At 41.5% G+C, this 119,017-nt stretch overlaps 4 protein-coding genes across 7 annotated transcripts; 2 read left to right on the top strand and 2 right to left on the bottom strand.

The window, feature by feature from the left end:
• Positions 1-2,623: 2,623 nt before the first annotated feature.
• LOC107386456 (gastrula zinc finger protein XlCGF57.1) lies at positions 2,624-9,361 on the bottom strand. Of its 4 annotated transcripts, XM_054730549.2 has the most exons (4): positions 9,243-9,361; positions 8,391-8,485; positions 7,997-8,116; positions 2,624-4,495 (listed from the first exon to the last, which is right to left on the bottom strand). In XM_054730549.2, exons 3-4 carry the CDS (start codon positions 8,019-8,021, stop codon positions 2,868-2,870), a joined length of 1,653 nt encoding a protein of 550 aa, XP_054586524.1. In that variant the 5' UTR covers positions 8,022-8,116; positions 8,391-8,485; positions 9,243-9,361; the 3' UTR covers positions 2,624-2,867. The 4 variants fall into 4 exon arrangements, with proteins under 4 accessions (XP_054586524.1, XP_054586525.1, XP_070411403.1 ...); XM_054730550.2 differs by lacking the exon at positions 8,391-8,485 and having other exon boundaries at positions 9,243-9,348; XM_070555302.1 differs by lacking the exon at positions 9,243-9,361 and having other exon boundaries at positions 8,224-8,429.
• Positions 9,362-9,891: 530 nt separating this feature from the next.
• lrch2 (leucine-rich repeats and calponin homology (CH) domain containing 2) lies at positions 9,892-52,879 on the top strand. The gene is made up of 21 exons (XM_015960843.3): positions 9,892-10,241; positions 23,544-23,688; positions 23,914-24,040; positions 24,134-24,239; positions 25,526-25,662; positions 25,807-25,937; positions 26,043-26,130; positions 29,840-29,936; positions 30,059-30,156; positions 30,289-30,356; positions 32,683-32,787; positions 35,615-35,683; positions 36,049-36,111; positions 36,448-36,496; positions 40,510-40,656; positions 42,498-42,548; positions 42,630-42,693; positions 45,511-45,623; positions 48,421-48,558; positions 51,519-51,596; positions 51,934-52,879. The coding sequence occupies exons 1-21, from the start codon at positions 10,001-10,003 to the stop codon at positions 52,051-52,053; spliced, it is 2,235 nt and encodes a 744-aa protein (XP_015816329.1). The 5' UTR covers positions 9,892-10,000; the 3' UTR covers positions 52,054-52,879.
• Positions 52,880-65,311: 12,432 nt separating this feature from the next.
• Positions 65,312-76,900, top strand: il13ra2 (interleukin 13 receptor, alpha 2). The gene is made up of 9 exons (XM_015960836.3): positions 65,312-66,708; positions 67,535-67,701; positions 68,342-68,498; positions 68,585-68,705; positions 68,981-69,165; positions 69,315-69,469; positions 72,092-72,239; positions 76,139-76,256; positions 76,338-76,900. Exons 1-9 carry the CDS (start codon positions 66,624-66,626, stop codon positions 76,435-76,437), a joined length of 1,236 nt encoding a protein of 411 aa, XP_015816322.3. The 5' UTR covers positions 65,312-66,623; the 3' UTR covers positions 76,438-76,900.
• Positions 76,901-95,166: 18,266 nt separating this feature from the next.
• Positions 95,167-109,089, bottom strand: LOC107386446 (transmembrane protein 47). The gene is made up of 3 exons (XM_015960835.3): positions 108,783-109,089; positions 103,574-103,714; positions 95,167-95,576 (listed from the first exon to the last, which is right to left on the bottom strand). The coding sequence occupies exons 1-3, from the start codon at positions 109,009-109,011 to the stop codon at positions 95,395-95,397; spliced, it is 552 nt and encodes a 183-aa protein (XP_015816321.3). The 5' UTR covers positions 109,012-109,089; the 3' UTR covers positions 95,167-95,394.
• Positions 109,090-119,017: the final 9,928 nt, after the last annotated feature.

Here is a 119,017-nt window from a genome sequence, read left to right as displayed (position 1 = left end):
TTTCCATTGCTCAAATAAACAGTGTTACAGATGGCCAACATTCAAAGGTATAGATAACGTAGACAATAAATATACTGCTCAAGAAAATAAAGCCTACCATGTGAGCAACCACATGTAGTCCAAAATGTCCATTTTTGCCCCTGGTCTGTTCTGTTGGGTCCATTAATGATATAAAAAACAGAACATGAGAAAACAACAGATTTATTTTTGTCTCTGTTTACCAATTATGTTTATTTATTTATTAACTAGTTTTTAAACCAGATTTTTCTTTTGCTATTAACATGGCTTGTAATTTAATTAATTTTATACTAAAACCTAAATTAAGAAATACTGTTTTAAATCAAATAACCCAAATTCACAGAGACACCGATACCCTCAGATTTTAAAAACAAAAGTTGTAAGTTATTCGAAAGTACAAATGCTAGTTTATTTATTAGTTCATAGATTTCCATAATGCCACACCCTTTTCTCAGTTAAACCATGCCCAACATTTTATAAGCATCAACATTTTAGCTTATATGTCATTTGATCACTTAAATAAATGCAGATATGAAATGAATCCACAATTGATATTAAATAAGTCTATGTAAATCAGACGTTTTATTTAAAATACTGTTCCACAAGTTTAAAACGACAACAAGAAATTTTTAAATACAAACATCATTTTTATATAAGTTTCTTTGTGAATGTGTGAACCAGTAAACAGTAAATAATCAGTTGTGTCTGTGAAAGCTGTAGTAACAGCTAGCGAAAAACCCTTACTCTTGAAACCAGATAAAATAATCAGTTCTCATGTTTCCATCCAGTTTAACATCAATAAAACATATAAATCCCTGATAGACAGAGTATGTTATCAATCAAATCAAACGACAGTCTCCATATAATTAAATGTTATTTAGATAAAAAACACATAAAAAACTGCATTTCTATTTTGTTACTGGTTACATTTATTGTATTTGATTTTTATTTGAGTAGTTTACACATTCATTGTGAAATCCAAATACATTCATAATTTTTCTTTTTGAAACAAAAATGTGTACCCTTTAAAACAGAATTTTTATATCTGTATGAATGCCTCTGCGTGTGCTCATTAGATGTAGTTGGGTATTGATTGGTCTTGAACTGATAACTAGTAGTTATAGGGGCAACAGAGATGGCAGAAGAGGAGTTAAAGTAACACTAGTTTCTTGCTCCTCCGCCCCACTGGTTGAAAGTGGAATTAACAGTTGTAAACAACCCTGCAGCAGCCTTTTGTAGCTAGAGTTAATGAGCTAACACTAACATGAGCCAAATGATACTAAAATCAGCCACATAGTAAAAAGATCCACACTGTTGGTCTAAAAATATTATTATTCAAGTCCAGTGGCAACAATGCCAGGTCACCATCAGTCCGTGATCTCAGCTCCCTCATCTGAGTAGGCTGAGCTAATGTTCACTCTGGTTTTAGCTTTTTGCTTTGCCTCCAAAGACATTATTCACTTATTTTTACTTCCGGGCTCTCCCATGATGCCAACAAAAACATAAACAACTTCTTGTGCTTTTTTGGTTGACTGGCAAACGGAAAATGCTAACTGCTATCATAATAGCTAACAGCCATAAAGCAGGTAAGGAGCTTCCCCTATAGGGCACCTGCTTCACAAAACTGTCACGTGCTGTTCAAAGTGAAGTTGGAAAAGTTTTTAGTCACACAGTCACTTAAACCCACTTTTGAAGGAAGAACTTAAAGTGGGTGTCAAGGCTTGGGCGGGGACTCATTTCATCCACGCTTCCTGTTAGGAAATCACTTATGAAAGAGGTGTCACCTGGCAGACCGAGACAGCGGCACTGTCAAAAAACGAGTTATTAACAAGCACGTGCGCACTCATGCATGCACGCAAACACACACAGTAAACTTACCGCTTAGGAGAAATGCACACATATTCGGCAGCATCCTGGAGGATTTTGTGTTAACCGCAATCATTAGATGAAAAGGAGAGGAGGGCATTTTTTTCAAGGAAGCAAGCGCCTGCGAGCGCCAACGTTTCATATCGGCAGGTGAGTGGTTGAGCCAGGTGGGGGTGCGGCTGCCTCACCTGGAGACCGGTGCAGTGCAGCCACGTAGTAATTTGCTGATACCACGTTTTTCAGCTTAGCCATCAACCACAGCTGAGTCTAAATAAATGAGGAGCAGAGTTTATTACCCGAAGACGGAGATATGATTACGGTTTTGAGCTGACATATTAAATTCAAAGTAAGTTGCACTAAACTACCACACTAATGATTACACACGTCTACAGCACCATTAGACACATGTCTATACAGGCCATGAGCTAAAAAAGTTAATTTAGGTTTTACAATTTCAAGTGTCAAAAACTGATTAGTTACTTTAAGTGCCCGCCCAGTAATCTGAGGGTTACAGGTTTGAACCCTGCTCAGTCTGTCACAGTTGTTGTGTCCTTGGGCAAGACATTTAACCCTCTTTACCTGCTGGTACTGGTTTGAAGGAAGCCTTGTATCAGTCAGTGAACTCCAGGGCTGCTGTGGCTACACTGTGTTTATTTCTGCTGCCGCAGCGCAGCCCTCTTAGTCCATAAGGCAACACCTCCTTTTAGAGCCTTTTTTCAAACAGGAAGTGCGGGTGGAGTAAGATGAAGATGATTTATTCAAAGACATAATTACTAGAATGAGTAAGGTTACCTGAAACATTCAACACTTCTGTAAAAACAACCTCTTACAGAAATTTGTAATGAAATGGAAAACAAATCAGCACCGGCGAATCTTATAAATAACTGCAACCGAAAACAAAAACTTTATCTGTTATGTTCCATTTGGTACTCTTGTAGCTTATTGTATGTAGGGTGGATTCTCATGCGTGTTTAAACATTATGTTACCCAAATCTTTCTCCACACACGCTCACATTCAAAGGCTTTTGTTCTGTGTGGACTCTCATGTGTTTGTTTAAATGTGTCTTTTGGCTAAATCTTTGTCCACAAAGCTCACAAGCAAAAGGTTTCTGTCCTGTGTGGACAGTAATGTGACAGTTTATATGTGCCTTTCGGCTAAATCTTTGTCCGCAGAACTCACAGGCAAAAGGTTTCTGTCTTGTGTGGACAGTCATGTGACTGTTTAAATGTGTCTTTCGACTAAATCTTTTTTCACAGAGCTCACATGCAAATGGTTTTTGTCCTGTGTGGACTCTTATGTGACTATTTAAATTAGCCCTTTGGCTAAATTTTTGTTCACAAAGCTCACAGGCAAAAGGTTTCTGCCCTGTGTGGACTGTCATGTGACTGTTTAAATGTGTCTTTTGGCTAAATCTTTGCCCACAGAACTCACAAGCAAAAGGTTTCTGTCCTGTGTGGACTCTCATGTGATTTTCTAAATGTGCCTTTTGCCTAAATCTTTGACCACAGAGCTCACATGCAAAAGGTTTCTGTCCCGTGTGGATTCTCATGTGTGTGTTTAAAATTCCCTGTTGGCTAAATCTTTGTCCACAGATCTCACAGACCAAGGGTTTCTGTCCAGTGTGGACTCTCATGTGAGTGTTTAAATGCGTTTTCCGGCTACATCTTAATCCACAGAGCTCACAGACAAAGGGTTTCTGTCCTGTGTGGATTCTCATATGTGTGTTTAAATTTGCCTTTTGGCAAAATCTTTGTCCACAGAGCTCACAGGCAAAAGGTTTCTGTCCTGTGTGAACTCTCATGTGAGTGTTTAAATGTGACTTTACGCTAAATCTTTGTTTGCAGAGCTCACAAGCAAAAGGCTTCTGTCCTACGTGGACTTTCATGTGTGTGTTTAAACTTGATATTTTACAAAATCTTTTTCCACATTCATCACAACTGAATGACTTTAGTTCTGTCTGGACCTTCCTGCATGAGTCGACATGTTTCTTTATTTTAAATTTTTTTTTATCAATGTAACAGCCTGGTGACCTTATTGCTGAGTGACTTGTCACACTCACGTGTTTCTGGAGAGACAACTTGTGGAGAAATTGTTTACCACACTCAGGGCAGCTAAAGGATTTGACACTCTTAATGTCTGACTCAGAAGACCTGCTCTCATTCCAGTCATCGTCTTCATCTCCAGTTTCAGCCCCAGAGTCCGACAGCTCAGAGTCTCGACTCACATCATCTTCACTAACTTCAGTGTCAGAAGAATCAAATGTCTGTTCATGAGGGATCAAATATGGGTTAGCACTAGTATCTGCACTTCCACCAGTTTCTGCCCTCACCTGATCAGCCGAGCTGCTGGTTAGAATATGTATGTTTTCTATTTGCTGCAGATAAAGCTGTGAGAACAGGGGTTTATCTTCATCACCCTCACTCTTTATAGAAACAGCAGTGCAAGGAAACCTGGCAGCTTCAGTCTCCTCCATCAAAGGGAGCTGTTCTCCCTCCAGACTGGTCCAGAATTCCTCCTGTTCCTCCTTAATGTGTTCTGGGTCCTGCTGGTCAACACCAGCACTCTGTTTTTCAAGAGCTTCTTCTTTAACCAGCATCATCTCTTGAACATCTGTAGGAAACACAGAAACACACATTGTGAATTACTAACCTTTGTAAATTTATATTCACACATATTCAAGAACACACTTTTTAATGCTTGATAATTTTTTATTTATTTAATCAAATATGATAAACACTCACTGGCCACTTTATAAGGTTTAACTGGTTCAATAGCTTCTTTTTGTGTTTTACAGAAATAGGATAATTAGACAATCACATGGAAGAAATTCAGTGTAACTCAGTAACTCATCTAGACAAATTGAAGGTGACTTAAGTTTACCCCAGTAAACAGTCTTGATTGTGGGCTTCATTGTATCATGGGGCTGGGGGCTGTTGACTAGAGCTATGAGGCTAAATAAAGACCTGGGAACTCTCTTCTTATCAATTCTGCAATGGCAAATCTGCAAAACAAGCTAGCTTTTAAACACAAATACAGTCCTGGAACTTTCTGTCGGCTATCATCACTAGACCATGCCCGCCTGATACCGGAACATGCATTGCCAGAGTAAATGAGAGAGCACAAATCACCAGTTGCTATTTTCTAGGTCCAAATGTCTTTTGTTTTTTGTGATTTCAAATGGATTTTTGCAGGGACTTTGGTAGTTTGCCCCAAATTTCAGGAGGCAGGAGCCGTCTGTTTGTCCTTCATTATTGTGCAAAGAACCTCTCACATCACTGGTGTTTCGCTGCAAAATGCACAAACGCACAATGAGTGGAGGACCCGGTTAAATGCAGAAGTGCGATGGTTCAGTGAGAAACAACCAGATAGAGAAATTGTTGGTCTCGGACCGAGCCATGTTATTGGCTGAGGTATTTGGACAAAACCACTTCATTAAATCTTTTACATTTTATTTTTTTATCTCCACAATTTACAGCCATGGCCAAAATTGTTGATACCCTTCGGCCAATGAAAGAAAACCATGAAGAAAACGCACAATGGTCACAGAAATAACTTGTATCTGACAAAAGTGATAATAAATAAAAATTTTATGAAATTTAACCAATGAAAGTCAGACATTGCTTTTCAACCATGCTTCAGCAGAATTATTTAAAAAAAAAAAAAGCTCAACAACACTGAGGTCAGGGTTCATAGAAGGCCACTTTAGAATAGTCCAATGAGTTTCTCTTGGCCATTCTTGGGTGTTTGTGGTTGTGTTTTGGGTCATTGTCCTGTCGCCCATGACCTGTGACCCATGACTTGTGACTGAGACCAAGCTTTCTGACCCTCATCAGCACATTTCTCTCTAGAATCCCTTAATAGCCTTGAGATTTCATTGTACCCTGCACAGATTCAAGCTACCTTGTGATAGATGCAGCAAAGCAGCCCCAGAACATAACAGAGCCTCCACCGTGTTTCACAGAAGAAACAGTGTTCTGGTCTTGATACGTTTCATTTTTCCATCGGTGAACATAGAGCTGATGGGCCTTGGCAAAAAGTTAAATCTTTGTCTCATCTGTCTGTAGGACATTCTCCCAGAAGCTTTGTGACTTGTCAACATGTAGTGTGGCATATTCCTGTCTGGCTTTGTATGATTTGTTTTTCAACAATGGTGTTCTCAGGGCTTAATTTGAGCCAGATATTGCCAGAACAATTTTATTTTGAAAGGACCGTTCTGGAAACTGTCTGCTAGGATCCGGCAACTCACGCGACAAACTTGTGCTATACGCAGGATTCGAATTACAGGTGAGCTAAAGGGAGCTCCTGGAAGCCCTCAACTTCCACACCCAGGGAGAGCCCAAAAACGATCCTGGTTCTACTTATATCACATTATTTATGTGGACTCTCCAGGGATTATTTGGAGCTGAGAGGCACAGAGCTCTGATTGTTGATGCGCTCCAGACAGATGCGTCCTGAGCACGGCCACAGTAACATTCTCAAAGTGTTGTCACCTCAAAAACAAAGTTAACACACAATCGTTTATGTCGGCTCAAATTCTTTTAAGCTTTCTGTCTTTTATTTGTGCCTGATGCATTACGCTGCTGCGGAGCGGAGCGCATAACCTGTTTCGTCCTCTGGTGACTTCACCGCACCGGTGCGGTCTGCACTCACTCCGCTATATTTGCGGTCAGTAGATCTTTTTGAACCGCAGTTCAAAGATAATTCATGATTATTAATTCAAAATACATGAAACCAGGTAGCAGTTTTTCTTTGAGAGGAGATGCAGGAAGATAACAGAGACAGGACAGAAAAATAGTCAAATAAAAACAAGTTTGTTTGTTACCTGGTGGTTGCAACAAACATTGAAAGTAATCAGAAGTGAGGAACAGAAAATGTAATTATTCTTTCAATGTTTAGATCAGCAGGAACTCTGAGAGACTGCAGGCGCACCAGTGAGTTTGCAGCCGCTGTGCAGGGGGAGAGGGCTGAAGCAGGGGAACAGTAAAGATGCAAAAACTACCACTGTTGAAAGAAATCTATGGTAACTTTGAAAATGTGGGGGCAACTTTAATTACTTGTCAACCATTTGTTAGCCATTTAGCTAGCTGAGCAAGGATACAACCGTAGGTGTCTTGTAGCCTAGTTTTGGTCAAAAATTTCCCAGAATGCACCGCTGTATTTTCAAAAGGATGGCGGATCAGAAGCCGGCAGCTACTTCGGGGGCAAATTTCAAGTTTAAAAGTAAGTCAACTAATTTCAAATGTTTTTTTTTTAGATCCAAAGAAGTTATCTATGGTTGGTTAGTTGCTTAGTAGTTGCAGCTTCGGTGGCTAGTAGGTAGTAAGTCACTTATATATTACATTTAACAAATATAGACACAATTTCAAAAATAAAAGGCTTGTTATATGTTTATATTGAAATGTATACGTATAAAATAAAATGGTATCTCCCGTGTCATGTGACGTTACGTGATCGCGGCTTCAGCGGCGGTCACGTTTTCTTTGACCAAGGAAGGACAGTGTCCTCATAAGCAAGGCGCCTGGCCTCGCAAGACATCGCCTCGCTGCGAGGCCAGGCGCCTTGACATTGACAAAGACTCCAGGTCTATTTCATGAGTTTATTTTTTTTTTTATCTGTTGAAGCATGGTTAAAAAGCAATGTCTCACTCATTGGTTACATTTCATCAAATTTTTATTTCACATTTGTCAGATTCAAGTTAGTCCTGTGACCATTGTGAGTTTTTCTTTCATTGACCAAAGGGTACTGACACTTTTGTCTATGTCTGTTTTTATAGCTATACAATCAATGTTAGATTGTTGTTAGGAGGTTTAAATATGTTTTAAGCAATTTTTTTTTTCAAATTTGCCGTAGTAGCTTTAAACAAAGAACTGCCTAACTTGCTCGGGTAGAAATTCCACTCACCCCTTAAAATACTGACTTGTCCTTTATTTGGTTGTTAAATTTTGTGTCCCGCATTGAACCAAAACCTCTCACACACATGTGAAAACCTCTCATACACACATGGGAAAAACTCACACACACACACACACACACACACACACACACACACACACACACACACACACACACACACACACACACACACACACACACACATTCGTGGAGCAGTACCTGTTTTCATGCTGTCCAGATCCATATGGAACCGATGTGTGGTTCGAGTGAAGTACACTGATCAGTCACAGCTGATCCTGAAGTTGGGGCACCTTTTATTCAGCCGTGTTTTGCTGGCAGCTTCAATAGAAACAAAGCACAAGAGCTGATTAAGATTTGCTGCTTTAGAATGACATATGATTAAAGATGCAACGGTTTTGGTCAGCTAAAATGTATTTAGACAGAACTTTTGGTTCACATCGCTCAGCTGCAAGTCCCAGCCATTTAAACCAAAAGGGTTCAATTGAAGGCAATTTGACTTCTTTGGTTTCTTGAAGACATTTTGCTTCTCATCCGAGGAGCTTTGTCAATTCCTGGATGACTGAGAACCTTCACCAGCATCCCAGCCATTTACATTCTGCTGCTTCTGAGACCAGTGCCAAGTGCTGCCTGCAACCGTTTTGTTTGACCAGCATGGGGAATTGTGCCATGTTCATCGATCTCCAGTAACTAGAAAATAAAAGAAAAAATCAGGAGGCTCATGTATAAAGAATCCCCTCAGATTTCCTGGAGACTGAGATTGTGTCAGTAGCTGAAACTGAGATGTTATCAGGAGAAACTGTCGTTAATTAGACTTTCTAAAACAGCATCGTGGATAGAAGGAATAAAATAAATGAAATCAACAACTTCTAAACAGATGAGATGTTATTTGTTTCTGGGAAGATTGGAGTTCTGCCTATCTAAAAATAAAATAGTACTAGTTTAAAAGTATTACAGCACACCCAAAATAAAATTACATATAGATATTTAGCTGGGCCTATTTAAAATGAGTAACAGTGCTATCTTAAATGTGTTTCTAAAACCTGTAAATACTCTGCAATCTTTTTCCACACAGTAATATGAATTTTACTTTTTAACTCTCAAAATGTGTCTAATATTAATAATAATACGTCTAATGTTGAGATTTTTTAATCTTTAGAGACTTTCGGTTATGTTTTTCTTTTTGTTTAATCTATTGTATTCTAACCTTAACCCTATCAACCAAAGCAGTTGTTATAACGGATTTCCTTAAATATAATATATCCGGTAACAACATAGGTGACCGGTAATTTGAAATTAGGATCATTTATATTATTGCTGTAAGAGATGCGATTGTTAAAAGCGTAAACTAATCAAGCTACGTGGTCAATGGCAGAAACGACTACGACAGATGAAAACAAATGTCACTGGTATTTGGAGAAGAAATTAATTTAAGTCTACTATTAACCTCTGTAGCGTTTCACGGTCATCGACAATATTCTTCTGGTTTCTTCTTTTTCTTCTCGTGTGTTTACCGAGCTGCGCTCTTCTTCGTGGTCATGGACGTTTAGTTTGGCTCCCTCACGTCGTTGTAGCGCCTCTACCGTCACCAGCTGGGACTACATAATAATAATAATAATAATAATAATAATAATAATAATAATAATAATAACAATAATAATAATAATAATAATAATAATAGTAAATACACAGCAGAAAAATACCGAGGTCTGGGCCTTGGAATGTCAGACATATATTGTAAAGAAAGTGTAAAACAGTAAAACCAGCAGCACTTTAAATTTCTGAATTCCAACTCTGTTTTGAATGTGATGCAATATTGAAGTTTCATTTAAATTAATTTATCATCTCTTGAGACTCGTTTTGATATAAACATCTCAGTGTGATGTTTTCTGTTATAATAATCCGTTATAATAATGATCCATAAGCTGTTTTTCTTTAAACTTTAGGGATGGATTTGGGGATTGTGCAGCACTTGATCCCCTTTCACGAAATGTTTATAACCTGGTTAAAAATGAAGTTAAAGCCTAAAATGGCCACCCTACCCTCCACATCATCACCATCACCACCAGCATCAGCCGCAGCATCTTAGAAGTCCGCCCCCTAGCGTCCGTCCTGGGAACGCCTCCTGTCTGTGTGCGCATGGGCGGAGAAACGGCCGCGGTACGCTCTTTATTATTCTATGAGTAATTTCATTTTTTTACAAAAATGGCGTCCGTTCAGGGAGGTGTGGGTGCTGTCACTTCTCCACAAAGCCAGGAGTACCCCGGCGGACCCCACTGGAGCCCGGCCATCAGCCAGTACCAGCAGCAGCAGCAGCACCACACCGCCCGCAGCCTGGACCGGGCTCTGGAGGATGCAGTCAGCTCGGGGATCCTGAACCTGAGCGGCAGGAAGCTGAGGGAGTACCCGGGGCTGAGCTACGACCTGACCGATACCACACAAGCAGGTGGGTCGAAATGACCGTGAATCAGATATGCGGGGCTCGTGCACGCAGCGCGCTCGCATGGTGCGTGGATTCTGTATTTTATCTCATTATGTGTGAGGGGCGCAACGTGTGACATTTACGAGGATCGGGCGTCCTCTCCTCCGCACCGACTCCTGTTAAAACACAGCATCCTGGCTGTGATTGTGGGTCACACCCGGCACCAGTGGTTCAGTTCGACTGTTTATTGGGGCGAAGCCCGCAGCTTTCAGGGGCTCCCCTGGAGACTCATGAATGAGACAGCAGGCGCACCCACTCAGCCAGAGATTCATTTGATTTGGCAACCTGAGAGAGCTGAGGCTCAATGAATGAAATATTTGTATAAAAAAGAAAAAAACAACAACATTTAAACAAACTACCTTCTTTCTGGAAACTATTTTCACCATGCATCGTGTAATAAACCGTTTTTATGACTCTTCAGACAAAAGCTCCCAGTCTGAAGAACAGGGTGTAATGTGCAGAAGCTGCTAAGCTCTTCTTTGGATTTGTTAGAATGCATCTCTCTGCAGCAGGTGACCTTATACTGCAGCCAGTCAATAGGTCAGTCACGTCCTCTTAAGGAGGCCTTATCAGGGTCAGGTCATACACACTAAGTTTTATTAAGGGTGCTGGTGTAGCAGGGGGCTTATGACACTAAAGCTTGCTGCAAGACACATGAAAGTGGGTTTGATAATAGATTATTAAAGGCCTTGTGTTCCTCAGAGGAAGTTTTACATCATCTAATGCTGAGAGGCGATGATGGGATGAAAATCACTGTGTGGTTTTAAGATCAGGCGACTTTAGTGGCTTCTATGACTCCAGCATTATTAACATTAATTATTATTACCAAGATGAGAGTGACTGCCTCCTCCTCCACAGTGTCCACATGGCAGCCCTTTAAAGAGTCTCTGACGGGTCTAGCCTGGAGCCCGGACTCATTTACTCCCCCCTTTCTACTGAAAATGACTGATGATTCAAGCACACGTTCACCATCAGGCAGAAAGGATGTCCCCAGAAATAATAATGTGCCTCCATTCCCTCAAGACTAATCCTGGCTTGAGTGGCGGTCGTGTCATTCAGAGGATTTTTGTGATAAAAATACACACTTAAGACTAAAATAAACATTTTACTGTCTAGATTGTTCTTCCTTGAGGCCACAGCTGTGATCAGGCAGCGATTTCCTGTTGGTGGAAAAGCTGCTGTGTTTTCACTTTCTGTTCTCGTCTCTGTGTTTTAGTAAATAGAACAATGGTTGCACTGGTTAAAGGGAAGTCACTCTTAGAGATCCTCGCCTCACAGACCCAACTGAATTGGACAGGTTTCACATTTCTTTAATGTTCCTGGACATCAGTGAACTCCCTTCAGCCTTTAGAATTGGTTTCATTTCCTCCTTAAAGGCAGACAGGCCGTCTAACTTGTGTGTGTGTGTGTGTGTGTGGTTGCTGTGTGTTTTTGGCAGTTTGTCTTCGTTTCCTCACAAGTAAACGCTCAAACCCACAGTCCTGTTGCTCGAGTCAGAGGAACGACTCGGTGGAGGTGTTCTGGTTAATATCCCAGCATGCCCCAGCTTGCCATACCTTCCCCAGTGGAAACACACCCCTCAGACTGAGCTGCTGCTGGTGTGTTAACACTCACAGGTGTTGTTCACCTGTAGAGAAAAGCGGAGAGTAGCTGCATAAAACCCCATGATTCTGGTTTGTTTAAGATTTTATTCTCATCTATTTGTATACAACTATAAACGGGACTGATCAGATTCTGAAATTGAGCCAAAATCTCCAAACTTCTCATAATAAACATTTTAGAATGAAACTTTGAATTTGTGGTAAAAATGAATGCGGGGAAAAACGACGGCGCTTGCTTTAGGAGTTTGCAGCCAAACGGATTAGCCTCGAGCATGTTTAAACAGGTGAAACAGAGCACATAAATGATGCACTTTTACTTGCTGAGACTTGATTAAAGCACATTTCACACTACGCTGTCATCACATTCCTCAGAAGTTTTAACGCTCGTCAGTCTCTCCACAAGGACGAGACTGGAGCTGGGATGGTTTGTTTTGTTAAGGACCAGCGGAAATACGGAGAGCACCACTGTGCATTTACCGGCATGAAGACGCCCGACTCACGTCGCAGGGCTCCTTTGAAAATAAGACAGAGTTTCACATTTTCACATACATTTTTAGCCTTTTCAAATAAGTTTTATTTCAAAGTTTATTCTAAAGAACATGAATTACATAAGCGTTACACTTGTTTTGAGAAAGCGTGGAGATCAGAAAAAGCACTTTTTTAAAACTGCAGGAACAAAAAAAGCTGACATGTTTTTATTCTTCAGTACGTCGTCCTGTTTGCTCGTAGCCGAGTGATGCAGAGCAGCAGAGATCTACAAAAAGCAAGTTTTACATATAGTTCAATAACCAGATCCCTACCGTGTTTTTGTCTTGTAACTAGTTTTGTGCAAGTGCAGTGAATTGATTGTTGTGAATTTATTGTGATGAGGCTTTTCTCCATTGATGTTTCTGCATGTTTGAGCAAAACTGAATCGAGCTGAACTTTATTACCAACTAGACGCATCATGGCAAACAGTCATTTATAAAAAATACATAGGAATAAAATGGGTTGGGGGCAAAAACAGAAACGTTAATAGTATTTTCAACATGACATGTTTATGAACAGACTAGAGCGACTAGAGTGGCATAATAGGTGAACTAATTCACCAGTCCAAGGAGTTGAGAAGGACAGAAGTTGTTCTGTTGGTGAATCCAGTAGCAGAGGGACATCTGTGTCGCTGGTTATGGTTCTGATTAGAGGCCGACCGATATGTTTTTTTTAAGCCAATACCAATTTTTAAAGAACATTGTTGCTTATGGCTGATATTGAAAGGGGATTATTATGGCCTATATATATTTATATATTTGCGTCAATAGAAGAGATCGGTAACTGATTAAGTTTGAGTTCATGACACGGTAGCTGTATCAAAGATGGCATCAAAGACCTCTAAACCAGAGATGGAGTCACCATGGTGAGTGTGTCTTGCTCGTTTTGTTTCCTCCACCTACTGGTTACTGGTATATTGTAGCGTTCGGACACGTTGTGTTAATTTCGGGGGACGCGCACAAATGGCGCAAGTAATGCATGGCAGCTATTTTAAACATGCGTTCGCATCGTCAAACAGCAAGTATATCAAGGCCCTAAGTTATGCCTCTCCATCCCAGTAGGTACGGAGACCTCAACGTCATCATCCATCATCGCAAGGGCTCTCCAACTGGCACACAAGGACAGACAGAGTAGAGCCCACTTTTCTAAATATCTATTGAATGCAATGGAGACCAGAAGCCTGTGATTAACACCGCCTCCTTTAACTTTGTCAACAGCACCGCCACTCCCCCATAAAAATAAAATGAGAGCCGAACATATCTAGCGACAGACATGGAGCAGATTGAAAAACGTTTTGCAGAAAAGTCAGACAATATAAACATTAATGCCCATGGCTGAAGGAGAACAAAGATACACAGCAAACATTTGATTTGTGACAGGAAACGTGTTGGGATCATCGACATATATACCATTGGGATGGTGACAACATGGAGGAGTGGAGGACAAATTTGTTTGTGTTAAAAGTCTCTGAAATACATAAACACAATATAAACACACTAGAGAGGTGACTGCAATGATGGCAGGATACCCCAGAGAAGCGCTACGCCCTCTGCTGTCCTGGCGGAGAACTGCTTTGCAACACTGACGTACCAGCGGAGAAGTATAAAAGGAAGACTTCTCCGTCAGTACGTGTGTGTGTGTGTGGTGTGTGTGTGTGTGTGTGTGTGTGTGTGTGTGTGTGTGTGTGTGTGTGTGTGTGTGTGTGTGTGTGTGTGTGTGTGTGTGTGTGAGCGTAAACTTGCTGACAGAAATGTGTAAACCAGCCTTTACAGCTCTGCAGTACTGTTAGACATATGCTCCATTTCTCCAAACAGAGGCTGTTCAGGAAGATTTATATTAGATAAGATTTCAATAATTAATCATTTTTCCAAATAAACAAATGGGAATATAGGAAAAGGTTCTATAATGCTGGATTTTCAAAGAACGTATAAAGATCCACTGATGTCCTGAATCTTCAGCAGGAAACGGCTTCCTGCTGTTTTCTTCTTTGTCTGAGTTTAAACATGATTGTTACTCTTCTGTCCAAAAATATCTCCCAAAAGCCTCACAGCAGTGCCTGAGAGATTTGCAGATGTAGCACTCATCCTTGAGAAACTTGCTTCTTTTGATGAAATCAGGTGATTTTCTGACAGTCTGGTTGGAACGCCTCAACAGCTTGTCAGTAAAAGAAACACTGAAAGAGTGAAATTTGCTTTGTGTGGAATTTAATGTTATAGCACTAAGTCCTTTGTTTGAGCCATTTAAAATAAAGGGTGTGTTATGTATTTTTTATTTAAAAAAGTGTATACATTCATGTCTGGGCATGGTAACGATGTTTCCAGTCTTCTGAAGTCCGGTCTGAGGTTCTTTCTTTCAGCTGATTTGGACTCAGGCGTTTCTACTGGCTCTACACCTTGAGTCAGTCATCAGCGTTTCTTCTGCTGGTGGCCAGTCTAGTCCTGGACTTCTTGAATTACTGTATATTTGTGGATAATTAAGATTTTTCTGCAGAACTTCCTTTCAAATCAATCCATTGCCTGCGTCATTTTTCTTTTTTCGGAATGGGAGATTGATCCGGACTCGTGCAAAGCCTTTGCATTTGGTGTGTGGGCCTGGTGGGCCACATGTTTATGTTTATGTATTTAGCAGACGCTTTTGTCCAAAGCGACTTACAAGTGATAATGCCTGAATAATAATATGAAATGCACATGCCTGAAGCACAGAAAAAGATCAAAACTAAAAAGTGTTTTATTTTATTTTACAAAACACATCTAATAGTTTTAGAGGAAGAACATGTGGACTCCACTTGAACCTGGTTAATGTCTGACAGAGAGAACAAGCACCTAGACACCACCTCCTCACAAGGTGAAACGGATCTGCACGCTGACCAAAGCCCTGTTGTTACACAGTCAGCGTGCTTCAGTCATTCCAGCCTCCACACCAACAGCTACCTCCGTCCACAAATAGGACGCCCCGTTGGAAGACACCGCTTGACTTCAGATGTTGTCCAAACCGTGTCAGCCAGACATCCTGGTCACGTCTGCTGCAGGGTGCACTTTCCTTTTACAGTTTTTCCTTTGATGCTAATATATATTGCACTTTATGTGATGCAGTGTTGCATTAAGACTTAATGGATTTAAACATTCCCCGTTTAAAATCACTATGAAGCATCTTCCAGTAAGGAGAGCGATAGAGGATTGCAGATTGTTATTTGCTCTGTAACTCAGCAGGATGTCTATTAGTGTAGATCTTGCTGTGTCACGGGAAGAGGAGGCATCATCTGCACTTCCAACATGAATGAATGGATTGCTGATATAGTATGAGGGTGCAGTGGTGTGGATCTTTGATGGACTGCTTGTCTGCCTTGTCCTGTGGGAGCTCCAGGCAGCCAGCAGGTGGATTAAAGACCCGCTGCAGCCTGCAGATGGTGCACGGGCTGGAAAGGAGGGAGAAAGGAACAGAGACGGACAAAGAATCCCCCTTTCTGCTTCTGCCCTCATCATCGACCCTCATGATTCCTCTGCTGCAGAAGAATCCCCAGTTGCATGTTGGGTAGGGCGGATGAGGGAGGTGGGGGAGTTGTCTGAGTACAGCTGGGTTACACCATCAGGCCTCAGGGAGAGGCAGAATTCACTATTAATGGAGAGTGAATACACCCCGTGACCTCTGATTTGCTCGTTCCTCATCTGGTAATTTCTGCTTCCTTTAACCTCTTGACTTCATTTCCCTTCGTGCTACTGGCTGTTTCATGGTCGGCCTCTCACTTCTGCTTACTGAACACCGTCAGAGCTCGGGCCATGGGTAGAGATAAAGGGCCTGTCAGCTCTGTCACGGTTCATATAACACAGGCGTGGGGAACCCTGGTGCTCGAGGACCGGTGTTGTTTGTTTGGTAGCTAAATATCTCATAAACTGGACAGACTTTAATGAAACTTTCAGAAAAGCACCACTGGACGTATGTCTGCAAAGAATCAACTTTTGGAGTCAACCTGATTCAAGATGGCTGCCATAGCTCATCAACACTAGTAGAAATGCCTATGGATCTGTATTTCCTGGTGCAACAGAGTAAGGTGTCATGATCACGTGTGGAGTTACTGCAGAGCTCTGACCGGAGAACTATATTGAAAATGAAAGTAAACACAGCAATAAGTTTCACGTTTGTAAACAGAATCAACCCATTTGCACCCATTCGCTGCTCAGACCGCTAATATCTGAGAATGTCTGTTATCTGGGAGGGGCTCTCTTGCATGTGAAAGGTGGTTCTATGCTTATTCGCCTTTTTGTGACATCACTAATGGGGACTTTTTGAAACGGCTTGTTTTAGGGACAAACAATGAAACAAAAGAGAAATTATTTTCAAGTTTTATATTTTTAGAGACAGTAGAGAAATGCGTGGCTTCAGTACGTCCACCTAGCCACAATAAAAAAAAAACGGCCATTATTCACTTCCGCCGACACCATACCGCCAAAATGTGATACCCGGCCTTTAATTGAATACAGGCCATTAGAAGAAGAAGAAGAAGAAAATATAATTTCTATAGCGCCTCTCAAGATAAAAATCACGAGGCGCTTCACAAAAAAAAAAGTAAAAATATAAAAAAGCATTTAGAAAATGTTTAAAAATATATTTAAAATGAGCAAAAATAGGCAATTGGGGTTTAAAAGAAAAAATGTTAAGAAGGAGAGAGAGTGAATGGGAAAGAGGGAAATCAGTAGATCCTGAGGACCGTGGAATAGGTGGGGAGAGCAGAATAACGAGAGTGGTGATGAAGGTCATACAAAAGCCAGCTTGAACAAGTGAGTCTTCAGCTGCTTTTTAAAGGAGACCACTGAGTCCACTGATCTCAGGCTCAGGGGGAGAGAGTTCCAGAGTCTGGGGGCCACAGCAGCAAATGATCTGTCACCTTTGGTCTTTAGCCTGGTGCTGCACAACCAGTAGGCTTTGATCACTGGACCTCAGGGACCTGCTGGGGGTGTAGGGACTAAGAAGATCACCAATGTAAGATGGTGCTTGTCCATGTAAGGCCCTATAGACCAGAACCAGGATCTTGAAATGAACCCTGAAGTTGAGTGGCAGCCAGTGAAGCTGGAGGAGAAGCGGGGTGATGTGGGTGTGTTTGGAGGACTTGGTCAGAAGCCAAGCACAGGCATTCTGAACCACCTGTAGACGGTTCGGGGAGGTTCTGCTCAGACACGTGAAAAGAGAGTTGCAGTAGTCTAAGCGTGAGGAGATGAAGGTGTGGAGAACTGTCTCAAGTTCAGAGCGGGACTGAAGGGGACTCAGCTTAGCAATGTTCCTGAGATGGAAGAAGGAAGAGCGAACAAGAGAACTGACTTGAGAATCCAGGGTGAGAGCTGGGTCAAAGGTCACGCCAAGATTCCTGACGGAAGGTTTGGTGTGGGAAGCAAGCAGACCAAGAGAGTCTCTGACTTTGGGAACCAGCTTGTCTGGGGCACAGATGAGGATCTCAGTCTTATCTTCATTCAGCTGAAGAAAGCTCCCAGCCATCCAGGCTTTGATAGAGTCTAAGCAGGTGTGTAACAGCTGCAGCTTAGACATCTCATGGGGCTTATAGGAGATGTACAGTTGTATGTCATCTGCATAAAGATGGTAGGAGAATATTAGAGGATTTACGGTAGATAGCTATCTCCATTAGCTTAGCTCCCACCTCCGCGTTAGCTTTGGGTTAGCTACAGGTTAGCTTGTAGCTAGTTTGACCGGATGTCGTCAGTTGATCCCAGCCTTACAGCCCCACCCTCAGCTCCACCTCTCTTCCCTTTTGTGGAATTGTCTGGGCTTGACGGAACCTGTGACACGGTCAAAATAGCGTTGGTGGCCACCTCTGATTTTTCCTCAAAAACGTGTTATTGGAGCCTATGGAAACCCATTGTCTATATATATATATATATATATATATATATATATATATATATATATATATATATATATATATATATATATATATATATATGTATGTATGTCAATTATTTAGACAGAAGCTGCTCTTGTCAGGCTTTGTTAACTGAAAACAGACAAAAAGTGTCAGGATCCAGCAGGTGTAGCTGTTCCTTTCTTTTCCCAGGTGCTGAGTGGTCCTAGCTGGAGCCAATTACCTCATCAAGGCAGCAGTATTTAGGAGGAGTGGAACACCAGACGGACATCACCTGATTTCCTTAGTGGAGTGCAATCTCTTCCACGGCTTTGAAAGACCCAGGAAGTTCCTCGTCGGTTCATACACCCAAGTTCTCCTCTCCAGGTCTTCACTGTTTGGATGTCCGTCTCCCCAAGTGTGGCTGCTCCTCTCTCCACCGCTGCAAAAGCTTCAGCACTGGATTCTGCCAAGCCGCTCGGTTCTCCTGTGGAAAGAACACACCACTAAATCGCTGTGCAGCTCTCACAAACTTCAGCCATCCAGAATACTCACCTCTCCCTCAGGACCGGTCCCTCCGCAGAGTTATCAATTCAAATTAATCCTGCTAAAGAACTCTCAGTTTGTTTCTACACGTACTCGCCATACCTACCTTTTCCAGTGATTATCCTCCTCGAATCCTTGCTTCCTCTTGGTCTCTCGATTCCTCTGATACAGAAGAAAATAAACTGTTAAGAAAAAGTTGTTTGAGTCTGAGTGTGCTGTGTCTGCTTAAGAGTCACTTATTCTGAATCATGACAAAGTCAAAATCTTTTTTCGTGTGTCTGTGTGTGTTTGTGTTAATGGAAACATTTTGGGTGAGTGATTTTACAACCCTAAGGAATAAAATGCTGTGAACAAGGGTTAGCAGCAAGTGTACCTCTTACGCTCTCCAGGTTTCTCATCTAGGCCAAACATCTTGACTTCATTTGCATATAAAATATTTTAATGGGCAGAGCTTTATAAAGTCCATTAAATCAATAAAAATTGTGAATTATTTACAGTTTGATAATTTGTTGAAGCACCTGCTCTTTTGGATTTGTCCTCCCCATGCAAATAAACTTTAATATCCTCCTAAAAGGCAGCTGATTTATTAACCATCAGATTGTCGTTGCATGAGCTCATTCCAAGTAAGCTACATATATGCGATTGAATATAATTTGTCACACAAATAATTTATAACACTTGCAAATGTTTAATCACATCACAATATTCTACTGTTCCTGGTAAAATAGTTTGATTGGTAAATGTTTCCCAATCAGAAACAGATGCAAATGTGGAGCTGCCCTTATGTCTAGTGACCTGACCCATTAGTTTCTATATTAACATTCTTAAAAATGTTCTAAATGTCTTAAAAATTAAACCTGCTCGCATTAACTTTCTAGTCTTTGTGGTTTTTAAATAATAAGATGCAGGACCTTATTCCTAACCCATATGAGGCATTCTACCCTTTTCCGATTCAAGACCATGGTCTTGCATTTAGAGGAACTGATTCTCAACCCAGCTGCTTCACATTGCTCCAGTGAGAGCCGAAGATCACGTTCTGATGAAGCCAACAGGACCACATCCTTTGCAAAAAGCAGAGACCTGATCCTCAGGCCACCAAAACAGATCCCCTCAACACCTTGGCTACACCTAGAAATCCATAAAAGTTCTGAACAGAACTGGTGACAAATGGCAGTCCTGGTGGAGTCCAACTCTCACCAGACACGAGCCTGACTTACTGCCGGTAATGCGGACCAAGCTCTGACACCGGTGGTACAGGGACCTAACAGCTCATATCAGAGGACCTGGTACCCCAATTCTTATGAAGAAATTCCCCCAAAAGGATCCCCCCAACCTAACCCCATGCAAAAAAAAACTGCAGCAGGGACTCAAACCTGCAGCATTCCTGCTGCGAAACAACAGTGCTACCATGCTGCTGGAAATAATAAAATAATACATTTATTATTCATATTTATTACTGATAAGTTAATATTCCCAACAGTTAATTTCATTTACTTAACCTTGTCCCTGTTGTAAGGGTGCGTTCAGCCATTTATTCAAAAGGTTTTTAGTTTATTAACGGATACATGTAGTTCTTTTTGTGAAATCCACACATTTGCTGCAAGGTAAAAACAAATAACAAGCAAAAAGCTAATTAGCAAAGCACCTGTCAGAAACTCCTAAAATATTAATCGGTCTGTGATGTTTTAGTTTTAAAGTATTTTTTATTTTTAACTGAATCTGGTTTGAAGCTTCACCGTAAAACAGAAAAACTGGCTTATTGGTTCATTTCTGGTTGGAGCACATTTGTACAGTCAACACCACACACACACACACACACACACACACACACACACACACACACACACACACACACACACACACACAGAGTCTTTCAGGCTCAGCCCACTCCTCTCACCACCAGCATGTAATTGGTGTGCACCCACAACCTCTATTGCCAGATTAAAGTCATATCAGTGTCACCCCAACCCCCACCCTCTCTCTGTGCCTAAAAGCATGACACTGATGTCACTGAAAGCCCATCAGCGAAGGTCCGGCAGTTATTGCTTCTGACTCACACATTAAGTGTCTCGTTTCGGTTTTATAATTTACCTCGTGTCAGTATGCCAGATTACTTTACTCACAAAGATATTTTAGAGTGGGATTTTCCCGAGCCTTTCTCACTCTACTGGAAAATGAGGTGATTTTGACTCAGCCAACTATCTATAACTGAGATATTATTTAAATGAACAGATCTGTCCCTGACTACTGAAAATTAAAAATGTTAACATATGAATTTTGTAGTATCTGGTTAAATAGACTGATGGGTCTGATGGCCTGATTATAAGTTTTATTACATTAAATCCTAACCCTACTCCTAATGGGAGAGATTCATTTAGGAGGAACAGAGGTAAATTCTGATTAGACAGATGAGCTTATAGATAGTTAGGGTGAGGCTAGTAACAAAGTGGTTCATGTGAACTCTAGACTGCTCTACATTTGTTAATAAATTGGTATTTCAGGTACAATATGAACTTAAAAAAAGACATAATATGCAAAATTCACCTTTTGTATCATGTTGTGCTGCCACGGCTCTCTACTGTAGACAAACATTAAAAAATCATTCCGCTTTCTGTCAGTGCTTGGTTTTAGGAATTATGCGCCTAAAACAAACCGCTTCGAAAGGTCCTCATTTGTGATGTCACAAATGTGGAAATTAGAGAGAGTAGTAGTGAATCTACTTTGAGCTTCTCCCAGATATCGGAGCATCTCAGCTAGTTGTCCCTTTGCACCTACGTCACGTGGATCTAATATATTGGTTGGCAAAAGCATGTAAACAGTGAGCGACACATGTAGAGCCTGAAATTGTTTTTGTTGTTGTTTTTTATGCAACACAAGCATTCCTTCAACTAGTTCAAGCCCAGTTCAGTTATCAGAAGAAGTAGCGCACCTAGGCGGGGCTCATAGAGAGGTGTATGTTAACTAGCTTACGAACGTTAGCTTAAGTTCTCGCGGCTGTTCACCGATGTAAACATGTTGCTGACTTAGGCGAAATTCACCCCGCTGGATTTAAAATATGTTATAAAGAGCACTTCACTTTTACACCGAAGCTGATTTAAAAAAGAAGTCTAGATCCCTACTGGTTTTGTTGCTGGTGGTGTTATCGGGCTCAGCTGCTGCTCTCACACTGGGATGAGACCAGATATCTCTGAACGGCGATGCTCATACTAAATAAATAACATAATTTTAACACATGTAATCATACATTGGCATTATAATATTGTAAATAATTATCTCTCATTTCACTACAATGGACGATACCATGTGTCCTCCGTGGTTAAATATCCATCCATTAGGATTATCGATATAATAACATCACATTTATCCCTGTCCCTGTTTTCCTCATGAAATATACGAATGTTAATCTTACCTGGTAAAAACATGTTCTCTGCAAATCCCAAGATACTTTGAGGGCTGCTAGTCAATTTGATTGATCGCTGCAGTTTATCTCTGCCTTCAGTCTCCATCAAAGTATTTGGAAAAAAAAAAAAAAGAAATAAGTTGACTTTACATCCTTGTCTGTTAGTGCAGCCAACAGCGCAGCAAGCTGCTACCATTTTACTGTGAAGTCAACTCAATAAAAGCTATGAAAGGCTACAAACTGGCTTTTTTGGACCAACTTCACTGGAATTAGAACATGTGTAAACAATCTCTTTTCCAAAAATCATGGCAAAGGGGGCGGTCCTATGAGTGGCGTGAAGTCACGTGCAAAGGGTCAATAGCCTGAGTGGGGGAGGGGTGGGTGTGGCCAGCTACAGCGTGTTTTCTTAAAGTGACAGAGCCCTGAAACAGCTCATTCTGGAAGATACTGAAAATGACAAAAATAACAGTGTTGGGTTTGCTTCATGTGAAAAGGAATTTATGCAAAGAATTTCATAAAAATGTTTTAAATAGACCATAGGACTATTATATCTTAAAAAAATAATTATAACAGGTCTCCTTTAAAGTATGAATAGCAAATCTACAGCACAAGCTAGCTTTGAAACATGAACATGGTAACGGTACACTCATCCCTCCCATCAGGTATAATTCCTGGACTGCCTCTGCCTGAATAGGAAACCTGAATTGCCAAAGGATATGAGGTAGTGCTAAACACCAGTGTGTTCTTTTTAAAAACAGAAATCACATGAATTGGCCATGCCAAGACTAGCCATTAGCTTGTCAATCCAACCAGGACCAATTTCTTTTATTATTTTTTTTCTAACTAAGGTTATTCAAAGAGCTAAAACAGATAAGATATTAATTTTTTTTCATTATTTCCACAGAAAACTTAAAAATATAAAAAATAAATCATTCAGAAATGAATCTACTTCCAACCCTCTCAGTTCTGGGACTCGAACACCATGTGACCTTTTTGGACAATAACAAAGTAAATATGCCGATCATTTGCAGACAAATGAAGAAGATCTGATGTTTTTCAGATGTTTTGTTCTCAATTAGAGTGAAAAGGAGACAATTTAATAAGTAAATAAGCATGGTACCACTCCCAGGTTGTTGGGTGAAATGCGGAGGTATCATAATACCAACAGCACTCAGACATCCAGAGGTTGAGACCGTAACTTTAGACTCGTTTGATGTTAGAAACAATCCTCTGAATGTATCGATTGTGGTTTCTTGTACCCAAATCAGACACTGTGGATAAAGTTCAGACATATCGTATTTAAAGTGAACACATTTCTTAGTTTCTGTTTCATCTCATTACAGATTTATCCAAGAATCATCTGACAGAAATTCCCCCAGAAGTGTGTCTGTTCGCCCCCCTCGAGTCTCTCAACCTCTACCACAACTGCATCAAATGCATCCCAGAAGCCATCATCAACCTGCAGATGCTGACCTATCTTGATATCAGGTGAGCTATCACTGAAATATCTGCTTTATAATTTTTTTGCTGAATTCCTGTTCAGTTCCTCAGCTTCCAGTGCTCTGTCTCCGTAGAGGTTCATGTTCTGCTTTTGCTGCACAAATACCAAAAACTAGCTCACATGAAAGAGTGACGTTTCCTCTTTTGCAGAACCTCAATTCCCGGTGTGTCTGACACTGATCTAAATGTAGGTCAACTTTTTCCCCTCCACAGCCGAAACCTTCTGACAGTGTTGCCAAAATACCTGTTCAGCCTCCCCCTCAAAGTCCTTCTAGTGAGCAACAACAAGCTGGTCTCCATCCCTGATGAGATCGGTAGGGCCAAAGAGCTGATGGAACTGGTGAGCAGTGTGTGTGTGTGTGTGTGTGTGTGCATCAGATCTTTGTGCGTTTGCAGTTAAAGCCATCTCATTTAATTTCTTTTCTGCTGGCAGGATGTGAGCTGCAATGAGATCCAGGTCCTGCCAGCTCAGGTGGGGCGGCTCCAGGCCTTACGGGAACTTAACATCAGGAAGAACTGTCTTCACATGCTGCCCGAGGGTTAGTAAATCCAGCATGAGTTGCAGTTTTTGTTCGGTTGTGCTTTGCGCTCTTACAGTGCCCTGTCATTAGCTGACAGTTTTGGCTGTGATGCTTGTCCTCTCTCCCTGCCAAAACCCATCAAATGTGTTTTGTAAGGGCTGTTGAGTTCATAATCAAAGAAGTAAAGATTACAGAAGTGATAATCAGTAACAAGAATATTTTAGACTGAAACAGATGTCACTAAAGGTTTTTACTTGGCAGAAAGTTGCTGACATTACTGTGGAGGTGGTGAGCAGTGTGTACGCATGCACGCCTGTGTGTGTGTGTGTGTGTGCTTGTGTGTGTGCATGAGCAGACTAAATAAAACAGTGAAGACTTGTATCACAGGGGAAAATATTTTGTTCAAGTTCCTAATGATCTCAAAAGTTGCATAACTATTGCTCTTTAGAAATAACACCAGTTGGAACAAAGATTTTATTTTGCTGATGTTTACGTTTATGTTTATTTATTTGGCAGACACTTTTATCCAAAGCTACTTACAATTTATAACCTATAGGGCATGTTGTGGTCTTTGTTTTGTGTCTGATCCTTTACAATTACAAAAACACAGTTTTTACTGAAATATTAGAAATTTTTAATATTACTACATTAAGTTGGCCTAAAATCTTTATGCAAGTTTCAAAAGTCGAAATAAAAAACAATTAAACACATTTCAGGATATTATTGCATCTTGTGTGAGCGACAAGTTAATATTAATTTGCATAAGTAAGTATTTGATGTTTTCCATCATAGGCAACGTTTCTCTTTTATATATTTTCAAATAAGACAAAATAAAACATATTTGCTAAAAACTTAATACGACCTGTACTCATGCTTGGATGATGTTAGCGTTCAAGCTGGGGCAAAACGATGAACTTTTTAGCTGAAAAATCCCCAATTTGAATAAAAATGACTATTTAAAAAAAATGAAAATCTCTTAGATTTAAGACAGAGATTCTCAAGAAGTTGTTTTATTTTAGAAAATGGTCACCAGAAAAGAGTTAGAGTTTTCTAAGGAATGAATAAAAGTTTAATATACAATTAACGAAAGCCGCCAAGTTCAGTAAGTCAAGCTTTAAATCCTGGAAATGTGATCAAGACCTTTTCTTCTGAGGTTTATTGAAAATTCAGTTATTCCTCTATAAGTGGAGTAATAAGGTTCATTTTAGTAGACTGTTTAATTTCTACTACTATCCTTACTATTTTAAACATTGTTGTAGATTGCATGGTCAGAGCTGAGGCCCAGATCTCCTCTCTCCTTTCAGAGCTGGCTGATCTGCCCCTCATCAGACTCGACTTCTCCTGCAATAAGATCACAGAGATTCCTCCAGCTTTTAGGAAACTCAGGCAACTGCAGGGCATCATCTTAGACAACAATCCTATGCAGTCTCCACCTGCACAGGTGAGGTTCTGTTTTTGTTCTGTTTGTAAGGAACGTGTCAAATAAAACTGATACAGCTGCACCATCTAGTGGATGTAAGTGCACATCTTTTTCTCTGGTTGCAATTGTTCAGGCTCAGAATAGCTGTGTATACCTCTGTTTCAGATTTGCCTGAAGGGCAAAGTGCACATATTCAAATACTTGAACATCCAGGCTTGCAGAACAGACAAGAAACCAGACACGTTGGACCTGCCGTCCCTCAGCAAACGCTGCCTTCCTCAGCTGCTCACAGATAGGTAATGATAGATTTGTTAGATCATGACTCGCAGCGTTTAGTCACAATTACACTTATCTTTGTAATTTCAATGCATTTCCCCCTCTATCGTTTCTGATCATTCCAGCATGGAAGATTTTTATCCCAGTAAGAGCCACGGACCTGACTCTGGAATCGGTAGTGACAATGGTGACAAGAGGCTGTCAACAACAGAGGTCAGAGTTCACTTTGTCCTGCAGGTGACCAGGTGTGAAAGAGATGTCCTGCAAGGCAATCTGCAGCTACAGTGCATCCCTAAAGCATTCACAGCTTTTTCCACATTTTCTGAGGTTACAGCCTTTTTCCAAAAGCCATTAAATAGTTCTTGTCCTCAAAATTCTACCCACAACACCCCACAGTGACAGCATGAAAATTATATACATACATACATATGGCTTCTGCCATGAAGTTCAAAATTGAACTGAGGTTCTTCCTGTTTGCATTGACCAAGAGATGTTTCTGCATCTTAACTGGTGTCCACCTGAGGTAAATTCAGTAAGTGGAAGAATTTGGAAACTCCCAGGACTCCTCCTAGAGCTGGACGTTATTCTAAACGGGGAAACTGGAGGAGAAGACCCTAAGTCAGGGAGAGGACAATGTTCCTCTGGAGAGAGGAGAACGTTCCAGCAGGACAAATATATCTGCAGCAATCAGGCCTGTAGGAGAGCAACCAGATGGAAGTCACTCCTAAAAGGCACATGGAAGCACACCTTGAGTTTACCAAAAGTCACCTGAAGGACTCTCAGACCACGAGAAACAAAATTGATGAGACAAAGATTGAACTCTTTGGTGGGAATGCCAGGCACCATGTATGTTTGGAGAGGCACCAATACCATCCCTACAGTGAAGCATGGTAGTTGCAGCATCATGTTGTGGGGATGTTTTTCATTAGCAGTAACATGAAGAATAGGGAGGATGGAGGAAACACAAATGCAGAAATCCAGCCCAGACTTTTGTCTGATTGAACATCTCTGGAGAGAATAAAAGATTCACTGATGCTTACCGGATGGAGCAGAAAAGAGGAATTGGCCAAACTGCCCACAGACGGGTATGCCAAACTTGTGACATCAATTCAGAAGACTTGAAACTGCAATTTGCTGCCAAAGGTGCATCAACAAAGTTGAGAAAATACATATGTGCATGTGATTTCTCAGATTTTATTTTTTTAAACAAATCTGACATAACAAAATGTGGAAAAAGTGATGAATACTTTCTGCGTTGGAGTTAATCTCTCAGGGACTAGTTCTGTTTGGTATGTTCCCTTTCTTGGGAAGTGTTTTGACTTGCATGGTCACTTGTGAAAATAAAATACATGGTATTAAATTACATTAAATACCTGGCTCAGAAATAAAACAAACCTAATTCTGTTTATTTATACGGTCTATTCAGAACAAATAAGAAGAAACAAACAGGTCTCTTTCAGTCTGTTTTGTTCTGGTTCATCCTAATTATAACTCAGTCAGCAGTGTTTAGTCATCAAACATTTGTAAAGTCTGTTTTAAACTATGGAGCTCTGAAGCGCTGCCTAGTGCTGTAACCCACCTGGACCCAGAAAGGCAAACAGAATAATCCATAAGGAAATTAAGTTTCGACCGAAGGTGTCCTAAGTATGGCCTGCAGGCTGTTTAATTAAAGTCCTCTAGTGAATTTCTGTCTTTCTGATTCCTCAGACTACATTTGGCAAACACAAAACACTACACACACTACACAAAAACACACCATCACTGTGGTGACAGCATCATGATCTGGTGATGCTTCTCAGCATGAGGTAGGGAGCATGAACAGAGAAATATCTTACAAAACCTTGTTGGATACTGCCTGGTTCACCAGGCATGATTTTAAAAATCTCAGACTATTTCTGAAGCATAATAGACCCCACCAGCAGTCAGTAAAATCACTGACATACCAGTTTTGGTTCTGCTGTGTGTTTTGCTTGCATACAGATTTCAAACATGAACATTCCTCGGTCCAATGGGAAATTTCACAAAGCCTCTAAAAATCATAACTTCTGAGTGAACAAACATGGCGGAGGAGGAGCATACAGCCTTCTTCTGTCATCTCGCTCTCTGATTGGCTCCCCATCACATTCAACAGGCAGACAGCTCGTCTGTCCTTGAAATTGGGGCGAGACAAAGTAACACGTTGAATATTCCTGATTTATGATCTGAGTGATCTCAGTGTGCTTCTGGCCAGACCAGAGAACTCTTACTACACCACATACGGCAAGATCATCTGGTAAGATTATCTTTAGAGTCATTACGGTAGTCAAGTGAATCCGTAAGATTTTTGGGAAAATTGGAATATTACTTTGCCATGTGAAATGGACTTGATCTGACTCAGTCTGCGAGAGAAATGTGACTTTCCAGGAAGACGATCCCAAGCACAAAGCAAGAGCCACATGGTTCAAATCCAAGGTGAACACTCTGGAGTTGCCAAGTCCAAGTCTAGATCTTAATCTAATCAAGAACTTTGGCTGGACTTGAAAAGAGCTGTTCACAAACAATCCTTGAGTTACCTGACAGAGGTTGAGCTGTGTTGGAAGGAAGAACAGAGAAAACGTCAGCGTCCAGATGTGTGGCCTGATTGAGACTTATTGACACAGACTCCTATCTGTGATGGCTCCCAAAGGTCCAGCTACCAACTAATGGCCTGAAAGAGCTGAGCATGTATGCACTTGTTTACTGTACCTGCTATATTTGGAATAAATTGACTTAATTTTGAAAAGAAAAGGCAACGAAAATATGAAAAATCCAAGATGTTTGAATCCTTTTTAAAGTTGTGTGTGCACTTGTGGATGTAGCAGCAGGTGAGCGAGAAACAAGCAATGACCACGTACGTAATTTTGGGGAAAGGCTCAGCCTTTTAATACGTCGGTACAGACTCTTGGATGATCTGATGGCTGATACTGTCACGTTGAGAGGACTGTTTGGACCCAAAATGCAGATACCCAGGATGACACGAGGCAGGAGTTGATATAAAGAAAATCCTTTTATTATAGGATGAGTCCAAAAATAAAAATAAATCCAAAAGGCAGGGAGCCAAAATCCAAAGATCAGGAAATGATCAGGAGATCCAAAAACACCAGAGGACTGACAGAATAAATCACGCTCACAAACAACAATGAACTGACAAGACAATGAGAAACTGACAGGGCTTAATAGACTGGGGCATAATGGGAGGCAGATGAGCTGCAGGTGTGTAGGGAGAGAACCAGGTGAATGCAATAACCAATCAGGGAGGAGGAGCAGGAAGGAGCAGGGGAGGACACCGGACCTTACTGGAGAATAACACACACACACACAAACACACACACACACACACACACACACACACACACACACACACACACACACACACACACACACACACACACACACACACACACACACACACACACACACACTGCTGGGGAAGGACATACACACACACACACACACACACACACACACACACACACACACACACACACACACACACACACACACATACACTGCTGGGGAAGGACATACACACACACACACACTAAGCTGGGGAATGACACACACACACACACACACGCACGCACGCACGCACGCACACACACACACACACACACACACACACACACACACACACACACACACTAAGCTGGGGAATGACACACACACACCGAGCTGGGGACAAAGAGGCCGGAGCTACAACTGGAGGGGCTGGGGATGACCTGAAAGGCTACAAACAGAAGGCACATAAATAAGACGCAGACAAAGGACACATGAGGGCGCTAAGAGACACAAAAGGGGAATCTAAAGAGGGATGGAGGACATCAGGAGACACATGGGGAAAGACGCAGACACAGACCATGACAGATGCCAATGATTTGATTTTACTGTTTCTTTTCTTCTGCAGCCCTCAGATGATGACACTGTCAGCCTCCACTCACAAGTTTCAGAAACAGCCCGTGCTGATGCCCTATCCCTACTCTCCAAAATGGACTCTTGCAAAGGTTACCCAAAATAAGTATCACATTTCCCTATGAAAGCAATAAGAGAGACAAGGGGTGGTAGAATGAAGTGCCTAAAATGTGAGAGTCATGTGATGAACGCGGATGCTTCCTCCCTCCATCAGATCAGGATCTCTATGACTTTATAGAGCCCAACCCCGACGAAGATCCTGCTCTGTCAGAGTGTGATGGACATCAAAGCAGTCACATGTCTTGTATAAAGGTATCTATTTACTCGTCTCTGGTTTTCTTTAGGATCTTAACCTCAATCCTTATAAATCTAGATTAACTGTTGAGTGGAAATTGAGTTTTGGCTCATCAGTGCTTTTATAACGCGGTTCTGGGTGTGTTTCAGGAGCTGGAGAAAGTTCTTAACATGTCTCAACAATGTAAAGATAAAGACAGCTGGAAGGAGGAGTCAGGGTGAGTTTGCTTTTCCATGCAGAGGTCAAAAAACAATCTAAATGTCACGTCTTTCCTTGAAACGAAAGCAACAAAGAAACAAAACTAAATACATACTTCTTTTTTGCACAAAAACATCAGCAGAAGCCCTTTGATTTCAGGAAATAATTTTCTGAGGATGCTAAATGTCACAAAGTGGCGAAACATTTGCCATTAAGTTGAATTACAGCATAGTGTGACTGAAAATTGCAGGCCCATGTGCTTTGCAGCTCCAGACATGCTGTAAAATGCAGTGATGCTGCAAAATTGTGATTTAGATGTGTTATTCACTTCTTATTTCCTCCTAATTAAAGACGTCTGTTATTTAATTACAATGCATCCTGATTAAAAGTGTTTGTAAAACACCGTTTCTAAAAAAAAGCTGGGGTATTCTGTAAATAAAAACAAACAAAAATTGAACGTAGCTAAACCTTTTACCATTCACAAACACAATAGAAATATTCTGTAACAACTGATGTGTTCCAGTTGCATACGTGTCTAAGCCCGATGGGTGAAAGATGTCATTTTTTAATGAACTTTGTTTAAAAAGCAGCACTTTTTTTACGGGTTAGCTACAGCAGAGGCTGGATCTTAAGCACGTGTCGGATGTACAACATCACAACAACATCACAACAACATCACAACACCTCTAAGACCTGCAAAGGGCAGAAATGTAGCCATGATGGTTTTCTTATTGATGTGAAAATGACTGAATGAGCTCAGGTAAACATCATAAAACCATCATCCTGCATTCACACTGACAAGTCTAAACTGATTTAAATAAACAGACAGAATGGCTACCACCTTGTTGGAGAATGGTCACCCCTAGGTTGACCCTCTCAAAATAAGCTTTGATAAAAGGATGAACAACTAAGTCCTTCAGGGGTACTTTTGAGTTAAAAAATGCTCATAAAATATGTATGTGGAGTAACCAGGTAGGTAGGTTTTAACATTGCAAATCTGCAACGCCTGCCTCCAGAGCGTTAACTGCACAGCAACAGTTTATTTATGCATCAACACAGTTTAACCGTCTGGCTCTGTGATGTACGACAGAGCATCTGAACATACCTGTAACCTGCACCACCTGTGAGGGGTTTATCAATGCTGACTGACGGAACAAATGCTTCTATCCAGATGATGTTTTTCATTTTACTCTGCAAAAGAAGCAAGCATTTGCATGCTACACCGAGCTGGTCTGAACTGTAAATAGTTTAATGGTCAAACTGCAGCAGATGGTTTCCTCAGACTCCAAAAGAAAAGGTTTCTGTCACTCAAAAATAAACATGGAACAGCGAAAAAATGACTGATTTGTTTCAGCCTTACTAGAAACAAGGATAGAAAAATGTTAATACACACACAAACACACACACACACACACACACACACGAAAAATCATGAAAATAATATTTAGCACATTTTCAGACGATGCAAGATCTGAAACAAAAACATTTGCTCAATATATGGAAAACCAACAGACCTGTAGCCATCTTTGTAGTTGATAAGCTGTCATATATACAGTATAAGCAGCCATCTTGAATTGGGTTTATATGTAGACCTATGGTTGATGGTAAATGGCCTGTATTTGTATAGCGCCTTCTTGGTTCTACAACCCCCAAAGCTCCTCACAACAGAATCAGTCATCTACCCATGCACACACACATTCACACCCTGGTGATGATGAGCTACAGTGTAACCACAGCTGCTCCGTACTGACGGAAGCCAGACTGCCCAACACTGGTCCCAGTGGTCCCTCCGACCACCACCAGCAGGCAAGGCGGGTTAATGATTATTTCCTGAAGATTTGATCAGAGTCTGTTCAATAATTCATGATCTATTTTACAAAAATCCTCACCTTCTGCCTTCTGGCGGCCTAATCAGTGATGTTTGTTGATTTATTAAAACCTTAAGGTCTCCACTAATAAGCACTGACAAATCAGGAAACATGCGGTGAAAAAAAACTATCACTCATCTCCTGATGAGGCCCGGCGTGGTTTCATCGTCTACCGCTCACGTAGGCAGAAAAATACCTTTCATCCTCTCACAAATATACATGGCATGCCAAGGCCTACTCCTCCGGCTGATGGATTGCTGCACCAGATGTTTTAATTGGTGGACGGGTTTGGCTCATCTTATCTAAACATTGCCAGCGTATGTGCTGCCAATCATAAACTTCTGGAAAGGCGTGTAAAGTCCTGATGTTCATGTGTTTTCTTCAGCCTGACTGTGTTTGTTGTGATGTTTACACTGCACAAACGTGTGAGTAACTTAGGATTTGATCAGTCCTAAATGAATCCTTGATTTTTCCTAGTTCTGATAAGGAGCAGCTTGCTGAGGAAGAGGATGATGAGCTGAAGGAGGTGCTGGATTTGAGGAAGATTGCTGTCCAGCTTTTGCAGCAGGAACAGCAGAACCGGTGAGTGAGACCCACATCTGTCTGCTCTGGTAGCGTGACGACAGACGTGGAGCAGATCTGCTTTTTGTGCTGAATAAATCCACTTTTCACTCATCGTTCTTGGCTCTCTTCTTCATAAACAAACTAATATACAGGTGCTAGCCAGTAAATTAGAATATCATCAAAAGGTTGAAAATATTTCAGTAATTCCATTCAAAACGTGAAACTTGTACATTATATTCATGCAATGCACACAGACCAATGTATTTCCAATGTTCATTACATTTAAATTTGATATTCATAAGTGACAACTAATGAAAACTCCAAATTTGGTATCTCAAAAAATTAGAATATTCTGAAAAGGCTGAATATAGAAGACACCTGCTGCCACTCTAATCAGCTGATTTACTCAAAACACCTGCAAAGGCCTTTAAAAGGTCCCTCAGTCTTGTTTTGAAGGCACCACAATCATGGGGAAGACTTCTGACTTAACAGCTGTCCAAAAGACAATCATTGACACCTTGCACAAGGAGGGCAAGACACAAAAGGTGATTGCTAAAGAAGCTGGCTGTTCGCAGAGCTCTTTGTCCAAGCACATTAACAGACAGGCGAAGGGACGGAAAAAATGTGGTAGAAAAAAGTGTACAAGCTCTAGGGATAACCGCACCCTGCAGAGAATTGTGACGACAAACCCATTCAAAAATGTGGGGGAGATCCACAAAGAGTGGACTGCAGCTGGAGTCAGCGCTTCAAGAACCACCACGAGGAGACTCATGAAAGACATGGGATTCAGGTGTCGCATTCCGTGTGTCAAGCCACTCTTGAACATGAAACAGCGCAAGAAGCGTCTCGCCTGGGCCAAGGACAAAAAGGACTGGACTGATGCTGAGTGGTCCAAAGTTATGTTTTCTGATGAAAGCAAGTTCTGCATTTCCTTTGGAAATCAAGGACCCAGAGTCTGGAGGAAGAGCGGAGAAGCACAGAATCCACGTTGCATGAGGTCCAGTGTAAAGTTTCCACCGTCAGTGATGGTGTGGGGTGCCATGTCATCTGCCGGTGTTGGCCCACTCTGTTTCCTGAGGTCCAGGGTCAATGCAGCCGTCTACCAGGAAGTTTTAGAGCACTTCATGCTTCCTGCTGCTGACCAACTTTATGGGGATGCAGACTTCACCTTTCAACAGGACTTGGCACCTGCACACAGTGCCAAAACCACCAGCACCTGGTTCAAGGACCATGGTATCCCTGTCCTTGATTGGCCAGCAAACTCGCCTGACCTTAACCCCATAGAAAATCTATGGGGTATTGTGAAGCGGAGGATGCAATACGCTAGACCCAACAATGCAGAGGAGCTGAAGACGACTATCAGAGCAACCTGGGCTCTCATAACACCTGAGCAGTGCCACAGACTGATCGAGTCCATGCCACGCCGCATTACTGCAGTTATTGAGGCAAAAGGAGCCCCGACTAAGTATTGAGTGCTATACATGCACATTCTTTTCATGTTCATTCTTTTCAGTTGGCCAACATTAGAGAAACAAACATTTTTTCATTGGCCTTTAGAATATTCTAATTTTCTGAGATACCAGATTTGATGTTTTCATTGGTTGTCACCTATAAATATCAAAATTAAACGTAATAAACATCGGAAATACATTGGTCTGTGTGCATTGCATGAATATAATGTACAAGTTTCACGTTTTGAATGGAATTACTGAAATATTTTCAACCTTTTGATGATATTCTAATTTACTGGCCAGCACCTGTATCTGGTTTTCCAACTTAAATGTTGCTATCTGTGATTAAATTAATGAAAAACATTTTTTTAATCATTATTTCTGGTTATAATCTGTCACTCTGAGTTTTTCATGCAGGCTGAACATGAAAATAGTCTCCTACACCTGTCTCCTGCATTAGCTTCTGATAGAAAGTAGATGGTGAAACTCTCTGAATAGAAAGTTAACATTCATGGACTCATCTATCTTGACTTACAGCGAGGAAGGCTGTTGTTTGTTTAGCGTCCAGGAAAAAGCAGAGAACATATCTGCTAGTAGAAGCTACCCTTTAGCATGAGCAACTCCACCACACAGCATAACTCCTTCAGACTTGTATTTGTGGAGATAAAACATCAATGTTGCGGAACAGAATCAGCGGTAGAGTAGAGTTGTGGTTTTCAAATCCAAGGCTATGTGTTCACTTATCAGGAAATAAGAGTCCAAATCCTGTCATCTGAAGCTCAGCTCTGATGTGGCACACCTCCTGCTAAAGACCACTGCACATTTATTTATTAAAAGGGTACTTTGTAACTTTTTCATAGTTTTAAATCATTTTCTTGAGCCAGCATGCACTAAAATGATCCTTTACAGTGTCAATGAAATGCCACCCAGCTCCTATCACCCCTGTTGCCAGAATATTCCACTTGCAACTTCAGACTGGCAGGCCGCTCTGTTCGGGCTTAGAAAAAATTGAGCTGACGTACCTGGCGCTGCAGTCTGATTCCAGCACGTTTCCTGCGTTTTTGAAGTCATGAACACAGCTGATTTGTGTAATTTATTGATGGACCACTCCTGTAGACCCTATTGAAGGCTCAGGGGACATTTCAGCTGTAAGATTAAGGTGTTAAAAAGATGAACGCACAGAGGAGATTTGACGGTTTTGCTTTCAGTTCCACAAACAGACACTAGGGGGTACTAAAAGCAAGCCAAAACTGCCTCGTTCCCCATTAAAAAACAATCAAAAGTGTGATAAACAATTGTTATAATTGTTGATTAGGCTAACCTTTTCTCCATATCTTATTTTCTCTGCGTGTTCTCCTTTTCCTGCTGCTGCATGCTCAATGTGATGCTTTTAGACGGCGGCCCCTAATTTGCAGAGCAGAGAGTCTTATTCACCGACGAAGAGTGACCGGCAGAGCTCACAGGTACAGAAGCTCTGTCACCGTTTGTGTGACCAAAAAATAAATAAAATCACTAATCATTTTCATTCAGCCTGTCTGCTTTATCTTCATCAGCCCTGCATGAATTGATGTTCTTGTTAAATTAATTTTATGCATAATGCAGAAGTTCTGAATGTTATTGGTTTCATCATGCAGGTGAAATTTGGTGTTGCTCAAATTCTGAAATTTCCTTTAACTATGACACGGGTCCTTTTCAGGCCAGTAGCAAAAGTACCAAACTGTTTACAGTGATTCATCCTGATTGCATAATTTCATAGGAACTGCATTGGTTTTACCTGTTTGCTTTTGTGAGGGGTTATAAGGAAAGGACTGCCTGTTTCTGTCTGCAGATTTCTCAGTCATTCTGGAAGCTCCAGCAGCAAACCGAGGCTGCCCCCTCACACTGCTCGTAGGTAGGTACAGTCCTGTAATCACCACCACCTGTCCTGCAGCATGGGAAGCTGTTGATTATAAATGCCCAGAGAGCAACACATTTTTTAATAGCAAAATCTGACCCAGATCCCAAAAATACAACAGATAAACAGCCACCTACGTCATCATTCATATATCAATACACACATCAATATATCACACCTAAAATGCTGAAACATTTAAATTTAAAGGATTAAAGCAGCAGAAACTTTGGAACATGGTCTGTTTTGAGCCACTTCTCATCCTAAAATGGTGTGATTTTCCTCAAGTGATAAAAATATTCACTAATTGTTAGCCATCTGATGTCTTTATTTTAGTGCTTCTCTGGACGAGGGGAGCAGTAGTGCATCAGTGCTGTGTGGGCAGGTATGAGACATTTTCCCATAATAAGTAAACAAACCATCCTTAAAATGTTAAATTCTCTTTTCTGTATTTTACTTCATTCTAAAAAATGTATTTCTCTAAAAAAGATACAAAAGAACCTCCTCCTCCTTGAACCGTCACTCCTCCTTGAACCGTCACTCCTCCTTGAACCGTCACTCCTCCTTGAACCGTCACCTTATCGTGGTGGAGGAGTTTGAGTGCCCTAATGATCCTAGGAGCTATGTTGTCTGGGGCACTTAGTGCCCCTGGTAGGGTCTCCCATGACAAATTGGTCTTAGGTGAAGGGTGAGACAAAGAACGGTTCGAAGGATCTTTCATGGCGGTGAAAACGAAGAGTCGGAGTACCCGGCCCGGAGGGTTACCGGGGTCCCACCCTGGAGCCAGGCCTGGGGTTGGGGCCCGTGAGCGAGCGCCTGGTGGCCGGGCTTTCGCCCATGGGGCCCGGCCGGGCCCAGCCCGAACCGGATACATGGGCTCGTCCAACTGTGGACCCACCACCCGCAGGAAGAACATGAAGGGTCCGGTGCAATGTGAATCGGGTGGCAGACCAAGGCGGGAGCCTTGGCGGTCCAATCCCCGGACAAGAAAACTAGTTTTTGGGACATGGAACGTCACCTCGCTGGCGGGGAAGGAGCCGGAGCTTGTGGCAGAGGTTGAGCGGTACCGGCTAGATATAGTCGGACTCACCTCGACACATTGCATTGGCTCTGGAACCCGAGACCTGGAGAGGGGTTGGACACTCTACTTTGCTGGAGTTGCTCCGGGTGAGAGGCGGAGGGCTGGGGTTGGCTTTTTGTTAGCCCCGAGACTCTCTGCCTGTGTGTTTGGGGTTTACCCCGGGGGACAAGAGGGTAGCTTCCTTGCGCCTTCGGGTCGGGGAACGGGTCCTGACTGTTGTTTGTGCTTATGGGCCAAATATCAGTTCAGAGTACCCACCCTTTTTGGAGTCCCTGGGACGAGTGCTAGATAGTGCTCCATCAGGGGACTCCATTGTCCTGCTGGGGGACTTCAATGCTCACGTGGGCAATGACAGCTTGACCTGGAGGGGTGTGATTGGGAGGAACGGCCCACCTGATCAGAACTCGAGCGGTGTTTTGTTATTGGACTTCTGTGCAAGCCGCAGTTTGGCCATAACGAACACCATGTTCGAACATAAGGATGCCCACCGGTACACTTGGTACCAGGGCAGCCTAGGTCACAGGTCGATGATAGATTTTGTAGTCGTATCATCTGACCTGCGGCCGTATGTTTTGGACACCCGAGTGAAGAGAGGGGCGGAGCTGTCAACTGATCACCACCTGGTGGTGAGTTGGATCAGATGGCAAGGGAACATGCCGCGGAGACCTGGCAGACCCAAACGCATAGTGAGGGTCTGCTGGGAACGCCTGGCAGAAGAACCTGTCAAGACGGTCTTCAACTCCCACCTCCGGCAGAGCTTTGACCACGTCCCGAGATTAGTGGGGGACATTGAGTCCGAGTGGGCCTTGTTCCACTCTGCGATTGTCGAGGCGGCTGTTGCTAGCTGTGGTCGTAAGGTGGCCGGTGCCAGTCGTGGTGGCAACCCCCGTACCCGCTGGTGGACACCAGAGGTTCGGGGAGCCGTCAGGCTGAAGAAGGAGGCCTACAGGGCGTGGCTGGTCTGTGGGTCTCCGGAGGCAGCAGACAGGTACCGGATAGCCAAGCGGGGTGCAGCAGTGGCAGTTGCCGAGGCAAAATCTCGGGCGTGGGAGGAGTTTGGTGAGGCCATGGAGAAAGACTATCGATCGGCTCCAAAGAGGTTCTGGCAAACTGTCCGGCGCCTCAGGAGAGGAAGGCAGCAACTCGCTCACACTGTTTACAGTGGGGATGGGGAGCTGCTGACGTCAACTGAGGCTATAGTCGGACGGTGGAAGGAATACTTTGAGGAGCTCCTCAATCCCACCAATGCGCATTCCGAGGAGGAACCAGAGCTGGGAGGCCTGGGGATGGACTGTCCGATCTCGGGGGCAGAAGTTGCTGAGGTAGTCAAACAACTACACAGCGGCGGAGCCCCGGGGGCGGATGAGGTTCGTCCTGGGTATCTCAAGGCTATGGATGTTGTAGGGCTGTCATGGTTGACACGTCTCTACAACATTGCGTGGTCATCGGGGGCAGTTCCTAGGGAGTGGCAGACCGGGGTGGTGGTCCCCATCTTTAAGAAGGGTGACCTGAGGGTGTGTTCCAACTATAGGGGGATCACACTCCTCAGCCTCCCTGGAAAGGTCTACGCCAAGGTACTGGAGAGGAGGGTCCGATCGATAGTTGAATCTCAGATAGAGGAGGAGCAATGTGGTTTTCGTCCTGGCCGTGGAACTGTGGACCAGCTCTATACCCTTGCAAGGGTGATGGAGGGGGCATGGGAGTTTGCCCAACCAATCCACATGTGCTTTGTGGATTTGGAGAAGGCTTATGACCGTGTCCCCAGGGGCACCCTGTGGGGGACGCTCCAGGAGTATGGGGTGGGTGGCTTTCTGTTAAGGGCCATTCAGTCCCTTTACCAGAGGAGCGTGAGTTTGGTCCGCATAGCCGGTAGTAAGTCGGACCTGTTCCCAGTGAGGGTTGGACTCCGCCAGGGCTGCCCTTTGTCACCGGTTCTGTTCATCACTTTTATGGACAGAATTTCTAGACGCAGCCGTGGTGTGGAGTGTGTCGAGTTTGGTGGCAGGAGCATCTCGTCTCTGCTTTTTGCGGATGATGTGGTCCTCCTAGCTTCATCCAGCTCTGACCTTCAGCTCTTGCTGGGTAGGTTTGCGGCCGAATGTGAAGCGGCTGGGATGAGGATCAGCACCTCCAAATCTGAGACCATGGTTCTCGACCGGAAAAGGGTGGCTTGCCACCTCCGGGTCGGGGGAGAGGTCCTACCTCAAGTGGAGGAGTTTAAGTATCTCGGGGTCTTGTTCACGAGTGAGGGTAGGAGGGATCGGGAGATCGACAGGCGGATTGGTTCGGCGTCTGCAGTGATGCGGACGCTGAGCCGATCTGTTGTGGGGAAGAGGGAGCTGAGCCAGAAAGCCAGGCTCTCGATTTACCGGTCGATCTACGTCCCAATCCTCACCTATGGTCATGAGCTTTGGGTAATGACCGAAAGAACGAGATCGCGGATACAAGCGGCCGAAATGAGTTTCCTCCGTAGGGTGGCCGGGCTCAGCCTTAGAGATAGGGTGAGGAGCTCGGACATTCGGGAGGGACTCGGAGTAGAACCGCTGCTCCTCCGGATCGAAAGGAGCCAGTTGAGGTGGTTTGGGCATCTGGTCAGGATGCCTCCTGGACGCCTCCCCGGGGAGGTGTTTCGGGCATGTCCTGCCGGCAGAAGGCCCCCGGGTCGACCCAGGACACGTTGGAGAAGTTACATCTCCAATCTGGTCCGGGAACGCCTTGGGGTCCTGCCGGAGGAGCTGGTGGACAAGGCCGGGGAGAGGACGGCCTGGAGCTCCCTAGTTGGGATGCTGCCCCCGCGACCCGGACCCGGATAAGCGGAGGAAGACGACGACGACGACGGAGATACAAAAGAGTTCATATTTATAAAAAATGGGTGTTCCGCAGGGCTTAGTTTTAAGATCTTTGCCTTTTTTCACTTGCATATTACCCCTTTCATGCGTAATGGTTACTACAGTGGACAGCTACTCAAAAAGTGTTTTTGTGCTGTTCAGCAACGCTGTTGAAGATTTTGTGGCATTTGAGCACCTCCCATTGGACTCTAGTGAGTCAAGCTTTTTTTCGTGTCCAGAACGCATGCTAGCCACTGAAGTGGAAATATAATATTAAAAAAATAAAATGTTAAAATATTTTAGTTGAAGTTTGTTTCATTCATACCTTAAGATGGATGAAAAAAAAAAGAAATCCTGATTAAAGATATCTGAATGTTTTAAAGGTGCTGCATGATGATGCTGTTATCCATGTAATTGCAAAGACTCGGCAGGCTGCAGAATCGCTGCACAACCAAATGGTGTTGGTGTGTTAACTTTATCCTTTTGCAGCCTTCTACCTCCTGCTCCTTTGACAGAAGTTTGAAGTCAGAACATTTGGATTTAGAATCAAAGTGGCCTGACGTGCCGCCCATTCTTCATCAGAATGAAGACCGCAGGCAGAACAAGTACCTCAGGAAAGATTACCTAAAAGTACAGGTGTGGGCATAGTCCTATAATCATATAACCCTGTCAGTCACCATTAATGATGTTAATTTGGACACTACTACTGCTTGCTTCTTTCTTTCTTCTTGTCATTGTTCGGTTTTACAAGAGTCTCTTGTCAGCACTACTGGCTCATGCCTAATTTATACTTCTCCGTCAGCTCCACGAGGGAGACACACACACGCACGGACGGAGACATTTTGTCCTCATACTTCTCCATCTCCTGGGGAGTGTTGCAAAGCAATTCCCTGCCAGGACAGCTGAGGGCTTAGTGCTGTTATGTGATGTCCTGTCATGTATCTGGCCCAAGATAGTGTGTTTATATTGTATTTTTTTTGTATTTAAGAGACTTTTTAACACAGACAAATTGGTCCCTCATTCTCCTCCACCCCTTCATACACTCACCACCTCTAAACCCACGTTTCCCATCATTTCTGTCCATGAATAAAATTTTTGCTTGCTTTTCTTTTCTCCAGTCACGGGGGAGTAAAACGTTCATAGTTTAGAGTTTTTCCACGACGTATTCTTCAAGCTGCTCCATGTCTGCTGCTAGATATCCTCGGCTCTCTTTGTTTTTGAAGGCGCAATGGCGGCGGTGTAGATGACAGCGGTGTCCTGACCAATCACAAGCTTGCGTTCTCTGTCTCGACGGATGGATGTTTAGAAAAGAGAGTTCGGCTCCATTTGTCCTCGCGAGGGCTCTCCAGCAGGCTCGCAAGGACTGATAATGGCGTTGCGTGCGTCCGTCCCGATGCAGACGGAGAAGTATAATTTAGGCTTTAGTTTATAATTTTGTTACCTTTGAATACCAAGAACACCTGTCAGAACTAATTCTGGAGAATTTTGTGAGGAAAAAAACAGAAGACTATTGGTCTTATTAGTGATTATCAAGCCTCTGAGTCACTGAGCAGCTGAATATGGGAATGATTTTCAATATCCAAGTGCAATGTCAAGCTTCCACTTTAGAGTTCTTTATTTTTGCACATTTCATACATTGACAAGCAGTAATCCTTAAACGATAATCCAGATTATGCTACAGCGTAGCTTTAAGCTACAAGTGTTGCAACATAATTTAAGCATTCCGGAAAAGTTAGGCCCAATCCCAATACTCGCCCTGCAGACTTCAGCAAAGTGCACTTGGAGAAAGTGTGCAGTAGGCTTTGAGTGTGTAGTACACAAAGTGTGCAAATCATTGCAGAATTGAGACAGGGAGCATTGCGTCATCGATCGCAACGCATGCCGGGATGCTGGTCGCTGTGATACTTTTTTCAAAAACCTTTATTAACAACTTTTAAACAAACAGCCAAACAGCTATTTGAAATACATTTACATTTAGTGCTGCTTTGTCTAAAAGGTTTAGAGCATCAACTAATTGTCCCAAAATTAACTAATTTCATTAGAAAATTCATATTTGAAGAAAAGGAACTTGAGCCTTTTCTCCTGCAGCAATGCCTTGTGGGTAATACCCTTGCCTGAGGTCCGCATCGCTGCGGACTTGAGTGAAGTGCAGGTTAAGGGTGCAACGGGGGCGTGGTCAACTTCTGCACTTCAGAATTGGGACACCTTACACACACACACACCCCTGGATGGGAATGCACGATTTTAGGGCGCAAGGGTGCAAGTGCGAGTTTTGGGATTGGCCTTAGACTCCCCCATCACCCACTCGTAAAGGAAGAAACCTAAAAGGCAGCACTCATTGAGCAAACTGGTGGTTTAGATCACCACCATCATGCGACCCAAAGCTAAACCCATCCACGACAGCTGTTTTAGGGGTTAGAAGAGTTAAACGCTCAGACTTAAAGCATCACAAATATGTGATTTTCTTCTCCCGACAGTACAAGTGTCAGAGTGCTCGTAAATGCTCCAGTGACAATGATGACTGTGAGGTGGGTTGGAGAAACTCTCGTAATGGTGCTTTACATTTGAAGTCTACTGAATGTGAAAATAATAGATGCTTCTGTCCCCAGGAGAGTTTACGCGGCACTGATTTCAGCACCACTTTGACAGTGTTTGGACTGAAACCCAGAGCAGGTACAAAAAGTACACTTCATGTTACATTGTCTCAATCAATGATGGCTGATGGACTGATACCTGTAACCATAGCAGTAAAACATGTTTGTTCTCATTTTATGCCCTTAGAATGGTAACAGAGGGGTTCAAATTCACGGTCGGGTCATACCAAAGACCTTAAAAAGGGCATCCAATGCTTCCCTGCTTGACATTCAGCATTAAGGGGTTGAACTGGGGGGTTTAAACCATCAAGTGGTTCCAGAGCACAACTGTGTCTGCAAACCCCAAGAGATGGGTGAAATGCAGAGGTGTAATTTCACCAGTTGTATGATGCCTAATGAGACTTAAACTTTAAAACACAATCTAATTCAACGTCTATGCTGTGTTAGTGTCACCTACTGGTGAAACTGAGTATCACTGGCTGAGGTTTGCAGCTTTGAGCAGATGATCAGTTGAGGCAGACAGAGACTGAAAACTCAAGCTGGAAAATGAAATGTGGACAAAAGCAAATGTGGATAACAACAAAAATGGATTCTCATGAATGCTTGAAGGAAAGGTCTACGGCAGGGGTCTTCAATTCCGGTCCTGGCGGGCTGGTATCCAGCACGTTCTAGTGGTTTCTCTGCTCCAGCACACTTGATTCAGTGGTTTATTTGAATCTCCTGTGCAGCAACTCTGCAGAAGCCTGTTAATTGCCTGTTGATTGAAGTCAGGTGTGTTGAAACAGAGTTAAACTAAAATGTGCTAGATATCGACCCTCCAGACCCAGAAGTGAATACCCCTGGTCTACTCAGTATGCTTGTGTAGAAATGTGGGTGAGGGGAGAAAAGGGAAGGCATTTATTTAATAGACAGGGAAAGGTGGGTATGATGAAAATTATGGAAATTAACAATAGGGAACAAACAATAATATCAAGGTTAAGGATGGGACACACAAGTTTAAACAGCACTCTTCATTTAATAGGGAAACATCCTACTGGTTTATGTGAATGTGGAAAAGATAGGGAAACAGTAGAGCATGTTTTATGTTATTGTAGTAAATATGTGGTATATAGAAAAATATTAAAAGAAAAATTTAAAGTTAGAGGACATGGATAATTGAGTATAAGGACTTTGTTAATTGGGGATAAAGGAATTTATAAGTTAGTGTTGGAATTCCTTAGGAAAAGTAGTTTAGTTAAAAGAATACAGCGTTTTTTTATTTTATTTATTTTTAATTTTTATATTTTTTAGTATTCCTCACTCTGACTCACACTCCTACACAGTAGGTGGCGGAACTGCACCTTAAGTTGGATGCCACCCACCATTTAAACTACAGAAGAAGAAGAAGATGCTTGTGTGGTCCATTTGGGTCGTAATGTATTTTACTAATATGATTTCTGCATCTTCATTGTCACGTAGGTTTTCTTCACTCCTAAACTTGACTGTTATCTAATTTAGCTGTGAATTTGTTTCCTGGCTTCTCTGTGAAACTGCTGACCCAGAAAGGGGAAATAAATTATTTTTATGGAATTGTAGTCCTTTTCCAGTTGGTCATTTGAATTGACTTAAAATGGACTAAAGGGAAATATTTAGGCTCAGACCCAACAAGATTTTGTAACACTGATGAGCTTACCTGGAAACCTTTTGAGTTTATAAATAACTAGTTCACAGTGCATTTACATGTTCTCAGAAAGAAAAGTGCTTGACTAAAGTTCTTTCGTACCCTCTAGGTGTTGAAGCAAGGTCTTGTGTGTTTGTGGTCGACATCTGAAGCCAATTTTTTTTAGGTGGGGTTCCAGAGTTGATTCCCTGGAAGTGGGGAAAGTTTTTCCGTGGAAGTAGACATCACAATATAACTGTAGACACATTACGTGTGTGTGTGTGTGTGTGTGTGTGTGTGCGTGCGTGCGTGCGTGCGTGCGTGCGTGCGTGTGTGTGTGTGTGTGTGTGTGTGTGTGTGTGTGTGTGTGTGTGTGTGTGTGTGTGTGTGTGTCTGCTCTGCCTTCTCGATCCCCAGTGAGTCGTGGAGGATGGCTGCTTATACTGAGCCAGGATTCTCTGGAGGTTTCTTCCTGTTAACAGGGAGTTTTCCTCTCCACTGTCGCTTTATGCTTGCTTGGTATGAGGATTGCTGTATAGTCACTGACACTAGTCAGTGACTTGATGCAATTTGCTGGGTTCCTTATATAGGAAAAATTATTTCTGATTGGCTTAACGAACTGACCTGAATTGGAATTTTTATTATGTGAAGTGCCTTGAGACGACTCTTGTCGTGATTTGGCGCTATATAAATAAACTTGAATTGAATTGAAGTGTTTCTGTGCAGCTTCATTTGGCTATTTGGCTTCAGCTTACTCTTTCATCTGCATAATGACAAGTCAGACATGCTCTAATCATGTTTGAGTTTTTACCTCCCTGCTGCAAGAACCATCCTTTGTCTGTCGCTGGTTTCAACTTGAAGGAGCTTAGTTTTGTAAATTTGCTTTAAAAAACGTGTCAGCTTCATTATTATAAGAGAAATTCACTTAGACAGTTTTTTAAACAAGCACAAACGTGCTTAAGAGTGATAAATTGAAGAAGATCCATTTTCACTCATATATGAAGCCTGTAAAGAGTAAAACAACTATATATTTTTGCTGTCTTCCTAAAGTGGGTATAAAAAACTGATACTGGTTTCGTAGAAACCATGCACAAAATGTTTTCCTCATTTAGCTGAAATAAATCAGGCTGCAAACATCCTGACATGAGTTATAGTCAGTGAGATGCTCTTTCTAGGAATCTTTGTTTGGCTTGCACTGTTCTGTGTGTTTTATCTGGAGCTCAGAGCAACGCTCTGCTTGTTTCATTGTTAACTCAGCCTTCACCAGAGGGAAGCCTCAGGACTTAAACTCCACCGACCCCAGTTTCACCATAAGGAGGAAGATGGAGCACTTACGAGAGGAGCTGGAGCAGATCGGACTTCTACGGCAGGTCAGACGCCTCGCAGATTGTTGGTGTCCTTTCACCCTTCACATGCCTTCACACTGCCAGAGCCTGGATTTATTCTGGTGTTTATCCCTTTGAGTAAATAAAAGAAATCTAAATGTCCAGGGTACGGAGTGTTCCTACTTGGCAGTACAAAAACATCTTAACTGAACAGTTTATGAGGACCCGAGCCGCATTATTCACGGTAGCTGTCCTGGCTCATCTCATTTTGTTCAGTGATGCGTCACATCTCATTTATGACCTTAATGTCAATACTTTAAATTCCAGCTAACACAAAAGTCTGCATAACACTTCTACTGTGCAGCTGTGGTGTATTATCACAAAATCAACAGACTGAGGTCCCGTGTGAGCCACGGGGAGTGTGGTGTTAGATGATTAACGACACACCGTATCCTAGTTTGTGAGAATTTGAAGCAGTACCAAATTTTTTGCCAATCAAGCTTTTATTTAACAGCCCGTGGAGACATATCAGAGTTGTCTTTCAGTATGAATGACGTCTAAATCCACGATTCCCAGATCTGATCTTTGGGTTTTTTGGGCTGGTGTGATGATCTTCCAATCTGAGGTCATAATTCTCAACCAGAAATGGTTAGATTTCCAACTCCGCTTCAATTAGAGTCTCTGGGTTTTACCGACCAGTGAGGGAAGGAGGGGGGATGACAGGGACAGCGTCGGCAGTGACACAATCTTATGTGGTGAGGACAGAGCTGAAACAGAAAGCAAAGCTCTCATTTAACTGTCTTATAATGTCATGATGCAGAATTACAAAATGTGCATTTTAATGTTTTATATATTAGAGTTAGGGTTGACATATGCCCATTTTCCTGTCTGAACCCGCAAACAGCATGAGATGAGCTGACCCTGAACCAGGAATGGCTGTGGGCAGTAAGGCGGCAGGCAGAAAACTCAGGATCTACCTGTCACTTCACCCCAAAGCCAATCAGGGCCTGACAGTCATGTTTTCGCCACAGCTGGGTTTGCTTGGAACCATAACAGAGCAGCTACTGAAAAGTTGAGGAAAAAAAACCAAACCAAGCAGATGGAAAAGGCTGGTTTATTGAAAATAAGCTTACATTAAATATAGCAAAAACAAAATGTTTGCTGTTTGGTATGGCTAATCGATTCTAAGCTGCAAATAGATGGATGTGTGCACTGATTCCCAATGGGCATTGGCTCCGACAGGGCCCCCCAGTTCACTGGCTGGTTTAGTTCTGTTGGCATGTGGATGCTGCTACCAGTCTTTCTTCAGAATACAATTCTCAGACAAATGGGCAGGTGGAGCAGGCCAACCAACATCTGGGTTTCTACTTGAGGTCTTTCATCTCCACCCAGTCATCTCTCAAGTCCTGCTTCCTGCTCTGGGCAGAAATCACAATCTCCACATCATCTTCTCAACCAGTCTCTCCCTGCTGGAAATCTGTTATTGGATCCAGTTGTCATTGTTCAGCTCCCAGGATCCAGAAGAAAAGGTGCTTGCATCCCAGCAACTGTTTTTTCTTGTCAAAAGGTGTGGATCAAGGCACAGGCCACCACCTTCCAGCCCAGGGCCTTGTACTGTACATCTGACAACATCACCACCGTCATCGCCCTGGATGGTCTTACCAACCTGGGGGCCGAGTCTGGCTTTTCCTCCCATCACTGTGGACCGAATCCAACAAGCTGACCCTAAGTTCACCGGCTCCCATGAAATAGCCACCCTGGTCAATCCCAGCACCTATTGCATAAGCAGTACATCTGGTATTCCTAGTGTCACAGTTCAAGGGTCAAGCCACCGGTCCCTTGACGTCACAAAGCAAGAGCAAGAAAAAAGCCCAAATTAAAAAAAGTTGGGATCACATCTTTGATTTTGGTGTAGAAAGTAAAAGCAAACAAATGCAACGCTTGAAATAGCAAATAAAGGCTATCTGGCAAATCCCAAATATAGAAAGGGAGGATTTTGTTTTGCGTTTCTAAAATAACAGATGTTTATCAGATAAAACCAGAATTTAAAATCAAGCATGGCCTGATTGGCTAACAGCAATTTGACTCTACCACTGATTCCATTTGCTTTGCAATCCTGATGTTTTATCTCCACAAGTAACACAAGCCTGGAGGAGTTCTGTCATGTTGTGGAGTCGCTAATGCTAACAGTTAGCTTCTACTAGCCAAGACGTTCTCAGCTATTTGCTGGATGCTAAACTAACAACAGCTTTTGTCATCACGAGTCAAGATGGATTAGTCCATGTCTGGCTTTTCCAATCCTAGAGTTTCGCTGTCTATTTTCTACCAGAAGCTAATGCAAGAGATAGGTGTAGGAGACTATCTTCATTTTCAGCCTGCATGAAAAACTCATAGTGACAGATTATAATCAGGAAGAATACATAAAAAATGTTTTTCAAGTGAACCACACCTTTGAAGGTTTTGTTTGTTTCCTCCGTAGTTGGTAAAGTGTTGAGACTTTTTTTTTAAATGAAGATCAGCTGCTTGTTTCACTGATCCAAAACCAGAGTTTGTTGTTAACACGTTTTCCTGCTGAACCATAACATGGGAACTTTCTGGAACAGTTGGTATGTGAAGCTAGAGGTTTAAGTCAGAACTTTGAGGCGGAAAAAAATATATAGATATATGTATATATCTATATATCTATATATATATATATAAATTAAATTTTTTTTCTACATTTCTTTATTTTCTTGTATTTGATCTTGTTCCAGATCTCTACATAACAGAATTCTATTTTTACTTTTGCAAAAGCTTTCTTCTCCAGAGGACTTTAATGTAATAATATTATAAATGTGTGCAGAACATTGAGTCCAGACTGAAGGTGCTGCTTCCAGACGATGTCGGAGCTGCGTTGATGGATGGAGTTGTCCTTTGTCATTTGGCCAATCATATTTGCCCTCGCTCTGTTTCCAGCATCCATGTCCCTTCTCCTGCAGTGGTAAGTCTATAAATGATCATGCTGAGTTTTATTTGTTTTGGCTGTAGAGATTTAATTTCATGCATGTTCAGTTTGTTTTCTGTTTTCATTTCTCTTGATGTTATGGTAAATTTAGCAAACTACTGTACCTTGAATGATAACTATGAATGATCATACTGTCCTCGTTCTTTCTTTTTTACAAATCAGTGAAAAGGTTTAACCTTCAAGTTGGCTTTACATTTTACAGCTATTTCCACTAACCTTCCTCAGAAGAGGCACACGATGTTTATGTGATGTGTATTAAAGCCTAGTTTATACCTCTCCATCCGCGGATGTACAGAGACACACAACACCATCATCTGTTGGGGCAAGCACTCTGCAGCAGGCCTGCAGAGGGTGTTGGAGACACAAGTGCAAGCTTATGATTGGTCTGAAAACCACTTACTTTACCAGCACCGCCATTCAAACAAACACAAAAATTGAATGCCAAAGATATATCTAGTTGAAAATTTGAACAGCCTTCACTGAAGGAGCACAAAGATGTGCTTGAAAAAGGTAGAGGAGAATGAGAGACGAACGTGTTCATGTTAAAAAGTCTGAAATACAAATACACAATAGCAGGTAGCTGGGGTGTTGCGATCACATGCTTTGTTTCTTTTAGTTTTTATGTCATTTGTCATTTCTTTAGTTTAACTGCCAAACAGCATCACTTGTTTAGGAAATACATCCATAAGAAACGTGTTGATATTGTGAATATGTTCCTGCGACAGGGCAGGCACACAGCACCATAGACGGCACTTTTTTTTGTACAACACCTGTAACTATCCAAGGTGCTGCAGGAGACTCAAAATCTAGACAGACAAGAGCTGAAGCAAAATGATTTTACTCTTCATGTCGATTTAGCCACGCTCCATTAGAGCCTCAGCTGACCCCAAACAGTCTTGTGCCTTGCCAGTCACAGCACTCTTATCAAATTGGTGGGTGGTATGATGGAGTGGAACAACTACGATGAGGGTGGCTCATTTTAAATGGCTTTGGCTTCAACTTTGGACTATTTAGAATTGGGATTTTCTTTGAGTCAAGAGCAGAGAGAGGAACTTAAGTCTGTTATTAAGAAAAAGGATGTATTTGTGTCTTCTTCAACAGTGTTTGGCAAACTGACATCCGCAGCATCACGTTGTTTGTTGTCCAATAGCATGCAAAGACCGTTTGAAAGACAACCGCAGATTCCACCTCAAGACTGAGCTTTCTCAATGGCCTGTGACCAGACTGTATATTCACACATGTAAAATGGCTTTCCAGGGTAGCAAGAGATTACAAACCGCAATGTTTAGCAGTTTATGTGCAATTTCTCTTTGTTTATTAGTGTATCTTGTTTTTGTCCGAGTTGCCGCAGTGAGCTGAGAGCATTAGTGACAAACTACGGCTTAGTGCAGGCAGGTGGTGACAGCTGAAGGGAAAAGCCGAAAGAGAAAGAAGTTTGTTTCAAATGTGGCGTACCAGATTCACAGTGTTGAATGCAGATCTATTTTTTCAACACATAAAATACCCAACAACAGGGGCGGATTAAGGACTGAAGAACATCCGGGGCTTAACACACGCACACACGCGCGCGCACACACACACACACGTGACACGCACTAGTCAACATCATTTATGTCTTGTACCACATAATTTTTAATCTGAAGCTACATATTAAACATATTCAGGGCAGAGTATTGTTCCTGTTAGTGTTTAGTGTGAGATGATATGAAATATTCCCTTTCTTTCTCCAGCAACTTTACATGATAGTAAGCTAACTTTAGGCAAACCAGCAGCACAACAAATATTTTCAAATAAGGCTCACAAACCTGAGTCAACACCAGTCTCATCAAAGCTGGGGTTCTGTCGTTGTACTTTTTGTCTAAAAAACGTCCTTATGTCCATCTTCACTCATGCGTTTCAGGCAGAGAGTGCAGAAGAAGCCGGCTGCTGAAGGGCTTCTTCTTCAGTGGTGGAGGCTCAGGCAGGCTGTATACAAACTACTGCCAGCTGCTCCCTCTCTGTTGGACTTTGGTACTGCATGTTACTTCCGCGATTTAGATCTGGGGCTTTCTATGAAACATCCGGGGCTTCAGCCCAAGAAGCCGGGCCTAACGCCGCCCCTGCCCAACAAGCACACATTACGAGTGTGCACCGTCTTTGCTGTTCGGTGTAAAATATGTCAGACTGAAGACATTTTCACTCTCCTGAGGCAACACATTAGCTCTCCTTTAGCCTTCTAGCTAACAACTACATGTTATGGTGTCTTCATGGAGCTTGTTTCTGTTGTTTCATGGAGTGTCAGTCAATTGCCGTCTGTTCATTCTTAAGCCTAGTTTATACTTCTCCATCTGCGGAGGTGCAGCAACATGCAACGCAAGGGCTCTCCAACAGACACACAGTGTAGAGCCCAATTTTCTAACTATCCATCAAAAGCAATAAAGTCTGCAAGCCTTTGATTAGTCAGAATACCGCTTCCTTTAACTTTGTCAACAGCAAAAAAATAAATAAAACAAGAGCCAAAGATATCTTGCGTGGCAAACATGGAGTGGATTGAAGACAAATGAATCTGTGTTTAAAGTCTCTAATACATAAACAAAATGTAAACACACTAAAGACATGACTGCAATGATGGTATGGATACCCCAGAAAAGCGCTACGAGGCTGCTGTCCTGGTGGAAAAACTGCTTTGCAACACTGACACACCAACAAAGAAGAATAAAAGTAAAACTTCTCTGTCAATAAGTATGTAATACGTGAGTGTAAACTTGCAGATGGAGAAGTAGAAACTAGGCTGTAAGAACAGCTTAAAAAACGCGTCACACAAACATTGTGACTCTTCCGTAGAAGGCTTGTGGAAATTTTTGTAACATGTCAAGCCAACTGAAAGGTATAACCTTGTCTCTGTCTCGTAAAAAGCAAAGTAACCTAATTACCTTAACTCGTGTTGTGGTTTCCAGCCAAAGCTGAGCATGGCCAAGTGTCGCAGGAATGTTGAAAACTTCCTGGATGCCTGTAAGAAGCTCGGTGTTACACAGGTAATGATAACTCACGGTCTTATTGTTTCCAGATTGAATACAGGGTTATAACCTTTGGCTAAATGACTAACCACAAATAAATCTGTCACAAATCAGCAAATGACACAAAGGATTACCATCTCTGCAAGTTATGTACTGCTCTCACCCATCTGGTTTGCTGTTGTAAATACGTGAACCCCTAACTGATTGAATTCCCTTTTCCACTGCCAATGACGGTTTATCATTTGAGAAAATCTTTTTCGCAAATATCTTACAAATAAATGCCAGTGGTGCACCACACCTGTGTTGTTTTTAACACAAAGAGAAACTAATGAGATACCTCTCTCTGTTAACGCAGGACAAACTGTGTCTGCCTCATCACATCCTGGAGGAACGCGGTCTGGTGAAGGTTGGAATAACCGTCCAGGCTCTGCTGGACCTGCCTCCATCTAAGTCCACACATCTATCTTCAGTTTGACACAGGCATAAATGTTGCACCTGTCCTGCTGTGGAGCAGCTCATGTCGGCCTGCCCTTCACCAAGGACCAGAGACCCCCACGAGTCGGGGTGAGGTTCCAGTGGTTTGAGGTTTTTTTCACAGTCTGCCTGATTGAAAAAGGAGATAAGATGACAAAACACCTCCTTTCATGACATTAGGCAGCAGTTAGTTTATGTCCATCACATTATCACGTGTGTTGTGTGTCTTTTACTGGAGATGTGTGTGGACTTGTGATGGGACAGCTTCTTTCCTGAAGAAACCGAATTGAGTTTATGTGAAGACCCCTGGATTTAACTCAATCAGATTGTGAGTGGACTGCACGTCCAACCTGTTATTCCACGGACAACCAATGAAAATGCAGACATAACTCACTTTTTCACTGACAAAGGCTGGACCGCATTGCTATTATTTCTTCATTTGGATTAGGAAGTGTGGATTGATTTGCTGTCGGCTGCTTTTCAAGCACCTCCTTTGCCTTTTGAGGAGGCAAACGCTCTAGCTTTGACTTCGGTGCTCTAGCTGAAATTTCTTTGCAGGTTTCGGCAATTTTAAACTTCAGTACAGTTTGGGAGCAACTCAGCACTCAAGTCGTTATGTGTCACATCCCTGCATGCATCAGGGGAAGTGACGACTGAACACTGTGATTACACACATGGGAGTTTTGCCCAAAGCTTGACCAGAATAAGTTATATCTTTCTTTCTTCAACATAATTGTTAGTTTATGTGGTTGCAACACACACACACACACACACACACACACACACACACACACACACACACACACACACACACACACACACACACACACACACACACACACACACACACACACACACACACACACACGCTATGTTGTGATCAAATGTTCACCTATTTTGGAGTTAGTTGGAGCACCCAACTGTCTACAAAAACACAACAGGCCAAAGGGTTTATTTTGACTTCTGGTGAATTTATGGAACTGGAAGAAAGTTATTTTCTTTTTCCATTGTTCCGTTCTAGCAGCACCTCAACATGATGCTACCACCTCCGTGCTCGACAGCTGGTTTGGTGTTCTTAGGTTTGAGTCTCAGACTCCCCCAGTTGTGACATTACCTGATCACAAAACCTTTCTTTACATTTGTCTTGTCCATTTAGTGTAGATATAACATGTCTTTTGTTTAAACAGGTGCTTCTGTATTGGTCCCTACTTTCTTAGGCCGGTTCTCACCGCAGGATTTTAAAATTGTTGAACAAATTTCAAGACGTGGCAATAAGAAAATCATGGATATACCAGTTTTGGTGCTACGGTGTGTGGCGTGTGGTTACACGGCAAATCCTACATACATTCCCAACATCCTCAGTTAGATGGGGTAGTTTGCAAAATCTCTTGAGATCAAATGTGACTTTGGAGAAAACAAACATGGGAGGGGTGTACATACAGGAGGAGTATGCAGCTACCTTTCATCACCTTGCCCTCTGATTGGCTACATGTCCCATTGAACAGGGAGCACACTCGTTTGGACCCAATTTGTGATCGGAGTGATCCCAAAGTCCTTCCAAGCTGACAAGAGTGATCTAACATCCTGTTATTTTTAAAGCCAGCACAGTAATGTTGTGTATTGTTAAGTTTATAGGAAGAGGCCTGGTGAATCAGTAAGACCATGCTGATGGTGTTACTGGTGTAACAGCAGGTTTAATAATAGCTCAAGCTTTGGTGTTTCTGGACATCATCACTACTGTATGGTAACATGAGACAAATCCTATTCATACAGAGATAGACCAGTCAACCATGATCACAAACAAACAGGTGTAAGCTGTGGTTTCGAAGACTTTCAGCATCACTTGTCATAATTCTGGCCAGTCTGTATATATTTGGTCTCGTAAAGCAGAGAGAAAATCTACAATAATACAATAAAAAACTTCACCCAAATCCCACTATATATATATATATATATATATATATATATATATATATATATATATATATATATATATATATATATATATGCAGTAATCCAACATTAATGCCCTGGTGCTCCAGTTTTTTTCACTTTCCACATCTGTGAGGGTCCCATGATCAGTTTGGACCGATGTCCACGTGGCAGTTTTGATAACCTCAGTTGGAACGTGATCATTTTACCCACGTTTGGAAGGGTGAGACGTTCTCATGTGAACTTTCCACTTCAGAATGTCAGCAACAAGCTCGTTGTACCAGGGCTGTCATAAAATATGAGCGTAGTTAATCTTATTACTATAATTGTTTTCCTTTATTTGACCCAACCCAACCTGTAATTAAGCATTTATCTCTTCCAGATCCAGCTGAAGCTAAAATCAGTGGAACTAAACCTTGAGCAACTCTAAGTAAGCCAACGAAAGAAAGGAAAAATAGAATAAATTTAATTCAAGATGACAACTCATGCAAACCCAGCAATTGTTGAAAGTATTCTAATTTACACAGACCACAGTAACATCCTTCTGTCTGTCCATCTGTCCATCTATCCATTCAACATACATCCGGTAAACCATCTATCTAATAGCCTGTATTTGTATAGTGCCTTCTTAGAGAAACCCCCCAAGGCACCTCACCTCACAACACAATCAGTCATTTACCCATTTGCATGCTGGTTGTTATGAGCTACAATAGCCTCAGCTGCCCTGGGGCACACTGACAGAGGCAAGGCTCCTGAGCACTGGCACCACTGGTCCCTCAGAACACGATCAGCAGACTAGGTGGGTTGAGTGTTTTGCACAGGGACACAACAGCAGCATTCTCAGGTGGGAGATGGGATTGAACTTGCAACCTTCTGATTATCGGACAGCCCGCTCTGCCTTCTAAGCTACTGCTGCCTACATATCCACCAATCTAACATTCACACAATAAACCATCCATCCATCCATCCATCCATCCATCCATCCATCCATTAATCCATCCATCCATCCATCCCTTGCCATCACAAGGACACACAACAAATCACACACTAACTCACACCTAGGGTAATTTCAGAGTCACCAGTCAGTCTGACATGCATGTTCTTGGTCTGTGGGAGGAGACCAGAGAAGACCCACACATGCATGGGGAGAACAACTCAACACAGAAAAGCCACACAGGCCCGATTCAAACCCATGACTTTTTGCTGTGAGGCAACAGTGCTACCACCTGTCACTATGCACACTTCAATCCAAAAGGGTTCAAATGAAGGCTTTTGGATTACCATCACCTGGATGACTGAGAACCTTCTCTAGTACATGCACACCACCTAGTAGAAATGGCACCAAATGTTATCATAAATCTTCCTTCCATCCATTTTCTTCTGTTTATCCGGAGCCGGGTTGCGGGGGCCTAAGTCGAGAGGCCCTTACTTCCCTCTCCCCAGCTACTTGGGCCAGCTCTTCCAGGGGAACCCCAAGGTGTTCCCTGGCCAGGCGAGAGACATAGTCCCTCCAACGTGTCCTGGGTCTATCTTTAGGCCTCCTCCATGTTGTACATGCCAAGAAAACCTCACCAGGGAGGAGTCCCAATCAGACACCTGAACCACTTCAACTGGGTCCTCTTGATGTCACAAATCAAAGAACTAAAAGATGGAGTCACAAATCTTTGACAACACTAATCCATGAACAAACAACAAAACATTGGTTTGCTGCTTCTCCAGATTGTCTTCTAATAACGAAACATGCTCCATCACCATATCTCGCTGTGTCTCTTCTGGGAGGACGGCTTTTCCTCACAAAGGACCCTAACATGAGTAATTAGAGTGGCGGTAAAGGAAATCGGTGTCAGTCAGAAACAGGCTTCCAGGTTAAACTATGCAACAGTTAGATGGTGTATGTCCCGGCACAACGATTTACTGTCAGAATGTTTTTCTTGATAGATATGCAACATTTCTGCTCAGCACGTCATTCTAGTGGTTAGGTTAGCAGGAAGTTTGTGTTTAAACCTTCAGAAACCGGCTGAGGCTGCATCACTGACCTCCAGCTGCATGCCTTCTTTGATGCAGCTTTTCAGCAAAAAACAAAACCCAAGAGCTGTTGACTTTGATGTCTGGTGACAAGTAGCAAATCATTGAGCTGAAATTTCTGGTCTGGCTTTAGTTTCTGCTACTGGAAACGTTCAAGGAGTTTAGAGTCTTGTGCCACTTAAACAAAGATGCATTAATTTAGGGGTTTTTCTTCTCATGCTGGTAAAAATAATCTCACAACAGCTCCTGTTTTCTTCTGCTTGTTTAATCTTAAGCATGTTTTTAATTTCCTTGTCTGACTGATACAAACACACAAGCTGCGAAATGCAGCTGAGGACGTAATCAGAGAGAATCCCACACAGCTCACTGGAGCATGGCGTCATTATTTGGCACACAAACGGCACAACCTCTCAGGAAAATGATGCACAATTAAGGAAGCATTTTTAATAAGCAGCAAGGGTCTGAGTAAAAGTCATGTCATACCTCGAGATCAAAAGGTGGAAAGTGGCTGCTGAGAAACGTCTGCCCTGAGTTTTGGCATGACAGGCAAACCTGAGCTTTGTCTGGTGTTGTTCTGCAGCTCATGAAGCCAAATTTCAAGTTTATCCCGGATGTCAGTTATATGATTGCAGCTCATGAAAACATCGTCATCATTTTCCATTTTCTGCTTGATCCTGTGTTCTGAAGAACAGATGCCATTCAAATCCAACATGAGACGAAGCAGTTAATTAGATGTCAGCTACGAACCACACAGTCTCAGGTCACTTTGGTCTATTGTGCGGAGGATTCTGGCCAATGATCGTTTTCTGTTAAAATTAGCTTTGGTTATGTTCCCTCAAACATGACTAATCACAGTCCTGGCTGCAATATAATAATCAAACTTGCAGCTATTTTAAACAATTTAGATGAATTATGATCAGAATAATATGAAGTTAATTCATTTTGAAGTTTACTAAGCAGCGGTTGTGCTCTCACCACCATGTAAAGTTTACTGTGTAACCATCAGTTACACTCTGAAAACTCAAATTTACCTCCAATCTGCTGTATTTTAGACTGGAGGAGCAAAAACAAAAGATTGTGAGAAAAATTGTTGGCTGACATATTTACAGCATAAGCCAACCATGTCTTTGCAGCTACACGCAGTCAATGTTAGCTTTAATGTACTCAAGATGGTTATTTCCATGAGGCACGGTGGCTAAAACACAAGGGGCTGTAGACCATCTGAGTCTGTGTGACTCACAGATGCACGAACCATCTGTGTATGTGAGCGTACGTGTGAGTGTGTGTGTGTGTGTGTGTTTATAATTCCTTGTAATCTGTCTCCTGATGTGTCATGCCTTCTTAAGTAATTCAAAGAGATTTTCATGGAAACAGCTTTGCTTTACTATTAACGTTAATGGCCATTCTCTCTCTCTCTCTCTCTCTCTCTCTCTCTCTCTCTCTCTCTCTCTCTCTCTCTCTCTCTCTCTCTCTCTCTCTCTCTCTCTCTCTCTCTCTCTCTCTCTCTCTCTCTCTCTCTCTCTCTCTCTCTCTCTCTCTCTCTCTCTCTCTCTCTCTCTCTCTCTCTCTCTCTCTCTCTCTCTCTCTCTCTCTCTCTCTCTCAATAAAAACCTCAAACTTCAGTCAAAACTTTTTCTATTTGTCATCACTCCAGGGATGCATTCATGCTTTTTGCACATACCCCCATGTGTCCATGTTATCATTGAAAACATGCTAAACATTGATTCCCTCCTTCAAATGAATATTTTCATCACACTCAGTAACGCGTGAACGGGGACATGCTGGTGGTGACCTTTCTTCACACGTAAAAACTTGTTTTCTCCATGATCTTGTAACGAAGCTCTTTGGATGAAGTGTGTGCAGCGTGATCTGTCTGTGCAAGGTGCTGAAATCATCATGAGACCATCACCCCATGTTGACATTTTGCTGCTGTAAACATGACCGGCTGCATGTTTGCATAAAGGATTAGTTTCCGAAGTTCAACCACAGTCGGTGTCATCCATCCATGTCAGGAGGTTTGTTCAGGAACAACAAGCAGTTGTGATGTTAGGAAACGTCCGCCATGTTTAACAAACACAAAGACCCATTATTCTTCATTACACTAGAGTCAGATAACACTGAGTTGTACCTTTGCCAAAAATAACTGGATAACTAAGTATTTATGACTTTGTTCTTCAGCTTTACAGCTGACTGCTGACAAAACCCCTTTTCTGAAGAACAAGATACGATCAGTTACATTTGCTTTAACTCATTTCTTTATAACGACACAATTTGCATTGAGGTTTATGTCATGCTGTCAAAGATAAAACCGCACAAGCCGTTTAGCTGTTTTAAAAAGAAATTGCAATCCTGCCAAAAGTCACATTTAATAAGCTGATGTGTGACAAATGTGTCTGTTATTATTTGATCTCTGTGTTTTATTGCTGGAGTAGGTTTGGTTTTATTGGATCTTCTGTTCTGCAGGTGTGACTAACAGACTTCATTGTTGAATTATTGTGAAGCCCGTGGCTTGTTTTAATTGGCTCTGAATGGAAACACATGGATTTATTTGACGTTCGTGCCTCTCCCTTTACAACTGGATGCAATGACTTTACTTCGGATATTGGTGCTGATCTTTCTCTTAGATGTGTTTGGATGTATTCAGTGTGATGGCTGCATGTTGGGCTGGTTTTATGTGCTGGTTAGATTTTTATCAGTTAAACAGCTCATCCACTCATGCAGTGAAACAGTGAGTCGTGTCTTTAAACTACACTGCCCAGACAAATCAAAGTCATGTACAGAAACTTTAGTTTTTTTCTATTTTGGAACCTGTTTAATGCATGCACGACTATTCAGACTGACTGAAAACAAACATCTGTACATATGTTGTGTATAAAATTCAAGGTTTTCATAAAAGGCAAATAAGATTAATGTAAAATAAAGTCAAACTCTTTGCAACTGTGACTTTTTTGTCCTTGTTTCACGCTCTGCAGGCTCGAACCAATAAAGCAATCTTAGGTAAACACCATAAACATCTAGTGACAAGGATTTATTGTCAAAAGATGTCAAGAAAGCCAAACAAAAACATGATGATTAATGAGATAAATATGCTCTAATTTTAAGACTTCCCTAAATTCATCATGTCACCCGCAGCACCTCTGATTCACCCTCCAGTTTCCCAACAAGTTCTGGCTTCAACATTGATTTTGTCTTCTGTCCAGTTTGACTTGCTGTGACCAGTGTAGTCAATAATTAAGGCACTTTAGTGCATCTTTGTTACCTTCTGGGGTTCCAGGGTGTAAATTGTGGTTTTTGATTCATTTTGCTTTTTCCTTTGTATTTCCAAAATAAAAACCATTATACTGCCTTATGTGATCTTTTCAGCACAACCAGAACTGTCTGAATGTATACTTATTTTTTACATTTGGTCATAAGTGTATTGCATACACTCAAGTTACTCAAAAACATAAAATCCGAGGAGCAAAAACAAGGAGCTTATAAATGCTACTTGATTACAGTATTGATTACTTTAAAGTAATATTGATCATAAAATATTCCAATAAACAGCGCACTTACCCATTTTTAATTAATTAAAGCAGGGGTGTCGAACTCAAATTCACACTGGGTCAACATGAAAAACTGGGACGAAGTCGTGGGCCAAACTCAATATTTTTTGCACACATTTTCCTTTTTCTACAGCTATAAACGGTTGAACCTTTTCATTTGGAAACAAACTTATTTTTGCAGTAACACTGAATGTGGAATAAACCTGGACTGCGCCAGTCACAGGACCTTTTTGGCTCTGTTCTGACTTAAGTTCAGAAATTTCTGGAGAGGAATGGTTAGGGTGGAACAACAACACAGTCCACTGATTAGTTGACAGAACTACTTTGCTACTTGCAACAAGTAAAACAAGTGGAGTTCCGTTTTTTGTATTTTTGTTAGGGCTGCGCAGTGGTTAGAGCTGTTGCCTTGCAGCAAGAAGGTCCTGGGTTCGCTTCCCAGCCTGGGATCTTTCTGCATGGAGTTTGCATGTTCTCCCTGTGTATGTGTGGGTTCTCTCCGGGTGCTCCGGCTTCCTCCCACAGTCCAAAAACATGACTGTTAGGTTAATTGGTCTGTCTAAATTGTCCTTAGGTGTGTGTGTGTGCACAGGGAGAACATGCAAACTCCATGCAGAAAGATCCCAGGCTGGGAAGCGAACCCAGGACCTTCTTGCTGCAAGGCAACAGCTCTAACCACTGCGCAGCCCAACCAGAGCTTTCAGAGTTATCAAAAATATTAGCTTCATCTAAACCTTCAACTTATATTTTAGATCCAATCCCAACCAAATTATTTAAAGAAGCATTTCCTTTGGTTACTGCCCCCATTCTAGATATAATAAACCTATCCTTAGTAAATGGATATGTACCACATGATTTTATGGTTGCTGTAATCAAACCTTTACTTAAGAAACCTTCTCTGGATCCAGATAACCTAATGAATTATAGACCAATATCTAACCTTCCATTTTTATCTAAAGTCCTGGAGAAAATAGTGGCCATCCAAGTATGTGAGCATTTAAACACTAATGCTCTGTTTGAGGAATTTCAGTCTGGTTTTAGAGAGTATCACAGCACTGAAACTGCTTTAGTGAGAGTTACAAATGATATTCTCATGGCCTCAGATAAGAATCTTGTGTCTGTTCTAGTCTTGTTAGATCTCAGTGCTGCCTTTGACACAGTTGATCACAATGTTCTTTTATAAAGACTTGAACATGTTTTAGGGATCCAAGGAACAGCGCTAGGCTGGTTTAAATCCTACCTGTCTGACAGATTTCATTTTGTAAATGTACATGACAAATCGTCTTCATACTCCAGGGTTACTTGTGGAGTACCACAGAGTTCAGTACCTAGACCAATTTGTTTAACCTTATATATGCTTCCAACTGGAAAAATTGTTAGAAAGCATTGGATAAACTTCCACTGTTATGCTGACACTCAGTTATATTCATCCATTAACCCTGATGGACCTAATCGGTTAAGTAGATTACAGGCTTGTCTTGAAGACAAAAAAAAAAAAGGATGACTCTAAACTTTCTGCTTTTAAATCAAGACAAGATGCTAGCCAAGATCTGGACAAGTGGGGGAGTAGAGGGAGGTGGAGTGTACAGTCGGTAAAAACGGCTCTCCCTTGCCCTGCCTCCAACATGCCTCCATCTAAAAGGTTATTATCAAGAGATATCTCTGTAGTTATGCTGCTATAGGCTTAGACTGCTGGAGGACATACTGACCACTTTCCACACTACTTTCTTCTACAATCTGCTCTTTAACTACATTATTTTCTGCTATTTCAGCTGTTAACTTTATTTTTCTCTGTTTTCTTCCCAGAAGAAGCTACAATGATGTTCTGCTGAGCTGTGGTGGCCTCATGGAGGGGGCCATCGGCTTGAACACTGTTGCTAACCCCATAAACATTCTCCCTCTCCTGATAATAATATTTTACTCTTTGACACTGAATGTGCTACTACTAGTTTACCTGTTTAATTATGTTTAATTATAGATTCACTAGGATAAATACAATAAAGTTTATCTCTCACTAAATAGAAGATCGACTATGAAATCACAATGTAGCCAAAGAAATACTACTTGATATATATGTTGTGTGTGTATGAGTGTGGGGGTGTGTCTGTATGAGTGGACGTCTGGATGTATGTGCGTGTGTGTGTGTGTGTGTGTGTGTGTGTGTGTGTGTGTGTGTGTGTGTCTGCTCTGTCTTCTCAATCCCCAGTGAGTCGTGGTGGATGGCTATTGGGATGTAAAATAAACATTATTGGGTCATCTTGTGTTTGAAAATATGTAATTTTCAAAATAGATTGGGTTGCAGCCACACAATTAGCTGATTGGATGTTTGTGTTAACAAGCAGGTGAACAGATGTGTAATAAACTGGCTCATGATTGGTGATAGAAACAACACAGATGAAGCACATCCGTTTATTTGAAATATGCATATGCTCTCACCTTTTACAACTACTTTTGTATGAAGTACGCCTTGGCAATAAAAGCACCTACTTGTGACACAGTAGATCTTCCCTGTCAGTTAGCACCATTAAAATGTTAAACATGAAATGCTGAAACAGTGATGACAGTTAGACAGATTATGAAAATGGTATAAGACCCTTATGGCAGTCTGGTGTGCATGTGCATGTCTGTGGCGCCCCATAACTGTCAGAAGAAGTTGGGAAAAGTTTGCACATGCTAACTGTTGAAAGGATGAAAAAAGCGAACAAGACAAAGACTGTTTGTGTTGGAATGTGACTGTAGTTACATTTCAGATTGCCACACACATGTTTTCTGAACCACAGTCATTCATTGAAAGGATTTATGACCCCAGATGAGAAAAAGAGAAATCTCCCACTCATTGTGTTTATGGTCCACTTTAGCTAGGGTCACACAAACACCATTTCTTCTATTTAAAGTAAACCTGAAAGTATTTGAATTTTAAGTCTTGAAAGTTTTTCACATAGAAAAAGATTTTCAGTAAAGTTATTTCCACATTAGGTGCATTTCCATTACCGGAATTACCGCCACACTTATCAGATTTTTCTTCGCTTAGAATTTTGAAAATCTGTAATCAGTTTCATTTCAATTCACAATTATGTGTTACTTTGTGTTGGTCTAATCCCAGTTAAAAACATTTATGTTTGTGGTTTTAAGGTGTCAAAATGAAAAATGCGTTTGCAAGACCTTGTTTATCAACAGGAGAAGGCACTTGAAATATGTACGAAACATTTCAGTTGTATCTGTTTATTAAGGTATGTTTCTCACCTCGTCTTGAGGCAGACATTTTTCTTCAGCAGTGCTGGCAGGAAGTCAAGAGGTCTGGTCTTGTGACCATTTACACTGTAAAACATGATATTGGAATAGTTTACAGTGGACAACCAAATTATTTATTTTAAAACCTGAGATAGCGGCCCAAAGCCAACACAACACAACATATTCTAGAAGTAAAGAAAATGTCTGGCAACAATTGCTGTTGGTGGGATTACACAGGTTTGTGAAATTGTGTGTGCGAGTTTTAAATATGGAACCAACAGCTAGCCTGCAACGTTGTTTTTATTCCACACAATGTTTCATCATATTTTCTTTCCTTGTCTTCATTGTTGCTAATACATCATTGCTGTTGGAGGACAAATAGTGGAAATCAGCCATGGCTGTAATTGGATGTACTGTATTGGACAAAATGTTCATTAATGCACAATGTCTCTAGCCTGGCAAGCCAGACTAAATAAATATACTATTACATAACTAAATAAATATATTATTAAGTCTGGCAATGCTCCATTGATGGCTCTCGGTCATGAGGTGGGTTCAACCATTGTCTTTCAAACGGTTTCCGCATGCTACTGGACAATGAACAACGTGACGTACTCACAGCAACGGATGTCAGTAAACGAGGTGGTCTGCTGTTGAAGAAGGCAAAAATACATCCTTTTTTCTAAAAAAGAACTTAAATACATCTATCTGCTCCTGACTCTAATCAAGCCAGAGTTCAAATTGTCCAAAAGCTGTTTTAAACGAGCTGTCGCCATCTTGTTCCACTCTGTTGCACCATCCCGCCCACCAGACGAATGGAGCGCTATGACTGGCCCACCATTATGGACCAGTCACAGCTCTCTTTGTGTTTGAAACCCCTGTAGAGAGCTGTGATTGGCCAGCCAGAATGCTGCTAGGGGCTGCAGGTTTTAATGGAGCGTTCCTAGACCAAACTTTGTAAAGCAATAATTTGGTCTAATTCACTAAGCTGCATTATCTCTCTTGAGCAATATCAATTGATCAATTGATCATAACAAGCTGGTTCTTTGTGTCCTGAATCCACGAGCCACATTTTCCTCTTTTCTTTTGATTTGGGGGATTTCACTGATGAATACCAACCCATGACCCTGGTTCTCATGTTAGTTACCAAGATTTATTTGAAAGTTTGTCCAACTTTTGAAATACCAAAGAAATACATCAGTTGCCATTGACACAAGAGGTGTAATTTTATATCTCTGAGGTGGAACCACAGTTAGTTGCACTTCACTTTGAACCTGTTTGCAGTTATTCCTTGTCTATAATTGACTTCCGCAACACAAGTTAGAGCTTGTGTGTATAGATTTCCCTTCATCGGTTTGTCTTTGTTAGTTGTTGCCTCATGTTGTTTACAGTTTATCTGGAATTGATATACTAATATTTTTTAGTTCTGCCCTTTGTTCTCACCACACCGGGTCTCCTTGCTATTGGTTTATCTTAGTTACATTTTCCAGTTTCCATCTGACTATCTTCATTCTTGGGTTCCCCTTTCACTAACCTGACAGTTGGCTTAAGAGTTTAACTGTCATCCATCCATCCTTTGATCAAGGTAAGACATGTCTAGGTCCAAGACAGAAACTCGTGTTCTTCTACCCATGTGACACTCTCCAGCACCTCCTGGATTATCTCAAAGGAGTTCTAAGGCTGCCCAATTGGAATGACTGGAAAACCTCTAGACCCGGGGCACTCAATTCCACTCCTGGAGGGCCAGTATCCCACAGGTTTTAGTGGTTTCTCTGCTCCAACACATTTGGTTCAGTGGGTGTCATGGTCTGTGTGAGTCTCTCTGTGTCTGCTTGGTTGTTTTCCCTGGGCTCTTAATTACAGGTGGGCGTGTCTGGGAGCTCTCAGCTGCAGCTGATTTCACATCAGCCTGGCCAGGGAGATAAAAGCAGCAGGGAGACACTCATTCAACGCTGGATGATTACTCTAACTGGTACCAAAACTTGTGTTGACTCAAGCCTTGTCATATGTTATTGACCACAGCTTTGCCTCCACGGTCTTATTACCTGTTGCCTCTCCTTGTCTCCAGGATCTCCAATCTCCACCACCACGGCCTTCAGACAAGCCTTCACGTCCCACTGTCTGCCCCCCTGGCCTGCTGCTCTCAGCTGCCTGCCTGCCTCTCTCACTCACCTGGTTCTGGACCTCACTGCAACCCCAAGCCTTGTCCATGCTCAGCTCCCTACGTCTCCTCGACATTTCCAGCAGCTCACACAGATCTGACCTCGACTCGCCCTCTCAGGATCCATATCTTCACTGGGAAACCGTAAGCCCCAACTACTCACCTCAAACGAGGTCCAATCTCCGCAGTCTGCATATTCTAACACCTCTCTGTATTCTAGACCCACATCCGGCGGATCCCTTCCAGCAGGTTCTCCTGCAGCGCCTTTTGTTCCACACTCTTTAATAAAAATATTTTGTTCTTACTGAATTTGACTTTTGGGTTGATTCTGCATGTCGTAGGTTAGATATACCCCTCGCACCATGACAGTGGGTGAATCAACTGTGCAGCAGCACATCAGGCTCTGCAGAAGCATGTTAATCACCTGCTAACTGAAATCAGGTGTGTTGAAACGGTTAAAACCAAAATGTGCTGGACTGGCCCTCTTGAAAGGAGTTAGGGATCACGTGGCAGGGGTGAGGAGTGAGCACCACCTCTTGTCAGCCATGTGGACCTCAAGGGATAAGCCATCAAGCCTGCTCAACGGTCACCTTTCCTGGAGGGGTCACCCGATAGGACAGTGGGAGGGACAGGAGGCATCATACACAGATGCACAAACTAACTCCGCTTATTCTTTTAAATGAGAAGGAGCAGCAACTGCTTCACACTACTTTTCGGTGACAGAGCACCTCACCTTGGCTCTAGGGCCTCGTTCACGTCAAATGCAGAACAGATGCGGTTTCCAGATAGATCACTAATTCCAGTCAGAGCATTCACCCCATCTGCAGAGTGGGTTGGATCCAAATAAAGATCACTTTAAATTTTTTCTGAAGCTTTCTCCCCTTAGGTATCTGTCGACTCAAACTTAGACTCTTGCTTGGCTCCTCATTGAAGTTCGATTATGGATACATTTTTACCTGAGGCATAAGGCTCAAAACCTGGCAGAGCCTCTGACTGGAAGTAATTCTACCGGAAGAATTCAATGAAAATGCCAAGAACTCCTGAAATCACTTGATGTGAGAGGGAGCATATCGACTATAGAACAATTATAACTCATGAACATAATATGTCCCCTTTAAAAAGCCTAATAACAGATTTTTACCACAAACAAAAAGAATGCAGACAGACCAAAAATCTGCCAAGTGAAAACTTTGAATAGAGACTTTTGATTAAGCGATAAGCGTTTTTTGCCCAGTATTTTTATGAATCCTAAATTAAAATATTTAATTAGACAAAGAAATATATCAGTGAAGTCTATGCCGGGAGATTCACGACTTTATTCTTGCCTAAACTATGTGTCACCTTCCAATAACAAAGTATAAGGAGCAGTTTCGCCCATTTGTTTAGCTTGTGTGTGTGTGTGTGTGTGTGTGTGTGTGTGTGTGTGTGTGTGTGTGTCCACAAACTCTGTCTGAACCTGCTACGGGAGACGCCTCGAACCGCCATGGACAACATCACGCCTATACGCTTTTATTCTGAGTGGAATGAGTCATCAGGAGGATCTGCGGCGACACCGCTCCTCACATCGCGCACTTTTTGCGTCGTTTAATTATTTATTTTTTAGCGGCACCTTTACGTCTTCTCCTTTTTGTTTATAGATTTCCTTTTTCTAGTCTTGTGTCTGTCGGATATTTTCTACTGATGGCCAATACATTCCGATCGACTCATGTATTGATGCTGCTCGTCATGGCCTGGGTGAAGAGCGCACGCGGCAGTGAGCTCACAGGTTGGTTTTTGAATCATTTAATGTTTTATTTTTATTTTTGTGTAAAAACTCAGATGATCCCTGCAGAACGTCACACAGACCAGACAGCCCCCAAAACAAGGCCACTTTGAAATATTACACTAATAACTATTCAAGTAAATTTTGAATAAAAATAAAACAACTGTCATTGTCTATTATATTTTATTATGTGATTAAACACAATTAATATGATTATGACAAAAACAAAAAATTCGGATGAATACAGTGGGGTTCCCCACTCTTCAATCTTGGAACCCCAATAAACTGGCAGGATAGGCAAATAGCAGGTTTTTGAGGAACGTACAAATCCTGTTAGAGTAGTGGAGCTTTTAGAAACTTTAAAACATTCATTTAGAATAAGATATATTTGGTCAAAAATGGTAAATGATTTTCACTTGATGATGTTCCTTGAGAATAAAACACTTGACTTATGTCAGACCTGGTGTGCAGTGGCACCCCCAGAAATGTTTTGTGGCCAGGGGCCAGAGAAAATCTGGGGTGGCACACCAAATTTATCCTCGTGGTAAATCTGGGAAAATTTAGCCTGTAGTAATGCAATAAATGCTCCTTTATTCATTTTAATTTAAACACTAAACAACAGCATTATTATGACTTATTAAAGAATGGTCTTTCCTGGGAATGGACAGTGGGGTGGCCATGACCACACCTTAGGGGCACCACTGCTGTGTGTACATGTGCTCCTTTTTTGAACATTTGTATTTCAACAATATAAGATGTTTACAGTGTTTTTGTGATATTTTTGTGTAGCCACTCTAAGATAACAAAAAGAAAAAAATATATTTTGTAGAAAATGACGTAACCGTGGACCCCCCCGAGAACCTCCGTGTTTCTGACTCTGGTCGCCTTGGATACCTGGATATCACCTGGAACCCACCAGCCAGCCTGATGACCATGACAATGTGCAACATACAGTATCAGCTGGAATACCTGGACACATTCAAAAACACATGGGCTGTGAGTGTTTACCATCAGTGTGAACGAACTTCCATTAGAGATAAGACAGGCCAGTTCCTTACCTGTTTTTAAGTCACTCTTGAAAACCCACCTCTTTACCCTGGCTTTTGATGCCTTGTGAGATGTTGGTTTCTATTTTTTATTTTATTTTAGCTGTTTTAGGTGATTCAATGTGGTTTTATCAAGTTTTTATTTTTTAATATAGGGCTATTTTAATTTTATGTATCATGTGTTTTATTTATTTATTTATCTTTGCTTTTTTCTGTTTAGTCAATTGTTTTAATGTATTTTCTGTACAGCACTTTGTTCCTGTGCTGGGTCTTTTAAAGTGCTTTATAAATAAAACTGGATTGGATTGGATTGGATCAGTGTTTACACACACAGTGGTGGATTTAGCTATTTGGGGGCCCAAGGTGAACACAGACATGGGGACCCCTTGAGATGGCTGACAATCTACTCAAGTGTGAAAGCAGAGCTTTAGTTTTCTTGTCACATCACGTCTGGCGAGCAGTATCTGATTTAGGTGATGGGGTCTTTGTGTTTATGTTTATGTTTATTCATTTGGCAGACGCTTTTATCCAAAGCAACTTACAATTTATAACCTATAGGGCATGTTGTGATCTTGGTCTTGCGTCTGCAGGTCCTCAGGACAAGTGGGAGGAGCTACAGTGCAGAGTTTGACCTGACTAAAGAAGTTAGAGTGAGAGCCTACACCTTGCTGAATGGACTCTGCACCAACAACGTGCTGCAAAGGAGTGAAAACTACACTGCGCTGATTCAGAAACCTGCCAGCTCAGGTGGGTATTTAAAGATTTTGGATACATTTAATAAAAGGTGAGGTGATATTCAACCCTCTCCATTGGTTTGGTTTGCCCTCATCCAGGACTTACAGGGACGGAAGCGAAGGATTTTGAGTGTGTGTACCACAACATGGAATGGGTAGAGTGCAGCTGGACAAGAAGCCCTCAAACGCCACTGGATGCACAGCAAAATCTGTATTTCTGGTACGTCCCACAGAAATAAAGCAGGAGACTTGGGTCTTCCAAAAGTGGTCCTGAACAAAACATCTCAGCTAACATTTCTGTTTCTAACCATTTTTTTAAAGAAGACAAAAAAAAGCTTTTGGAACGCTGATGAAACTGCACACACTTCCACTCTTTGTTTTTCTGATCTTTCCTTCTGCCATCCATCACTCACTGTGTTACACCTCATTACTGAAGGCTCGTAAAACTCCCAACAAAACCTGAATGAATGGGTTTGTAATTTGTTTCCTCTCCAGGTACAAACCCCTGGAGCAGGCTGCTGAATGCCCAGAGTACATCCTGTCAGGTGGAATCAGATCCAGCTGCAGATTCACAGGAAATTCTCTCCCAGAGTTCTCTGATATCATCTTCTGTGTGAATGGCTCCTCTCCTGAAGGACCTCTGAAGGCCACGTTTACCTCCCTGCAGATCCAAAACCACTGTAAAGACTTTTTTTCTTTAGCCCTGTGGGGGGTACAGCATCACCAACAGGGCACTCTTAATGTTTTGATTTCATTGTAATGCTGTTTTCCCCTCCAGATTGAATTTCTTTAATCATCATTTTAATTCATGGTTTTAATGTTCTTGCAGTGAAACCTGCGACCACAGATAAGCTGCATCTGCAGACAAGTTCAGACGAGCAGCTGGAGCTGCTCTGGGAGAATCCGGTGGAAAGGCTTCCTGGATACTGTCTGGAATGGGAAGTGGAACATGCTCAGGACAAACCTGATGGAACAACCATGCTGGTATGATTTATCTGATGTGTGGTTTTTGCCAAACTTCACCAAAACACTTCACTCAGTATATCTAACTTTTCTGATGCTGCAGTTTTGCTGCAGGAGTTTGATGAGGAGCAAATGTGAATGTAACAGCAAGAGTAGGAAAGAAAATCAGTGGCAGAGCCTGATACAGGCATGAGCAATCAATTTTAGATCAAGTCAAACAGCATTTAAAGTCCTGCTCCTTGTCTGTTCTCAGGTAATAAATATCCCAACTAGAACTAGAATGCTGCATGACCTGAGATCAGAAGATATCACACTTATTCTATTAGTTAGCCTATAAGGGATACTTTTTGTGTTTTCAAGTAATTTTCTTGAGCCAGTATGTGCTAAAATGACCCTTTACAGGGTTAATGAAAGGCCACCCAGCCCCTATCGGATCTCTGTGGCCAGAATATTTCACTTGCAAATTTCGGACCGGCAGACTACTCTGCTAGGAATTTTGAGCTGACACATCTGGCGCTGCTGTCTGCTTCCAGCACATTTTCTGCAAGTTTCAGATCATGAAAACAGCTGGTTTGTTTAATTCAGTGATGACTCACTCCTGTAGACACAAATAAAGGCTGAGGAGACATTTCGGCTGTTAGATTAAGGTGTTAAAAAGATGACTACACAGCGAAGAGATAAGTTTTAATTTTGGTTCTACAAACGGACACTAGGGGGTGCTAAAAGCAAGACAAAACAGCCTAGTTCCCCCTTAAGTCTAATTTTCTACCTTTAATTCATTTAAAAGGAGAAAGATTTTTAATTTTCCTTCCAGTAGTTAGGTTTCACAGCAGCATTCGTCTGCAGGTTTGGCTCCATTGAGTTTGTGCTCAAAATACATGAGATGATTGTGTCTGATCTACTCTGCTCTTACATTTTGTTCTGCTTTTGGTTTTCCCTTTGAGACTAGATTAAACCTAAGCTCTGAAGAAAGTAGACTGCAACAGCTGCATTTCAGCCAATATGATGTTTTGTTGTCTAACAGGTTCAAATGGAAACTCTTTAATCTCTCTTATGAGTCATCTACTGGAGTGGAAGAATCAGGGATCACGATTTGTTTCTGTGGAGGACAAAACAGTCACAGACTAGAGAACACAGGAGCAATTATATTATAAAGAAATGTTAGTTCACATAATAATGCAAAGACAAAATAATCTACAGGCCACTAAACATTAGAAAGGGGGAAACCAAGAAAATCACCAGTTTACTCAGTTTACTGTTAATTATCACAATTATTGTGCCCAAATCAAGATAACAAGTTACTCCGTTTAAATGATGGTAAACCACCATCACAGTAACTGTAATTAAAATCAAAAGATTTTGTTTTCAACTTAAATAGAATATGTGCAGTATTTACTGTTGGTCTCTGGAAATATCCATCAAAATGTTGTCAAAAATGAATTAAATGATGGCAGCTTCATAACATATAACCATAAAAATCGGGTCTAAAACTCATGTGAGCGGGTATAAGTCTGTGGGTGATGCCATATTTCCTTCTACGGGAGCCCATGAGGACAAAACACTGATTTGTAACAAACAGTTACAAAACTTTTCATAAACATTGATGTTTTATACTCGTTGCCAGTGATGAAAGGGAGTCTGATGTGCTTGTCATTTGGCTGGAAATTGCTTTCAGGGATTTTTGACCCTAATGGCCATCCTTTGGTAAGGTCTTACTCAAACACAAAAAAAAAAAAAAAAAAAACACTTGCTTGCAATGATTTAGGTATGTACTGCCCCCATCACCAGGAAAAACACACATCGTTAATTTAAGGTTTTATAAATAACAAATTACAAAATGCTGGAGAGACAGCTGAATTTCCAAAGGAACCGATTATTTTCATAGAATTTTTTCCAGAAAAGTCGTTTTTGGCTCAAATTCACCTCGTTTGGGGGGGGGGGGGGGGGGGGGGGGTCAGAAGCAGATTTTTCTGATTGTTGGTCAGCATTGTTGACTGACAGTTTAAAATATTCTGATAAGAGTCAGATCAATTCAGACTGAATATTCACAGCTTTAGTCTTGTATTAAATCTGTTTACACATCTCTACCCATATGTATAAGATAATATATCCTACATTCATACTATTAAATAAAAATAAAACAGTGCTGACACATAAACAGCTTTTTTATAATTAAAACGTCCACGATGGCCGGTAATCACCTGGATCTGGCTAATGGGGAGTCTAAGTCTCCTCCCCTTCTGGCTGGCTCATGGGTCCCCGATCAAAAAGAAAAAAAATAAACAGGATGTTAGTGAACTGGGCTATAAAAGTTATTTCCTTGTCTTTCTGGGCTTTGCCTTATGCCCAGAGTCACATCTGTCAGACATTTCTAATCCTAGAGTTTCACCGTCTATCAGATTTTCTATCAGAAGCTAATGCAGGAGATAGCGGTAGGAGACTGTGTTCATGTTCAGGCTGCATGAAACACTCAGTGACACGTTAGAATCAGAAATAATCATTAAATGTATTTTTTTCAGTGAAGTTGACCTGTATATTGACCTAAAACAGATTTGTTAGATTTCCAAAATGTGTCCCCCCCAATATTATACTCGTTCCTACGCCCTTGATTGTGTCCAAATATTTCTGTAACTTCTTTTACAGGGAGTCATTCACACCACACAGACCACTCTGAAGCTGCTTCCCACCCTCAGCGAGGACAGAAACTGCTACAAGGTTCGCTCCAAACTGAGCAAATACTGTGCTGATAAAAGCCTTTGGAGTGACTGGAGTCATGAAAGATGCTACCCAGGTAATGGAGCGTTACATAGCTGCAGAACCTCCATCAAATCCAGGTTTTCTCAAAATCTGAGTCACACGTTTGAACAAACTCAGATTGTGGATGCTTAAATGCCTCAATCATTCTTTAACCCCTGGATGCACACACAAAAAAATATGAGTTGTTTTAAGTCAAAGAAACATTAAAACCCCTCATGCTCACCAGCACAGCAACTCCTGTCTTTGCCCAGTTGATTAGGCTCCACATCCTGACAGATTTGTTTTTGTTTTACTTTGATTTATTGATTGTTCTGACCCGACTCGTATGGCCGCAGCAGAGAAGGGAAACTGAACATGATTCTGGATTTCAAGAACATTTTTGATCAAAAGAGCCATATAAAAAAGCTCAAACCAACAAACAGAGGTGGTGTGCTCGAAGCTGCACCAAACAGGTGTTTGTCTGCACTCACAGGTGTAGCCAGTCAGAGACCTGTACGACAGCCTGGCCAATGAAAAGGCAGAGGGGCGTAACACTGCTGCACATTGCAACATTTTCTGCAAGGACAAACTTGTTTTTTATGGACGAAAACTGATGATCCTACAGAATGACATAACTTTAGGCCCCGCAGGGCACCATAGGTAAATAAAATCTGAGGTCATAAAAACCTGGAAACCATGGTTTAGTAAGCTACGCTGCAGTAGCTGTGGTGTTTATGGATATATAGTAGAGATATATAGTATCTCTTCTATACATGTATGGAGTAAAACCAGTGTTTGATTTTCTGCAGTAGACTGCAGTGTTAATTTTGTTGACAAAATATTTTCGTCTTTTTTTGTCACGAAAATATATTTACAGACGAAAATGAAACAGAATTTCAAAATAAAAGCTTGGAAAAAGACAAAGACAGTAATTAAATTGATTGAAACTTTTAGTCAACGAATGAAAGACGAGACAAAAATCCACAATGACGAATATCTAATCAGAAGACAGGAAAGATGCATGACGCATATAAAAAGACCAATCAACAAATTGAACAGGTGGGACCAGGTGAGAAGAGAACCAATCAGAGTCCGCTTTGTTTGGAGGTGACGCTAGGCCTACCATATTGATAATCAACTTCTCCATGTTTGCTCGGAGATGTACGGAGCTCTCGGATGCGGCCTGATTGCTCACACTGTCCGTCTGGTAGCAACACGTCGGACCTAAAAATATGCTAAAAATAGCAGTTTTTACACAACACGTCAGACTTTTTTGTCTTGCCTGTTGTCCTTCGGGAGTGCTGCAGGAGGACACACAGGGATTTATGGGGGTTGGATGAGGAAAACGAAATAAAGTAAAACTGTGTTTTGTGATCAGTTTTATTTGACATGAACACGACAAACACGCTTTCTTGACAATCTTTGTGAGTAAAAAACACGTAGAAATAAAAACGAACAACGTGTGTTAATAGGGAAATAGCGGGCGAGCATTGTTGATGCATGACTGCGCATGCGCCGTGAGCGGTTCTGGTACTTTTTGGGTCGCAGCTGCTCGCTGCACCGCTTCAACTGTGCAATCGTGAGCTTGCACGGAGTGCGATACCCTCACGAGGGACGAGCAAAATATCAAACACGCCAGAAGTCCATGCACACAAGGTAGCGCGACTCATGTTGCGAATGACCGCAGTCACCAATTCTTCTTTGAATTGTGTGTGCTGAAACTGAATTTCATTTCTCTGTATGTCCTGCACATGTGGAGAATATGACAATAAATGACTTTGACTTTGACTTTGACACACGTTCGTTTTTGCGCAATTAGGAAGTGCACATGCGCTCTAAACCAGGACTAGACCAGTAAAGTGAAGCATGCTTTTGGCTGTTTATAATTTTCACAGTCTGGTTTGCACTGATATGTTACGAGTCCCGAGCCCGCACAGATGTTTTACTGGTACGTTTTATAACCCGGTGCGCCTTTTGTAGGTGTTAAATACCGAAAAGACACCCGTAACTGACAGCTTACAGGTCCTGTACTGTACTTATTTTGGGGTGTTAACCATTTTATTGTGAAAAGTTTCTGGAAAAATGCATGCCCTCAAAGGAGGAATTTTTATTTTTGAGTATTTCTGCATGCTAGTTTGAAAAATGCTTGTTGTGCAATTGCTAAAAAGAGCACCTTTGTAATTCCCAGTGTGCTTTTTGTTTTTTATTAAACACGTAAGTGTTAAACATGTGAAGTGGTTTTTTTTTTTTTCAAATATTCTACGTTCTTAGCTGTGTGTGCTATATCTGATCAGTGGTGGTTATGAGTTTGGACCCTGTGTATTAAATTACACTACTAGTTTTCCATGCTATATACAAAAGTAGGAAATTACTTCATTAGAAAAAATATATGCATTTTGTTGACTAAAATTGCTTATTTTTATCTACTACAATTACTTATTTTCATCAACTAAATGGGACTAAAACTAAAATAAATCTAATGACTAAAATTGGACTAAGACTAAAATTAATTTTTAGCCAAAAGACTAAGACTAAAATTAAATTAAAATTTCCTGTCAAAATAAACACTGGTAGACTGGAGATGATGGTTGAAGATTTATTCAGACATGTCTGGAGCTGAAATGAAGAAATTGTCTAACCATTCAACGTTCCCGTGTCCACACTAAAAGCTGTCGCCTGTTTAGGAACAGAATAGTGTCTTTGACTTGTGCGTTGATTCACCAAAAAGAGGGAACAAACACCATATCACATTTGTAGTGCTTCCTAGTGGCCAGTATATGCTAAAGTTTTGTAGTCTTTGGACCTCCACACATGCACGTATACACTGTGTCCAAATTCAGAGGTTGTGTGCAGACCAGTGACGTCACAGCGCCGCAACGAAGACTGTCCAAACTCAAAGAGTGCTCAGAATGCGATCCTGAAATCTGTTCTTCTTTTACCCGATTTTGAGAACAGGTGCGGTGTTGTCTCCTCCCCTCTATAAATCCTGAGATGCACTGCAGGATATCACACAGTAGCACGTGCATGGTTTTCTGTGCCCCAAATCACTCGTGTCATGAAACGAACTTAAGTTGGCATGAAATTGGTGAGAGCTTTTAAACTTTAAATAAGGCAAATAATACTATACCAGCGTATCGCTGCATCTCAACCTGACATACAACATATGTCGGTGCCGGCAGTACATCTGCAGTAGCTCTTCGAACTTTAACAAACCAAGGAAAAAGTTTAAAACATGTACAAGCTCCATTTCTGCAGCTTCTTCTTAGTGCGTTAGCCGAAGTAGGGGCGGGGCTATTATTTAAGGTTAGACTGTCCAAATTCACAGCTGTTAACATCTAACCGGTCATGGGTGAACACGTTCTCCTGAGACCAATGAAGACAGGTACTCGTGAGCGTACAACCCCTGAATGCAACTGATGTCCAGTTTGCAGGAGCTGCCATGCTTTATTTCTCAAACCAGAGTCTGTGCATTCAGCGTGTGGGCCTGAAAATAGTGTCTATACAAGCAGCATGGCAAAATTGACAAGAGTCAACAGAGGTCAACAGCTGAAGCACAATCCGAGGTGTATTTTTATCTCCTGGTCATGAAAATGTTAAGGAAGAGAAACTTGTTCTGGATCCAACAGTGGCGTGGCCAGATTTTTTAAAATGGGGTGGCCCAGGTGGTGCACTTCTTTGTGCATGGGTGACACCAATGGTTATGCTTTTTCTTTTTTCCCCAAGCTTTTAGTGGAAAAGTAAACTGAAATTCAGTGGGGTGGCCAGTCAGATTCCAAGGGTGGCATGTGCTACCCCAGGCCACCCCCTGGACACGTCCCTGGGATCCAACTACTAGGGAGGTGCAGAAAATGGTGGAAAGATGTATTTTTTTTTGTTCTTGGCAAAAACAAAACAAAAACAATGGCAAAATGTTCATTTAAAGCTTGAAACTGATTCTATCTGTTTGTGTTTCAGCTGTTGAGGAAGTTGCACCCAAGCCGAAATCGGACCTGCTACCAGTTTACGTCTGCATCGCTGCTGCCTTCGTCCTCTTGCTGGCGGTGCCTCTGTGTGTGTGGGCTTCAACAAAAATGTTAGTAGAAAAACAACAACACATTAATTCTGTCTATGTTATAAACAACAAAGCATAACCCACTTTGTTTCTTCACAACAGGAATAAATCAAGAGAAGAGAAGAAGTTGAAGTCTCTGATCACCAATCTGGTTGCAAAGACCTTCAGGGGACAGAATGTGTGCAACGACACAATGATCTGAGACCGTGTGTGTGTGTGTGTGTGTGTGTGTGTCCTCCAGTTATGCACTGCCACTAGCTTGCCCCTCAGGTTTTCCCTGAGACTATAACCACACTGAGCAACATGGTACATGTGCAGTAACCTATACCAGCCTATAATAACCAGCTGCTTTTACATATTTACTAATATTTACAGTTCTAATGGATTCATGTAGCTTGAACCCTTGCCAGAACTGGAGGAGTGTTTAGGAAAAGGGTTCAACATGGTGTTTACTTTTCGACACATACTGGTTTCAGATAATAACCATTTAGTTTTACACATTTTAGTTTTTTAACCACAGGGAAAATGATTTACAGTAACTTGCCAGAGTTTTGTTTCATTTTAAATGTTGTTGAGTATTAATAATATTATATACATCTATTTTATTTAATCCTGTTATTTAATATATGAAGTTGTGCCTCAGTTCTTGCCAGGGCGTTTTAAGCCCCCCCCCCCCCCCCCCCCCCCCCCCAAAAAAAAAGAAAATGCAAAGTGAGGGTTAATGCATGAAAAATGTGTGTTGCACTCTTCAAACCAGTGAAGTTTTCACTCACCGTGTCTTTAATAATGTACTGAACGGCAGCAGCAGAAGAGATGAGTGAGTCGGTGATTTAATGATGTAATAAAGTTGTTGCCACTTTTTGTCCTAGGATTACATTTCTACCAGAGCAGCTGTTTGTGCAACACAAGCTCAAACCCGTCATTTTCAGTAAAGTTGTTCATTTTCTCGACCCGTCTTTTACAGCCTGTGCAAAGACCTAGTTTGGACGTCCTACAGACGTGGTCGGGATCGACAGACTCAATATAGACATGATCTGCACGTCCATGTGACATTGACTGTTTGCAGGGTATTTATGATCTATTATACTGTTACCAATAAAAATATTAAATGATGACAGTGCATTGTAACGTGAGGAAATATGGGTTTTCTGTCACAATGGTGGTGTTGGACTCAGCTGTGTCAAAGCTGGGTCGCTGAGAACTTTCACCCACAGATTAAGACCTGAACGCCAGCGAGTCTGGGAGGAAACCATAACATCTGCCACCTGCAGTCTACCAGAAGATGTGTTTACATGAGTTGTACCCAGACCAAGTCAAAACATAAAGTTTAAACTTCTTTTTCTTGATTTTAATGTTAAAGTAACCATTATCATTTTGCTCATTATAAATGTGATTAATCAAATGAATGACTATTTAGCTTTGGGGTAATTATAATGGTTTAATGAATCCATTCTTAAATAATGTTGAGAATGTTTGTTACTGACCTTCACACACACTCAAGCACAAACATTCACACACATCCACACACACCTGCTCACAGTAAACTCCAGACACATTTGATGACGCACGTTTGCTTTGAGAAGAGAAAGGTTTTTGGTAAGTTTTCAGTCTTATGATTCAGTTCGTGTTGGGACAACGAGAGAGAACAGACCTGAAAACAAAAGGGGGGGCAGAGCCTGTTGGCTCGTTCTTCCCCCCTTTCACGCTGTTTCTGCCAAGCCAGGCAGAATAGCTGAATCGCGACTTCTAACGAAGACTCATTACCGAGTCTTTTGATTTTCTGAGTGAATTAACTTAAGAAAGCGCATCGATGAAACGCTCTACCATCCACGTGTACCGAGGGCAACTCTGGACCGGTTCCGTTCGACACCTACGTCTCCTGTCAGCCGCCGGTGTCATCTGGATGAACCACAACATCCTCCACGGCCCGGATCCGAAAGAGGGTCCACAAGAGTTCGGTGAGACAGAGCACGGTTTTAGCGTTTGATGCAGTTCTCTGATAAGACCTAAGTTTATCCAAACCATCACTTCACTCAGACACCTGTTTCTTCCTGAAGCAAAATCAGACTCACACACGCATTCATGTCACAACATTCTCAATCTTCATAAATTCACCAGAAGGTCTATTTGAGCAAGAACAGCATATAAACTGTTAAAAGATTGTCCCACAAAGTTGCCAATGTGATTGTTATTTCCTGTTTGTCAATTTTCAAAATCATTAGTTTAATTTGAAGAATTAAAACTGTTAATCCTTCAAACTTGTTTCCTCATTGAACTGAAACACAGACACTCAGATATTATCGGCAGTTTATGGATGAAAACAACCTTTGAGTCTTCTGAACAATATAAAATTTGGTTATTGATTTATTAAAATTAATATTCCGAATTAATACGTAGCATGGTTTCTCTTTCATAAAAGAGCATAAATCCATAACGCTACATTTAATGGCGAGCGTATCCAGTCTTCTATATCTGCGATATGTCTGATTTCTTACATCTAAAAGCTACAAACAACGCTTTTCTCTGTGTTTCACTTTGATGTCTTATTTTGAACTTAACCGGAAATTGTTCCGCTCACTAAATTCTCCGAACCTCAGAACCGAGACTAAATTCTCGGACACCTTTCGTCTCAGTGTGTTGACACTGTGGGCGAGCTATTGTGGAAAATATCTCCATTGCATGAGCGACTTATAGAAACAATCTGAACGGAATGCCCGTAGGCACCTACTGTTGCTTGATTGCACGGTAAACGTCGTAAGCCGGGTTATGGCCGTCACGCGTTACTGCATTCAGATTGCGTACGTTTTTTGAAGTCCGTATTACAAGCGGGGCGAGATGCCTACTTGTTAATCGGGAAAGTTTAAGTCTGGTCGCTACAGACAAAGAACGCTAGACCTGGCCGGAGAGCTAAGCTAGCACCACAGTTAGACAAAAAGGGAACGCGTCCCGTTAGATTGTCATACCATTTCTGACACAGTCAGTCTGTGTCCTCACAAAACCCGCATTGGCGGTGGTTCTTGTAAATCGCTACGGTGTGTAGAATCTACATTTTGCTACGTTTGTCCGTCTGATAGCATCTCGGCAGCGTAGGGTTTATTATTTTTTTATTATTTTTATTTTGGACCGGTGATCGGGTCGGCTTTCACAGCCTCCATCGCTCGGATCCATGCCTTTTTCTTCCATCTTGTGAAGTTGTGTGTATTCATTTCTCTATCAACAATTCCTTGTTTTACCCTGTGTCATAAAGTTAAGTTAAGCTACGGACAGTCCTTGTTTGTGTGAGACATATTAAGGAATCTGCCCGGAGTTTTACGTCGGCTCGGAAGGTAAAAACGCGAGTTGCTCTGAACTTAATGGGAGATGGACGAGACACGACAAAATCTTTCTTGCACTGTTACACCTGGTGTAGGGTTCTCTGACGTTCTGCTTCTAGAACATGCCATGACGCAGGAGACTGTTCACCGGCTGGGCAACGCTGGTCCCTCCGCCCGCCCGAACGGGCCCGTTTTAGGCGGGTGCCGCCGGTCGGGAGCAGTGGGGACTAGTGGCTGCGGTTCGGTGCCAGCTGCACTGGGTCGGAGGTGGTTCTGGTCTGCAATTCATGACGTGAATTCAAGCAACATGCTGTTTACAGTCATAACGTTTTTTCTTTACATTTATTTCTTCCAGGGGGTCAAAAACCCACCATCAACATCAAGGTTTGAAATAAACAACACTTTCTCTGCTGCTTTTAGGCTGAATAAATCTCGCCTATGGTTAACCTCTCTGACAAACAGGTTGTGCTTAACCCTTTGTTTCCTAATGCTTCTCCTCTGTCATCCATGTTAAAGGCTGAACATCTCTCCAGCATGGGTGTGAAATCTTCGGGCTGTGACCCACCGCTTCAGTCAGAGGTCTGTTTTACTCGTCAGTCCGCCTCATGCACAAACCAGCTTCTTTATCGGGGCGTGATGGAAACGTCAGCCGCCGTGAAACACTTGTGGTCTCCGGACGGAGCTACCATGCCATTTAAGGGGTTTGTGCCCGGACATCTTGACCTTTATGTGAATGACCTTGTCACTTTTCAGTTTGTGACCTCTGCTAATACGGTGGCCAATTCTTTTCTCCTTTCACAGGGGTGTGACTTAGTCTCGGGCCTCTGTGCTCTCTTTCCTGTGATTTCTCTTACAGGTGACCACGACGACACAGAAAACCCTGCGGTTTCCAGCAGTCCTGTGGTCAGTGGCGATATTAAAGGTGGCTCGGTGGTTGCTGCGCACACCTCTCTCACGGGCTCGGGAAGGCAACCCGGCCCGGGAGGTGTAGGTGCGTGCAGTGATGCTATGCTCGGGGCCCCTCCTGACAAAGGGGGGGTGCTGAGTGGCTCTGAGTTTTCCATTGCGGACTTCAACCGGTTCGGGGGAACGCCTCCTCCGAGCGGGCGGGTCATTGCAGAAATCGACACTGACCTTCCACCAATTCAGCTGACGACATTGACCTCCGACCCGGAGTTAGGTGCAGCACCTTCTACGGGGCGGAGTTCTAGTCAGTCTGTAAATACTCTGGTTAAACCGGGTTTTTCTGATTCTGTGTGGGAACCTCCATCATTCTTGGGTATAAAGTATTCTTGGCTTCAGTTTTCAGGACAGACCATGTTCCCAAAGCTAGCATCATGTCTGTATCTGATTCTAAACATGGCTAGGTTGGCTTTGACACCCGTGACACAACCATCCTTGGATCACTCCTTTTCAGAACCTCCAAGTCCAACACCTCCAGGTCTTTGGACATCTGAACACCTACTCTTTCAGCACGATTCAGGTGACGATGTGCATCTTCTTGGTAATAGAGCTTTTAAGAGCTTAAGAACTGTTCTTTGTTATGCTTCTCCTGTCTCACAGACACGGCATGCGTTTGAGAAACAAAAGGGGGGTGGGGAGCCTCCTCCCGCTTTGCGAGCATCATTTTCGCATTTCCAGTTCATTACGTCTGATCACAACAAAGTCGCCTCCGTTAAGCTGCAACCCAACTTTGAGCAGGTAAAATCAGGTTCTGATCTAACAGCTAAACCATCAGCTTCACTCGAGTTCCGGACGGAACCCTCAGGTAAATTCAAACAAGTTTCCCTGTGGGTTCGTAACACAAGATACAAACAGTTTGATAACCAAATCGCTTATGAGCCTGCTCCCACAGATACGTCCAAACTCGTGTCTCTGTGGGTCCGCAATACCAGATTCAAAACTCTATTCTGACCGACTCTATTCTGACCGGATTCTTTTCCACTGACTGGTGGACCGTTACAAATTCTCTCGTTTGTGGGATGAATTTTTAACAAATGTGATATCCTTTGAGTTTTTTTTTCAGGTTACCTGCCTCCAGCCAGGGTCCTGTTACTAACTCACATCTTTAGGGATTACTAACCTACTGATTTACATTTTTTAGAACTGATTTACATCTCTATCTTTTTATTAGTGCTTTGTGTAGCATGATTATATTTGATTACAAAGTTAATTTTATTTTGGTACTATTTCCCTTAAAGGGCCACAAGCCAATTTGCCCTTCATTTTCATGATTATTTCCTTTATATATATGCCTTTAATTAATGCAGCCTGCTGAGTTTCACATATCAGTTAGGATTTACTTTCTTTTATTTGTGTTTTTCCTGCATCACGTTTTTACATGACACGTAGAACAGGGTGCAGTACATTTCTTCTTTAGATAATTCACAAAAGGCACCCACATTTTCCCAGAGGCACCCATAGATAGGTTTTGATTGATTTCTTTGTTTTGCATCAAATGCTATCTATCGTGTGGGCTGTCTCACTTTGTCTCCTTCTCCGAGCTCGTATGGACTACATCCCATCAGAGGGGTCGTCTTCACCATCCTTCAACTGGTTTCCTGTCGCATGGGGCTTCGGTCCTGGTTCGAGATGGGTCGAGGTCTGCGCTGGACTTCGCCTGGACTACGCCTGGGGAATACATCACCTGCCCAGCTCCGTGTGGCACACGAGCTGCTTATCCTTTGCATACCTTTGCATTATTGCTGATGAAAATTAACTGCTATTGAAATAGCTCTGCTTTCAAGATTCCTAAGTGGATTACTTTACAATGATTGCAACAGTTTTGGCCTTAATCATCTGATCAGGATAGACTCCCTTCTACACGAGACCTGTGGTGACGCTTCATCGTTCCTGCCTTCATCTGGGATGTCTACCTTTACGAGTACATCACGTTATTGTGGTTGTGACGTCAGGTGGCCTCTGCTTGACCTCCATGTCGTCACAAAAGGGGGAATGTAACGTGAGGAAATATGGGTTTTCTGTCACAATGGTGGTGTTGGACTCAGCTGTGTCAAAGCTGGGTCGCTGAGAACTTTCACCCACAGATTAAGACCTGAACGCCAGCGAGTCTGGGAGGAAACCATAACATCTGCCACCTGCAGTCTACCAGAAGATGTGTTTACATGAGTTGTACCCAGACCAAGTCAAAACATAAAGTTTAAACTTCTTTTTCTTGATTTTAATGTTAAAGTAACCATTATCATTTTGCTCATTATAAATGTGATTAATCAAATGAATGACTATTTAGCTTTGGGGTAATTATAATGGTTTAATGAATCCATTCTTAAATAATGTTGAGAATGTTTGTTACTGACCTTCACACACACTCAAGCACAAACATTCACACACATCCACACACACCTGCTCACAGTAAACTCCAGACACATTTGATGACGCACGTTTGCTTTGAGAAGAGAAAGGTTTTTGGTAAGTTTTCAGTCTTATGATTCAGTTCGTGTTGGACAACGAGAGAGAACAGACCTGAAAACAAAAGGGGGGGCAGAGCCTGTTGGCTCGTTCTTCCCCCCTTTCACGCTGTTTCTGCCAAGCCAGGCAGAATAGCTGAATCGCGACTTCTAACGAAGACTCATTACCGAGTCTTTTGATTTTCTGAGTGAATTAACTTAAGAAAGCGCATCGATGAAACGCTCTACCATCCACGTGTACCGAGGGCAACTCTGGACCGGTTCCGTTCGACACCTACGTCTCCTGTCAGCCGCCGGTGTCATCTGGATGAACCACAACATCCTCCACGGCCCGGATCCGAAAGAGGGTCCACAAGAGTTCGGTGAGACAGAGCACGGTTTTAGCGTTTGATGCAGTTCTCTGATAAGACCTAAGTTTATCCAAACCATCACTTCACTCAGACACCTGTTCTTCCTGAAGCAAAATCAGACTCACACACGCATTCATGTCACAACATTCTCAATCTTCATAAATTCACCAGAAGGTCTATTTGAGCAAGAACAGCATATAAACTGTTAAAAGATTGTCCCACAAAGTTGCCAATGTGATTGTTATTTCCTGTTTGTCAATTTTCAAAATCATTAGTTTAATTTGAAGAATTAAAACTGTTAATCCTTCAAACTTGTTTCCTCATTGAACTGAAACACAGACACTCAGATATTATCGGCAGTTTATGGATGAAAACAACCTTTGAGTCTTCTGAACAATATAAAATTTGGTTATTGATTTATTAAAATTAATATTCCGAATTAATACGTAGCATGGTTTCTCTTTCATAAAAGAGCATAAATCCATAACGCTACAGCATTGTAAGATGCAAAAGAACATGACATGCTTTAGTAAGATTCATCACGTCTAGCTTTTCTAATGTTTATTTTGTTCAGAGAGATTCTTACTTTGACACCTGCTGGGATTTTGTACCGGCTGTTTTCTCCAGCTCAGAATTTCATGTGAAACACTGAACCTGCAGAAATTTTAAAATGCTTTTGGATGGTTATTTGAAAGTCAAAATAAATAAATAAATCATTGCAACAGTACTTTCCTCTGTTTAAATGCTGCTGTGCAGAAGAAACAGCTCAGAGAATGCAAAGGGTGCAAAATGCAATTTTCCATTGATTTGGCTTGTTAGCCACTGTTACTGGAAGGGTTTTATGGTGATATGGGAAGAAAACTACCGTATGTTTCAAATACATTTAAGGAAATACATTTTTATTTAGGAATTTATGTAAAGAAACCCCATAATTTCTGGGGCATTAGAGCTGCTATAGCAAATCTGCAAACAAGCTAGGTTTTGAATGCAAACATTCACCCCTCCCCTCGGATGTCTTCCCTGAGACGCTTCTGCCGGAACCAGAAACCCACATTGCCAGAGGAAACGAGAGAGCGTTAAACACCAACATCCAAACATCTTTTACGTTGTCCGTGGCTTCAAATGGTGTTTTTCTTTTTGGAACTCTGGTAGTCTGTCCTAATTTGTTTTCCACATTTGCAATAAGTTGCTTTAAACAGAATTTCGGTAAGAATTAGAAATTGTTTAACTAAACAACGACAAGCCACACGTTTGAGCTCATGTACCAATCCTTCTGATGAGGGACTACTCCTCTGATGTGCAGAAAATATATGAATGTTTATTTTTGTAACCTATTTCAAATAAAGTATTTTGCTAAAACCACTGAGTAGTAATTTTTCTGATGAAATGGTACCAAAAGGAGTGTGTTCTGTCCTAAAAGAAGGGGCTGAAACCTGCGCTGATTAAATCGTCTCTTTGCAAAAGGCAAAGCACTATGATTGACACAACCTTCTCTCACTAGATGTCTTCTCGTGGGACCAGATCACAGAAAAAGATTTCATTCTCAGCCAGTTCTGGGGTTGTCAGTTTTTCTCCTTTCAAAAAAAAAAACAAAGAAGGGATGTAGTTACTGTTTATGCTCAATGAACCTGTGAGGATCCATCCATCCATCCATCCATTTTCAACCACTTATCTGGAGTTGGGTGGCGGGGGCTGCAGCCTAAGCTGAGACGCCAAGACTTCCTTCTCCCCAGCTTTGGCCAGCTCTTCCAGGGGAATCCCAAGGTGTTCCCTGGCCAGCCGAGAGACATATTCCCTCCAGCATGTCCTTGGTCTTCCCTGGGGTATATGCCAGTTGGATGTGCCTGGAAAACCTCACCAGGGAGGCATCTAGGAGGCATCTTGACCAGATGCCCGAGCCACCTCAACTGGCTCCTCTCGACATAGAGGAGCAGGGGGTTCACTCCGAGCCTCTCCCACATGACCAAGCTTCTCACCCTATCACTAAGGAAGAGCCCAGACACCCTGCGGAGAAAACTCCTTTAGGCCGCAATCTCGTTCTTTAGGTCACCATCAAAAGCTCATGACCACAGGTGAGGGTAGAAACGTAGATCCATCGGTTAATCGAGAGCTTTGCCTTCCAGCTCAGCTCTTCCTTCACCACTACAGACCGGTACAACGTCCGCATCACTGCAGACGCAGCACCAATCCGCCTATTGATCCCACGCTCCATCTTTTCCCCACTCGTGAACAACACCCCGAGATACTTAAACTCCTCCACTTGAGGCAGGACCTCATCCCTGACCTGGAGAAGGCATTCTACTCTTTTCCGATCAATGCAAAAATGGTCGGTGTAAATTGAGGCTTAAGGTGGTATGACACTATAAAACAATTGAAATCAGGTGTTGAAACAGAGTTCAAACTAAAATACTGGACCCCCGAGACCCGGAAATGAATAGCTCTTCCTTACACCCCCAATCACACACACGTTGTACTTCAGTTTAAGTGATGAATAATTATGTACGTTTTGACTATGTCCCATAAATTGAAATGTATAGGGCTTGAGATCACACGTGATTACGCGTAGCATTCTGGCTTGTGGGCAGACATGTTGATGGCCTTGCAAGTGTAAACATACCGTAAAAAACTGTACGTCACAGAGAAGAAGAGGAGCTGGGTAAAAGGAAGTGTTAATCAACATATTAAAATCCCAAAAAGTGGAACATACAGTCATATGTTAAATAAAGACGCTGGGGTCTGGTATGTGGATAAAATCAGCATTATAAACTGTTCAGACCCATGTAAGAGACCCAAGACTGGAGACCCGATGACAACTTGTTGCCACCGCAGCTCTGCATATCGGACATTTTCGGCCTTCTTGTTTGTGGTATGAATGGATGCAAACGTCCGGATGAGAGGAAAACGTTAAATTTTCTTGTTTTTTCTAGTTAAACAATCAAAATCATCCTCCCACAGAAGAAGTGTAGCAGGAGAAGTTGTGTTGTGTGTCGTCGTGCCTGCATCATCTTAACGGTATGTGTGTGTAGCCTATGTGTGTGTTGTGTGTGCATGTCGCGGTTGAAGGAAAGAAACCATATACAGTGCTGCCCATAATTATTCATACCCCTTTGGCTAATTTTGACTTAAAGTTACTTTTATAGTTATTTTTTGATGGGAAATGACATGGGTGTCTCCCAGCAGATAAGACGATGCACAAGAGGGATTATTGTGCCCAAAAAGTATTTTCTCTGCTTTTATTTGAGCAAAATATGTCATGTCTGCTGTTTTTCACCTTGATTTAAACAGCTGTTCCCAACTAATCTGGGTAATTAAGGTGTTTAGAACAACTTGGACTATTTGGAATGGTTTATAACTTTGGGCACGAAGGGTATTGGGCACTCTTATCTTTTGGGAGACGCTCATGTCATTTACTGTCAAACAATCACTTGCCGGTTGAATGAAAGTAACCAAGTCAAAAATTGCCAGGGGTATGACTAATTATGGGCATCACTGTATTAAAAAAGTACTCCCTCTGTATGAAAATACTTTTGAACGTGATGTTTGGTTGCCTTAAAGCTGCGATCCAAGACTTTCTTATGCTAGTTATCTGGTCTCGTGTTTGTGCTTCCAAGCAGGAAAACGGTTGTGTAGATTAAACTAATCCACAAGAATGAGGCTGAGTGTGCCGCGCTGTTATCAGTAGTAACAAGCAACAAGTGGACTCTACCTTTATTAGAAGTAGAATTATTTAATACTATTAATCAGAGCTGCAGCTGAAGCCACAGCTTACCCTGATGTGTAGGGGTTTAGCGTTCAGTTTTGTGACAGATGAGACAGTTTAAGGGTCGGCTCTTTGCTTAGAGGGTGTGAACTACAAGATTGATGGGGATAAAGAATCTAAAGGTACACTGTTTTAGTCGATGCATATTAAACAATAGTAGATTGCTATGAGAAAATTGGCGTTTACTTCATAGCTTCAACTGAAAAACATGACATAAGATAAAGTGTAACGTTTGAGCCAGGAGGAGGTCAGGACCCAAGATGCAGAAACCCAGAACGACACAAGGCAGGAGCGTAGTAAAACGTAAAATCCTTTTATTAGGAGTCAATGTCCAAAAATCCAAGAAGGGACAGGAAGCCAAGCCTAAAGTCAGTAACCCGACTGACAAAAACAAAAAGCTCTTTGATGAGCAAAACCTAGAGGAGGAACAGAACAACACTGACAACGACAATGGACCGACACACACTGAGGCCCTGTCCACACGTAGCCGGGGATCTGCCAAAACGTAGAAAAATATCTACGTCATCCACACGAAAACGGAGTTTTTTCACACGAAAACGGATCTTTTTTAAAACTCCGGCCAAAGTGAAGATCTGCGTTTTCTCCGTTTTGGGTGTCTGCGTGTGGACAGACAAAACCGGAGTTTTAAGGTCCGCAACGTCACTTTCCGCGACAAAAAAATGCTGACATCACGTGTGCGACCTGTGTTTACACTAGCTGACAGCACGGATGCCCTCAGAGCTGCGCTCGCTTTATCAATTGTCCAAGCGCTTTTTGCTTGTTTGTTTTTGCAAGCGGAATTACTGCTCCTTGCGGAAGACCACAGACGAAGGACGAGGTTAAGAACGGGGGAAGTACTGCCGCCTACAGGTCTGGCATGTCCTTAACAACGTATTTATCCGGGTACGTGTGGACAGAGTTTCTGTTTAAAACGAGGTGGTGTGGATGCAAGTTTTTGGAGGGGCGGATATTCGTTTTTAAAAAAACCCGGCTACGTGTGGACCAGGCCTGAGAGACACAGACAGGGTCATATACACAGGGGCTGGGTGATTAGGAGACGAGGAGCAGGTGCGTGGGGAATAGGGCACAGGTGAAACTAATGAACTGAGGGAAGAAGCAGAAATAAGCAGGGGAGAAAACTATATCTTAAACATGGAAACCAAAGCTAAGAAAACAACCCAAACTAAACTTAAACCCTGTAGAACAAAGGCACAGGGGAATCTAAAAATAAGTAAACAAATGATCTAAGTGGGGAGCGAGAACTGAGAAGAGACTAGGAGAACATGAGGGGGACCTGGAGGGAGAACAGGAGAGGACTGGGGACCAAAGGGACACAGAACATGACATAAAGCTTCTGAGGGGTGAAGACATAAATGCGTACCTGTGTTGATAACGGGACACCCGTTGACAGAATCTTGGCAGATTGGAGCCACAACGATGACCCGCTTTGTGGTGCCAGAGCAGCACAAGAATTTTGTGGAACAAGGTAATGAACGGATGCTGCACAGTGGCGCAGTGGTTAGAGCTGTTGCCTTGCAGCAAGAAGGTCCTGGGTTCGCTTCCCGGCCTGGGATCTTTCTGCAAAGGAGTTTGCATGTTCTCCCTGTGCATGCGTGGGTTCTCTCCGGGTACTCTGGCTTCCTCCCACAGTCCAAAAACATGACTGTTAGGTTGATTGGTCTGTCTAAATTGTCCCTAGGTGTGTGTGTGCATGATTGTTCGTCCTGTGTGTCTCTGTGTTGCCCTGCGATGGACTGGCTCTCTGCCCAGGGTGTACCCCGCCTGATGGCCCATTGACCACTGGAGGTGGGCACCAGCCACCCCCCCCCCCCACACACACACACGCGCGCGACCCTACGTAGACAAAGCGGGTTCAGAAAATGGATGGATGAAGGTAATGAACTGTCTTTCAGCTGGTGCTTGTCTCCAATCCAAAAGAACTGGTTTAGAACAACAATAGCCCCAGGATGGCAAGCATACCTCTGCTGCTTGACTTGTTATCTTTCATGAGAAAGACTAAAAAAAAACATGCTGAAAGCTTCAAAAAGAAGACTTAAATAAAGACAAAAACGAACATGCTTCTAAACATTTAACCTCACTCAGAACTAAAACATAGTTTTATAGAATTCATGCAGACACTGACCTCATCCTGCCATGGAGGCCAAAACTGTCTGTTTTCTTTCAGTTCAGACCGAGAGCAACAGCTCGCTCTGCACACTGTGAATCAATCACAACCATAACTAACACAAACGCTGAGGATTCTGTTAAAAAGTAAAGTTTAATTTAATTTATGATACATGATGTATCTGTTCTAAAATCCAGTAGGTTTTTACATGGAGTCCCTGAGAACGCAACCATCTGCTTCCTGGGTTTAAATCCAACACTCATTGACATCCACAAGGTCATCCAGACAGCTGACTGCTTCCCACACCATGTCGCTGTGTTTGTTCTGGTCGTCAGCTCATGCTCCAGCTTCAGAGCATCTCTCTGGTTCACTCAAAAACCCAGAGTTGTAGAAAAACAACAGAGTAAATAAGAAAATCTGACAAAGAAGAGGGATGATTTCTAATTTTGTGTAACAGTTGAGGGAAAATTTCCATTTTATTAAAATAAAGATAAAAAAGAGACAAAGCCTCACATTTGGATGCTTTTATTATTTTATAATTCGATTTTTTTCAGTGTTTTGTGTGAAAGTATGAGGGTTAAATGGGACCCAGCAGGCTCTAGAGAAGGGAACCCTGTTTTTGGGTTAATGTGTAATCTTGGTGGAGCTAATCTCGATAGAGCTGGTAGGAGGGTGGTGTATAGCCCAGGTGTTGCTTCTCAGTCCATTTATGTCCCTCGTAGTCTGATGGACCTCATCTCCGTCCACATCCATAAGATCTCCACTCCTGGACAACTGCAGGTTTGAGCTCAAGATTTGAATTTCAGTAAATTTGCATCAGATCTTGTCAATAAAACAAAACGTTTTACTTCCTCAGGTGGAAATGCATCAGAAATGTCTCCGTCCCCCAGGCTCAGTAACTGGAATCTGTCCCTGCAGAGTGAAAATGTGCAGGGTCCGACTGGTTACTGCACCCAGGGGTCAGGCCGATCTCCACAGGACACAACTTCTTCAATGCAAACGAAATCAGACGAACCCGAATGAACAAAATCTCAGTGTTGTCTGCTGAAATGCTACAAGACCTGATTATCTCCTGATTTAGCAAAGAGGAAAGGATTCAGCAGCAGGGAAAGTTTGTATTTAGTTTAGTTTCAGGCTTGATTTATAGAAGTCAGGTTTAGACTGATGTCAGTCTAATGAATTCACCAAAATGGGTTTTCTGTAACTTAACTAAGGACTAAAGTATGAGGAAATGTTTTTTTTTTTCTGTTTTGTCAGATCTGTATTCTGCATCTCCGTCGGACCACTAGGTGGAGGAAGAAGACCAAATATGTAGCTGAAGAGGACGATTAACAACAAAGTTAAAGTTACCAGGAAACACAAACGCGCCTATAGCCAGGCATCTCACGCTGCTGCTCATAACACTTTACCGAGCTGGGGCGTTTAGAGCAAAATTCACCGGGGGTGACAAAGGTCAGAGCCTGAAAACAGCCTCCAACAGATGAAAAACAGTAAACAACACAAGCATGTGTGTGTGTGTGTGTATGTGTGTGTGTGTGTGTGCTTTTGTTCCCTGCTATGAAGCTGAGCATATATTTAACCACCAACGGTGTTCTTTTCATGCCCTGCATTTACCGTGGTAACACCGTCACACGTCACGATCTAAGAACTTGTGACTGTGTGAGAAACGCGCCTCACCTTCTACATGTAAGTCACACTTCAGAGATTCCTGAGATCTATATTAGGACCTGTCTCACGCAGGCCTCTTGTCACATTCAAATGCTGCAGTCATTTTCTGGATTCCCTGAAAGCTGCTGATTTGTGGGGAAGCTCTGCTCACAGCTGTTGGGTTTGCATCAACGCTGCAGCTGTGGCAAATATTTATCCTGCTTGTTGTCGATTCTTTAAACAGCTGCAGCAGTTTGAGATCAGCGGGTTAAAGAGAGGGTGCTAGACGAAGCGTCAGTCAACAAAGACTTCTGGTTTTCATTAAGCACCAAGAAAATTAATGCCAAATTTACTTATAGATCCTGCAGAAGCCAAACGGAGCACATTAAACCAAAGACAGCTTTTCTGATTGTTTTCCTCACAGAAACAGAAGAGCAGCTATGACATGCTTTCTAGATCTGACTTTTAGGCAGAGTGAAGGTTCATGAAAAGGCTAAACAAGAAAGACACCAGGCTCTCTTCACACTCACAACTGAGATCAATTTAGAATATGTAAAAAATTTCTGCACGCAGGATCTGGATCAGTACGGAGAACTTGGTGAAATGCACAACTCCTTAGGACCTCTCTGTTGTTAATAAATTACATGAAAATGTTTTTGGGGGATGCCAGAGAAGGAGAAACAGCCGGCTGCTACCACTTAAGGACAAACAGGGGGGCTGCCAGAGATTTTGGGCCCCATGAAAAATATCAAGTTGGGCCCCCTGGCGGCTCTTCCATAGGGGGAGCTGGGGCTCCGCCCTCCCAGATGCGAAGGGAGAACAAATATATATAATATATATACTTTATATTAGTGTTTCAGTTTTGCTTAATTATGTAAGCATTCATACTTATTTACACATCATTTTCACCAGCTGTCCGTCACAAAACAGTGAATTTCTATCAGCAGAATTAATAATATCACTCATCATCTGAGCCGCCCCATGCTCTCCCTTCTCCCTTTACTTCCACTTTTTGTCCCGACCAAACCTGACATTGGGAGGGTCAAGGCTCTACATAATGCAAATGATATATGTGTTACAATCTAGGCTTCCATTTGTGATAAAATCATCATCAAAGTTACAACAGTCTTTAAAATTAATGCACAACAGGAAAAATGCAGCGCAAACTCCTGCAGGATAATAGCTGTATTTGTCCATCAACACTAGATTTCAGATTTTATTGTTTCTATGTTATCATATTAAGTTTATTTATTACAATTATTAAGAGATTGTTTCATTGTTGCTCTCTGATGAAAATCACTGTGATTTTTGGTTTGTGTTCTAAAAGCAAATTACACATTGTAAACCCTCCCGTAGTTCATTTCCAGGTATTTAGTAGAAGGTTTTTTTTCCTTGTACAGGTCCTTCTCAAAAAATTTGCATATTGTGATGAAGTTCATTATTTTCTGTAAAGTACTGATAAACAGACTTTCATATATATTAGATTCATTACACACAACTGAAGTAGTTCAAGCCTTTATTGTTTATAATATTGATGATTTTGGCATACAGCTCATGAAAACCCAAAATTCCTATCTCAAAAAATTAGCATATCATGAAAAGGTTCTCTAAACGAGCTATTAACCTAATCATCTAAATCAACTAATTCTAAACACCTGCAAAATATTCCTGAGGCTTTTAAAAACTCCCAGCCTGGCTCATTACTCAAAACCGCAATCATGGGTCTGCCAACCTGACTGCTGTCCAGAAGGCCATCATTGACACCCTCAAGCAAGTGGGTAAGACACAGAAAGAAATTTCTGAACGAATAGGCTGTTCCCAGAGAGCTGTATCAAGGCACCTCAGTGGGAAATCTGTGGGAAGGAAAAAGTGTGGCAGAAAATAAAACGCTGCACAACGAGAAGAGGTGACCGGACCCTGAGGAAGATTGCAGAGAAGGACCGATTCCAGACCTTGGGGGACCTGCGGAAGCAGTGGACTGAGTCTGGAGTAGAAACATTCAGAGCCACCGTGTGCAGGCGTGTGCAGGAAATGGGCTACAGGTGCCGCATTCCCCAGGTCAAGCCACTTTTGAACTAGAAACAGCAGCATAAGCACCTGACCTGGGCTACAGAGAAGCAGCACTGGACTGTTGCTCAGTGGTCCAAAGTACTTTTTCAGATAAAAGCAAATCTTGCATGTCATTCGGAAATCAAGGTGCCAGAGTCTGGAGGAAGACTGGGCAGAGGGAAATGCCAAAATGCCTGAAGTCCAGTGTCAAGTACCCACAGTCAGTGATGGTCTGGGTTGCCATGTCAGCTGCTGGTGTTGGTCCACTGTGTTTTATCAAGGGCAGGGCCAATGCGGCTAGCTATCAGGAGATTTTGGAGCACTTCATGCTTCCATCTGCTGAAAAGCTTTATGGAGATGAAGATTTCATTTTTCAGCACGACCTGGCACCTGCTCACAGTGCCAAAACCACTGGTAAATGTTTACTGACCATGGTATTACTGTGCTCAATTGGCCTGCCAACTCTCCTGACCTGAACCCCATAGAGAATTTGTGGGATATTGTGAAGAGAAAGTTGAGAGATGCAAGACCCAACACTCTGGATGAGCTTAAGGCCGCTATCGAAGCATCCTGGGCCTCCATAACACCTCAGCAGTGCCACAGGCTGATTGCCTCCATGCCACGCCGTATTGAAGCAGTCATTTCTGCAAAAGGATTCCCGACCAAGTATTGAGTGCATAACTGAACATAATTATTTAACGGTTGACTTTTTTTTGTATTAAAATCACTTTTCTTTTATTGGTCAGATGAAATATGCTCATTTTTTGAGATAGGAGTTTTGGGTTTTCATGAGCTGTATGCCAAAATCATCAATATTAGAAACAATAAAAGGCTTCAACTACTTCAGTTGTGTGTAATGAATCTAATATATATGAAAGTCTAATGTTTATCAGTACATTACAGACAATAATGAACTTTACCACAGTATGCTAATTTTTTGAGAAGGACCTGTATGGCGCCTTCAAAAAGGCATTTCACAGTGATAGTAACAATGCTCCAACCTGCTCAGCATCCAAAACAGTCTATCAGAGGTGTGACCAAGTCCCTGCTTTGCAAGTCACAAGTCTTTCCAGTCAAGTCCAAGTGAAAGACAACCAAGTCCAAATCGAGTCCAAAGTAAATGATCTGGAAGTCCAAGTCAAGTCCAAGTCCTTAACTTTGAATTTTCAACTCATAATCAAGTCATCTGTCCAACTTCAATTTAGTGACAATAATAAATAAATTCCAGAAATAAAGCTTCGTAAAGCTTCATTTATTTGCTCAAACAAGCAGAAAGGGCAACTGAAATTGATTATAAACAAAGTGCTGCTGAATTTAGCAGTACAAGATCGAACCCAGAACGAAGAATGATTCATGATTTTTGTCCATGTCGTGTCACTTTTGTGCTAAAATATCAAATATGCTCGTCATCATCAAGTCAACAGATGCAAGTTGATTCAAGTTGCAAGTCATTGGCGTTCAAGTCTGAGTCAAGTCGTAAGTCTTTATAGATTTTATCAAGTCAAGTCAGAAGTTATTAAAATAATGACTCGAGTCCAAGTCATGTGACTCGAGTCCACACCTCTGCAATCTATACATTTTTACTGATTGATTCACATAATTATCATTATGTAAAAATTGAATGGCTGCCCAAGTGACTGTCCAACATGTTGTGAAGTGGGGATTTGCCAAGGAATGAGGTAGAAACCCAACATTTTTGTTGTCAATGTTAGCATTAGCAAAGACTAAAATATTAAACGTTGCTCATTTTCACATCAAGTGAATTTAGGAGACTTGCTGGTGCCTCTTCAAATAGCCGAGGATGGTTTCCTTGGAGGAATGTGGTCTGGATAATGAGTAGTTCGTACTTTTGTGTCAGCGTAGAGCTTAGTGATGCAGACACGCCTGATAGATCAGAAACAAATCAAATTCAGTTTAGCAGCAACAAGGGGCTAAAAAATCAGCCTTCTCCCAAAACTATTAATATTGATTCTGAACCCTACATCATGTCAGAAATCCTTTTTACACATTTACAGTGTTTAATCCAAACAAGAGTGAATATGCTGAAAACTCAATAGCATACATCAAAGTTAGCTTATTTACACATGCTAGATATGTCAAGGGAAAAGTTCATTTTCACTCAGAAAAAAAAAGGAAAATTGTGTATTAAATGCATGAACAACCAGCTTCATCTCATAAAAAGCTAATAAAAAAACACAGTCAGTCTGGTTGAATCCAGATCCACAGCACATTCAGGCCTTCTGTCCAACAATAGACGCACAGGTCAGTGGAAGCATCCAGCACTGGAGGCTCCAGCCCGTCCAGAAAACTCTAGTGCTGCCTCCTCTCCCCCCAGTGGTGCCAGCTGGTCCTAGTGAGGGGTCCACACAGCCCTGACCCTGAGTGAGGCCTTCACAACATGTCTAAAAATAACAGAAAAGTACAAGAGATGGAGTGTGTGCACACACAGCCGTGTGTCCATTTAGGATACGCCTCTGTGCATTTTTCTAGTACATGGCATCGTTATAAATGTCCGTTCGCAGGCAGAACAGGATCCCTCCACCCAACATGAAGACGGTGGCCCCCCAGCCCAACCCGTAGCCCCAGTTGAATTCATGATAGACGTGCAGAACGTTTCCGTCAATGAACTTGATGGGATAGAGGACCAGAGCGCAGGCCTGCAGAACCACTGGAACCAGAGAGAAAACCATTTAAATCATAATTTCATTCAAACTATAGAAACACAATTTCTATAATCTGTAAATGCCATTCTATTTCAATAAAGTTTTCAATAAAATTATTTTAAGTAGTTTATATAAAACCTTTTAAAAATTATATTTGTTTATGATCGGTTCCACTCTGTTTTTGAGAATACCACACTTGCAACTTCAGAGTTTCCAGGCCGCTCCCTGCTGGTGGAGGGAGCTGTGGAGCGGAATGGAGCTGGCATGTTGGAGCTGCAGTCTGCTTTTAGCATGTTTCCTGTATGGTTCAGATCATGAACACAGTTGATTTGTATGATTTAGTGATGAACTTCTGTAGAATCTGATGAAGGCTGGGGAAACGTGTCACTAGTTAGATTATGGTGATAAAAAGACGAACACACAGGGAGGAGATAAGTCCCACTTTGACCACAGATAATAATGGACACTAGGGGATGCTAAAAGCAAGCAAAACTGCCAAGTGTGTCTTTAAAGAGCAAGTCACCCCTTACAAGAAGCGAACTCCTCTCCCACTTCATGTTTGAACAATGCAACAAATGCTGTTGCCTAGCAGACCGAGAGGGTGGAGCCACTAACAAATACACACACTCACGACAATGTGACATCATAATGTACCAGTTTACATCATAGCATACCTCTTAGCCAATAGCGGTGGCAGATTTAAATTCAAATGCAGTGAAGAATTTTTACCTGACAACGGCACAACACTGACAGTTTCAGGCAGAAAATTTAAATTTTAACTAAAATGCACTAAAGTGCTAAACTATTGACTACACGTGTCTGCAGCACGATTAGACACGCATTTATATAGTTTATCAGAAAAAAATTGTTGATTTGGGGGTGACTTGCTCTTTAAGTAAGCCCAACACCTTTTGTCCACAATTGAATTCAAAATACTTTATAAACTTTTTGGTTTCTGTATTTGCTTATTTCACCCAAACTAAAATGACGTATTTTCAGCACTTGCATGTCTTTGAGCAGGGGTGGGGTTAGGGGTGGCTACTAGCGCTCAAGCCCCAGATGTTTTCTCAAAAGCCCCAAATTTTATTTTAACCTTTGAGGAGTAAAACAATTGTTTGAAAGTGGCATGCAGAACCAAAAAGCTGCGTAGTGTAGCCTGCATACAGCCTGCTGGAGTCTCGCTCTTCAGCAGCCTGCAAGCTGGGCCTATAAACGCACCATTCTGGTGTGGCGTTGCACAAATTTTGCAACATTCGTTCCGCTTCGCTTGGTAGTAATATTGCTGTAAATATCTGTCTGAGAGACAGGCTTGGGGAGGCTGAAACATGGATGTTAGGAAGGTTTTGTTTTGTTTTTTTGGACCAAAAGAACCACAAAAGATTGAAAGCAAAAGCTGGGTTGATTCAGGTTTGTGCACCTTATTTAAACCGCATCAGTAAAGTTGTTCTGGAAAGAAAATGAATGACTACAAAATAATGTTACGTAGGTTTGATGGGAATAATCCACACAAGCTGGGACAATTATCATAAAAAGGAAATGAATGAATAACAGAGAAGCTGAGTAAAGTAGAAGTATAGTTAGTACATGAAATAAATAAAAAGAATAAATTACTTAAGTATATGGACTTTATTAATTCATCATTTTAGTTCAAGTTTTTTCATACCCTCCCATTAAAGGAAAAAGAACAGTTGACAGATGTTTATATTAACAAAGTAATAGCAAATCTAAAATCATGACATTGGTTTAAAGCAGTGGTTCAACAGAAATATAAAACACAACCATGAACTTGGATTTGTTGAACAACACTTTGAGAAGACTGCAGCAGCCAAATGATTTTGAGACTCAGTCAGACGTCTGCTGACAGGTGTTTTAACCCTCAGCCCATTAGTGAAGTCTTCTCATTTCTGGGTTTTGTTTCAACTGTTTTTTTTAATAATTACAATTCAAAAGCAAAGTTTTATTTCAAGGCTCAAGAACCGTTACTTTCTCCAAGTGATCACCACTCTGATGCACACATGCACCAAAGACTTTATATACAATCATCTAGTTGTAATTATTTTACTTTCAGATGCCAGCAGTGCTTATTTATGCTATGAGTTTAACTTTTTCTTTACTTGTGTAAATGCTAGGACTGTTGCACTTTCATTGTGCTGGCAGCACATTCTGTACTTGAGCAAAGGCAGTAGAGCCTTCTAGTTAGGGATGTGTGTTGGGGAAATTCTGGCGACACGATGCGTATCACGATACAGGGGAGACGATACAGTATATCACAATATATTGCAATACATTCAGTCAGACGATATTAGCGATTTTCTAGAGACTGAATTTATTACAGGAGAATTCAATAAACAATCCAAACTGATATAACATGTTTAAGACGTTAGTTCCTTAACAGGCCCAAAACAACCCTCACACTACAGAAGAAATGGTAATAATTCCCATCAAATTAATCAGCAAACCCAGCACTACATGGCTATCTAAACAATGTTTACCATTAAATACCATTTTTACCATTTTTCGAGGAATAGGCTTCAAAATAGGCCTAGGGCTTAAGGGGCTAACATGAGGTATCTGAACCATAATAGAGGGATTTACATTTCAGTGATGGAAGCAAAACTCATTGCACACTGCTAACCACTAGTGGTCGGTGTTTGAATTGCACCAACATTTCTTCCGATTCTTCCAAAAATTAGATACATGGCTTTTAACTCATCTACTGCCAGCCGTCTCCTGATCAGAAGAGCTCTTCATGGCCAGCATTTTTACTGTTTTTTTAAGAGTCACAGAACAATGCACGCTAGGATGATGTTGACGCCCAAACTACCACAACAAAGCGGAGACTCACCTCTTACATCAGGAAGAATCAGCGCGTTTCGAGCATTATCTGTTCTTTTATAATCTGTTGTCGAATTATGATCGGCAGAAGCTTATACGGTTCGTGCCTCACTTATTTTTACAGCAGCAGCCCAAAACGATCTCCTAACACATGGATTTTCTGCTTCCTGATCACATGACGTGTGACATATGCGGATGAAGATCGGCTTCAGAGCTGAGATGTTTGTTCTCACGGTGCGGGGGCTCATTCCGACCCCCACACAGTAAAAAAATGCAAATGACGACTTTAGTCGTCATTGGCAGTGAATTAGTTAAATATCGATATAATATCACTGAAAAATATGTCACGATATATTGCTATATCGATATTTTCATACATCCCTACTTCTAATTCTAACAATTTTTGCCTTATTATAATTTAGGTGTTCTATATTAGTTATATTTTGAGTTTCTAATAATTGCAGTTAACTTTTGTGAATTTTGTCTTTTCTTTCATAGAAGGATGTGAATACATTTAAGGATTACTGTCTAAACATGGCTCAAATCCTAATGTAAAAATCACGAGAATATTAGTTTTATAAAAGCTAATAATAAATGTATTTGAATAATCTGGTGCTTTTTGTCTGCTTTAAGATGGTCAAAAAGTTTATATATTTCTAGGGCTTCACACTATATCACAAATATATCGTTATCGCGAAATCAGCATGCACAATATGCATATCACAAAGAACAGATACATATCGTAATTAATAGTCAGCTCAAATATTTGCTACACATAATGCATTCTGTCATTGAAACGGAGGCATGATGGTTTTTTAACAACTCAAATAGAGCTCTTCACCCATTTGGCCAATTGGGTGGGCTCTCATAGGTAAGATGTCCGCCCCCGAGGCGGACGGCACTTAATTTTGATGGTGAGCAAACACCTGAGTTAGCTTTGTTCGTCTCTTTCTACTTTTCCCGGGATCCACTGTTTGCCTTTTCTTGCTCGTTTTCTTTTTCCCTTTCCTCACATCTTTTGCTTTTCTCAGTTTTATGAATTTTTTTGTCATTTTTTAATTTAATTGTTTTTTTATTATTTTTGTTCCTGAGTTAAGTTTTTAATTCATGGCAAGTAATATCATCATCACAATATTAATCACTGTTATCTCATATCGCAGGTTTTCCTAATATTGTGCAGCCCTAAATGTTTCATTAAGAAGTAGAAAATCACTTATCTAAGCCCCGGATCTTTTTCAATCCTAAATCGGTCCCTGTCTTGAGTCCTTTAAAATTATAATTAAAGCAAGAAAATGTGTCATTAACGACCAATCAAATGGTAAACAAACACATCATCAGTGCCATCTATACGACCGACATGAGGGAAAGCAATGTGGTGTGAAAACTATTATAAAAGTTAGAATTTATGTCGTAATAAATTGCAAAACAGTATTTTTGAACTTTCCTGTAGTACTTAGGTCCTCCACTAGAGGGCATGTATAGAATGTGATACAGCAGATTTCTGAGGAATGTACTAATTCTCACAACACATGATCACAGCATGCCCTATATGTTATAAACTGTAAGTCGCTTTGGATAAAAGCGTCTGCCAAATAAATAAACATAAACAAACATAATTCTGTTAGAGGTAGAGCTCTTCAAAACATGTTAATGATTAATATAAGCTGACAATTATAAAAGCAACTACAACACACGTTTATCCTTTACTAACAGGCGTTTCTGTGCTCATTCAACCACTCATTCACGCCTTCAGTCTCCAGTCAGCCTAACAGGCTTGTTCTTGATCTGTGGGAGGACATCAGAAAAAGCCCCAGCATGCATGGAGAGAACATACCAACTCCACACAGAAAAGGTCTCAGCTGTGGTTCATACCTGCAACCCTCTCACCATGAGGCTACAAGGCTTCCACCTGCACCACCATGCTGCCTGATCTCATGCTCTCCACCACTCACAATCTCTGCAAGTGACTCATACAATTTTCACCTTATTTTTCAAACATATGAGCCAATAAATACTGCAGAGCAAACAACAGAACAGAAAAGATGAACAGTTTTTATTTTTATTTTGGAGTGGTGTTGCTGTTCTGTTGTTCTGACTTTAAAACGTTCTAGAGATGTGAGGAAACAATAACTGATGGTTATTTTATTTGAACTCCCAAACACATTTAATGGTGTGTGAGTCATTTTCGTTCAGATCTTTTAAAAAGTAAAATCTTACGACCGATTTCCTTTACATGCACTCTAGGGGACTCTTGAGGAAAGCTTTTTGAGGGAAAGTGACTCCACCTTTCCTTCCTACAGGACTGAGCAGGAGCAGTGTGGGAGGAATGACGGTAGCCTGAGACTGTGGTCGTGCTGATGGACGCCAGGCTGAGCTGGCTGAGGTCATATTTCTGGAAAGAAAATAAATACCACAGTCGTCCTGCCAAGAGGTGTTTAACAATCCAGCCTGCTGCTCTGCTCGGGACTCGAAGTCTGCATGGAGACATTTTTCTTGAAGGCTCTTAAAGCAATTACACACAGGAAGGAGTATAACCCAGCATTCCCATGCGTTTGAGTAAATGAGGACCAGTCAAAGCCCGAGTCTTTGACACATGCAGCCACAGAGGCTCTTTTCAGTCACACAAGAGGAATCCTAATCTGTAGGTTGTTAGTTTGAACATATATCTGTTTTACCAACAGCAAACACCACAGACACATGGGCCATTTCTCAATACTCAAGAACACTAGTACATTCTTGTGTACTAGACAAGTATGTTCTTGGCAAGGTCACCAGAAAGTCTGTTCTACCGAGTACGGGAGGACGAGGACGGCATTTGGAACAGAACCGTACTCCGCTGTCTCCTGGGCTGGCAACAAGCTCTGCTTTTTGCTAAAGTAAAAAAAAAAACAACTTGACATAAAAATAAATGTCTAGTTTGTTCCTTAAATAACAAAATAACAACAAAAACATATAATTTGTATTATAGTTGGTCCACTTTTGTTCAAAACTATTACAATACTAGAATTTCCCGCTCTTTACTGAATAAAAAAAGTTTATTTTTCATCAGAACGAAGCTACTGTGCTTTTATTTTGATAGTGGGTTAGTTAATTAGCATTTTGAAGGATCGTAAAGAGTAAAACCGATGAGTAAAACCCAAACACACACAGCAACATTTACAGGTTACACACGATTATTTACAATAACAGACAACTTTATATTATTTTATTTATTTTTCTAATATAAAACAATGTAGGAGTTGGCAGATGGATGAAGGATCAGAGGAGGTATTCATCACCAAAAACAGCACTTTATTCTCAACTCAACTCCTAACTGCTATATCTCCTTGACAACTGGTCTTCACAATAAAAGCATGTACTTCCATTTTCTTTGGTAGTAGAATATGCCCTTCTGATTAACACATCAACCAAACACCACAACATTACAGTTTTAGCTTTCTCGTCTGACGTTCAGAGGTTAATGGTTTGTGGCACAATGCATTATGGGAAACTTTGCTGTCCCAAGTTTGCAGAAGGATGCATTGATGCATCCACAATACAATGGGCGGAGCAAGAACACATACGGGATCTTTGAGCAAACTTGCTGTTATGCATACTTAGGATTGGAACAGTCCTTGGGCCATCGTTGATGAAGTATGTGAGTACACAAGTACAGACAATTATGAAGAGTGAGAAATGGCCATGGTTTCAAAATGTTATGACTAATTAGAAAAGGTATACCTGGTGAATGTTACGGAAGATGATTAGGACCAATGAAAAGAAAAAAGAAAAAAATAATTCCTTTAATCCCAGAAATTTTCATTCTGAGGAAAAAGTCAAAATTTTGAGAATAAAGTTAGAAATCTTTTTTTTCAGTGGCCCTTCTGTAGTATATGAATAAATGTAATGTAATATTTTACTGATCATTTGTCTGTTTATCATCTGATCCACAATGTAAGAAATGAAATGTTGAATTAACTTAACCAAGTTATGTCAGCTGGTTCCACTAAACCCAGTTGCTTAGATGTAAAGTAAACATTGTTATGTTAAGTTTAAAAGTATTTTCACTCTTTACATAGGTTTAGTGGAACCAGTTAACATAACTTGGTTGAGTTAATTCAATATTTTGTAATCTACGTAGCAGCTTTTACAAAGAGAATATTGCATTTTTCTGTACGACAAGACTTATTCTGCAAAGCAAAAGGAAAATCAAACCACAACAGGAATTACTTTATTTCACTTTAAAGGGGAACTAGGCAGTTTTGGCTTGCTTTTAACACCTCGTAGTGTCCGTATGTGGAATTGAATGCAAAACTTCTCTCCTCGCTGTGCGTTCGTCTTTTTAACACCTTAATCTAACGGCTGAAATGTCTCCCAGCCTTCATTAGCGTCTACAGGAGTTAGTGACTAAATTAAACAAATCAGCTGTGTTCATGATCTCAAACATGCAGGAAATGTGCTGGGAGCAGACTGAAGCTCCAGGTATGTCAGCTCAGTTTCCCAGCAAGGCGGCCGCCAGTCTGAAGTTGCAAGTGGAATATTCTGGCAACAGGGGGCGATAAGAGCTGGGGGGCCTTTCATTAACCCTGTAGGGTCATTTTAGCACAAACTGGCTCAAGAACATGATTTAAAAAAGTTGCAGTTTCCTTATAAAGAGCAGAAGTGGTGCTCTCTGTTACTAAAGACCTTCGATTTCCAATGTGGTCTGCTACATGGAAACATGTTAAAACATCATATATAGATTTTTCACCTAAAAACCTCAAACATTCTTTTTTATTTTAGATGCTTTTTCTTGATGGAGACTTTTCCTAAAGGCATGAAGTCAATCAGAAGTACTTATTTCTGACAAACAGGACATTGGTTTTGTTATTGTTAACTTAAAGGGAGCATGAACTCCGACTTAAGAGTTGCACGCGCGCGCACACACACACACACACACACACACAGTTAGACTCTGGTTTGGCTGGAGCAGCCATCCAACCACAGGCATAGCTGTAGTGAGGAGGACTCTGGTGGGTTTCTTCCCCTCGCTGACTCCATTTCAATTGTTAGATTTCAAATTCTGCGGCTCAAGGACCAGCAGCTCCCAGACCCCTCCCCTTCTTTAAAATGCCTGTATGAAAACTGTAGACCAAGCGCTCATCCATGAAAAGCTGGAACTCTGGCTGCTTCAGTAAAGGAGACGTACCTGCAGTGAAGAGGAAGACCGCTACAATGCGGTAGTGTTGCCTCTGCGGCCCCCAGCAGAGGGAAATCAGGGACACCAAAAAGGCCACCAGTGTAGCGACGGCACCGGCCCCCAGCAGCACCAGGGTGGCAATCTGCCAATCTGCAGGACAGGACACAGGCAGGTTAACGACGAGCATCGCCACTCGACAACAAAACCATTATTCATGGGACAACACGGCTGAACTGATGACAAACACAAAACAAGTGCTAATGCTACATGGGGACGTGAACGGACCAACGTGGGTTTTATCAGAACCACAAACAACCGTGAGTGCTTAAAATTAAAGCCTGAATGCAGCAAGACTAGGTCTTAAACAAGCTTCAGGCTTATAAACTACAGTGACTCATGTAAATGTTTTATAAACATATTAAATCTGTGGTTCAGTGGTGTGAAATCAGAGTGAAACCTGATCTGAGGTCCTGTCTGCAGAGCTGAGAGAGGTTGTTGTGGTTGAGTTCAGCTGTGCAGTCAGGGTGAACGGCCCCCAATCACACAGGTAAACAACACGCCACTGGGAATGAAATCCACAGGTTTCTGAGGAAGTGGGAGACGATCACAACCACCTTCAACATTCCTCCAAAGAAAAGGGAAAAAAGCTGAGAGAAAATCCTGATTCTGTAACTGACAGTGATGATTTTCATCCAGAACAAATGTGTAAAACTTCAACAGGGCTGCAGCATCATTTTCCTCATATTAACCTTTTCTTTACATTTCATCTTTAGCTTCATCACTCTGGATAGTAAGCTCTGGGAGACAAATAAAAACAAAGGTTTTAAAAATATCTCATTTCAAAATGTCTAATCAAATACCTACCTTCCTTCCTTCCTTCCTTCCTCCCAATTTCAAAATTTAAATGTTTTTTTTGTACCGCTCCAATTCAAATTGTCTGACCTCTGGACTAAAATAGGCCGGACCAATCGTGTGTCAGTACCAGTGGCGGTTTTACCATTAGGCATTGGTCGGTGGCCGCCTGGGGCCCACTTATGTTTTCCAGGTGTGCATGATAAATGTCATTTGAGTTACTGTGATTGGCTAAAGACAAAATATGCTAGCCAATGCCAGCCGAGCACTACCTTGCACATCCTCCAATCAGCTCAAAGTATTCCACCAGATAGCCCTCCCTCTTTCCGACGGTTTCTGCTTTAGAGATTCCTGATCGAAAGGTGTAGACTCGACATGGGGCGGGGCTACACAGAAAAATCTGGCTGCTGCCAGGTTAGTATGAACCAGGGGAAGACCGATTTTTCGGTCATCCGATTGATCGGGCGATATTTGTTATTTTTTTATTAAATCTGATTTAAGTCAGGCACATTCATGGGCAGCCCGATGTTGTTACAGAATTTAATGTAAATGTATTTTTACATTCAATAATAACATCTGCATAATAAATACTCTAAATTACCTTTATTTGGGTGTCTGCCTTTAACACAGAGCAGAGCACAAAGTTAAGATTTAAGTTAGTTTATTTCACAGTTCAAAAGCTGATTCAGCTGATGTCAATAGTGACATTTTAGCATAAAAATAAAGTGGAAAATGTCTAGAAATCGGCAAAAAAATTGAAAATACATATCGGTCATCAGCTGATCACGCCTCTTTAATATCGGCATCAGTATTGGTAAGAAAAACCAATATCAGTTGACCTCTAGTATGAACGAGCTGCTGGTTTGAAACTGGTCCCATGTTTCCCCTCGAATGTTTAAAGGTTTTAGTTTATTAGGAGTTGTGACTTGGGTCTGCCAGGTCTTTTCTAGTCTATCGTTAGAGCCACAGCAACTTTAAACACATTTACTCCTAACAAGCTAAACTCTTCACATCTAGATTCTTTCCTGGCGAGACGTTAACAAAAATAGATTTGTCTCCTCAGCCCTTTAGTCCGTTCCTGTCATGCATTCAGCAGAAAACGTTTTATTTCCTCTCTTTGATGTGTCAAACCACTAAGACTCCACACAGCTGAATAATCTGCTTTAATCGCAGCTCAGAAGTCTGTTTTTGTGGGTTGAGTCTGACAGTCTCTGAGCTCCAGGTTCATCTGAAATCAGAATGAGGAGAAGAAACATCTGAGCTCAAATGAATCGAGGCTTCAGAGAACCACCTTTAGTTCATTATGTGGTTATATTATTAGTTTTAACTCACATCAAAACACTGCTCTCACATTACAGCTGTATTGATGCTGCCAAATGACGTCATGCAAAAAATAAACTGGAGCTCTGAGAAGGTGTGGATAATCGCTCTCCTTTTGCCCTTCGGCAATCTTCACCTTTGACCGCACACACACACACCCCTCCACTGTTGTTTTAATGAGCCGTGGACACACTCAAAGCAGTGAGACCACCTCCCATTCACCCCGACACATTCCACAAAATCAGAGCGCGCTCCACAGGCTGAGGTTTCCCTCTTTGAATCTGGGAAAGTTTAACAGAGTGATGGCGGTAAAAAAAAAATCACACAATGGAGTCCTGTAAAAAGTTTCAAATTCTATGGCAAGCAAATTTCACAAAAAAGACTTGTTAGGTGTGCAGGATTTTAGGGGCTCTACGATTTTGTTTTTTAAACAAATGCAGCGATTCTGGTTTAGAAGGCCGATACTGATTTCAGAGTTTAGTACACTTGACCTGTTGATACCTGTTTGGCTGATCCCTGGACATAAACTTTTACACATCTGTTGTTTTATGAATGATCTCTTAGAGATGGTGAGTCCACTGATAGGAACAATGATGGATTTGCTTTTGGTATAAAAAAAACGAACTTTGTTTCTGTTAAATACACAGTTGTTGATTAGTAGAATTAAATAAAGAAATGTAGTGATGCAGCTAAAACAAAACAGTGATTATAGTTGGCAAAAATCAACATGATGGTCTTAATTAGTGATCACCCAAACCGAAACTCAAAAATCCATGGCAAGCAGGAATAGAAATGACTATATTCATTTATAGTGATTTGCTAAACGCTAATTCATGCTAACAATCACATATCTTGCAGGTGAACGTTTTTACTTCAGTAATCAAAATGTTTCATATTTGTCCTTAAAAGAAGCATTCTGATGATCGTAGACGTTTGACTTTAATCAGAAAAATTGGTATTGGCAGGACTGAGCAAGAGTGAGAAGAACAAAAAAAATCGGTATCAGACCTCAAAATCAGAATTGGTGTTGTATGCTGGAAATCTACAGATTGATTCACCTCTACATCAAACTCCCAAAGATGTGTAAGAGTGGATTTATTTTCATTTTACATTAGATTTTATTCATTTTTCTACCACAAAATATCATAATAACAACCATGAATGAAAAGTAAACAACACGTCGATCAGCTGTTTGCTCGCTGCTAAAAAAAAAACTCACAAAATCAGCTCATCGGTGACAGTTTGCTTGATGGGTGGATAATCTAAAAAGAGTTCGTCACTGACTCCACGTCACTCCTCTGGTATGACAGAGCCTTGATGTTTCATGGGCTGACCAACGGGCCAATGGAAACAAATTCCACCTAGCCAGAGGTGACAGATGTTGAGAAAAAACTTACAGAAATGTGTAAGAATAATTTTATTTCATAACTTTACACTATTTTAGAAAAGAAATGCATGTTTCAATCATTTAACAGCTACTTAAGCCAGGTGAATTTTAATAGCACCTAGTCGGGAAAAACGGCTCTCCCTTGCACTGCCTCCAACATGCCTCCATCTAAAAGGCTAGGTTATCCAGAGTTATCTCTGTAGTTATGCTGCTATAGGCTTAGACTGCTGGAGGACATACTGACCACTTTCCACACTCGACTACTTTGTTCTACAATTTGCTCTTTAACTGTATTATTTCCTGCTGTTTCAGCTGTTAACTTTATTTTCTCTCTAAGTGTTTTTCTCCCCAGAAGAAGCTACAATGATGTTCTGCTGAGCTGTGGTGGCCTCATGGAGGGGGCCATCGGCTTGAACACTGCTGCTAACCACTTAAACATTCTTCCTCTCCTGATAATAACATTTTACTTTCTTTGACATTGAATGTGCTACTACTAGTTTACCCGTTTAATTATAGATTCACTAGGATAAATACAATAAAGTTTATCTCTCACCAAATAGAATATTTACTAAGAAATCACAATGTAACCATAGAAACACTACTTGATATGTTGTGTGTGTGTGTGTGTGTGTGTGTGTGTGTGTGTGTGTGTGTGTGTGTGTGTGTGTGTGTGTGTGTGTGTGTGTGTGTGTGTGTGTGTCTGCTCTGTCTTCTCGATCCCCAGTAAGTCATGGTGGATGGCTGCTTATGCTGAGCCAGGATCCTCCAGAGTTAAAAGGGAGTTTTCCTCTCCACTGTCGCTAAATGCTTGCTTAGTATGAGGATTGCTGATGCAATTTGCTGGGTTCCTTATACAGGAAACTTTTTACTGATTGGCTGAATGAACTGACCTGTATTGGAATGTTTACTGTGTGAGGTGCCTTGAGACGACTCTTGTCGTGATTTGGCGCTGTATAAATAAAATTGAATTGAATTGAATTAAAGCAGTAAACCTAAAACATGCTGTTTTTAGTCTAATTGATTTGAAATCAGCTGTGACTGGAATCGGTCAGTATCAGAGGAGTGACATTGTGGCATCATCAAGTCATCTCCATGTCATGTTTTTGTTCTGCTCAGCAACTGAACCAGGTTAATTCACTGTGCTGATTGAAATCACCTGGTTTAATTGCTGAACAGAACAAAAACATGACATGGAGATGACTTGATGATGCCACAATGTCACACCTCTGGTCAGTATTAATAATGACTGCCTAACCAATGATCAGGCCATCTGAAACTCTAAATAAGAATGTTTTTGTGTCCATGAGCTCAAGTCATGTAAACAATAACAAACCTTCCATGAAGACAAGAACTGCACATTGACATCGACCTCCCAAAACCACAATCGGTGCTTTTTCTAAGAACTGTTTTATCATTTTTGCCTATATGACCCTGAACCTTCAGGGCTCAGACCATCCTTGTTGTAGAACCTTAAAAATGTACACACATCATAAGAACTGCACAAAAACACAATTAGGACAATTTGAAGATTATTTAAAAAATGATAAACAGATTCCCTAAACTTTTCTCTTTTGCACAGATCCACCAGAGCAACAACAGGTCACATGAACATCTCCCAACCTCCAAGGACACAAAGTTAAAAACAACTCGAGCTCCTACCAGATGTGAGGGTGGAGAAGCAGCTCCAGTGCGCCTCCTCTGCGGGATGTGGAAACTTGCGCTGGGAGCACGACTCCCACAGGGACAGGGAGAAATGTTCGGCGGTGACCCAGGCGGGGCTGAGCAGAGCCACCAAGTCCAGAACCAGAGCCAGGAAGACGCAGAGCAGCGCGATCAGCTTGAAGGGTCGGAACACGCACACCTCGTTCACGGACATCTTCTCCTTCATTAACTGGCAGCAGAAGCGTCCTCCTCCACCAGAATCCTCACTGCTTTGTCTGGGCAGCCCAGCTGGGAGAGTGGACCGGGACACGTCCGGATGGGGCGAATTTTCAAAATAAGGGCTGAGATACTTGTCACATTTGAAATAAACTCACGTGTTGATCACGTCTTGATTACTTTTTAGAAAAAACAATAGTATACCTAACGAATGCCGGTATGGTTTTAGAGCAAAAAGAGCAACAACACTTGCATTGTTAGATTCTGTAGAAGAAATAACAAGCTCACTAGACAATAAAATGCACACTATTGGAATATTTTTCGATCTACAGAAAGCGTTTGATACCATCAATCATGATATTTTATTAAGAAAATTAGAACGTTATGGTAGAGGAAAGGCTTTAGATTGGATTAAAAGTTATTTGAGCAAGCGAAGGCAGTTTGTGAAATTGGGAAATTATTGTGGTGTTCCACAGGGGGCAGTGTTGGGTCAAAAATTGTTTCTTATTTATATTAATGATTTATGTAAAGTGTCAGTAGCAGTAAAACTGGTGTTGTTTGCCGATTACACAAAAATTTTCTGCTCGGACAGTGATCTTTAGTTGTTAGTGCAGGAGATAAGTAAGGAATTAGAAAAGATCAAATTATGGTTTGATACAAACAAATTATCATTACATTTAAAGAAAACAAAATTAATGATGTCTGCAATTGGTCTAAACAATTTGAAAATTAAAGATTAAATAGGTGGAGTGAATATTGAAAATGTGAAGGAAATAAAATTATTAGAAGTTCTAATTGATAGTGAAGTGAACTGGAAACCTCACATTAGCCAGATAAGGAGCAAGGTGTCCAGGACTATAGCAAGAATCAGTAGAGCAAGGCAAGTTTTAAATCAGAAGTCTCTATGTATGCTCCACTGTTCATTGGTCTTGCCATACTTCACATATTGTGCAGAAGTCTGGGGAAATAATTATGCAACATCAGTGCAGCCACTTGTTATTTTACAGAAGAGAGCTTTAAGGATCATTCGCAGGCTTTACAGCTCATACAATACACTTTTTTGGAGTCCAAAATATTAAAATTTAAAGATCTGGTGGATCTAGACTGTTCAAATTTCATTTAGGGCTAAGTGTAATGACTTACTTCTTGATGTTCAAAAAATATTTACTCAGAGGGAAGGAGGGTACGTGTTGCGAGGAAAACAAAATGTTATATTACCAATGGCACATAGTAGGAAGAAGAGTTTTTGTGCTTCTGTACATGGGATGAAATTGTGGAATAACTTAAATATAAAGCGGAATGTATAAATATAAAACAATTCAAGGAGAGATTTAAAGAAATTATTTTTTGCGTTATAAAAATGAAGGGCACTGAAGTGGAAATGTAAAGTTAACGAGGATGCACGACTGGGAGAAAGTTCTGTTGGAAAATTTTGTTCCTAATACTTTGGAAATGCTATTGCCAACTTGTCACAATTTTGTATAAATAAATATGTTTTTGGTTTTGTAAAATGTATGGATATGTGCTGCAATTTTATATTAGAATTTGAAAGGGGGTTGGAAGTAATAAGTGTTAAACTTCAGCCCACTCCATTTCAAGCAGCAGTGACTATAAAATGTCGTATGTTTTCTTTTCTTACATAATGTTTTATGTTCGATATATTGTGCATTGTTTTTCTTTCTTTTTGTGTGCTTGAAACAAATTGATATTGATTGTAAATGAAATAAAAACAACTTACATTATATATGTATATGGAACTTACATTGCCCTGCGATGGACTGGCTCTCTGTCCAGGGTGTGCCCCCGCCTAATTGCCCGTTGACCGCTGGAGATAGGCACCAGCGCCCCCCCCCCCCCCCCCCCCCCCCCGCGAGCGGGTTCAGAAAATGGATGGATGGATGGAACTTATATGTATACACACACACACACATATATATATTATATAAGTTATATATATACTTATATAATGTCAGTTTTTTCATTTATTATATAAACATAAAATTCTATAATATATGTATTATTATATTATATATTTATTATACAATTATATGATATAATTATATATAATATAATATTTAAAATTATAATAAATATACAGTATGTACGTGTGTGTGTGTGTGTGTGTGTGTGTGTGTGTGTGTGTGTGTGTGTGTGTGTGTGTGTGTGTGTGTGTGTGTGTGTGTGTGTGTGTGTAAAATGAAAAAGGCCCAGCAGAGGAAGTACTTCCTGAGGCAGCTGCATAAATTACAACCTGCCAGAACAGTTGAGGCAGTTGCAGTCATTTGGTCCATCCTCACCTCCTCAATCACCGTGTGGTATGCTGGAGCTACCACCAGGGACAAGAAGAGGCTGCAGTGTTGTATGCTCTGCTGTGAAGAACATTGGCTGCAAACTCCCCTCCATACAGGACCTGTATACCAGGACATCAGTCCTGCATGTCGGATCACAGCTGACCCGAGTCAACCCGGACACAGACTCTTTTTGCTTGCTCCTATCTGGCAGGAGGCTCAGATCCATTCAGACCAGAACCTCTCGCCAAGAACAGTTTCTTCCCCTCTGCTGCCAGACTCAAAAATGACAATCCTAGGTCTGCCCACTCCAGTCGCTTGGTTTCAGTCACATGTGTTGTGTTTGTACCTGATCCTCTCTGATCAGTACCTACACGGTATTGTATATAGCAGCCGTTTCTCTAATTAGTACCAAAAATAAAAAGCAGACCAGTGAACCAAACTTATTTAGATTTTTCACATTTTTCCTTCCTCAATTTCTTTCTTTTTTCTTTTTTCTATCTCTCTTTTTTGACAATGATAGTTAAATGCGCTCACATGAAAAAGCATTCATCAAAAATGTTGCACATGAACACATTTTTATAAATAAATAAACTGGATAGAAAATAAAGAAAGACACGTTTCCACCCTCTTTGACCAAAGACAGATTAAAGGTCATGAATCAAATGTCCTGTAGATGTTGTAATGCCATCATTGTCCAGCAGAGGGCAAACACGTTCAACATTTCAATTCTAACACAAAAAGTCAAAACTTCTTATTTTTCTGTTCCTGTGTTATTTAACATTTGTTATAAATGCACACAGAAATCTGCTGCGTGGTGAGAAATTATTGTGACATTTCAGGAGAATGAGGCTGTCTGTTAGCTTTCTGCTCTTTTCTCTCAGAGACAGTGTGTAGCCTAAGCTCTGTCATACTTTTACCCACTTTAGTAAATAAACCTGAATAAAAGTTGGTTTAAATATCATCCACAAAAGCTGCAGATTAAAAAAACAATAAAAATCTTTTAAACTAAACATCAGGCTGGATTTGGTCTACTTTGGTCTACTATTGTCATCTGCTGGTAAGAATATATAAATATATATTTATAATCAGAGGAGGATTGAAATCATTGTTAAACATTTTAAAAAATGTCCAGGTTCTGATAAATCCGAATGACTATACATTCATAAAGTATCAGGATACAGAAATGTAGATAAATGTCCATCGTTTAATATGCACAATATTTTAGCTTTTCGTGACAATTTTTGGATTAAAAAATGATGTTATAATAAAACAATTTTGGTACAAACACACAAACATAATCATTCTGAACAACATAGCAGAAATTCAGACTTGGATGTTTCAACTTTACATCAGATGAACCAAAAAATGAAGGAAAACTAATTATTTTAACTTCTTTGCACCTTAAGTGTAATATTTATAGCACGACTCGGGTTGCGAATGACCACAGTCACCAATTCTTGTCATGTCTGATCTCTGAATTGTGTGAACTGAAACTCTAATTTCCCTCTGGGACAAATAAAGCTTTCTGATTCTGATTCTTATATTAGTAATGTGAATATTAATCTTTTTGCTTTCGAAAGAAAAAACAGTTTCTGTATAGACCTGTCTACGTTAGGGTGTGAAATTTTAAAAAGAATTTGTCTAAAATGTAAATGTTTTATTAATCAGCTGCATTTTTTCTCTTTTTGATTGTGTCAAATGCTGATTTCTAATTTCATGAAAATACAATATACAAAACAAAAAGCCCAGATTTTGCTGAAATACTTCCAGGTTTCTTTTCACGCTGCAAAAACAAAGAGTCTGAGTCCTGCAGCCTTCATGTTGTGCCTTTTTCTTTTTTTTAATTCCTCCCCTATCATTTGGAGTCTGGATTAGAGGTTTTCAGCATATCTGACATAATGAGAGTTTCAGCCTAATGCCACCCTTCTCAGTCCTAATAGTGCTGCCAAGCTGCCAGCAGGGCATCTGAGTAGAGCGGGGTGGGGGGGGGGGGGGGGGGGGACAGAGCCCCCCTCCTCCCCGACAGGACAGGCAGAGTGCTCTGTCATCCTCCTCCAACAGTCCCTCATTAGAAAATCCGCAGAGCAGACAAAGCTACTTGAGACAGCGAACGGGTGACTCCCCACGCCGTGCTTTGAATGAGCAGAAAGGGGAATCCAGGTCATGTTGCACTTTTCTAGGACCCTCTCTCTCTAACTCACTGAACCGCCCTCCTGCTAAACGCCTGTTTAGACACATCAGAAACAGCTAATATTATTCAGGCTTCTGCCTACATGCAACATCCTGATTTATAAAGATTCATAGTTAAACAAATGATATAAAATATGGAATAAAGATCATTTAATAATCTGTGACAAAGCAGACGGGATGGCTTTATTGTGTCTCTGATGAAGAAAAGGCGTCTTTCCACACAAAGTCCCCCCTCGTGGACGTCCTGAAGAGTCCGCCTGTGAATGAGCTTCCATGGTAACTGACAAGGTCCTGTTAAATGTTGCTGGCATCACAGCGGAGAGCTGTCGCGCTCATCTCCAACACCTCCATCACTTCACCAGGAGCCATGCTGCTCTCAGGCTGAGACAACAGATGTGTCTCTTTCAGAATAATTTCACATTAAAAGCCTCGTAGATCAGGAAGGTTAATGACTGTAATATAATTACGCTGCTCTGGCATCTACCCTAAATGTCAGGTGAAAACATTTGTTGCCAAGTTATCCAAAAACACATAAGGAGCTTTGAGAGGAAACATTTTAATGACTGATGAGGAGGATTTAATAATTTTCTGTTTAATTTTTAAACAGTCTGAACCAGATCCCTCTGAAACAGCTAAAATCTACAAAAGTGACCGACAGGCTGAATCAGTGTTTGAACAGATTAAATAATCTGCACGTCTGACTCGTGTTTCTGAGCATCCTCATTGAGCCGTTAATCTGTCCTCTTGCTACCTGAGCGGTCTGAAGAGCTCACGCTCATGTTGAACGTCAATGAGGATGTCTCTTGTTCTTCTCATGCTCGGATTCAGCAGCTTCATGGTCTTTATGCTACACCTTTGTGTTAGAAGTGTTGACTTGTTCTTCTGCTGATGGAGGCTTTGTCTCAGCAGCATCAGCGATGCATCATCAGAAGAAGTAACTGACTCAGGTGATGACGCTCTCGTCTCTTTACCCATCAGGCTTCGTCAGCACGTTTAAAGTTTTGTGCTGGACCAGTTTAGTGCTGGAGTAAAGGACAGAGCCAGAGGGACTCAAAGTGGAACAAAACATCCCCTTTAGTGTAAATAAGGACGCTGTTTATATTAAAGTCTCTAAATTCAACAGAGACAGATTTGTTTATGTGAAACTCTGTTGCTGTTGCGTACGGAGGCCGCGCTTGGCTTGTCCCGCTGTGTCTCTGAACGTCCACCTGTCTCTCTGTGGCTCGGCCACTTCGGGCCTGTCTGCCAGCTTGTGGACATCTGTTTACTTCCTCCTCCATCAGTCGTCATGGCTGCAAACCCCCACCATCCGCCCCACCTCCACTTGCTGGCTGTCCATCTCCACCCTTTTTCTCGTGTTTCCCCAGACACCAGCTGTGAAGCACTTATGCTTGTTCATCAGCCCACCTTCTACAGCTCTGGGGCTGAAGCGCTCTCTGTTCCTGCTGGCTGGTTGGTGTTTTATCCAAACACGAAAATCCAAGATAAGCTTATTATTCTGTGGAATTAATTTTCTAAAATGAAATGTGAAGATAAAACACATCCATGCATTTCCTGCCATGTTAGACTCTTTATTGAAAGAAGTTATATAAAAAAGTTGGTAACTTGGGAGTGATGTTGTCATGTTCTGATGGGAATCGTCCTCCAGGAAAAACGTTTGAGTTAAAAAAAGAAAAACAAAAGGCATTGTGAGATACGATCAATATAAAACTCCTCCTCTGAGACTGAATGGAGTTTTATCCAATTAGGAACCAGAACAATTGAGTTTCAAGCCAGCGTCTGACAGCATTTATATCCCGCTTTTGTTTCGTTTCAAACTTTCTGCTCAGTTTTGATTTCACTCATTGCTCTGATGAGGCCCGTTGAACTGTGAAAAGGTCAAAGGTCAGCAACCTGCAACCTTTTTATCGGTCATTTTTGAATGACGGAGACAACAACTTAATAAGCGTTAAACACAAGCGTCCTTCCTCCCCCCGAGGGCTGGTATTCAGCATGTTTTAGTTGTTTCCCCCAGTGGCGGATTTAGCTATTTGGGGGCACAAGGCGAATGCAGACATAGGGCCCCCTTACACAAAATTTTTGGCAATCTTACCTTTAACTGGATTTGCGAAACCCTCCCCTGTTCTGCCATGATTTATTTTCACTTTTTATTAGTCCTCCTCTTTTTTCCTGTCTTTCTCCCTTTGAGTGCTTTCAATATTTGCTCTGCTTTCTTCTTCCTGTCAGTGCTCCTGTGCTTTTGCCTTTCTTTTTTTTTCTTTCAATTTTCCATTTTGGTCTATGTTTTCTTTCCTTTAAACATTTTCCATTGTCTCTCCTTTTCTGCTTCCTTTTGATCTTTACATTGAAATCAATGTCACTTTTGGAAGTGAAGATAAAAGCTTTTTTTCCTTCTCCTATTGGAGCTACTAGGATAACTCCATTTCATGCTTAATGTTTCGACTACTGCTTTGAGTTTGTTACGAATTCTCCCACCTCTCTTCTTCTTCTTCTTCTTCTTCTTCTTCTTATTATTATTATTATTTGTGTTCTTATGGCACTTGGCAAACAACAATTTGGTGCATTATCGCCACCAACTGGATTGGAGTGGAATGACTACAAATCACTTCCTGTTTGTGCATCCTGTCTTAAAGGAATGGCCCATTGTGGTATTAACAGAGGGGTGCCGGCGGTCAGGGCTAGGGCCCCCAACATAAGGGGGCCCCAGGCAGCCGCCGACCTATGCCTAATGGTAAATCCACCACTGGTTTCGCCACCAGGTCAGGAGCTCATCAAGCTCAGCAGAAGCTGTTACTCGCCTGCTGATTCAAATCAGTTGTGTTGAAGCAGGGAGACAGCTAAAACATGCTGGACACTGTTGTCTACTCCTGATCCACAGAATCTATAGTTACATACTACAGTTTAACTATAGTGAAATATAAATTGTTGACAGGAGTTTTCATATTTAAAACAACAGACAGGACCAAACTCGTAAAGAGGATTAAAAAAAGACCTTCATTTTATAATTCATTCCCACTTTGCTGAAATGTATCACTAATAGCTTCTGGAGATCTGATCTACTTTAATCCTGGTAGAAAGTTACCCAGAATGAACAAGTGAGTTTTGTTGAATTGTGACTCAATTAAACTTTTTTTTAAGAAAAATTTATTTTAAATCAAAGGGTTTTGTTTTTTATTGTTATTAGAACAATTTGACATATTTTTGTTGATGACCAATTTCAGAGTAAATCTGTGTTTACAAAGACCAAACCTTCACACAGCGTCTACAACACGAAGCTGTCTGAAACCAGATATAAACCGACAGATTTTCATTTAAGAACTTCTAAAGCTGACCTCCATATTCTTTAATTTTGTCCATATTGATTAAAACTGATCTAATTTCTGAGTTATTTTTGGTCAAATGAAAAAGAGTCGCTGCAGAGAGACCAAAAGGCAGCCTTTGGCCCCAGAGCCGCAGGGTGCAGATCCTCTGAATATCGTTTCATAACTTTAACCTTTTTGAATGAAGGCCTCATTAATATGTTTACATGCCTGATGCTGACCAGTTATTCACATTCACTTATTTTCCCAAAGTTCTCATGTGAACAAAGAGGACAGTTTTGGAAAGTCGCTGACAGTTCAGCACCCAGCTGAGAGCCAAATAACCCAAATCTGCTCCTCTTTCAAAATCCCTCCAAACCCTAAACCCTTCTCTACTTCCTGCGGCCCTCCGTCTTGAGGGAGGTGTGGGGCAGCCAGTGATCAGAGTGAATTAGAGTTATGTGTGACATGCAAAGGAGAGGCTCCAGAGTGTGACAACAGCTGAGTTTTAACATGAAGCTTTTCTGCCTGAGGGGGGAGTGAAGATGACAAAGAGAGACCAGAGCCTGCTGTGAAAATATTCAGCTTCCTGAGTTGGCTCTTTAAAAACCAAGACCTACACCGGTCCTCTGGTTTAGGAGGATCAGTTACGTCAAAAAGCAGAATTAATTATGGAAAATGGTTACAAACGTTCAAATGTCTCATCAATATCCACACCTCCAGCAAGAAAAATGCCTTGTGCAGCTCTGCAGCTAATTAAAGGAAAACAAGTTTGGAAATTTAAAAAGCAGAACTTGATGCTGATAAAAAACCCAGTTTCATGAGAGCGCCTTAACATGATGGTGAGGGTTCTCAGTCATCCAGGTCATCGTAATCCAAAGGGTTCAAAAGAAGGCGACTGGACTTCTTTGGTCTTGTCAATTGATAAAGCTCCTAGGATGAGAAGCGAAACGTCTTCAAGAAACCAAAGAAGTCCAATTGAACCCTTTGGAACAGCTTAATGAAGAAAACTGATCGAAGATCCATGGTTTGTTGGAGCAAATACTATTTTATTTAAAGTTCATTGCATCCTGGCTCATTATGATGAAATATTGATAGCTAAAGGGATACTTTAGAGGCTGGCTTGCTTTTAGCATCCCCTAGTGTCTGTTTAGTAAAACCAAAAGTGAAACCTATCTCCTCACTGTGCGTTTGTCTTTTTACCATCTTAATCTAACAGCTGAAATGCATCCCCAGCCTTCATTAGTGTCTACATGACTGGTTCATCATTAAATCAAACAAATCAGCTGTGTTCCTGATCTAGGACATGCAGGAACGTGCTGGAACCAGACTGCAGCGCCAGATATGTCAGCTCCACTTTACTTAACAGGAACCAGACTGGCACTCTGCAGATATTCTGGACACAGAGGGCGGTGGGAGTCTGAGTGGTGTGGTATGTCATTAACCCTGTAAATGGTTGTTTAGGCAAATACTGGCTCAAGAAAATGATTTAAAAACATGAAAAAGTTGCATAGTATATGTTTAGGGGGTTTTAATGTTTTCTTTGGTCCTTCTATAGGAGAACTTCCTGTAACTTTATACATTTTAATTGAGGCCTGATTCTGAAACTCATCATGGGGAAACGTTTTCCCAACAGTTCATTTGTTTTGGCTAAATGTTTCTCTTGTATGTGCCACATTTCAGCCTTTTGGGAGAATCTCATGAAAACTCATGTACAACGCTACTTCTGCCATGCTTTAGTGACACTGATGCTGCATTCATGCCTACAGCACTGCTGTTTCCTTTGTTAAAAATCACAAAGCTGGGGAGGAATCTTTGATGTTTCTCAGTTCATCTAATGAAAACTGTGAAGATCCAGTCACAGGTAACTACTAACTAAAACCCCAACAAGAGCTCACGGTCACAGTTCAGAATGCACAAATGTAAAAACTAACTCCTTCAATTATTTATACAGAATTATTTATGATAATTTTGAAAGAAAAAGATGACTGGATGGATGAGTTTCTCCTTCCTTTTGCACTGGTATCCATCAGCTGCAGCACTGTTTACATGAAGGGTTCCTCAAGGCTCTGTCATGGGCTCAATCAGAATTGTCATGTGCAGCATAATAGATTCAGCTGTAATGCCCCGCTTGATATCAACATTTTATTAGAGATGCTTTTGGTTGTTTTTACTCTCAATGGAAATGAGAGAGAACGGAGGGAGAGGAAAAGAAGAGGAGAGGGTGATTCACAAA

This window comes from Nothobranchius furzeri, chromosome 10, assembly GCF_043380555.1.
Source record: "Nothobranchius furzeri strain GRZ-AD chromosome 10, NfurGRZ-RIMD1, whole genome shotgun sequence".
Classification (NCBI taxonomy): domain Eukaryota; kingdom Metazoa; phylum Chordata; class Actinopteri; order Cyprinodontiformes; family Nothobranchiidae; genus Nothobranchius; species Nothobranchius furzeri.
This window is presented reverse-complemented; position numbering and strand designations above follow the sequence as displayed.

What these genes read in the sequence shown, in the direction of transcription:
- LOC107386456 (XM_054730549.2), bottom strand. Translation starts at nt 8,021, where the DNA reads ATGGATCTGGACAGCATGAAAACAG. An exon ending in TCTGGACAGCATGAAAACAG is followed by an intron (nt 4,496 to 7,996) that starts GTACTGCTCCAC and finishes TGTTTCCTACAG; the next exon opens with ATGTTCAAGAGATGATGCTG.
- lrch2 (XM_015960843.3), top strand. Translation starts at nt 10,001, where the DNA reads ATGGCGTCCGTTCAGGGAGGTGTGGGTGCTGTCACTTCTCCACAAAGC. An exon ending in TGCAGTCTCCACCTGCACAG is followed by an intron (nt 25,663 to 25,806) that starts GTGAGGTTCTGT and finishes CCTCTGTTTCAG; the next exon opens with ATTTGCCTGAAGGGCAAAGT. An exon ending in AGCTGGAAGGAGGAGTCAGG is followed by an intron (nt 30,357 to 32,682) that starts GTGAGTTTGCTT and finishes GATTTTTCCTAG; the next exon opens with TTCTGATAAGGAGCAGCTTG.
- il13ra2 (XM_015960836.3), top strand. Translation starts at nt 66,624, where the DNA reads ATGGCCAATACATTCCGATCGACTCATGTATTGATGCTGCTCGTCATG. An exon ending in TCAGAAACCTGCCAGCTCAG is followed by an intron (nt 68,499 to 68,584) that starts GTGGGTATTTAA and finishes GCCCTCATCCAG; the next exon opens with GACTTACAGGGACGGAAGCG. An exon ending in TCATGAAAGATGCTACCCAG is followed by an intron (nt 72,240 to 76,138) that starts GTAATGGAGCGT and finishes TTTGTGTTTCAG; the next exon opens with CTGTTGAGGAAGTTGCACCC.
- LOC107386446 (XM_015960835.3), bottom strand. Translation starts at nt 109,011, where the DNA reads ATGAAGGAGAAGATGTCCGTGAACGAGGTGTGCGTGTTCCGACCCTTC. An exon ending in CTTCTCCACCCTCACATCTG is followed by an intron (nt 103,715 to 108,782) that starts GTAGGAGCTCGA and finishes CCTGTCCTGCAG; the next exon opens with ATTGGCAGATTGCCACCCTG. An exon ending in GGTCTTCCTCTTCACTGCAG is followed by an intron (nt 95,577 to 103,573) that starts GTACGTCTCCTT and finishes CTCTGGTTCCAG; the next exon opens with TGGTTCTGCAGGCCTGCGCT.